The sequence below is a fragment of the Polypterus senegalus genome, chromosome 1 (genome assembly GCF_016835505.1).
Source record: "Polypterus senegalus isolate Bchr_013 chromosome 1, ASM1683550v1, whole genome shotgun sequence".
In the NCBI taxonomy this organism is placed as follows: domain Eukaryota; kingdom Metazoa; phylum Chordata; class Cladistia; order Polypteriformes; family Polypteridae; genus Polypterus; species Polypterus senegalus.
The window spans coordinates 200,996,235-201,118,565 of record NC_053154.1 but is presented as its reverse complement, the minus strand read 5'-3'; the positions used below and the strand labels follow the sequence as shown (position 1 = coordinate 201,118,565).

General features: G+C 38.8%; 1 protein-coding gene across 4 annotated transcripts; it reads left to right on the top strand.

Moving 5' to 3' along the window:
• Positions 1-42,664: 42,664 nt before the first annotated feature.
• Positions 42,665-111,728, top strand: lrrc71 (leucine rich repeat containing 71). 4 transcript variants are annotated; one of them, XM_039741830.1, is made up of 17 exons: positions 42,665-42,989; positions 57,957-58,060; positions 59,048-59,086; positions 59,664-59,798; positions 59,935-60,069; positions 62,988-63,063; positions 63,557-63,631; positions 65,357-65,425; positions 68,559-68,718; positions 71,125-71,208; positions 80,246-80,335; positions 80,486-80,599; positions 99,145-99,262; positions 100,995-101,074; positions 103,093-103,201; positions 107,396-107,505; positions 111,500-111,728. In XM_039741830.1, exons 1-17 carry the CDS (start codon positions 42,964-42,966, stop codon positions 111,602-111,604), a joined length of 1,629 nt encoding a protein of 542 aa, XP_039597764.1. In that variant the 5' UTR covers positions 42,665-42,963; the 3' UTR covers positions 111,605-111,728. The 4 variants fall into 4 exon arrangements, with proteins under 4 accessions (XP_039597764.1, XP_039597779.1, XP_039597771.1 ...); XM_039741837.1 differs by lacking the exon at positions 42,665-42,989 and adding an exon at positions 54,985-55,036; XM_039741845.1 differs by lacking the exon at positions 63,557-63,631.
• The last annotated feature ends 10,603 nt before the right edge of the window (positions 111,729-122,331 follow it).

Below are 122,331 nucleotides of genomic sequence, written 5' to 3'. Positions count from 1 at the left end.
TTACCAATGCCGTATTTTATTCTTGCAGGTAAAAGTTAGTTTTTATTATTAATTTTTTTAACTGCATTTTATTGACCGCATAACTTGGCATGGTATTAGTGAGCATGCCCTCTTCCAGAAGAATGGACTAAAGCCATCCTGACTTTAAAACTGAAAGATTGAAGTTAATGGGTCAGCAAACATGACTAAGTGGGCCTACTTGGTGCTTTCTGTGGGCAGAGTGAGCTAATACTGCCCACAAAGAAACCTGTGGAGACCCACTTTGAGTTTTCTGTGGTAAGAGCTACCTACTGTATGTGCATATGAAGTGAAGTGAAGACACATTAGCACTGGTACACTTTGTTTAAGCCTGATTTCTTAATAGTTGGAGTTTGAAGCTTTGATGTACACTTACTTTAGATGAGAGAGCGAGGGCGTGGGGTGGTTATGCGAGTTGGGTCTTAATGCATTATAAACACTTACACAAGGAACCATTAACTTTGGGCCAAACTTAGCCCATTCAAGTTTTAGGTGATCAGAAGGAAATTATTTACATCTTGATTAATTGCATTCCCAATCATAATAGAGCAAATAAAATCTTAAGAAAGACATTAGCATGTACAGTATGTGGGCAGGCACTTGTCTATGTGAATTTCCAATGCAGTAAAATCCTAACTCAGAAACCAAACTGTAATTAAGTAAAGAACAGCACAAAAGTACAACCAGACAACAAATATTTTTAATGTTTTGAACAACAGAGCAAATACCGTAATCATAATATAAAATATATATTAATCAAATATTATATGAATTTAATGATATACTCTATAATATTAACATGCTTAATGCCAGGAAGAACATTGCCTAGACAGTATGAGCAGTACAAACAATACAACAGGTGCAGTATGTGCACAAACACAGCAAGTCCTGCCATACCTTCACTGACTCCTTGTGTCTTACAGGACTGAATATAAAAATTCTGTTACTATCTTATAAAACTTTAATTTGCCTTGCACCAGACTACATCAGTAACCTCCTCCATCAAATACAATAGTAAGATCCACTGACTCTAGCAATCTCGTTGTACCCCAAACTAACCTACAATTTATGGCTGACAGTTCCTTCAGCTCTATAACCCCCAGACTTTGACAAAAACCTCCATAAATTAATAAAATCAGATTACAGTACTCAAAAAAATCATTCTTTTAAAAAACAACTTAAAACTAATTTGATCAGGAAGGCATTTAATGTTCCCTGATATTCTGACCCTTTCTTTCAATTTACCCACTTTGTCCAAGTGATCAGGATGATTCTGATTGTATCACAGATTATGTTGTTTATGGATTTTCTTGTAGTATTTGTATTTTGGTATTTCATTCTGGTTTATTGCCTCTTATTCTATTTCAATGCTTTGCATATCCTGTACTGTTCTTTACTGAGTGTTTCATGAGGATATTATTTGTATCCTATATTGTATATGCTCTGTTGTTCTTTCTGAATATCTGTGAAGCAGTTTAAGTGTATGAAAGGTGCCATATAAATACATTTTATTATTATTATTATTATTATTATTATTATTATTATTATTATTATTATTATTATTATTACAGAAAGGAAATTATACCTTATCTCATGTGGATCTCCTTCATTTGTTTAGGATTTCCTGTGCCCACATCATCCACAGTGAATAAACTTGATTTAGGCTGACTCTGGAATCTAATTCATGGTAGTACAAGTGAAAATCCTTTTGTTACCACTTAGTAGATGCATTCTGTCATATTCATAGTGGGATTTTTCACTACTTCAAACTGAGAGTCCTTCCCAGTCTTGGCTGTCATAACAGACATGAGAGCGATTTTATGCACACTCTAATATCCATGCTGTTATTTTTCTGTTGTGCAATTATCAACAATCTACTTTAACAATTTTGCACATAAGCTCCTGCCTATCTTAACACTGAGTTACCACCAGAACCAAATAGCCAACCTGTACATGAAACATAATCACAGTTTATAGAAGGGTGCTTGTTTACTTCTTTGTGTATCTACATATTTTTAAAGTTAGTTTTTAAATACAAGAGTATTTTTCTTTTAGAAAAATCATTAATGGACAGGTCTAGCAGTGCGATACAGTGGGCATAGCCCCCTGATGCGCACACTGAATGACAGCTCTGAGTCAGTAAAGCTCAAGATTATTACACAGAGAAATAGTAAACCAAAGCACAAAACCAAAACAAAAAACAGAAAATAAGACAGATGCAATAAAACTTTAGAATGCCCATTAAATATTTTCCAAGTATATTGTTTTTATGCTAAAGCTTCTCTTCGTTATTTTAAAGTTTAGACACCTGCTTAATGTGGGTGACCATTTTATAGACCATGGCTACCATTATTATCCTGAAGTTGGGAAACATGACAGGATTAAAGTATAAGGGACATGGGGCCTCATGTATAAACGGTGCATACACACAGAAATGTTGCACACGAATGTTTCCACGTTCAAATCATGATGTATAAAACCTAAACTTGGCGTAAAGCCACTGTGATGGATGTCCGGCGAGAGTTCCCGGCCCTCATCCCCAGGCCGCCAGGAGGAGCTCTCCCGACAGAATGGACGTGCCCCAAATTCCAGCAGGGCCTCATGGACTTTGTAGTTTTTTTACACAGCCCTGCTGGATACCTTGGGGACCACAGGGAGTCGCTGTAGGGAGGCTCGTGGACTCTTATGTGCCCTATAACCTGGAAGTACATCCTGGTCACGTGAACAGAAGAGAAAGACTTTTTACCCTGACCCGGAAGTGATAAGGACTTGTGGACTATGGGGCAGGAACACCTCCAGGTCAGAGGGTATAAAAGGACTTTGGGAACTCTCAGATGACGAGCTGAGCTGGGTGGTAGGAGGGCAACGCGTCTGGGAGTTGGAGGATTGGATTATTGTGTTTATTGTGATTTATATGAGTATAGTGGAGGAGAGGGTGCTTTGTGCACTGTGGCAATTTAATAAAGTCATTATTTGGACTTTTGCCTGGTGTCTGGAGTCGTGGACAGATGTTCAAGGGAGCAATAGCGCCCCCTACTGCTACACTGGCGTAGTTTTTGTCTTCAACCTGGAAGTACGTCATTTCTCCTGTTCACGTGACCAGGACGTACTTCCAGGTTATAGGGCACATAAGAGTCCAAGAGCCTCCCTACAGCGACTCCCTGTGGTCCCCAAGGTATACAGCAGGGCTGTGTAAAAAAACTACAAAGTCCATGAGGCCCTGCTGGAATTCGGGGCACGTCCATGCTGTCGGGCGAGGTCCTCCTGGCGGCCTGGGGATGAGGGCCGGGAACTCTCGCTGGACATCCATCACACCACGCACATTTCCATGGTATCTCATACCCTGTCGTACGCAAGTTCTGCACTCGGTTTTGCAGACTGGCGGCACCCAGCGTCAAAGCAGTGCTACTGTTCCTGTGTGGTTACCCTTTCTTTCTTAGATCCACATTCCTGACACGGCTTTATAAATACACTGAAACTAACCACATATTGTTTATTAGTGTAATACATCTGATTGTAATGAACCTGTAATAATATAATGGCCAAACTATTCTAAATACCATAACTGCTTTAGCGTTATTACTGTCACTGCACCTTCTTTTTCTTCTTGCAGCTACTCCCGTTAAGGGTTGCCACAGCAGATCATCTTTTTCCATATTACTCTCACTGCACCACTCGGAGTATATATATCACTGTATCTGAGTGGGGAATCACAGCAGCAGCTGATCAGAAAGAGAATTATCGAGGTACAGCATCAAGCACATGCTGCCTCAGCCACGGCAAAACACTTCAGAGACGTACGGACCTCATGGCTCAGAAACAGTTTCATCCCAAGAACTCTAAACGTACTTTATAAGTCCATCAAGTGCTCCTTGTAGAACTGTTTGTACTTATAAGTACAATCACCTCACTGTAAACTTGCATTACAGTTATAATATTGCACAAACTGTGCCACTTTATAAAGCGCGTATTTACATATGATGACGATATCATTTTTAAGATAAAATGCAGCAAAATATGTTGATTATATTATACAGATAAAACTCTAACTTCATTTAAATAATCTATATTGTTAATAATTAAACATGTGTTTGGACACGGTACCGCGGTGCTAGCTAGTTCCTACCTCGTGCTGTATTCTTGCTGGGCTGGCATGACACTGGAAGGATAGATGGATAGAATAATTAAACACGTACTACGAAGATATTTCAATGTTCCTTAAAAGTTTTGAAGAATCGTCGTTATAAGCTTACAGATGGCTTATCGTCTATTACAGAGCTGATTGTGTGGCGGTTGGGTATTTGGAGTAAGAAAAGTAAGGACAGGAATTGGAGGTTAGTACGTTTGAAAGAGACAGTACTGCTGCAATAATTTCATCGAAGGTCGCACACAATCACTGCGCCTCCGTGTTCTCATGTTTAATAACATGCTTTCATTCCTATCATCATGAAAAGGATATCACATATACATCTATGTACATCTCAGTATTTTAATTATTCAGAGAGCTGTAATATTATGAATGTAATGGATTCTGTGTCCTGTCGGAGAAAGACAAAACCCGGAAGTACGTAGTGATTCACACACATAGAGCACATAGAAGATCAAATACAAAACAAAGAATTTAACATGCTACTTTAGTTACCATGGGATTTGAGAAACTAGCAAATGAAACAATTTTAAGATGAAGTTTATGATGTTCTTCTTTAATGACAAAATAAACTACGTGATTAAAGTGGAAATTTCGAGATTAAAGTTGACATTTCGTGCTTTTTCCCACTGCGTGCCTATTTTTTTTCTCTATACCCTAATAAGCTTTCATATGACACTCAGACGGTGAGCTATGACTCGCCTTTTCACTGCAACTTTGATATGTGACAACTTCTTTTTTATTTCGGCACTGTGCGACTTTGTGAATTTGAGCTTTCGAGTTTCTCTGACACTCTGTCACTTGATCAACTTCCTTTTGTTGATTAGACCACTGTTTAAAGCAACAAATAGTATGTGTCTCCTTGCCTCCACTTGGTACTCGCTGAAATTCTTATATTTTCCCCCATTCTTTTCCCATTGTCTTTTCACAGAAGGCTGAGCTTAAGGGCTATTTATATTGATTTGCATATTCAAAGAGGTGTAATTCTGGGAGGAGTTGGGGCGGGACAGAAGGCACGTGCATGAGCGTTACTTATCACTCTGATCGGGATTTACGTAGTGGAAGAACATGGAAGTTTGCGTACACACAGATTCCTGCATCTGGATTTTTCTGTGCATACACACATTCCCGCTTTTGTGCTTACGCCATGTTATAGTGTGAGTTCTACGCATGGCATTATACATGAGGCCCCAGGAGATTAGCAATAGTAGAGAATGGGCTAAAACATCTATACTGGGAAAGCAATAAATCAAAATGTGAAATCAAAACAAAAAACTAAATTGTTGTGCGAAATTAAGTAAGAAGGATTGGCAACCAGAACAGCAAATCACTAAAACACACATGAGAAAGTTTTGTTATATTATTCACAGTCCTGGACAACCAGGAAATAAATTACACTGACATTTATGTTATCATGTCAGCGACATCACACCTCACACACTCCTGGTTATCCTCACATGACAATGTGGTGGCAACTGTAAATAAAAGAAACATTAAATGGCAACACCCATGAAAAACAAACATGGCGCCCTGGTAAGACATGAAAATAATTCATCTCCTTCAAAACAAAACCAACGGTAAAATGAATTGCTAGAATCAAATTCTAAGGTATAAAAACAAACAAGAAGAAAAACAAATCAGAAAGAGTAAAGAACCAAATAAAAAAAAATGCAACCAGTTAATAAAAGCCATTATGTTACAGGTCACATCTGAAATTGTAATCCAATGACATAACCAAAATAGAATTAAAGTAAATAATTTTACAGTGAAAAGTATTGCAAATGAAACAAGCATATTCCCAACAGAGACCTAACATGGTTGAAGGCACAGTATCAATCAATCAATCATTTATTTATATAGCACATATTCATACAAAAAAATGTAGCTCAAAGTGCTTTACAAAATGAATAGAAAAATAGAAGACACAATAAAAAATAAACATAAGTCAACATTAATTAACATAGAATAAGTAAGGTCCGATGGCCAGGGTGGACAGAAAAACAAAAAAACTCCAAAGGCTGGAGAAAAAATAAAATCTGTAGGGGTTCCAGACCACGAGACCGCCCAGTCCCCTCTGGGCATTCTACCTAACATAAGTCAAACAGTCCTCTTTGTATTTAGGGTTTTCATGGAAGGACCTGATGATGATGGTCACGTAGACTTCTGGCTTTCAGTCCATCAATGTTGATGCATCATGATGCTTTGAGTAGGTGGTGGTGGCACAGGCCGCCACCACAAAGAAACCGGAAAAGAAACAGAAGAGAGTAGGGGTCAGTATGGATTTTGGAGCCACTGTGAATAGTTATTATGAAGCATTGAACATACAGAGTATCAGTATTAAGTTAAAGTGAAGTTATAAAAAGGCCATGTTAAAGTAATGTGTTTTCAGCAGTGTTTTAAAGTGCTCTACTGTATTTGCCTGGCGAATTCCTATTGGCAGGCTATTCCAGATTTTAGGTGCATAACAGCAGAAGGCCGCCTCACCACTTCTTTTAAGTTTAGCTTTTGGAATTATAAGGAGACACTCATTTGAAGATCTAAGGTTACGATTTGGAATATAAGGTGTCAGGCATTCCGATATATAAGATGGGCGAGATTATTTAAGGCTTTATAAACCACTAGCAAAATACCAGCGCTTACAGGAGAAGTAGTGTGTTAAAGAAGCAATGAAAAAGAAAAGAAAACATTTTGAAAATAACGTAACATGATTGTCAATGTAATTGTTTTGTCACTGTTGTGAGTGATGAGTGTTGCTGTCATATATATATATATATATATATATATATATATATATATATATATATAAATATATAAATATATATATATATATTTACACACACACACACATAAACATATATATATACATATCTATACATATACACATATATACACATATATATATATATACATATATACACATACATATACATACACACATACATGCATACACACACATATATATATATATACATACACACACACATATAAACATATATATACATATACATACATATCTACATATATACACACACAGCTATTTCGTATCAGTGCAATACGCTGCTTGTTAAAACGGATAACTCCCGATCTTACGTGCAAGTCTGCGTGGATATTATGAACTTATCAGTATTTGTTCAAGTTCTATTTAAATTTTAAATAGAAGGAATTTTTATTTAGTCGACAGAAATATCTTTGGTAGGAATGGTAAAACAGACAGGAATATTATTCGTGAATAAATCAACTCAAACCTTAAATAACTTAAAAGAACAAACATTCAAATTTCTTTACTCTTATGTAAATTTATATAAAAAATAAACTTAGATTTTAAATATCCCAAAAGATTTTGCTCTCCATAAAAATATATCCTTTCAAAATTATACAAATTCAAATATGAACATGCTGCATAACAAAACCTGGAAATATAAATAAAATGTGTTCCTTTCAGCAATAACAAATCAAATCATTCAGTTGTCTTTGCTCATATGTCATTTTAGAGCTGGACGCCTGGCATCTTTTTTTGGCAACAGGTTCGTTTATGTTTGGTGTGAGGTTCTGTGTTGTGGAGATTCTCAGGATGGATTGCAGGTGCTCATCAGTGAGGCGACTCCTGTGTGCTGTTTTGTTAGTCTTTATCACTGAGAAGAGCTTCTCACACAGATATGTGCTACCAAACATGCACAAGGTTCGAGCCGCATGTAGACGGACTTTTTTTGTTCTTCAAAGTCACCAAAGCGCCGTGCAAACTCAGTGCGCTCGGTTTATCAGCAAAGTGCTTATTTGGGAACACCGTAGTGACGACTTGGTTTAACATTACTTGGCAACAGGGAAAGTTGCACTGGTGCATTTGTGTCTCCCATAAAAGCAACTTCACTTGAAATCACTTTGTGATTGTGCACGGTAAAACGTCCGCTGAAGTGTCAGATTCTTATTTAATTCTTCTGCTTTCTGTATCTTCTGCATTGCATTCAGGTCTTTCAGCCTCACTGATGAGCACCTGCAATCCATCCTGAGAATCTCCACAACACAGACATAGATTAAATTCTGTAATTACAGCCACATTAGCTCCACAAATGAGACACACGGGTTCAGTAAACATATACTCAGCGTCCCATCGGTTTTTAAAGGCTCTATTTTCAGAATCAACTTTTCTCTTCAGCATCGTGTGAGCTAGCTTCGCAATAACTTGCAGCATCATAAGGTAGACTTGATTAACGCGGTAAGTGTTCGGCAAGGCAGCTGAAGCGCTGCATTATGGGATCTGTAGTTTATTGTGTTACCAGCGCTTCATATACCGGGCTTTAATAACAATAATACAGTATATAAAATGATCTCACGGGCCGGATATAATTACATGCCGGGCCGGATGTGGCCGGCGGCCCTTGAGTTTGACACATATGGACTAAATAGAACTTGAAAAGATATATTTTTCAAATGTGATCGCAATTCAGATAGAGTTGACGCACACTACAGCCTGCATGCCTCAATAAGTCATCCTCCCTCGCTCTTACTTTTTACCGTTCATCTAATGAATACACTGAGTATGGCTTTACCAAAACAATCATTGATGGCGAATAAAGTATCCATTATTCGAGTATGTAGATCGGGATATATATATATACATATATATATATACCCGCGTATTGCAGCGGAGAAGTAGTGTGTTAAAAAAGCTAGAAAAAGAAAAGGGAACATTTTAAAAATAACGTAACATGACTGTCAATATACAGTATTTGTTTTGTGAGTGTTACTGAGTGTTGCTGTCATCAAGGATTTGATTATCATTATTTCTTTCAATCAGGTTCGTATTTGTAGGATGTGTTGTGTTCAAGTTACATTCCGTGTTTGTCAATCGTTGTAAAGATGACAGGTTTCATTCATCGATTCGTTTCTTACTGCATCAATAAACAGCTCGTCTTCTTCTTTATCTGAGACCTGACACACTGCATGCACGGGTTTTTACACTGTCTTCCTTTAGCGGGACATTGACTTTTTCCAACGTGTGCTTTGTTTCCGCAGTAGTTGGATTTATGAATATGCTTGTATGTATCAGCGCTTCATATTTTTGCTGCCTTTTCAATTGTGTAATTCGGTTTTGTTCAGCTCTTTGGAACTGTTGCTTTTATCTGTGCACTGCCAGTTCACGTGAGCCACTCGGTGTACATGCATCGAAGGTTCCCAGCTGTGCTGGTGCCATCTCGTGCTATGTCCATGGCTGTATTTAATGTTACCTTAGTCCTGGCACTTAAAACTTTCTCTCGCAGTTTCGCTGAGTTTGTGTCAAACACCACCCTGACCATCTCATCTTCCTCTCCATAAGCACAGTCCTTCACCCGTGAATATTTACCCATGGCAGTTTGCTATTGGATTGCCGCTGACGGACGGCCTTATATGGGCAGGCACTAAATTACAAACGCCAGCGCAGCCTGTCTATGAACTTAATTTAAAGTGTAGGTTTACATCGTGCTTTGTTTCAGTAGCAGAACTCATGAATATGGTTGTATATGTCACTCGCCGCTTCTTATTGTTTCGCTGCCTTCTCAATTATATAATGCATGTTTTCTTAGCGCTTTTTGAGGTCTTCCTGGTTTTCTATGTACTGTGTGATTACGGGAGGCGTGATGATGTCACACGAAACTCCCCCCGGCGTTGAAGCTCATCTCCATTACAGTAAATGGAGAAAACTGCTTCCAGTTATGACCATTACGCGTAGAATTTCGATATAAAACCTGCCCAACTTTTGTAAGGAAGCTGTAAGGAATGAACCTGCCAAATTTCAGCCTTCCACCCACACGGGAAGTTGGAGAATTAGTGATGAGTCAGTGAGTGAGTGAGTGAGTGAGTGAGTGAGTGAGTGAGTGAGTGAGTGAGGGCTTTGCCTTTTATTAGTATAGACTAGCAAAATACCCGCTTGAGCGAGAAGTAGTGTGTTAAAGAAGCAATGAAAAGAAAAGGAAACATTTTGAAAATAACGTAACCTGATTGTCAATGTAATTGTTTTGTCACTGTTGTGAGTGATGAGTGTTGTTGTCATATATATATATATTTACACACACACACATAAATATATATATATATATATATACATATCTATACATATACACACAAATACATATATATATATATACATATATACACACACACATATATAAACATATATATACATATACATACATATCTACATATATACACACACAGCTATTTCAGTATCAGTGCAATACGCTGTTTGTTAAAGCAGTTGACTCCGCTCTTACGTGCAATAACAAATCAAATCATTCAGTTGTCTTTGCTCATATGTCATTTTAGAGCTGGGCGCCTGGCATCTTTTTGGCCACAGGTTCGTTTCTGTTTGCTGTGAGGTTCTGTGTTGTGGAGATTCTCAGGATGGATTGCAGGTGCTCATCAGTGAGGCGACTCCTGTGTGCTGTTTTGTTAGTCTTTATCACTGAGAAGAGCTTCTCACACAGATATGTGCTACCAAACATGCACAAGGTTCGAGCCGCATGTAGACGGACTTTTTTTGTTCATCAAAGTCACCAAAGCGCCGTGCAAACTCAGTGCGCAGTGCGCTCAGTTTATCAGCAAAGTGCGTGTTTGGGAACACCGTAGTGACGACTTGGTTTAACAGTACTTGGCAACAGGGAAAGTGGGGCAAGGTGAACTGGTGCATTTGTGTCTCCCATAAAAGCAGCTTCACTTGAAATCACTTTGTGATTGTGCACGGGTTAAAGCGTCCGCTGAAGTGTCAGATTCTTATTTAATTATGCTGTTTTCTGTATCTTCTGAATTGCATTCAGGTTACCCTGATGCAAGGCAGCTGAAGCGCTGCATTATGGGATCTGTAGTTTATTGTGTTACCAGCGCTTCATATACCGGGCTTTAATAACAATAATACAGTATATAAAATGATCTCGGGCGGATATAATTACGCCGGGCGGATGTGGCCCGACCCTTGAGTTTGACACATATGGACTAAATAGAACTTGAAAAGATATGCTTTTTCAAATGTGATCGCGCAATTCAGATAGAGTTGACGCGCACTACAGCCTGCATGCCTCAATGAGTCATCCTCCCCTCGCTCTTACTTTTTACCTTTCATCTAATGAATACACTGAGTATGGCTTTACCAAAACAATCATTGATGGCGAATAAAGTATCCATTATTCGAGTATGTAGAGCGGGATATATATATATACATATATATATATGTATACCAGCGTATCGCAGCTGAGAAGTAGTGTGTTAAAAAAGGTAGAAAAAGAAAAGGGAACATTTTAAAAATAACGTAACATGACTGTCAATATACAGTATTTGTTTTGTGAGTGTTACTGAGTGTTGCTGTCATCAAGGATTTGATTATCATTATTTCTTTCAATCAGGTTCGTATTTGTAGGATGTGTTGTGTTCAAGTTACATTCCGTGTTTGTCAATCGTTGTAAAGATGACAGGTTTCATTCATCGATTCGTTTCTTACTGCATCAATAAACAGCTCGTCTTCTTCTTTATCTGAGACCTGACACACTGCATGCACGGGTTTTTTACACTGTCTTCCTTTAGCGGGACATTGACTTTTTCCACCGTGTGCTTTGTTTCCGCAGTAGCTGGATTTATGAATATGCTTATCAGACGCTTCATATTTTTTGCTGCCTTTTCAATTGTGTAATTCGGTTTTTGTTCAGCACTCTTTGGAACTGTTGCTTTTTATCTGTGCACTGCATCAGTTCACGTGAGCCGCTCGGTGTACATGCATCGAAGGTTCCCAGCTGTGCTGGTGCCATCTCGTGCTATGTCCGTGGCTGTATTTAATGTTACCTTAGTCCTGGCACTTAAAACTTTCTCTCGCAGTTTAAGCTGAGTTTGTGTCAAACACCACCCTGACCATCTCATCTTCCTCTCCATAAGCACAGTCCTTCACCCGTGAATATTTACCCGTGGCAGTTTGCTATTGGATTGCCGCTGACGGACGGCCTTATATGGGCAGGCACTAAATTACAAGCGCCAGCGCAGCCTGTCTATGAACTTAATTTAAAGTGTAGGTTTACATCGTGCTTTGTTTCAGTAGCAGAACTCATGAATATGGTTGTATATGTCACTCGCTCGCTTCTTATTGTTTCGCTGCCTTCTCAATTATATAATGCATGTTTTCTTAAGCGCTTTTTTGAGCTCTTCCTGGTTTTCTATGTACTGCGTGATTACGGGAGGCGTGATGATGTCACACGAAACTCCGCCCCCACGGCGTTGAAGCTCATCTCCATTACAGTAAATGGAGAAAAACTGCTTCCAGTTATGACCATTACACGTAGAATTTCGATATAAAACCTGCCCAACTTTTGTAAGGAAGCTGTAAGGAATGAACCTGCCAAATTTCAGCCTTCCACCCACACGGGAAGTTGGAGAATTAGTGATGAGTCAGTGAGTGAGTCAGTGAGTCAGTGAGTGAGTGAGTGAGTGAGGGCTTTGCCTTTTATTAGTATAGATAAGCAGTATTTTAAAGTCAATCCTGTATGACACAGGCAACCAGTGTAGTGACAACAAAACTGGAGAAATGTATTCAGATTTTCTTTTCCCAGTTAGGATTCTGGCAGCTGCATTCTGCACTCGTTGCAAGTGATTGATGTCTTTTTTGGGTAGTCCTGAGAGGAGTGCGTTACAGTAATCTAGTCTACTGAAAACAAAAGCGTGCATTAATTTCTCAGCATCTTTCAATGATATAAGAGGTCTAACTTTTGCTATGTTTCTTAAGTGAAAAAATGCTGTCCTAGTGGTCTGATGAATATGCGATTTAAAATTCAGATTACAGTCAACGGTTATCCCTAAATTTTTTACTTCCGTCTTAACTTTTAATCCTAGTGCATCAAGTTTATTTCTGATAACCTCATTGAATCCATTATTGCCAATTACTAAAATTTCAGTTTTCTCTTTATTTAGTTTGAGAAAATTACTATTCATCCTTTCAGAAATACCAGTAAGACATTGTGTTAGTGTATCGAAAGAGTCGGAGTCATCAGGTGCTATTGATAAGTACAGCTGTAGAGCAATAGAGCAATACATCATTGTTTGAACAGAGGTTTTTTTTTCCACTTTAGAGAAGTCAGAAAAATAAATGTACTCTGTCCCCCTGGTCCACATAAAGAGGTCCACTGGCTATTTTAGCTGACTCCAGGTGGCTGTCTTCTGTGAAGGTTTGGTCTACAAGGGCATTATAGAGAGTGTGTTCTGCAGCAAATGCTAAGCATGAAACCTGAATGTGGTGGCTTTTTTGTAACTTTGTCCAGTACAGTAGTTTGTTTAAAAAGCCCATCTTTATCTGCTAACTACAAACAGTAAGTAACAAATCTCTTCTTCCCTGTCTCCACCTGTTTCTAGGTACATCATTCTACATCACAATGTTTCCTGTCAATGGTCTTGTCTCTTGTCTTTAAACTGTTGTTTATACTTAAACATGCCTAAGTCTGATACTTTTCTACACCATAAAATAATGCATTTTTCACATAGCTTCTACCCTCAAATACATTACTTTCTTCTGTTTTGATAGGGTAAGTTATTTTTATAATTGTATATAAAACAAAGTATGTTGGCTGGGCTTGGCTCCGGCAGACCCCCGTGACCCTGTAGTTAGGATATAGTAGGTTGGATAATGGATAGATATATACCATAACCATATACTACTGTATATGCCTTCTACAACTGCTGGTGCCTCAGCACTTTCATCACCAAGTTCTACATAGGGTAGTACACATACCACAAGCGTATGGGCACTTCAAAGTTTCTGAGACACTGTAGTGTCCACTGAGAGTTCGGGCTTCAGATAGGACATGGGGTTGTTCTTTCAGAACTTTGAGTCTGAACAAATAAAGGAGATATGCCAGCTCCTCTGTATCCAAATGACCCACTCTCCTCCACTATACCCTCCGAATGATGGTTTTTAGGAAAGGTTTATTAGAACCATGTTCTTTCGACTCTCAATTTTAATAGCAGAACATCAGAGAAGCTGGAACAAACATTTCCCTGCCATGTTGATTATTGTTCTGCCACATCTGAATCTGCTGGCTTTACAGTTGCCATGCTGATGTTTTTGGTAGGAGCTAAATGTTCCTGTAGTCCAGGCCTTTCAGATACCTCATGAGTCTGATATTAGCATGGCTCCAGTGTCTCATTAGCCTGGAGTATTGGAGTCTGCAAAGACAAGCATGGCATTTCATAACCATAAGAATGATACTAGCAGTCTGCAGAAGAGGGCCTCGTAACAGTTACTGACAAGGGAACCTACTACAATCAGGCAGTTAAAAAGAAAGCTCATATTTAAACTGGCCAACAGCAAACACAGTCCATATACTATCCTGACCTGAGTAAAGGTAGACTGCTGGGCAGTGGTGGTGCATTGTGATTGACTGGCCCTCTTTCTATCAAAACAGGAAGTTGACTTCACTGCCCTGAAGTGCAGTGTCAAATTCCCCTGCTGCACTGCATGACACCACAGCGCTCAACACACGTGCTGCGCCACCTGACACTGCAATATTCAACACCCCTGCTGCTTTGCCTTCATCACTTGCCATTTGAACTCAACAGAAGAACAGACCACTGTCAATTTTCCCAAACCATTTTTCTAACTGTTGCTTATACAATAATAATTTGTTAGATAAATTTTAGTTACTACTGTTGACCTCAATTAAAATCAATCTAGTGATAAATTGGAAATATTTTTATTTTTTGTAGATTATTTTAGCAGTCCTCAAGTTAAATTTTAACATGAGGAGGGACAGCTACACAGTTGGTTTCACTGCTACATCACAACTGTGCAGTTTCGAGTTTGCATCCTAACTTGATCATTGCCTATGTCAAGTTTACAGATTCTCCTCTTGGGTCTGCATATGTTTTCTTCCAGATACTGTAGTTTTACTCTGACATCTCAAAAACATATGTATTAGATTAGCTGGAAACTACAAATTGGAGTCAATGTGAACATGTGTATTATTGCGTTCTTTGAATTATTGGTTCCCTGTTCAATACAGGTCCATGTCTTGCATTCAATGCTGATATCTCACAATCCTAAACTGGATTAAAGTGTGTTTAATAAAAAATGTAAACATAGGAACAGATAAGAGACACAACTGTACCTGATGTACAAAAAGCTACTGAGACCTATTTTTGTTTAAGACAACCTCCATGGTTTTCTTTCATATCTGTCACTTTAATTTTGTACATCCTGCAATTAATTTAACTAGACTCACATTGAAACAACTCCTTTTTTAGATACAGTACACAATGTAATGGCTAGCAGTTTCCAGTAATAATGAAATACTGCAATAGACATAATTTGAAATTAAGTTTAACAGACTGACATGAAAGTGCATAAAAGAGTTAAAAAAAACTGCTAAATTCAATTAATATCGAGAAATGTCTTTAGTCATTTTATGGGATTATATACCAGTAATGTAATCTATCTTTATTTAAATCAGCACAAAGTAGTGTAAACCAGTAACATTATCTGTGACGATGGATCACAGTACAGGTGATGCAGTTACAGAACCCTTTGCTTCATCATTTTGTATTGCTTCCAGCAAGCACTAGCAACAGCAGAGTCAGCTAAGACAGAATCCTGTTTCTTTTTTTATGAAACGCAATCGGTGAGTACCTTACTTAAGCTAAAAGTGAATGGAAGATTATCTCACTGCAGAAGTTTTGTTTTGTTTTGTTTCAGGGCTTCTACAGTAGAGAAGCAGAATAAATATTTGTTTTTGATATTGTGACCTTTTCAGTCCCTCTTATGAAAATGTAAGGTAGATAAAAGTGTCTGACCATCAATCGTCTGAAGCAATTTTTCCAATATGCTATATGGTCACAGAATGTTGAAACTTATGGAATGTGAAATGACAAAAAAAATAAGATTTACCATCTGCCAAGCCTTAGCAATTCCAGAACACAGAGAAAAAAACATGACAAGGTCACCAATTTGAGTCTATTAAACAAGAATAAAGTATTTAAAAAATGTATTTAGCTCTCATGAGTATAAGATAAATAAATACTGTTTTTTGTCATAAAATGTTACTATTATGAAATACATTGAACATTTTAAAAATATATTTCTTAATTCAGTCTAATCATATTGTAGATGCACTTCTTAGTATATTATTCATTACATAGGTATTCTTTTTTCTTTTTTGTTGATTATTGTGTTATTTAAATTGAAAAGGGTAATACAATGTGGTAACTATATTACATATTAACAAATCATAATTATATAAAATTTTATGTCACATACAATTACACACAGTACAATATGTAGTGAAATGCTTAGTTGGTGTATATATATATATATATATATATATATATATACAGTATATATATATATATATTGTGGAGGCTGGCCCAGACACAGACAGGCGGACACGTTCCTTTCACTCACAAACACATTTATTTACAATATGTTGTGAGAGATAGGGGGCGCTATCGCTTGTCCACGACTCCAAACACCAGGTAAAAGTCCAATATTTGACTTTATTAAATCTCCACAGTGCACAAAGCACCCACTCCTCCACTATACTCATACACAATCACTAACCAATACAATAAATCAATCCTCCAACTCCCAGATGTGTTGCCACCCTTCCACCCAGCTCAGCTCGCTGTCTGGGAGCTCCCACAGTCCTTTTACATACCCTGACCCAGAAGTGTTCCCAATCCCCAGTCCATGTGATCCTGTATCACTTCTGGGTCAGGTAAAATGTTCTTTTCTTCACCCCGGAAGCCCGTCACTTTTCCTTTGACGAACGTCCGCTCCCTCTTGTGGCCCCTGTGGTACCCAGCAGGGCTGAGGATAAAAACTACAAAGTCCATGAGTCCCTGCTGGTCTTCGGGGCACCTCCATACTGCAGGGAGGGCTCCATCTGGCAGCCTGGGGGTATTGGCCGGGATGACAAGCCGGCCAAATACCACAGTACTCCTCTCCCAGCGAAAAACCATGGTTTAGAGCGTTTTGTCCCCCGAGGGACATCATCCCCCAAGGTGATTCAAAGGCCAGACCTCTGCGATGCAGTTGACACTCCCGTGCGAACCTAGGAGGAACAGTGTAAGAATGATTACTTTGATCTTCTGCCCTCCTAAGACAACTTCTCCACTTGTGGCCCGGCCTGCGGCATTCGTAACACAGCTGCGGTCCCCTTGGTAGTCTCTCTCATCGGGACTTGAAGCACCTGGGCACTTCTGACTCCGCCCCTTTCTCCACTGGGGAGAATTCCCCGGCCGCCTTTGCTCTTTTATGGCCCTTTTCTAGATTGTCAGGAGACCTCTGTTGTATTTTAGAGATCTCCTGTTTAATCTGGGGTTTGTCCACAGTCTGAGTCTCTCTATGAGATAAAGAGAGACCCTTTACTGTCTGCACCCCTTTAGTTTTATAAATCACCTCGCTCCGGGAGTCAGAACTGTCTAGCTGCCCCGGATCGATTAGCCCTTCCTCTGACCACTCGGTTAACGAACTGGCCTCTTTTGTAGGGCACGCCGTGTACTGGCACCCACTATTTGTTAAAAGCGGGCCCAGATTACACTGCATCCCTATTACTTTATATACAGTACAGGTTTCACATACCTGTACCACCACATTCGTCATTACGGGAGGCTCCCCACCAAATCGCCGCACGTAGGCCCTCACCTTCTCCAACGGCTCTCTGGCTGCTGCTCCCAACTCCTCAATAATTTTATCAATGGTCTTCAGGACCTGTAAGAAACTACTTACGGGCTCGATTAAGCGATCGAGTTCCCGCAAGTCAATACAATTATTTATTTCGGCCGGCAGAAGACTCACTTGCCTGTTCGTCTTACCTGCCGACCGGGAGCCAATGAGCACGCCCGCTTCTGGCACGTGCTCTGTCGGGTCTCACGGAGACTTCTGGGATTTGGAGTTCTCAGAGGGTCGGGTTGCCTCCTTCGGCGAACTGCGGTCTGTCTTTATTATTATTTTTGTGACATCCTGATCAGCCATTTCCCGATCCTCCTTACCTTCTCGCGGGGTGACCGGTGCCTCGCTCGCCTCCCCCTTCTCCTTTGGAATGTCCAAGTCTATTACTTCAGGCTCGAAGGCGCAAACAGAGGGACGCGGACCTCCTCCTTCCCAGAAAGCACCGGGTTTGCTGCCGTGTCCCTCGTCGGCTGCCGTCATGCGGAAGTCTTCTCCGAGGTGCTCTGGCTTAGACAGGAGTGTGCCATCGTCGTCGGGGCAGTCTTCTTTTCCCCGCGGAGCCTCCAGGTGATCGTCTCCGAGGTACATTCATGGAATAAAGTGTGTTATTATAAACAGGTTGCTAATGACGTTCCCGGCACGTAGCTCAGAGTGATCGTTGGACTTTTAAGGCTGCTCCGTGACTCCTCCCGAGCAATGGCCATTGCACACAAGGCTCTTCCGCTGGCGTTGTCGCTTTGCTTGCCCTTCCTCTTCCCCATTTTGTACTTGGATTTTTCGGGTTTTGGCGATGATGTGGTGAGTCCTGATGCCGTAGTTTTTTCGGGGTTCTCTGCCCACAAAAATTTTATATTCAGGTTCTCAGCAATAGATGCTGGAGTATCCTGCCGACTACGCCACTGTGACAGATAGGGGGCGCTATCGCTTGTCCACGACTCCAAACGCCAGGTAAAAGTCCAATATTTGATTTTATTAAATCTCCACAGTGCACAAAGCACCCTCTCCTCCACTATACTCATACACAATCACTAACCAATACAATAAATCAATCCTCCAACTCCCAGACGTGTTGCCACCCTTCCACCCAGCTCAGCTCACCATCTGAGAGCTCCCACAGTCCTTTTATATACCCTGACCCGGAAGTGTTCCCAATCCCCAGTCCATGTGATCCTGTATCACTTCCGGGTCAGGTAAAATATTCTTTTCTTCACCCCGGAAGCCCGTCACTTTTCCTTTGACGAAGGGCACAAATAAGTCTTTGGTCCTCCTTGCAGCTCCCTCTTGCGGCCCCTGTGGTACCCAGCAGGGCTGAGGATAAAAACTACAGTCCATGAGACCCTGCTGGTCTTCGGGGCACCTCCATATTGCAGGGAGGGCTCCATCTGGCGGCCTGGGGGTATTAGCCGGGATGACAAGCCGGCCAAATACCACAAAGTACAGTCACAAAGTGTACCGCAAAACCCCCAAAGTCCCCAAAGTCCTGGCCACACAATGCCTTACTTCCTTCAGGCCACCTCCTTGCCTCCTTACATCCAGCTCAGTCCTCTCCGTTCCCGACTCTCGCCCTGAATGAAGGAAGGTGGCCCCTTTTATTATCACCCGGATGTGCTCCAGGTGGGTTCCGGCAATCTTACACGGACACACCCCCGTTTGGCTGAAGTGCCGGCTGCATCCCCGGAAGCACTCCGGGTGTCCCTGCTCCTCTTCCCCCCAGCACTTCCTGGAGTGGCGGAAGTGCTGAGGTCCAGGGCTCCAAAGGCATGGGGGCACACCCTGGCGGTGACCACGGGCCCTTACAGGGTGGAGCTTCAAAGCTCTGTACCCGTGGCCCCCAAAGGAACCAGGGCATGTCGCCCCCAGATGGTCTGGGGAAGGCGCATGCTCTCCTCCGGTCCTCCTGGGTGTCCCGGCTGGGTCACCACCCCAGCCACCTCTGACTATATATATATATTCATATTATGAGTGGCCGTTTACAAAAAAAAGATTGGTTCGTAAACATATAAATTGGTTCAGATATATATATTGGTTCAAATATATACATTGGTTGGGATACATTGGTTTAGATATCAACATTGGTTTGAATACATCCGTTCAGATATATACATTGGTTGAGATATATATGTTGGTTGATGTACATTGGCTGGCGCCCTGCCCAGGATTTGTTTCCTACCTTGCGCCCTGTGTTGGCTGGGATTGGCTCCAGCAGACCCCCATGACCCTGTAGTTAGAATATAGCGGGTTGGATAATGGATGGATAGATATACATTGGTTAGGATATATATATTGGTTTAAATAGCTCGGTTCAGATATATACATTGGTGGTATTTACAGGCAGGCACAGCACGTGGCCACCTAAGTTTAGCATCTCCCCTTCGCTTCAAAATTGTTTCAATATTGTTGTCATTATTGCATGTATTTTATACAAGTAGCATATGCCTGTCTGGCACATTTTGCTTCGTACGCTGTCTTGGTTGGGGGTTCTCAATTTCAAAGCACTTTTTTTCCTTTCATTATTTAAAACACTCGCACAGATACACCCCTCCTCACCCCGCTCTACTTGCCTCACTCACTCCCTCTTTTCCCTCCCATGACAGATTCTTCTCAAAAGCAGAGTTACCGGAAAGCATTGATCTAAACTGCAGTACGCCCCATTTTTTCACTTCATGATACTTTGGTTTATCATTGACCAAAAGCCGCCCGGTGATTTCTGCTATCCCGTTTTGGAAGCATTTCATTAAAGAGTGATCTGCTTTAGCAAGGAACTTAGTTCTATTTGCTGAAAATTGATTTTTTTTCCTTTTTTATCCCCAGGAACAACCACCTGTGCAAATGTTTAAGAGCAGGCTATCACTTATAGCATGACAATGGATTGCTACATTTATTTCAACGAGCTGTCTTTTATATGTCTTTGTAAAGTGTTACTGGGTGTCGAGCAATGTATTATTATTACTGATATTTTACTAAATCTTACTCTCCATGTTTCTTTATTGATGACCCGTTAAAGAATTTTTTGGTAACAGAACAGTAAACATGCCAAAACGACTGAAAATACGACTGACAACTGGTATTTTTCCATATCATTTTAACAAAGTTTACTGTCAGCCCTCAATCACAGAGCACCCCGGTAAAACGTCAATAGCGTTTAATATACCTGCAGCCTTAGAACACAGACATAGGAAATCGCTGTGCATGCATGTTTACTAACAGATATGACAGCATTTTGCACTGAGCATGCGTTAAAACAAAAGACAAGAGGCACGCAAAGGCACACAAACAAGAGGAGTTCCGCAGCAGTCACATCTCAGTGCACCTAAGAGAAGGGACACTGAATTCTACTAGACACAGATATTTTAGAGCACCTGTTCAAATATTTATTGATCGATTAAGATCAGCGATTTTCAACGATTCACATGTGTGCCGTAAGATTTTTTTCAAGCAAACTAATTAAGGACTTCTTTGAAGAAATATGGCACAAAATAAGTCTACGACGCAGAGTCCATGCCATTTTATATGATTTTTATATCATTATTTTAATAATATACATACAGCATATGTGAACTATAAAGCAATACATGTAAAATTTCATGCATTTAACATCTTTCAACTTGTTAGAAATTTGTATATAATCAATTTATATGAATATTTACTTCAATAATATACACATTATGTTTGTATTGCGTGTACACCTTGCAGTGTAATTATATCAATGAACTCATGGTATTGTTGAGCACATAGTGTCCCCATTTATACCCCACTACGCAGCGGCTGAATCTGATCACGCATTCACACGTATAATAATAATAATAATTTCTTACGTTTTTATAGCACCTTTCTTACTACTCAAAGCAATTTGTAAAGATAAATGAATAAATAAAATAACAGAAAGGAAGCACCCCAGACACAAACCAGTGATGATTTAACTGCGAGTCAGCAATCTTACTCCTACCACCACCTCTTCCTGTTAGATATGGCACATTATAATTCTGAACACTACTTTTTTATTTTAAACTGTCATAAATAAATTATATCAAAAAGGTTTTTTAAAAAGCCAATTTGAAGCAAAGAGGGTAAGTAATAACTATTTTTTTTTTTGTAAATCAATCAAAAATGCTTACGCCTAAAAAATGGCGATCTATTTAGACCAATACTGTATATATATATATATATGGTTAAAATAGTTTTACTGTCAAATAATGCAAAGAGTTTGCGACACATGTTTCGTCCTAATTCTGAGCTCATCAGGCGTACACACTCACTGCACCCCCTCTCGGGAATCGAACCTTAGACAACAGCGTCAGAGGCGAAGTAATCGGAGTAATTACATTCATGGTATTCGTAGTCTGAATCACAATCTGATTGTATGGGTGGTTACCTACCAGGTAACACTTGTGGTTGGTCAGCAAGTCGGCTAACATCCGCCATGGTGCCCTCTTTCAGTTGCGAGAAGCAGATCATAGAATGGTTGAAATAGTTTTACTGTCAAATAATGCAAAGAGTACGCGACACGTGTTTTGCCCTTATTTTGGGCTCATCAGGCATATACTTGTATATATGAAGTGCTCAAAACAAGGAACACTTTGTAAACACATCAGATCACAATGGGAAAAATATCATGTTGGATATGTATACTGATATGGACTGGGTAATGTGTTAGGAAAGAAAGAATGCCACATCGTTTGATGGAAATGAAAAATTTCAACCAATAGAGGGCTGAATTCAATGACACCCTGAAAATAAAAGTGAGAAAATGTTGCGGCAGGCTAGTCCATTTTGCCAAAATTTCATTGCAGCAACTTCAAATCATACTCAGTAGTTTGTATGGCCCCACGTGGCTGTATGCATGCCTGACAACGTTGGGGCATGCTCCTAATGAGACAACGTATGGTGTCCTGGCGGATCTCCTCCCAGATCTGGACCAGGGAATCACTGAGCTCCTGTACAGTCTGAGGTGCAACCTAACGGCATTGGATGGACTGAAACATAATGTCCCAGAGGTGTTCTATTAGATTTAGGTCAGGCGAGCGTGGGGGCCAGTCAATGCTATCAATTCCTTTATCCTCCAGGAACTGCCTGCATACTCTCACCACATGAGGCTGGGCATTGTCGTGCACTAGGAGGAACCCAGGACACACTGCACCAGCATAGGGTCTGACAATGGGTCCAAGGATTTTATCCTGATACCTAATGGCAGTCAAGGTGCTGTTGTCTAGCCTGTAGAGGTCTGTGTATCCCTCCATGGATATGCCTCCCCAGACCATCACTGACCCACCACCAAACCAGTCATGCTGAATGATGTTACATGCAGCATAACGTTCTCCACAGCTTCTCCAGACCCTTGCATGTCTGTCACATTCGCTCAGGGTGCTCTCATCTGTAAAAAGCACAGGACGCCAGTGGTGGACCTGCCAATTCTGGTATTCTATGGCAAATGCCAATTGAGCACCACGGTGCTGGGCAGTAAGCACAGGGCCCACTAGGGGATGTCGAGCCCTCAGGCCACCCTCATTAAGTCTGTTTATGATTGTTTGGTCAGAGACATTCATACCAGTGGCCTGCTGGAGGCCATTTTATAGGGCTATGGCAGTTCTCTTCCTGTTCATTCTTGCCCAAAGGAGCAGATACCGGTCCTGCTGATGGGTTGAGGGCTTTCTACAGCCTTGTCCAGCTCTCCTAGAGTAACTGCCTGTCTCCTAGAATCTCCTCCATGCCCTTGAGACTGTGCTGGGAGACACAGCAAACCTTCTGGCAATGGCACATATTGATGTGCCATCCTGGAGAAGATGGACTACCTGTGCAACCTCTGTAAGATCCAGGTATTTCCTCATGCTACCAGTAGTGACACTGACCATAGCCAAATGCAAAACTAGTGAAAAAACAGTCAGAAAAGATGAGGAGGGAAAATAGTTAGTGGCCTCCACCTGTTAAACCATTTATTCCTGTTTTGGGGGTTGTCTCATTGTTGCCCCTCTAGTACACCTGTTGTTAATTTCATTAAGACCAAAGCAGCTGAAACTGATTAACAACCCCCTCTGCTAGTTAATTGACCAGATCAATAGGAGCTGGAGCCCGGCCGGGACGCCCAGGAGGACCGGAGGAGGGCTTGTGCCTCCTCGAGACCATGAGGGGGCGTCCACCCTGGTTATGTTGGGGGCCTCGGGTTAAGGGCTTGGAAGCCCAGCCCTGTAGAGACCCGTGGCCACCGCCAGGCGACGCCCCAGTGCCTGAATATCCCGGGAGCCCAGCACTTACGCCACACCAGGAAGTGCTGGGGGGAAGACGACAGGGGACACCCGGACGGCTTCCGGGTGCGCAGCCGGCACTTACGCCACGGAGGAATATCGGGGAGCAGCTGGAGCCCATCCGGGTTCCTATTTAAGGGGCCGTCTCCCTCCAGTCATCGGCGAGAGTCGAGAGCTGACAAAGAGGACGACAGGTGGCCAGGAAGGCACAAAGACTGTGAGGCCTGGACATTGGGGAAGTGGTGCAAGAGGCACTGGGGTTTGTGGTGCAGGTGACTTTATTTGTAAATAGTGTAAATAAACAGTGTGTTGGGTGAAACAACGATGTCTATCTGTGTGTGTCCGGGCCAGCGTCCACAATATATATATATATATATATTATTTATATATATATATACCGAGAGGGGGCGTCCGTCCTGGTTATGCTGGGGGCCTCGGGTTAAGGGCTTGGAAGCCCAGCCCTGTAGGTACCCGTGGCCACCGCCAGGCGGCACCCCGGTGCCTGGATATCCCGAGAGCCCAGCACTTCCGCCACACCAGGAAGTGCTGGGGGGAAGACTTTGGAGGACACCCGGAGAGCTGCCGGGAGGACAGCCGGCATTTCCGCCACGCTGGGGCATGGCCAAGGGAAGAATGCCGGGAACACCTGGTGCTTGTCCGGGAATCATATATAAGGGGCCGCCTCCCTTCAGTGAGCAGTGGATGTCGGGTGGAAGAGGACAGAGCTGGAGAGAGGACGGGAGGCGGCCAGAAGAAAGACAGTGGAACTGTGAGGACTGTGCTTTGAGGAATCGGTGCAGGAGGCACTGGGTTTGAAAGCGCACATAATTATTGTAAATATTAGTGAAAATAAATAGCGTGTGGTGAAACTATGTTGTTCATCTGCCTGTGTCCGGGTCCCAGTTCACAGTGGTGTAGCCGGCAGGATGCTCCGTCTGGTGCAAGACGGGGACCTGTTACAAAAAAACATATTTCTGTGGACGGCCCGGCGCAGCAGCGGACCCCACACACTGGCCGTGGGAGCGGCCCGTGTACAACCCCGCGGGAGCGGTCAACCCCAGAGACCGCCGCCGGACCGCAGAATGGCCATCCCCGGGTGCGGAGGAGGAAGAACGGGCGTCGCCAGAGCGCAGCGGTCTCCGAGGGTCGTGCTGTCAGGAAGGACGGCCTGACCGGCGTTGCGACACAGAAGGCCACACCGAGGCAGGGGTCTCGGCATGACGGGATCCGGGAGGTAAGCGCCCTGCCCTGTAGTAATCGGCTGACAGGCACGGGATTGGTTGGTGTGTCTTGTGTGCCCACAATGATTGGATGGAGGCGGGACGAAGGAATGCCAGTCTCGTGCCTAGGAGAGACCCGATTGGGCCAAAAGGAGTGGCCCACAGGAGGCAAGCGATGAGTGGTGCTGATGGACAGGTAAGCCCACCGACGTCTGTCTCACTGTTTCCGCCAGCGCCACCATTGTTGCTCGTCGTTACGTATTACCGCGACAGTGACTTACGCAGCATTTGCAGGTCACATGTGTACATGGGGAGACCAAGTCTTACCGTTCCTCCCGGTGCTTCATTACATGGAAGGGGCAGGTTTCCAATTTGATGGTCGCGGTATTGCCCGAACCCCTATCCGTAATCTTGGGACAGGACTGGTCGCAAACAAACTGCGGTAAGACGAACACCACTCCCAAAGCCCCCCTAGGTCTAGCTATGATGGGACGAGGCACCCTTCCCGCGGTCTCCACGCCATGCTCAGGGGCAAGCCAAGATGGCGCAGGCACGTCGGGGGATGTTTCTCAGGCAATGGACTCTGACCCGGAAGTATCCGCCGGGGAAGGGACAAGCCAGAGAACGCTCCCGCAGAACCGCTCACAAGACCCACTGAGCAATTTGGACCATCAATTTTGGTCCACGCCTGCCTCATTTAAAAGGGAGTAATGGAATGATGATTCCCTGCGGTTTGCCAGGAATGCGGTTGTTCTTCCAGGCAGCTCACAAGCTGACGGTTCCATGCCACGCGAGCCCTTCTTTGTACTGGAGAATGATCTGTTGTATCGGGTAGCAACCCACGAGGGTGAGGTGCGGAAATTGCTGCTAGTGCCGCGTACCTTCCGGCGGGAGGTGTGTGAACTAGCACATGCTCACCTCCTAGGCGCCCATCTCGGGGCCGAGAAGACACTGGAGAGAATCAAACTCCGCTTTTACTGGCCCGGGATTAACGAGGAGGTCCGGCGCTTCTGTCAGTCCTGTCCGGAGTGTCAGACTCACCAGATTCCCAGGAGGGACCGTGCTCCTCTCGTCCCTATACCCCTTATAGACATTCCATTTGACAGAATAGTGGTCGACCTAGTAGGACCCCTCGAACCCTCAAACCGTGGCTACAAGTACATATTGGTCATGGTTGATTATGCAACCCGATACCCAGAGGAGGTTCCCCTGCACTCCGCTAACACAAAAAATATCGCACGGGAATTAGTCAACGTATTTTCAAGAGTGGGTATCCCCAAAGAAGTCCTCACGGACCAGGGTACTCCCTTCACCTCGGATACGTTCAGGGAGGTTGCCAAATTACTCCGGATAAAGCACCTAAAGACGTCTGTTTACCACCCTCAAACAGACGGGCTGGTAGAACGTTTTAACCAGACGCTTAAACAGATGCTTCGCAAGGTAGTCAGAGCCGATGGCAGGAATTGGGACCAGCTCCTACCGCTCATGCTTTTTGCCTACCGGGAGGTGCCCCAGGCCTCTACGGTTTTCTCCCCCTTTGAATTATTGTATGGGCGACAACCCTGGGGACTTTTAGATATACTAAAAGAGGGCTGGGAGGCAGAGGCCCTTCCCTCCTCCAATATACTGGAGTATCTCACGCAACTGCGCGACAGGCTTGCTAAAATCAGGCCTATCCTAAAAGACCATGTGACTCGTGCGCAGGTACAACCGCAACTCCGTCCACCGAGAGTTCCGCTCGGGGGTTCGAGTGATGGTGCTCGTTCCCACCTCCCACTCTAAGCTGCTAGCTCATTGGCAGGGGCCATACAAGGTTAAGGAAAGAAAGGGGCTCGTCAAATATTTGGTTCTCCAGCCTAATCGTCGACCGAGCAAGAGGATCTACCACGTCAACTTGCTAAAACCGTGGAAGGACAGGGAAGAGTCTCCCGACACCCGTAGGTCCCTCTCCCTATTCGCCGGCGCATCTGCCCTTAACCTCGGGGATGAGCTGACACCCTTACAGCAACGTGAGATGACCCAGGCCATCCACGCCATCCCTGAAGTGGTGAGCGAGTCACCAGGCCGGACCGCCCTGATTGTGCATGATATAGTCACAGACCCCGGAGTTATCGTCCGGGAGAGGCCCTATAGACTCCGGAAGCTTAAACGCGCCGAAGTGGAACTGGAGGTGCAACGAATGTTGGATATGGACATCATTGAGGAAAGTCATAGCCCCTGGTCCAGTCCTATCGTCCTCGTTTCCAAGCCGGACGGCTCCTGGAGATTTTGCAATGACTTTAGACGTCTAAACCAGGTCTCCAAGTTCGATGTCTACCCGATGCCCTGCATTGACGACTTACTCAAGCGGTTGGGTGCGGCCCGATACATGACTACCCTTGACATGATGAAAGGGTACTGGCAAATTCCTTTAACGGCATCCGCGAAAGAGAAAACGGCCTTTAGCACCCCTAGCGGACATTGGCAGTACAAGGTCCTCCCATTTGGGCGGCACGGGGCCCCAGCGACCTTTCAACATCTGGTGGATAGAGTGTTGAAGCCCCACCAGTCCTATAGTGCCGCCTACCTGGATGACGTCGTCATCTATTCCGGCACCTGGGAGGAACATCTATTGCAGGTCTCGGCTGTCCTCGCGACACTGGCTAAGGCCGGCCTCCATATCAACCCCCGTAAGTGTTTCTTTGGCTTAAAGGAGGCCAATTATTTAGGCTACCTTGTGGGACGAGGACAGGTGAGACCCCAATGTTTCAAAGTTAAAGACATCCTGGAATGGCCCCGTCCGAGTACCAAGAGACAGGTGCAGGCTTTGTTGGGGCTGGCCGGGTACTACCGCCGGTTCGTACCCCATTTCTCCGAGAGGGCAGCACCCTTGACTGACTTAACAAAGAAAGGCGCTTCCCTTCATGTGGTATGGAACGACAAGGCGGAACACGCATTCAATGACTTAAAAAAGGCCCTAACGTCGGCACCTGTATTAAGGACCCCTGACTTTGGGTTACCATTTATTCTCCAGACCGATGCTTCGGACACAGGCCTGGGCGCCGTGTTGAGCCAAAGCATCGATGGTGTCGAACACCCCGTGATGTACCTGAGCCGGAAACTGCTGGACCGGAAACCCGGTACGCGGCGGTGGAGAAGGAAGCCCTGGCCATTACGTGGGCTGTGACTTATCTCCGGTATTACCTGTTGGGGCGCGAATTCACTCTAGTGACTGACCACGCTGCACTGCAGTGGATGTCCCTTCATAAAGAGTCTAACCCGTGGGTCACCAGGTGGTTTCTGGATTTATAGCCCTATAAGTTCATGGTCACTTATCGCCGCGGCGGCCTTCAGGCCAACGCCGATGCCCTCTCTCGTATTCACGACCTCTCGGTTCGGTCCACCCGTCCTGACGGTCTCGGGCTAAAGGGGGGTCGTGTCATGCATGCACGAGTAGGAGGCCGCGGATGGACCTTAAAACACATCGAAAGACGTTCGCTGGCAGGGAGTGGCGGGCTACTAACCTTTCTCCTTTGTTTTCCAGAATTAAAGACGCTCCGCCATATATATATATATATACACATACATACAATCACATCGGGACTCAGACTACAAATGCTATGAATATATATATATATATATAGTTTTTACTATCAAATAATGCAAAGAGTACGCGACATGTGTTTCGCCCTAATTCTGGGCTCATCAGGCGAACACACTCACTGCACTCCCTCTCGAATCGAACCTCGGGTGTCAGCTGCGAAGCCTCTCACGTTGCGCCGCGGCGTGGTTCGTTTATTTGACAGTATGTAGATCGGGGTAATTGCATTCAAGGCATTCGTAGTCTGAATCACAATCTGATTGCGTGGGTGGTTACCTACCAGGTAATGTTTGTGGTTGGTCAGCAAGTCGGCTAACAAGATTGTGATTCAGACTACGAATGCCTTGAATGTAATTACCCATGCATGTACATAATGGCAGAATAATGGCTGATAGAGCAACAATGGCTATAGCTTTAAATGTTTGCTATCATGATCAATTTCTAACTGTAATTTAATTTATCTTGGATTTCATCCAAATGGACCTTTATCAGCTTGTTGCTGCAGATAATGCCAAGTTGTGTCCAGCAGGGGGCGAATGCTTTCTGGGAATGTGTCTTTTTTTTAGAAGTGTGTTTCATAACTTGAACTTGTATATGTGTAACCCTTCATTAACCATGTTAGAAATATCAAGACAACAGAAATATACAGTAGTTCTAAAGAAGAGATGTTTTCAACATACTTTAAATTACAGCATTCACTATCTGGGAACAGCGTCCCTGTTGTAATTCATTAATTACAACAGAATTACAGAATTACAACTGAAAGAATTGTCCTTGCGTCAGCTGCATGCAAGTATGGTAAACAAATCACAATATCAAATAACTATATTTCAGTTCTGGTTACATTGTTCCTTTGGTTTCTAAGAATCTACACACATCTCTCTGTGATCACCCTAAATATAACATTTAAACCATGATGAAATGCCTATTCTAATTACTCTGTGGCCAGGGTTGCAGTGTCTTTTCCTTCTATTTAATAATAACAAATAGTAAAATTCATACTTTTTGTTTATATACCACATTTTTACCCATTTGATTGTCTTTTTTGAAAATTATTTTGTAAAATATACTAATGAAAATGTTTATGCTTTCTTTCAGTTTGCACAATATTATTTCTTCATGATTATTCTTTCATTATTATTTTTTATCATTAATGTATTATGTTAATTATGTTTTTATTAGTTCCTTGTACTATAAACTTTTCACAATGTATTTTGACCCTAGGGGGTTGGGGCCTCTAGACACTGCAGCAGGAATACCACGCCCAAGGTTTTAAGAACCTTGATGGCCAAACACTGAGATAAGTGTACTGCCTGCCATGTGAAGAGAAAAGATAATGAGATGAACAAAACAAGGAGATGGATTAATGCAAAATTTTAGTCTAGGGACAGGCTAAAGCCAGGTACTAAACAGAACTGATAACAGAAAGATCATGCCACAAGATATAATACATAAACCAAAAATCAAAGTGTCATGTGAACATACATCATCCGTAATTCAAAAAGAAACTACATTAACCCCATAAATCACTTTTCTTGGATGGCAACCTTCAGTGAGACGGCAGTTTATATATAGTGACAGAGATGACGTCACTCAGCACAACAATAACCCCAAAATTGTGACAACAAAATCTAAGCAAAATGATGTCATATGACTAACACTTAATAAGACTGTAAATAGTTGAACCAAAGTTTTTAATAAAATGAAATTATGCCAAAACAAAAGTGAAAACAGCGATTCTATAATACCATAAGTACAGAAATAATCATAATAAAAATAGTAATTATGATTTAAATTAAACATCACTCTGCAGTTCCCTTAATTCATAATAATTAGCTCTTGCTCATGTTTGTTTGACTCTTCTTAGAATCTCTGTTTTATAAGTTCTCATTTTGCTATTCTGGTTTTGTCTTTTTACTTACAATTTAAGGTTGAACGTCTAGGCTGTTAACAGTTCAAAAGAACCAAAAGTTCACAAAAATGGAGAAGAGGAAAACCATGGAACCTTAAATCCAAAAAGAATAAACAAAGTCCTTTATATTTAAAGAATGTAATAGTAATTTAGAAAAGTAGAACAAAAGGCAGGACAGGATAAACAGGGCAAAATTAAGCAAAGCAAAACCTAATGTGAATGAATCCAGACAAAATCCAATACCCAGAAGACAAAGCCAGAAAATTCAAATAAAGGAAACAAAACAAATAATCAATCAAAGCAGGAGCTGAAGGGAGAACTTTAACTTCTCATTAAATACTTGCTAGGGCAGTCCCTTAGCTGCATCATTAGGTGGCCCTGCCTCCTTGGACTCCACATGAAGGAGATAACAGTGGAAAAAACACTACATAGAACCTTAAAAATACACAGAATATCAAAATAATAAACATAATATTAAAGAAACATATTACAAAACAAGAAAAGAAAGATAAAACAGAGCCCAAAACAGAATTAATATAATAATATGAAAAAACTATATTTAAATAATAAAAATAATTAAACAAGGAAAAAATAAACCTGAGTCAGGGCAACAACCGTGGCTAAAACAGTTTTCTGTTTCTGTTTTATTCTTTTTTGGGTTGGATTTTGGGCTACCTTTCAGCTTACATTTTGTTTCATTTTGCTGTTGTTTTTTTTTTTGGAAAAATTTCATTTGTCAATCATTGTCCAACCCACTATATCTGAACACAGGGTCATGGGGGTCCACTGGAACCAATTCCAGCCAGCACAGGGCACAAGGCAGGAACAAACCCCGGGCAGGGTGCTAGCCCACCGCAGGGCACACACACACACCAGACACACACTAGGGACAATTTACAATCGCCAATGCACCTAACCTACATGTCTTTGAACTGTGGGAGGAAACCAGAGCACCCGGAGGAAATCCACGCAGGCACGGGGAGAAGATGCAAACTCCATGTAGGGAGGACATGGGAAGCAAACCCAGGTCTCCTTACTGTGAGGCAGCAGCACTACCACTGCGCCACCGTGCTGCCCATTTTCATTTTTGTTAACTCTATAATTATATGCATCTGTTTAGTTATGGTTTCCCCTCTCCCTTTTTAATTTTCATCCTGCTTCTAGAGCAGAGGTGGGCAAAGTCATTCCTGGAGGGCCGCAGTGGCTGCAGGTTTTTGTTCCAACCCAGTTACTTAATCAGAAGCACTTATTGCTCAAGTAACACTTCTCCATTTTCGTTGTCTCACTCATTAGGATTTTGAACCCTTATTGCCTATTTTAGTCTTAAAAAGCTGTATTCTTGGTTTTTAATTGCTCCTTATTAGCAATAAGATGCAAGTGACAAAAGGAACTAGCATTTCTCCATTTAACTTGTTTCCATTTACACCTGTGTGTATTTAATATGCACTCTTTGGTTTAAATAAATACTTAGAAGGAAAGTGAAGAGAAAAAAGTAAAGGGCTGAGAATTACTCTTCAATTTTAGACTTCAAATAATTTGGACGATATCCTTAGAAAGGAAAAAAAATCTAAGATATGAGAATGACCTGACTTGGCAGTTTTAAAGCATTAACAAGTCATGAAAGTAAATTATTGGCAAGGATTATTTTCTAATTAAGCAACTGGGTTGGAACAAAAACCTGCAGCCACTGCGGCCCTCCGGGACTGACTTTGCCCACCCCTGTCCTAGAGCAGAGGGACTGATTTTGTGTCCCTATTTGAATCCTTGGGGCCTAGTTTTCATAATGAAAGCCTGTGTTATGGCCCCAAAAATAGAACATAGATACAGATGTCCAAAATGCAGTGTTCAGGAGCTCAACAGTCCACCAGAACCTCTGAAGAGAGAAGTTGCTGCTTCAGGCCATGCTTCAGAAGTACAGGGCTTTGCCTATTAGGAGGATACAAACTGGCAGATCCTGTCAAAATCTATATATATAATTCAAGGGCAAGCAAGACGCACGCAAGACAGAGAGCCACGCCCACCAACTCACAGAGCCTCGCCCGCCAACTGTAAGACCATGGGATACCATGGGATACGCACGACAGGGCCAGGCCCACCAACTCACAGAGCCCTGCCCGCCAACTCTAACACCATGATACACTCGACAGAGACCCGCCCGCCAACTCTAACCCTCCTCCTGCGTCATGGGATACGCACGACAGAGCCCCGCCCGCCAACTGTAGCCCTCCTCCCACGGCCACCATCGCTCTCGAGGCATATGCACTGCCTGCTCATGTACCCGCACGCAACAACTCACCAAACACAACCTCAGTCACTTTCGTCTATGCTACAGTCCACATGCAGCTCGGTGCCACGTTGACTTTTCATTGTTCTTTTTGGTTCCGGCTACTTTTCTATATATATAATCGTCCAAGTCGCCCGACCATGGGGTATGCACGACAGAGCCCTGACCGCCCACTCTAACCCTCCTCCTCCGTCATGGGGAATGCACAACAGAGTCCCGCCCGCCATTCACTAAGGACACGTAAGACGCACGCAAGACAGAGAGCCACGCCCACCAACTCACAGAGCCCCGCCCGCCAACTGTAAGACCATGGGATACCATGGGATACACATGACAGGGCCAGGCCCACCAACTCCTCTGATGGCCAATGAAGAGCATTACAAGAAGTACATACTACGGTAGGTAGGCCAATGTTATGTTCTTGGATGGGAACGGCAATATCTTCTTGAAAAGCATTGTAAAACTGAATGCGATGACTGTGCATGGGGTTTGTGAGTTGACACTGAAAGGAATTGGAAGGAGTTTGTAAGTGCTTCTTGAGAACACAAGTTGTTTTGAAGCATTGTTGGCAATGTTCACCTTGCATAATTCGTTCAGTAGAGTGTGATATTAAATGTGCATTGAGATATCTCTGCAGTCGGAACGTTTTCGAACAAGTAGTGCATTGAAAGACCTGTGTGGAATGCATTAGTTCAGTGGAGTGTGTGTTTAAATGTGCTCTGAGATATTTCTGGAGTGTGAAGGTTTTTGAGCAAATGTTGCATTGAAATTTTGGTGTAAAATGCATTTGTAAATGTTTTTCAGTGTGGCTGCAGACAAATGTTTGTGTTGAATGGATTTGCACATGGTTGAGGAGATCCGTCTCTGTAATGGCACTAGACTTTCTGTTACCAACATTCACCGCAATGTACTGGAGTGTAAGACTATTACATCCGCTACCTCACAGACTGTCCTTATTCCCCGGATTTCACTGACCCCATCAGATTCAAATTTGCCTTTTACTTTTACATGCAGACAATTTCCTGTTAGATTGGCATTTGCAATAACAATTAATAAGGCACAGGGCCAAACTTTCAAAAAGATATGCCTGTATCTGCCAAAACCTTTTTTCAGTCACGGACAATTGTATGTTGCTCTCTCCAGAGTTCCATCTTTTCATTCACTGACAGTTGTATCCTCAAACCCTCCCCATTTGGACAACTGTGTCTTTCAGAAGGTGTTCACACATCAATAAATAATTATGTGGCGTATGCTACGCCGCAGGTTGGCTAGTCTGTTATATATATTTCTTTTTTGGCAGCTGTTCCTTGACCTATAAAAATTTTGGTTTCTTTCTGAAGCCAATGATTCTATTTTTTACATGAACCTTTTACTTTCTTGTATCATGTTGTCTTATGTTGCTGTCTTCTTTTACTTATGGACTTATGGATTGGAGACTGGTTGCTAAAACACAATGCCCCGTTGTTGGGAGGTAATTCCTGGAAGAAACACATCATGATGCCATTAGTGTGTGCAATGTTTTAAAATGTTGGGGTCACACACACCTAATCATCCAAGATTTTGATTCCTGAAAGAAAAAAATGTGGCGTCATTTTATATCATTAGTTTTTGAATTGACTGGTTACAACCTTTTTTTGGCCATATGATTAAAAATTATGTCTTGAGTTTTTTTGCTCTGGTTATGTGTAACCTTTTTGGCTATTGCCTTGCTATTCTGGTTTCTGACCATGATTCTGACTACACATTCTGAGCTTTCTAATTTAATTGTTTTCTTCATGGTTATGACTGTTGCGTGAATTCTGATTTCTCCATGTAATCTCTCGATTCTTTTTTCTCTCAAATCTGCTGTTGCTTTGATCAAGCAGTACATGTTCAGGCCATATTACAGGACCTGCACATATTTCCTGGGGACAGGGATATCAGGCCTTGAGAAAGTTCAAGCTGCAGACTTTGCAGCTCTGTGGTTCAGGAGCTCTGCCGAACAGCCAATACATTACATGTTTATGCCACAAGATTTACACAGGGTATGGCTGGGTAATTTTATTCATATGTCTTTTCCTTGACCTTTTTGTGCTGTTTAGTTCTTGAATTATTGATTTTCCAACTCAAAGATTCTGTTGGTGAAATTAATTTTATTTTTGTGATATTATTTGGGTCATTGTAGCTGTCATTTTGATTATTTCCTGGCTGCATCATTTTGAGCTCCAGTTGTCAAGGCAGTATCCATGTTTTTGGGGCCAGGTTCTCTAAGGCCATGAACCATCAATCACGAGTCAGGGTAAAATTTCACCTTCAACATCATTTCCTCATCTGAGTTCACAGATTCAGATCAAAACTTTTCCCTTTGTTAAATCCCTTTTCCTGACAATCTTTCTGGTTTAGAACTTTTTTTTACTCATTTTTCAACTTAAATTTTTGTATTGCAATTATGTTTCAGTTGTTGTGCTTTTAATCTTCCAGACTCACTTCTGTCTTTTTACCATGTCCTTTCTCATTTTAAAAACCAATGTGCTCTCCTGTACAGTACAGTATGATAGGTCTTGCTGCAGCCTGCAGAACTACACGACACACCTACTTGATAATCATCATTACTGAATAAGATAGCTCTCCCACATGATGCACAAGATAGGTCTTGAAATGGGTGTGCTGAGAAGATTGAAAATGACTGGGCATGTCGTGTGACATGACTGATTATCAGGTGTGTCAAATTTGGCTCATCAGTGGAGCAAATGTCATTAAATGACATTTCTTTCAAGGGAAAAATGGGTGAGACCTTTGTGACAGGTGTCTGGTCACACTTACAGGTAATCTAACTTAGACACCATTTAAATATCTGACAACGCCACCCAGTTTTATTAAGAGACTGGGAACTCCTGAAATTTATCAATAATAGCACACAGGTTTCTTTAAATTGGGTGGTGAGTAAACACACAATGAAAGACGCAACAGTAATTTCAGGAAAAGCAACAGTAACTTATATTACACTTGACAATAATAAGTACAAGAAAAAGATAAATGAACATAAACCAAATCTAACAATATCAAGAACGAATTTCCTTTTTTTAAAAGGAAAACACACAGGCTACACTCTAAAAGTCGTGTCAAAAACAGAATTGGAGGATATGACCTTTAGTGGTGCAGAGTCCAGTTTAACACTTAATCGTTCAACTGTTCTTGGATGCACTCTGTTCACCGGACACTCGTTTCACAACAGAAGTTTTGTCCAATCATGTAATCCCTGTCAGCGTCTCCTCATCGTTTTTTTTCTCCACTCTGGGCTCCTTGTGTTGCTGTGACCTAGACATGCCTCACTTCTCGTCTGCCAGCTTTGCTTGGTCCTTTCATGCAGCTTCCCTCACTTGCTGGACCCACAACCGTCTTCTTGTGGAGCTGTCTCTTCCTCCCTCGGGGTAAGTGTTGCCGTCTGTGTCCCTCACGTCGCTCCAGCCACGTACCCCAGTCTGCCAGTGAGCCCCTGTGCTCTTTGCGAGTCTTGGCAGCGTTCTCAGTGGACTGTACCTCTCTTGCCTTCTCCTGCCCAGAAGCTTAAATCTCCTTCAGTCCCTGCCATTATCAGTTCTGGACAAACGGATTAAACAATGGCACATCTAAATTTTCTGGGTTTAACAATTAATGAAAAGACAGGTTAACAAAATGTATTGTTACCAACCATTAATGAGTACAGATCTGCTGATTAGCAACCAATATTGTCAAACATGTTAATTTCCAAGTCAGGTAAATACAGACATCCTCCAAGGAAGGAGCAGTTCTGTTATCACAACTTGGTATTGTTTGTAATCTCAACCAGCCAAAACTTCAAAGTGGTGACTCCTTTGCAATACAGCAAATACCTATAATCTGCAGACAGCCTTTTAACTTCTCACCCCCAGTGCCAACAATGGGTGCCTATTGCATGTTCATCTGCTGGGTTTTAAATGTAATATTGACATGTTTCTTTTCCTAAGAGAGACGTGGAATGACTCAGTGTACAAAAAATGTCCCCCTCTGACACCTTCACAAACAAGCTAGGTAGCTGGTCAGAAACCTACCTGGTCTGTTCAGCCTCCCACAAGGCAACCTGCTAGCTTCAGCTGGAGTACTCCCCAAAAATGAGGAGCTTCTCAAAATAAAGGAAAAGCCTACACAATGAGGAGGGTCACTGTCAACCTCCAGCTTGTTGTGCTCAAAGGGAAGCAAAGAATCTTTATAAATCAAATATTCATGAAAAAATACAACATAAGACCCAAAAGAGCGAAAATAAGCACAAAAAGAGTCACCTAAAAGGAAATCATATGCATACACAAACAAAGTCTAAGCAATCACTAATCAAAATTCTTAATATAAAGTGAAAAATACTCAAAAAAACAATCCAACACCAAAAAGTGTTATACCCAGAATAACTCACCAAACACGAATAAGTCCCACTTCCAAGCTCTTGCAGCCTGGTTAAATAGCTTGATGGAAAACTCAAAAGTGATGACATCAGGGTGGACTTTCTTTTTGGGGCTCACACCCAAAGAACAAGGAACAGGACTATGATCAAAGGAACATCACACCAATATTAACATAACAGAAAATATGTAAACATAAGACACTTAATCAATCAAAACCCACAATAAAATACCTCAACACATGTAGAACCATGAATAACCCACTCTTACCTACAGAAAGCAACAAAAAGTACAAAGTTCATCTTTAGGCTTGTTTGTCCAAGCTTGAAGACTTTGTCCCAAGAAGGTAGAGGGCAGGTACCCTCCCAGTGAAGCTGACTGGACAGAAACAGACAAACCATTGTCCAATATGGAGAATGGCATGAAAATATAATCTAAGAGGTGGATGTGTAAGAGTTATATTCACCAGTAGAGATATATGATCTGGTAGTGAATGTCATCTTTGTGCACTCCACTAACTAGACAATCTCAATGCAGTCCATCAATGAGTCAGGCAGCAACTTAGCAGGTCCCCCTCCATAGAATACAGTAGGCTCAAGAAGGGCAACAGAAACACAAACATCAAATATAGGTTGGTCAGTCAAAACAAAACTGGGGGTCCAGACTTCACAGCCAAGATGGGCTTGAGTGTTGCAGTCAGTGCAGCAAATGAACAGAGTGGGCACCAAAAAATCTGTAGTAACAGCAATCTTGGTAATAATGGGTGTACCAAAAAAAAATTGAGGCAGCAGTATGAGATGGTGACTACATGACATTACCAACAGCAGTCACGGTACTAGAACTTTAAATAAAATATCAATTGATATGGATCAGTTTTGACATGGAATGCAGCAGCACAGATAGAAAAAGTGAATAAACATAAACATATCTGGGTGTTAGTAATTCAAACAATTCTATCAGACTCACTGGAATGGGTGAATCAGTAGATTCAGTGGCAAAAACTGGTGATGGGTTCAGTCAGTACTTTACTTGGTGGATTTTCAGTACTTGTGGATTGATTAAGCAGCAAAATGAAAAATGCCAGAAATTCCCTTCTTATTTTTCTTAATTAATACTATTAAAGAATGCAAAGTATTGATCATTATGGATGTATTTTGTATCAAAGCATATTTTCTTAGATTTAGATACATCAGTCCTGAAATTTCCTTTATGAGAAAATCAAAAATATGCATCAAAGTAATGTGGACTTTCTCTAACTCCTCTTTTAAATTAAAACATTTAAAAAGTTATAATATTTTCAATATCCTTAGTTATTCATAAAAAAGTTTTTATTAATATCCATAATATTGTCATTAGTAACCAATGTTTCATTTAAAGCTATTTACCCTTTTTAGGGCAACAAAGGCTTTTATTTGTTCTTATAAGGGGAACCATTTTGTCATTAAATGCAGCTTTCTCCAAGATGAAAGGGGTGCAGGTCAAATTCTTACCTTGTCTGCCCAGCAGAGACTCAGCTAACTTCTGCCAGGCTTTTAAGGCACCTGCCAGTTTCTAGGCAGAGTAGGCCTCAGAAATGAGAAGTGGGCAAAAACTACTATAATAGGCCAAAGATAAACCAAACCCCGACAAGTGAAAGGGTAACTGTAAATCTTCAGCTTGCATGAAATGGTAAATAAGGAATCTTTATAAAGGTAAGGATTTATTAAAAAAGAAAATAAAACACAAAAGCTCAACAGAGCAGAAAGAGGCAAAAAGAGTATTAGGCAATCAAAAGCAAACAAAATCCCAATACACACTCCAGTAATCACAATCCTTAAAACAGAGTAAGAAATAATCAAAAAACAGAAAATCAAAAACCAAAAATATCAGTATTCACAATAACCCCACCAAAACAAATGATTCCCATTTCTGAGCCATCTCTGCCTGTTTAAATAGCCTGAGGAAGGGCTCAGAAGTAGTGACATCAGGGTGGTCTTGCCTCTTGAAGCTCCACCCCCAAATAACATGCTCAGAACTATTTTAAAAGGGGCAGAACACAATAATAAACATAAAGATACATCCATAAAAATAAGATAAGCCTATGAAAAAACTTAAATTCCTTCACACCTCTCCATTGGTGTCTTTTGTTTTGTAAATGTGGTGATCAGCACAAGCAGCAAACAGCCTGCTATCCCACCCCCACCAACAGAGCTGAGTCCATTGCAAAAAGGATGGCAGGAAATGCAAGGCAAGAAATGCTGAACACATACCTAAAGCAGAAACTTTTTCCAATTTATACTAATAATGACGTGAAGCGTATAATGTGTGAAGACTTTAGTCCAAATAATAAATAAACATGTGTCCTTTTATTCAAGAAAATAACCAAAGAAAAAAAATCATTCAATTTTCATGTTGCTGTCAATGAGTTAAAGCCCAACCTCAAATGTCAATTGACAGGAAGCTGATATGTATTCTTGAATGGTGCAGAGGTACGAACTGCTGCTTTATAACCCAAAGGTTCTGGGTTTGACACTGGGCACTCCATGTTTGGAGTAGTCAGCTGCTATTATTATTATTACTATAATATAATAAAAACATACATTTCATTTCAGTCTGTAACACCCAGTGTAAATTTTGGCTACTTGTAAAAGTTACTGCTTTTTTTATTATTCAGTTTTATTCTGTCAGTGACATTCATGTGGTACAACGAGCTTCCTCTCCCTCTCTGAGTTGATGGCATTTGTCTCCATTATTTTCACAAGAGCAGGGTTGACCACAGTTGGTGCTGTGATTGATGCCTGCTGAGAACTATATGTTGTATTGGCAATCAAAGATACAATGTCCTGTGACTGCTATCAGACTACTATAGCAGCATTTGCACTTTGACAACAAAGACACCCATGCAGAGCGTATGAAAAATGACAGGTGGGAGTCCCATTTTACTTATGGTACAGCAGCCTATTAGCCAGTGAAAGAAGAAGCTGTCTGTTGTTATGGTTCTGCTTTTGTCCAGAAATGGCTCCATAAGCTTTATGACCACAGATTCGAAAGTATTTGTCCTGAGTTGTAACTCAAAACACAGTTCTCAACAAAATGTTTCCACATGTCCGAGATCACAGCAAATCCACATAAATTCCAGAATCCAAGGTTTCACAGCTGCACGTTGCCCAGAGCATCATACTGCTTCTGCTGGTTTGCCTTCATCCCATAGTGTATTCTGCTTCCATGGGATCAATCATGGGAATCAATTCCATGTCTTCCCCAAGTAAACAACGCACACTCACCAGGCTGTCTGCATGATCTAAAATAAAATATGATTGATCAGACCAGGCCACCTCCTTCTATTGATCCAGAGTCCATTTCTGTTGCTCAAGTACCCATTGTAGGTGTTTTCAGTAGTGGACAGGGGTCGGCATGTGCATTCTGACCAGTCTGCATCTATGCAGCAACATACAGTATGCAGCAAGCTGCAATGCATTGTGTGTTCTTCCACCTTTCTCTTATGGGCCAGCTTTACGTTTTTTCAACAATTTGTGCCACAGTAGCTGTTCTGGGGGACTGGACTAGATAAGCTAGCCTTCTCTCAATAAACCTTGGGCGCTCATGTCCCCAGTTCCCAGTACTTCTTTGGACTATTTTTGGTAGGTACTGACCACTGCATACCACTCACAAGATGTGTTGTTTGGGAGATGCTCTTATCCAATCTTCTCTCCATCACAGATCACTCAGATCTTTATGCTTGCTTGTTTTTCCTGCTCCCAACACATCACCTTCAAGAACTGACTATTCACTTGCTGCCTAATATGTCTCAACCCTTGACAGGTGCCATTGTAATGAGATAATCAATTTTATTCATTTCACCTGTCAGTGGTTTTAATTGAGGCTGATATGTATATCTTCTATTAGTAGTCCAATTTAATAAATAATAAGAACAACCATAGACACTCTCATGACACACATTGAGTCAAAATGGTATAAATGAGTTAAGTCTAAAGAGTGAAGGGAGACAGTGTATTGTAAAGTGGATTTCTTAAATTTTTGATTTCTTCCTTTGCTGTAAAAAGTTGAGAATTGCAAAATAATTGTTTAAAACAAATATTGCAAACATTTTTATTCATACATTTTCCTTCTGAAATATTTTCTGTCAAATTTTTACATAGTAGATTGAAAAACATTTCCCAGTTAAATATAAATTTAAAGCAGACCAGAAACAGTTGGAAACATTTAAAATGTTTTAAATGTGATTTGTGCACCTTATTTCATTGGAAATATGTTTTAAGAAAATAAAACATTAGGAGTTGCTACAAATGAAAAAACAGAAATCATACACAGGAAAAAATAAATAAACAAATAACAAGATGTAATGGACTGTGATCAGAAAGGCATATTTCACTGTAGCCAGTTGATCATTTAATGAGTTTTTCAAGTCTCACAAAAATAGACAGAAAGTCCAAACAAAAGTGAACTGAAATGGTGATCTTAGTGAAATGTAAAAGGCTCAGATTTACAGTATGTAATTAACAGACACAAGCATCTGTCTAGCAACTCCACTGTTCTACTATGGCTTTTATTCTCAAGAAATTAGCAGAAACATAAATTGTCCACATTTATAAGCAGCTTTTGGATATCTTGGATGTCTCTTACTGGTTACCACAGCAGCAAACAACAGGGTTTCTTGGATATCATTATTAAATCAGCAATGGTGATGCTGGAATTTGTCATGTTATTCTTTCAGAATATAAATTTGATTCTTACACGAGTATGGAAGGCACAGAAGGTTATTAAGTGGAAGTGTTTGAAAAGTGAAAAGGAATCATCACAATTCAACCAGGAGCTGGACATTGTGTTCTGACTTACTTACTGGCTACTTATTTGTTTAATCCTTCCAGATTCACCTCTTTCTGGCAAGTGAGCCTTTTCACTTTTATACGCATTCAGAGCTAACTAGAAAACAACAAATGGACCAGAAAGAAACAGAAGATTGCAACTAACATAGTAAATATTTAGGGAAGACAGGGTGGAAGTCAGGCACACCAACTGTTCCATTTCTTTTGATACAGGGGAGTGATTTCTTAAAGACATACCAGAGTGGCTTCTGCTTAAAGCCCAGGAAACTCCTTTTATGTGCCACAACCGTCGCTTTTATATTTGGTGCATTTCTTGGACTGGTCTTTTTACAATAAGATTTTGTTTAGCTTGCCTTAAATTGTAAAACATTAGCAAAATTAAAGAATAACAAGAAAAATGTTATTAGAACCCAAGGACTCGAAAATGCTTTAAACTGGTTTTATTTCATTATATTTTTATGATTTAGAGCTTTGCTGGTATTGCTAAATTGTACAGTACCTTACCCTTCACTTTGAGCTAGTGGAATTTCTTCTGTTATAAACTCAAAAGACTTGCTGTTAACAATGCTCTCACTGAAGATAACTGATAATTTATGGATGTGGAACACTTTAAGCAAGAGGACATGTTTTTAATTTTTATTTTTCTTCTTAAATTTGATCATCTTTAACATAAGGGAATGGCTGGACATATATCGTGGAAACGGTAAGACAACTAAAAGAAACTCCTTGTAACAGTTTATTTTTAGGATGCAGTTTAAATCCTCAATGTTATCTTAATCAAGAGTAACTTCATTTTGCATAGTGTTTCTTCTTCTTGCCACTGTGCAAGTTTATTCTGTCAGTTAAACTGATGACTCTCTCTATATACATACTGTATCTACTGTATATATGTATATACTGTACATATGTGTTGAATTCCTGTGTTTAAAAGAAGTTTACAGTATATATAATGTTGTGAAAGTTGTTTCAGGTAAGAATCAATTTGAAAATACTGGCCTTAGAAATATCTGAATAACTTTCCTTTTTAATGATACCTATAGCTATTTTGTACTAATCTAAATTCATTTTATCATTATCTATCTATCTATCTATCTATCTATCTATCTATCTATCTATCAACAAACATACTTATTTTAAGTTGCTTGTTTCAACAGTGAGCACATTCCCCATGACCTTTACATGCTTATTATAGTATCAGGCATCAAAATGAAATACTGTGGTGTAAAACCAAGGATAAACCCAAGGATTGCTCTAATAAACAATACGTACATAAAGAATGTTGTTTTTTATTAGTATATAAAATAATTTACTATGTGATACAAACTTTTTTATTCAAACATCTAGTCATAGAACTATAAACCAAGCACATTTGTAGTAGTTAGTAATAATAATAATAAGCAGCTTTGAATAAGCTTCTAAACATATCTAGTTAAAAAAATGTATTATTTATATTAAATTTTCCTAATTTTATTTTCATTTATTTTTTGATTTTTTATATTTAAGCGTTGCATGATGGCACAGGGGTGTGTATTGCTGACTCACAGCTCCTGAGTCCTGAGTTTAAATTCATCATCTTGGGAACAGCAAGTCCTCCCTATGCTATCCAAGATACTCCAGTTTTCCTCCCACATTCTAAAGACATACACATTAGGTTAATTGGTAACTCTATATTCGTCAAATATTAATTTGCAAATTGCAGGTGTGTGAACAGGTGTAAATTATGTTATTAGTAAAAAAAATAACAATGGATGGATGGGATTTTTTTTGTGTGACTCCTAAATTCCATATAAGTAACAGTATTTGTTTAAAAACCAACATATACCATATATCAGTATATACCCCAGTTAGAAAGCAATACTGATCATATAGCATGCCATCTGGTTTCACTCCATCCATCCATCCATTCATCCTCTTCTGCTTATCCGGGGTCAGGTCGCGGGGGCAGCAGCTTAAGCAGAGAGACCCAGACTTCCCTCTCCCCGGCCACTTCTTCCAGCTCTTCCGGGAGAATCCCAAGGCGTTCCCAGGCCAGCCAGGAGACATAGTTCCTCCAGCGTGTCCTGGGTCTTCCCTGGCCTCCTCCTGGTTGGATGTGCCCGGAACACCTCACCAGGGAGGCGTCCAGGAGGCATCCTAATCAGATGCCCAAGACACCTCATCTGACTCCTCTCGATGCGGAGATGCGATTCACTCCATTGTTATATTTTATCCATGGCCCATACTCATTAAAACACCTGCCACCTTGATAGTTCACTGTTTTGTTGTGCTAGAGTTCTAGGACAGGGATTCCCAAACTCGGTCTTGGGGACCCACTGTGGCTGCAGGTTTTTGTTCCAACCAGCTTTGGTTTTTAAATTGGACTCCTGGGCTAATTAAGTAAACTGTTATTTCCCAAGTTCTGTGTTTTGGGAACACTATAGAAATTAGAAAGCTAAGTTTGGTAAAAAAAAAAAACGGAAATTTACTAAACAGTTACTGTATATGGGAAAAATGGATTTTTCTTTCTTTATAACTTTTTCATCTTGATTTTCATTCTACTTTTCTGGTCTGTTCTAATTGTTTAATTAATCTATTATTTACTAATTAGTGGGGCTGACACTAAAGTAGTTGCAGCCTTTCACGATTCAGTGTTGTTTGCCTGAGTGTCTGCTCTGCTAGTTTTTAATTGCCATTATTAAGACACAATGAAGGAAGAAAACTGCACAGAGAAAGGGAAAAATATAATGAAATCAACAAAAGAGAGTTAAGCATTTAAATCTATAGCAATGCTGTGATCTTTGGGGAGTCAATGGAAGCTCTGATCAGGGTGCTCGAGAGACTGAGTGAGGAGTTTGAGTTTCTGGGCTTGCGAGTGTCCTGGATAAAAACCAAGATCCAGGCCTTTAATGACCTCTTGGGCACAGGCATCAGCAGTGTGTCTGTCTGAGGAGAGAGTGTTGACCTTGTCAAGAGGTTTACTTACCTTGGCAGTGACATTCATGTCTCTGGTGACTCTTCCTATGAAATCAGTAGAGGGATTGGGAGAGCATGGGGGGGGTCATGTAGTTGCTGGAAAGGGCTGTGTGGAATTCCCGATATCTATGCAAAAGGACGAAGGTCCAAGTCTTTAGAGTCCTGGTGCTTCCTGTGTTGCTATATGGTTGAGAGGCATGGACACTACCCAGTGACCTGAGACGAATACTGGACTCCTTTGGTACTGTGTCTCTCCTGAAAATCCTTGGGTACCATTGTTTTGACTTTGTGTCGAATGAACGGTTGCTCATGGAGTCCTGAATGAGGCACATTACCTGCATTGTGAAGGAGCGTCAGTTACGGCACTATGGCCATGTGGCACGTTTCCCAGAGAGTGATCCAGCTTGTAAGATCCTCATTGTTGGGGACCGGAGTTGCTGGACCAGGCCAAAGGGTTGCCCACATAACACCTGGCTGCGGCAGATAGAGGGTTATTTCCGGAGCATGGGACTGGACCAATTTAAGCATTTAAATCTATAGCAAAAATAGGAATATTTCTAATGTCTTATGGATGTAAAAATCATGCTGCAGTGCTTTTCTGAATTAAATTAAATTTGATCAGTGTTATCAGTTGTTGTCACTAATTATGAATTCAGTTGGAACAAAAACCTGCAGCCACAGTGGGTCCCCAGGACCGAGTTTGGCAATCCCTGTTCTAGGGTGACCCTATTCCCCTTTATACTTTTTATTATGTAGATCTTAAAAAATGTCAAAATTTCATACTCTTACTACTCTTTTAGGGTTCACTGCTACTGTAGTTCAACATTTGCCCCCTTCTTTTACATTCTATAACTCCAGGAAGTTGGATAGTGTGCCAGATTATTGTACCAAAACAGGCAATATAAAATGTTACACATTTAGAACTATATGAGTAATTGGTACTTTATCTACAATATTTGTAGTTTTTGTTTTTTTAACCATGAACTTATAAGTATTATTAGTTCATTGGAGATTTTTAATCTTAAACATGCTGCATACAATTGCCCATGAGAGAAACATTTCTGCTACAGATCATTTTGTACTTTTCCTGGTGACTGACCTTGGCTTTTGTTGATGGTCATTGCAAAACACTTTTTTACAGGATACTGTATTCTTTTGAATTCAAATAGGTAATCAGTGGGAATATGCCCCGCAGTGGGCTGGCACCCTGCCCAGGGTTTGTTTCCTGCCTTGCACCCTGTGTTGGCTGGGATTGGCTCCAGCAGACCCCCGTGACCCTGTAGTTGGGATATAGTGGCTTGGATAATAGATGGGTTGATAATCAGTGGGAATAATATGTATTTTAAGTATCTTTAATTTTAATCTAATTTTAATTTATTATTATGTGTTCACAATTTTCATTTGTTTACATTGTTCACACAAGTATTGCTTTCTATGTTTTTCATCAGTCGTATGTTGAAGCTTCTTTTTTTGCCACAGTCATAGCAAGACAATAAAGTTCTAACACTGTGTTGTATTTTACTTTAACTTATTGGAAACAGTAATGATGTTTACAGGCTAGGTCCATGGTAGATGGCACACACAATGAACTGAATGTTTTCAATTTGGGATTGTTTTCTCTAATGGTTAAAGTGGAAGAAAATAACTGCTGTTATGATGGTTTGGATGGTTTCTTAAATTATCACTGGGGGTGGGGCTGGTTCCCTTTTAAAGTCAGTAGATGCAAATATAAATGTATGCAATTTTGTCTGTTTGGAGCGACTTTTTTTGGAACTGACTGTACTGTGAGGGACAAAAGGGGAAAATGCTGGTACTGAGCACCGGTGCATACTATGCAGACTAGCCCATTTCAACCACTGGTTCTCTCACTGTGCATTTATTATAGTGACATCTTTGCTGGTAGTGTAAGTAAGACATGTGAGTCTCAAATGCAGACACCAAAGGAAGGATTTTTTTTTCATGTAAAGGTAAGGTTCAGAACTGGAGAGAAGTAAGGACTGTACAGGAGAGAACAGATGAAAAGAAATATTATTGTGAACTACATGTACAGTTTCTACCCTCTCTTGTGTGGTTGTGCAGATTAACTGAGCTGCAGTAGCATTTAAACTGACGTCATCACTCCCAGTTTGTCTTGGGCATGAGCAAGAGACTGTCCTTCAGCTCTGGAGTGACATGTAACAGACCAGTACACCCTCACTCCAGGTAGGGATGGTGAAAGGAGGTATTATTATTAGGACACCATGGTAACTGTTTCTTGCTCTTTTCAATGCACTTATGTAGATGTTGGCACAAGCAGGTGTCAAATTTACTGAGGAGGAACAAGTTTGCCTTGGTCAAGAAGATCATTGTTTTGTAGAGTACAAGTAGCTTCAGCTTTGTACCTGCTTTCCAATTACTTTTACTACATCTACAGCATGCTCTGTCTTGGAAATTTTTGGAGACGATAGTAGAAAAGCAGATCAAAATATCTGGACTCGAGAAGTACTAAGTAATCAAAGCCTGTAGCAGCTTTCTCTACATTCCTTTATCTGCTTGAGAATCTCTTTCTTTTTCACCTCAACTGTTGTTACCTCTGTCTTATATCCACATTCTTAAACATAAAGGTGGTAAAGTGGTTCTTCAGAAAGATGCCACAGGAGAACCATTGTAAGTTCCCTAAAGATCAGTAAAAGGCTCCATAAGTCTCATGAATAAATAATGACAGATTTATGAAATACCAATGGGTTCCTGATTTTGAAAAAACTCTTGCTGCCTAAAATAACACAGGCAAAGTTTCTTGATCTGTTACTATCATTCTAGGTAGCCTCAGATGTCTTTATTTCCCACCTATTAACCTTTTCAAAGCCCAAAGAACCAACTTCATATGCAAAGGACCTTTCACATAATGAAATCGTTATTTGTCAAGCAATGGCTCTATGATCATCCACATAGCCCTGCAGTAAAGTCCAATTTTAGAACTTTTACTTTTCATAGAATAAAAGTATAACCCTCTGTTGTCTCTGGCATGGATCCTGAAACTGAACTAACTTCCTCCCTACCAACAGGGCCAACCTCATCTTTAATAACAAAGAAATGAAATAATTAATAGGACTACTAATAATGACCACTAGTATATGCCATGGCTAATTATAAATTTGCAATGCAAAATATATGATGCATGTATAACTATAGTATATTATTGCACATCTTTCCAGAGACAATTTCATTATATCATACATTCATAATAATATTTCACACTGGACATGTAATTTTTTGTAATACTGAAAAATACCCTGAAATCTCTGTCCTTACACCACACCACATCACCATAATTGCTGCGCATACTGTACTTGTTGCTGTCCTTTCTTTACGTCCTCATGCCTGTTACATTCATTTTACCTATAAGTCAAAATTTTATTTTCTTTATTTTGTGTGGGTTTTTTGCATGTTTTAATTGATTTCTTAATTACATATTTTCATTATTATTTTTTATATTTTCACATGTCTGGTCTGACAACGTAATATATATTGTACATTTGACAACGGAGATACATGAGATAAATGTTCCTGTTATTGGAAGTCTGCTTTTCTGACATGAACAATGGGGAGAAGCCCAAAAAAGAAGTATTTCAAACTTATTTATTAAATGTCAAATAACAAAGGGTTTTTGGAAACATTTGCAAAATGTATTCATTCTTTACACACATCATTAATTATCACATTCATTATTCACTGAAATTTTTAATTTTTGGGAAATGTACCCAGGAAAGTGAGATTTTTGTTTGCCAGTTTATGTGAGAAGACTTGCATCCTGCAATTATTTAATTTGGAAGATTATGTTGCATTGCCTTTGTTGGTATCTCCATAAGTCCTGAATCTCAACATGCACAAAGCCATTAAGTACCTCCACACATCTTTATGGATACAGGTGAAGTCTGTTTCTTTAAATAATTTGGTGGGAAACATATTGGGCAACAACAGATACATTATCCATCCATCCATTATCCAACCAGCTATATCCTAACTACAGGGTCACGGGGGTCTGCTGGAGCCAATCCCAGCCATCACAGGGCGCAAGGCAAGAAACAAACTCCGGGCAGTGGTGCCAGCCCACCGCAGGGTGCACACACTAGGGACAATTTATAATCACCAATGCACCTAATCTGCATGTCTTTGGACTGTGGGAGGAAACCGGAGCACCTGGAGGAAACCCATGCAGACACGGGGACAACATGCAAACTCCACGCAGGGAGAACACGGGAAGCGAACACGGGTCTCCTAACTGCGAGGCAGCAGCGCTACCACTGTGCCATAACGCCGCCCACAGACACATTATGCATTAGTCAAATAATGATTTCACTCAGAGCCCATTCACAAAGGAGGTTAGACAATAAACCATAAGAAGAAAATAGTGTTTATTGTAGCTGCAGCTGCAGTCCATCGGCTCATCTGAGAGCTAAATGTGTAAGCTCATCATATTTGTAACAATGCAGTGGAGTTGGAGTGTCTTCATTCTTTTGCCACAGTGCATCTCTCTTTTGGGCTATTCCTACTTTGGCAGTCACTGTGAATGTAGACATTGTTCAGGTTCCTTTGATTCCTTTCAGTTACTTCAGTTAACTGTTTCACATTGTCCTAGACCTATCTGTGTATCAGACTACGAAGAAACTCAAGTAAATCACTGCATTATCTGCCTCCATAAGTCAAATTCTTGAGCCTATGAGGGTTTGGTGGGGTCCAGTCTCCAGTTCCAACATTTGCTTGGTTCTCAGCCTCAGCATTAAGATGTACCAGGCTAGAACCTATTTCTTTAGGATGTCATAATCAGACACTTGTGTTTTTATCAAATTGAAGTAAGTTTTAAGGCAGCGTTTCTCAACCTTTAAGTATTTGCGACCCGAGTTTTCATAACAGTTTTAATCGCGCCCCCCCAACATTTTTTTGAAATGTAGATGCATATTTTATTATACCTACTTGACTTTTATCGACATTTACCAACTCTATATTTATTGTTCTAGTATCAGAATGTAGTTTAAATTAATCTGTTTTGGTTTCAACAGATGTTTTTTTCATATTTTTGATTCTTGTTTTCTTTTTTCACATCTTCGCGCCCCTGTTTTTGTTACTTCGTGCCCCCTTAGGGGGGCCCGCCCCACAGGTTGAGAATCACTGCTTTAAGGACTTCTCCTGTCAGGAATGGAGCTAGAATACCAGGGTCAGTGAGGGTCACTCAACAATCACTCAAACGCAAGGAGGTACACTATGACTTCCTTGTGTTGGATTTAAACAACAACAAGTTTATTTTTTGTATAGCTCAAAATCACAAAAGGATTGCCGCAATGGGCTTTAACAGGCATTGTTTTTTGACAGCCCACCAGCCTTGACTCCCTAAGAAGACAAGTTAAAACTCATAAATAACTCTTGTAGGTAAAAAATGGAAGACATTTTGGAAAAGGCAGTTTAGAGAGAGAGCCCTTTCTATGAAGGCTGTGCGTGCAATGGTTGTCAAAAAATGGAATAAATGCAATATATTACACAGAACAGAACACAGGTAAACCCTCTTTACAGAACTATCATTACCACCTCAGAAAAACAATACAATACAATAAAGTAGTACAATAGTAATAGTACAAGTACAAAGCAAAATGATTATATCACATTCTGTAAGAGGATTCTGATTTGTTCAGAGTCCTGGAGACATTGGCCAACAAGCTGCCTCCCTGCTACTGGCCATTCCACAGCTGAGTCAGTGCTGGGCCAGCCAATCCAATGAAAGGATCCTCCTACCTGATAATTCCAGTGCTCTTTTACCAGAGATGAGTTTTCCATAGGCAGGTAAACAATTTGGCAGTAGAGCAGTGGCGCCAAGTGGCACGTGTGAGTACTGAGAAGAAAAATAGAATAGGGGAGGGTTATTAACAAATTCTAAATATCATATTACTTATATTTTAGTGCTAGTGACTAACAATGGGGATGCAGTATGCACAGTTATTCAGCAGCTCTAGTCTGGGTATGCTAAACTGACATAGTGAGTCTTCAGCTGGGATTTAAAAGCTGAGACTGAAGGGGCATCTCTTATAGTAGCAGACAGACAATTCCACAGCTTTGGGGCCCTGTCACTGTAGGTTATTGTGTTAATCCTTGGAATCATAAGCAGACTGGCATACTACATTAATTACACAAATTAAAAGTAATATAATAAAAATACAATACAATAGCAACTTAAAAGAAAAGAGAAAGTCAAAGAGGAGTGTAGATAATGTAAATAGTAAGGTGGAAAATTTTAATACTAAGGTGAGAGCTGCTGTTGACATAGTCACATCTGAAAAGACAGTTAAAAAATCTTCTAGCACTATTATACCATGGAAGACTAAAGAGTGTCTGATCTAAAGAGAACATGCCAGAGAGCTGTTCTAAATGGAGAAAAACTAAACTGATTATCCACTATGAGATATTAAAGGATAAAATAACAGAATACAACAACATAGTCCGTTTTGAGAGGCGGTATTATTTCTCTAGAATTATAAATAACAATGCTAGTAATCCCAGAGTCTTATTCACTACAATTAATCGTCTGCTAAACCCAGGTCACTCAATGGAATGTTTCCAAAAAAATCCAGTGAAACTTGTGAGGCTTTTGCTGTATTTTTTAATCAAAAAATTTATGATATTAGAAATAATATAGTACATCTCCCCAATACGGATCCTCTTAAACCCCAGTACTCCATTATAAACAAATTAAATTCTTTCACCAGGATAGATTTACCTAAGATTTACATAAAATAATTTTTCAACTGAGACCATCCACCTGAATCCTTGACCCAATCTCAACAAGTATTTTCAAAGAAGTATCTGTGTTGCTAATTGATAGTATTCTTGACATAGTAAACTCGTCATTAGATACGGGGGTCTTCCCAGACTGTCTTAAAACTGCTGTAGTTAAAACCCTGCTCAAGAAAAATAATCTTGACTCCTCGAAAATTTCGAAAATTTTAGACCTATTTCTAACCCGCTTTTCTTAAGTAAAATCCTAGAGAAGGCAGCATTATGCAGCTAAATGTCCACTTCCATAAACATGCTATTCTTGAAAAGTTTCAGTCGGGTTTCAGAACAAATCACAGTACAGAAAATGCACTCGTTAAAGTAGTAAATGATTTTCAGGTGAATGCAGACAGAGGCCTTTCATCTGCTCTCATCCTCTTAGATCTGAGTGCCGCATTTGATACCATTAATCACAATGTTCTTAGAAATCGCCGTAGTCAATGGGTGAGCCTCTCTGGCAGTGTTTTAAATTGGTTTGAGTCCTACCTGGCAGGTAGAAAATGTGGTAATTATACTTCAAAGACACGTGATATTCTATATGGTGTTCCACAAGGCTCTATCCTGGGTCCACTGCTCTTTTTGATTTACATGCTTCCATTAGGCCAAATTATCTCAAGGCATAACGTGAGCTACCACAGCTATGCTGATGATGCACAGCTGTATTTATCAATTGCGCCTGATGACCCTGACACTTTTGCTTCACTGACACAATGTTTTTCTTGTGTTTCTGAATGGATGAGTAGTAATTTTCTCAAACTAAATAAGGAGAAAACAGAAATTTTAGTGATTGGCAAAAATGGATATAATAAGGGTATTAGAAATAAACTTAATGCATTACGATTAAAAGTCAACATGGAGGTAAAGAATTTAGGGGTAACTATTGACTCTGACCTGAATTTTAAATCACATATTAATCAGATTACTAGGACAGCATTTTTCACTTAATAATAGAAAAATGTTATAATGTCTTATAACATTGCAAGATGCTGAGAAATTAGTTCATGCTTTTGTTTTCATTCGGCTAGATTACTATAACGCACTCCTCTCAAGTAAAACGATTACAATATGCAAGCTTTCGAGGCAACTTAGGCCCCTTCTTCAGGCAAGGTTGCCTTGAAAGTTTGCATATTGTAATCTTTTTAGTTAGCCAATAAAAGGTGTCATTTTGCTTGGCTTTTCTAATGGCTAACACGATACAATACCATATTACTAAAGATTAAAGGCCAAAAGTTCAAAATTCAAAATTTTTATTTAAAGTTCACATTTTTGTAGTGTGAATAGTTGGGGGCAAGAGAGAGGCCCCAAACTACAGACACTCATGACCCAACACAATTCCAGATTCAAAATAAAAGATTTTTAATCCAGCCAATTCAAAGATAACAATTAACAGAGCCAATATACAGACTTTAAGTACTTCTTTCTTTCCCTCTCTTTCTCTCCTCCAGTTGAGTGTCACCTGCTGCCTCCTAACTCTGACTCAATGAGGTATGGTGGCAGGCTCCTTTTAAATTTGACATGGAAGTACTTCCGGTGTCATGTCCTGGCTTGTTTGAAGCTAATTGGAAATAAGGCACCGTCCACAATCATCTCCCAAGGACCCCTACAGGGTTGCGCTTCCAGGCTCCAATTCCAATGCAACTCTATAGGTGTCCAGACTGGGAGTATTGCCGAGGAACCTTGCCAGCTTCCAGATCTCATCAGTCCATTATTCCTTCCAGTAACCCATCCATGAAGGGTATTATAAGATATCCCAGATGGGTAACGTCTGGATTCAGGCCATCCGTCCATTCCAGCTTCCTGGCCTGGAAAAAAATCCTCCTCCATCCTGGCCAGGATGCCTGTACGTCCTTTTGGGCAATTATGGTAGGTTGTTTAAGTACATATGATACTTTAACCCCCTTCTAATCTAATAAATCAATAATTTTTTTGTGGCAAAGGTGATCAATGCTTCAGAACAATTGCCATTATATTAAAACGATTATTTTATACCTGTGTGTGAAGCGTTCCGAGTATTTTTAGTGTTGATAATAATAAATACATAAATTTGAGAATTAAGTTTGGTTGTGACAAGCACCATAGCCATGATACCCCCTCTTTTTACAAAGAATACTTTATTTCCAAGATAAGTGTTCAAATTCATAGTACAATATTTTTTAAAATGTGAAGTACATAGAGTTCACTGATATCTGTATATTATATTATATTGTATTGTGTTGTATTGAGGATTACTTGTGTTCTGTTCTGTGTATTGTATTGTACTTCTTTTGACAGCCACTGCACGCCCAACCTACCTGGAAAGGGGTCTCTCCTTGAACTGCTTTTCCCAAGGTTTCTTCCATTTTTTCCCTATAAGGGTTTTTTTGGGAGTTTTTCCTTGTCTTCTTAGTGAGTCAAGGCTGGGGGCTGTCAAAAGGCAGGACCTGTTAAAGGACATTGCAGCACTTGTTGTGTGATTTTGGGCTACACAAAAATAAATTTTTATTTTATACATATCAACACAAGACTATACATTTGTGGTTCTAAGATAATAAAATACAAGAGAGCAGACAGAAAAATGTTAAGAAATATGAGATGACTGGATTAGATTTAAATAAACACATTATATTCAAAGTGTACTGCTTTTGTTCAAATAGATTTTTTATTTAAAGATAGAATGATTTAATCTTAGTAAAATTTTATTTACTTCATAAATATTGTAAACCGAGGTTTTCTATTATTGAATTTATGAATGTGAAATTTTCCTAAAAGTGAAAGCAAATCTTTCATCATACTCTTGATGGTACCACCCACCAACCCCTCGCTTCTTTCAACTCTGGGAAATCTTACTCTAGGCCACAGGGGCGGGCATTCTAAAGATAAATAAGTCGATTGGTTAAGAAACCAGAGTGACCTTTACAGTATCCAATGGATATAGTTTTTAAAGGAACTGTTTGTTTCCAGGCAACGCGAGACGCTGGTTTCGCAAGAATTATTGGCTCTGTTGACTATGGTTTGAAGGTAACTATAAAGATGCTGGTTAAACAAAATGAGAAATGAACTGAATAAAAAAATTAAAAACAGTCGTTGACATAGCGAACTTTATTTTTTTCGCTAAAGTTGTTTAATTAATATGAATGGTATTGCGACCGAGTTTGTTGGACTACGAATTTTAAGTAGTAGCGTAAAGAAGAAAGACTTCCTAGCACGTTGAATTCTCTTGTTTTGTGATTGTTTTACATTATTATTTACGACACTATATCAACTGTTTTTTGACGTGTCATGTATCGGTGTATTTATTGTCAAGGTATTGATCATTAGTATTTCCTGAAGGAGTTTTTTTTTGCTCTCGCGTAATTCGCAAAATCAAATATGAGTGAATACGACTATTGTTTTATTTTTTAATGTAGTATAACTTATTGCCTTAAAATAACAAACATTTTGCTTAGCACTGTTGTATATGTAATGATTTATAGGAACACCTGCCTTACTGTGTTGGCTGGGATTGGCTCCAGCAGATCCCCGTGACCCTGTATTAGGATAGAGCGGGTTGGATAATGGATGGATTTATAGGAACAGGTGTACATTAAATGTTCACTATGGCAGTTTAATGTAAGGAGGGTTACGGCAAGTGATTTAATTTTGCTCACCGTTTCTAGATTGTCCGTTCTCTAAAAAGAGATTATAAAACCGAAGAACGCATGTGGTTAAAAAGTCCAAAAATGATAATCCGTTAATACACGCTAACACAACACACAAGTATCATGTGTAAGCAAACACCAAAACCTTTCCCCAACAATAGTCTAATTCGTCTTTCAAGTTTGTAAAACCTAACTTTGTTTATCACGTAAAAATTAACTATTTCACACAGTGCTCTGAACGACCAGCAGGTTTCATCATAGCTGCTCGTGTATACTCGGATTTATTTCCATTCTTTAGTTTATTTTTCATAATGTAATACTGTACGTAAATTTTTGGAGGACCTTCCCAATGGATACATTGCAACCGGCAGTAGCTTTTAATTGTTACGGGTTTTCAGAAGTCACAAAGAAACGTCTGAAAACAAAAATGGAACCAATACATTCTATGGAGCCTGTTGAACATCTAATCCGATTGTTAACTAAATATAAGTGCGGATGTCAGAGAACTGTCCGAGATTTATGTTCTACTGAGAAAGAAAAAAACACATACAGTCATAAATTCTGTTTCATGTTTAGTTATGTCCAGGCAGACATTTTTTTATTTTGTTCTTGTGCTATAATTTAATTTAAGTGTACTTCTATATTAATAGTATTATTGCTACTACTTGCTTACAGTTACTTCTTGCTGCCCATATCTGTAAGTACTGTGACTGTTTTGGGATTGTGTGGAAAAGCTGTTATAGGATGGCAGTCACACAAAGCAAAATACATACTTCTGTAGCATATGTCAGCAATATTCCTAATTTAAAAATTTGTCTCAAATGAGCTTTGCATCAGATAAAATGTTAAAATTACTTATATTAAATATAGCTATGCATTTTGGCCGATATTTTTGCGTGAAAAGTGTTCAACTTTATATCCTACTTTTCAGATTAATACAATACACACTTGTTGACATGTAGAGAAAATGTAGCTTGAAAAATGTTAACTTGAATGGTATACACTGCTGTGAAACACTGGGTTCAAATCCCTGATCAGTCACTGTCTGTGGAGTATGCACATTCTCTCCATGAATGGTATTTATGCTATCAATAAACATCACTGATTCATGTGATTTATGTTTGTTAGTGAATGCAGATTACATTTATATAAGTAAGTGTTTTAGTGTGTGTGCTCTGAGATAGAATAGCACTACATTAAGGGTGGTTGCTGAACTATTCCCATTGCTGCTAGATCCTGACCTGGAATTTGATAAATAGAAGATAACATTTTTAATGGGCCCTCTTACTGCAGAGCTCAATTTATTAATAAAATAATAGTAATACATTTTAATATAGCACATTTCTTATAATGAATTTGAGTTAAACACAAAAGTTACAATATCAGTTACCTTTAGTAATATATAAAAGAGGAAAAATATACTAGACTAACAATATGTTATAGAGGAGGAGAGAGAGAGGTTGGGAGCATCCACTGATACAGCACGTTGCTGCACCCACCACACGACAAATCACCTCAGGATCCCAAATTAGGACCACAGTGCAGACGTGCAACAGGTGACACCTCAGCACCATACTAGTTTGAATGGAACGGAGCAATGTGAGGTTTTTTACTGTGGCTGGATTGCCAGTCTTGCCACCAACCCCCGAGTTCTCCCTGCAAATTGGAGGACCTGCTTGCAGGGCAATATGTTATAGAATCAATAATAATATAATATATAGAGCTGAATTTGTGTTTGTGTGTGTGTGTTTATCTTTTATACATTTCCACATCATTGATTCATTCTCCAGCAAATTTTACACAAATCCTTCAGTTGACAAGGGGAACACTATAAGCTAGGTTTCAATAAAAATTTTGTTTGTGCCCCTGCCAGGCAGTCCTGAGTATTCTTGCTTGTATTTGTCCCGACAAAATAGGTTGGTACTCCTGCTGGTAATAGATAAATAATCATAATAATAACTTTCAAAAAATAAAGTGTACAGAGTAAATGGAAAGTTTCTAAAACCATTACATTTTCTAATATAATAATATGAAAATTATATTAGTTATAAAAAATAGAAAGTGATTGACACTTAAGTTCACTATTAAAAAATTCTATAGATTAACAGCTAAGCAGACATGAAACATTCATTATCATGCCATGGTGTCATTTTTAAATTCTTTAACATCACAACCCAATGATTTCTCTGTTTTTATTTGGAGATGCAGCACAAATTGCCTTTGTTATATAACATAATGCTTTTGGATTGCCAGAACCAGCCTGACACATTGTCTTTAATGCCAGTGCTTGTCTCCCACAGTGTGATTCGGAAGGTAGAAATGGGGAGAAAAGTGGAAAAAGTCCTTAAAGATAAGGGGGATAAGGGGGCTCCTGTTAGTGAAGAGGATGGCACCAGGACTGCAGGTAAGCCATTTTTATTTTCTACATTGTACACACATTTTAGTTTTCATTTCTAAACAACTGCGGTGAGCTGGCAGGAATTTGTTCCTGCCTTGCGCCCTGTGTTGGCTGGGTTTGGCTCCAGCAGACCCCCGTGACCCTGTGTTAGTATATAGTGGGTTGGATAATGGATGGATGGATAGATGGACGGATTTCTAAACAAACATGAATCAGGAAACACTACACCTTATGTCAGGTACAGTGTGTTGTTATGAATGTGAGCATTGTGTTCTCTGTTTTAAAGTTAATCTAGATTGTGATGTATGTCATATTGAAAATGTCTATTTTCTAAGGAATGATGGTTGGATAACAGGTGAATGTTCCCTGATTTACTGAAGGTACAAAGTATTCAACAATGACTTATTATCTGTTGCAAAATATGCAAATGATTGTTTTATCAATTCATCATGCAAACCCGAAAACTGACTAATGTCTTTAATATTTCTCATCTTCTGAATTGTTGTTAATTAGGAAGACCCAGTTAACAAATACATTTTGGGAAAAATGAACTTGTCCAATATTTTATGTCTATCCTTAGTGACAGTGTAATATTTGTGGGTTGAAAAGAAGAGAGGAATGCTGTACTGAAATTAAGAAATCAGAAATTAAATATATTCATCATTCTTGGATTTACTGTCTTCACTGTTCTCTGGTTTGGGCTTAAAATATTTTTCAATGGCATGTCCATCTTTTTGGATATATTAAATACATGCCTAAATTTATCTTTGTTTTTCCTTTTTTCTTACAGTTAACTTCCCTATAGCAAATTCAGTCTAACAGATCTGGATGAATATAAACAGATTACTTTTTGCTTTCATTTTTGTATTTCCTGCTTTCACAGACCTCCAAGTTCTTTGAATTATTGCATGTTTTTTTTTCCTTGGGACTTGTATTAACAACTGGTGGAGGGATTTATTTTTCCTTTTCTCTTCTGTTTTTGCTCTACTCCAGCAAGCAAGTTACAGGAAAAGTCAGCTTTGCAAACCATAGGTAAGAAAAAAATAACAGGTTTTTCTAAACTACAGTACTTAGTTCTCTGACTAATTCTAAGTCAAGGAGAGCAATTTTACTTTACCTACAGTATAAGGAGGCATGGTGGCAGTGGTTAGTGCTACTTCTGCATCACACCTCCAGAGTCTTACTGCAGATTTGTATCTTGAGTCTAGTCAGTGTCTGTGTGGAATTTACATATACTGTTGATGTAGACCATCCTTCAGCCTCCCATGCCCTAAAGACATCTAAGGTTTGTTGTTTTTCCCCAGATACTGTTGGAATAGACTCTAGCACAGCTGAAGAAAATAAAACAGATTTAATAATAGATGAATAGGTGGGGTCTAGAGTGTTATACTGACTGTCCTGCTCTAACTTTTTAATTAAATTAAGATTCTTAAACAGCTATGATATATGACTTGTATTTATTTATTTTATTGCCACATTGTAATGGAAGATAACACAAGACTGTCTTCTTTTTTTGGTTAAATATTTAGTTTCCTGACCCTTGCTCAGTTTCATTTATTGATCCTGATAGTATTCATAGTATATTTTTCTTCAACCTTTTTTTTTCCAGAAGACTACCAATGCACTGGAATCTTGGAGAATGATTTTCCTGAACTATGTAATCTCATTGACATGAAGGAGTTCCCTTTAGTGACCCCACGACCCCGTCCAACTGTCACATCAGCTATTGATAAAAGTGTTCTAGGTATGTTAGAATACTCACTACTATTGCTTAAAGCATTACATGTGCAATTTTTTAAATGCTGGTCTGTTAAATATGATTTAAATAAAAATATATCAGAAAAATTGCAGTTCTTTCCTTTTTTTCTCATTTTCTTTAGAGGAAGGTCAGTCACAAACAAGTTTACTTGGAAGCCCGGCATGTCCTTCAGACAGTTTCTTATATTTTAGACCCCGATTGCAAGTGGAACTGGAGTCTGATGATCCCAAATCTGTACGAGAGGTGCACATCAGAGGTATTTAAATAAATGTTTACGAGAAAAAAAATCTGATGTATTCAGCGCTAGACTTTCCCCCACATAAAATGTCATTTGAGCATTGAATTGTTTTGTTATGTGGAATTAAATGAAACAATCATATCTTGCTAAAAACAGGTGTTCTTCTTTCCCAGATTTGTTGCAAGTGAGGCACAAATGTCCACAAAAATCATAATCTTTCTAGAACAAAATGAACTGTAGAAGTGTGCCCAAAAATTAACAGGACTGTAGAATTTTTACAATGCCAATAAATGTTTATATTTCATTTTGTTTGAGTGATCTCAAAAATTGTGAGTTTTTGAGATGTCATGTCTGCAGAAATACTTGAATATGGAATCATTTTCAAAGGTTTTTAAAACACAAACACACTGAAAGCTTGAAGCTGAAATTTCAGCCATCTCAAAAATGTACATGTAATGTATAGTGTATATGTAGGCAAAGTTAAAAAATATACTGTAATACAGAGACTAATGTGTGAGAGTGTTCCAGAATTTTACATTTAGTCTAGTATGGCGTTGCATATATTTATGCATCCTAAGCTCTTTTCTGATTATGCTGTTGTCTTTTTTTACTTCTGTACAAATAAAACTAATGACTTCCTTACTTACTGTACAACATATTCCAAATTACGGTATATGCTGTCAGAACATCCTAAATCAAGGTACCTACTGGGGATCTCTCTTGCCTTTGTTTCTTAATGATGTGGTGCTTTTTCCATTTTGTATTTGGAAACCTACTCTCTGGGTTTCAGTTATACACCTTAGGAACCTGGGGCCTCATGTATAAACGGTGCGTACGTACAGAAATGTTGCGTAAGAACGTTTCCATGTTCAAATCACGATGTATAAAACCTACACTTGGCATAAGCCACGCACTTTTCCACGGTACCTCATACCCTTTCATACGCAAGTTTTCCACTTACAGTAGTTTTGCAGATTGGCGGCACCCAGTGTCAAAGCAGTGCTACTGTCCCTGTGTGGTAACTCTTTATTTCTTAGATCCACGTTCCTGCCGAGGCTTTATAAATACACTGAAACTAACCGCATATTGTTTATTAGTGTAATGCATCTGATTGTAATTAACTTGTAACAATATAATGGTCCAGGGAATAGCCATAGTATTCCAAATACCATAACTGCTTTAGCGTTGTTACTCTCACTGCACCTTCTTCTTCTTCTTTCAGCTGCTCCAGTTAGGAGTTGCCACAGCGGATCATCTTTTTCCATATTACTCTCACTGCACCACTCGGAGTATTTATATCACTGTATCTGAGTGGGGAATCACAGTAGCAGCTGATCGGAAAGAGAATTATCAGTATACAGCATCAAGCACACGCTTACCGTTCAGCCACGGCAAAACGTTTCAAAACCTTTCCTGTACGGACCTCACGGTTCAGAAACAGTTTCATCCCAAGAACTATAAACGCACTCAATTAATTGTTCCTTGTAGAACTGTTTGCACTTATAAGTACAATTACCTCACTGTAAACTTGCACTACAGTAATAATATTGCACAGCCTGTGCCACTTTATAAAGCGCGTATTTACATAAGATGAGAATATCATTTTTAAGCTGAAATGCAGCAAAATATGTTTATTATATTATATGGATAAAACTTTAACTTCATTTAACTAATCTGTATTGTTAATAATTAAACATGTGAGGACACAGTTCCACAGCGCTAGCTAGTTCATGGATTGATCCTACCTTGTGCTGTATTCTTTCAGGGGCTGACGCAATGCTGGAAGGATAGATGAATAGAATAATTAAACATGTACTACAAAGATATTTCAAAGTTCCTTAAAAGTTTTGAAGAATCGTCGTTGTAAGCATACAGATGGCCTAGCGTCTATTACAGAGCTGATTGTGTGGCGATTGGGTATTGGGAGAAAGAAAAGTAAGGACAGGAATTGGAGATTAGTATGTTTGAAAGAGACAGTACTGCTACAATAATTTCATCGAAGGTCGCACACAATCATGCACCGTGTTCCCCTGTTTAATGTCATGCTTTAACTCCTATCATCATGAAAAAGATATCACGCATACATCTCAGTATTTTAATTATTCAGAGAGCTGTAATATCACGAATGTAATGGATTCTGTGTCCAGTTGGAGAAAGAGAAAGCGGAAGCACATAGTGATTCACACACATAGAGCAAAAGATCAAATACAAAAACAAAGTATTTAACGTGCTACTTTAGTTACGATGGGATTTGATAAACTAGTAAATTAAACGATTTTAAGATGAAGTTTATGATGTTCTACTTTAATGACAAAATAAACTATGTGATTAAATTGGAGATTGAAGTTAACATTTCATGCTTTATTCCTACTATGTGCCTTTTTTTTTCTCTGTACCCTAATAAGCTTTCATATGACACTCAGATGGTGGGCTATGTCTCACCTTTTCACAGCGACTTTGATATGTGAGAACTTCTTTTTTATGTCGGGCACTGTGCGACTCTGTGAACTTGAGCTTTCAAGTTTCTCCAACACGCTATGTCACTCGATCAACTTCCTTTTGTTGATTATACCACTGTTTTTCTTTGCCTGCAATTGGTATTCGCTGAAATTCTTACATTTTCCCTCTTGCTTTTGCCATTGTCTTTTCACAGAACGCTGAGCTTAAGGGCTGTTTATATTAATTTGCATATTCAAAGAGGCATAATTCTGGGAGGAGACTGGGTGGGACAGAAGGCGCGTGCATGTGTGTTACTTTTCATGCTGATCGGGATTTATGGAGTGGAAGACCGTGGCAGTGGGCGAACGCACAGATTTATGCATACTAAGCTGTTATTTGGAAGTGTACTTAATATGAGTTGAATTCAATAACAAATGAATATTTATTGTTTTATGTTGCTATTACGTACAATTTACATTAATGTCAAAATTTTACAGGTTGGAAAATTGATGATCGAATGATCAGAGTTTTTAACAAGTGTCTTCCTAGTCTGTCCAGTTTGCAGGGAATTAAGTGAGTACTAGTCTTTCTTATTTTTAAAATCTATATATACCAAACCTTATCTTCTTAATTTAAATCCATATATACCAAATTCTTTTTGCAATGATATTTGCTGAACCCCCCCCCTTAGAATATTTGATTAAAAAGATTGTTAATTTTATAATTACAGTAAAGCAGTTTATGATTTACAGTATATTAATTTAACTGTTAAAAAAAGAAAAACGATTGAAAAACTATAGTTATTTGCATATTTTCTTCCTGGCAAATTGTTATTGCAACTTTATGTTTGTTGTGGAAAACAGAATAAAGTTAACAAGGTTAATTTTATTTATCGGGGAAAAACTTACAAAAGTGTTACATTTCTTTATCATTTTGTGTTTCATTGAAAACATTATGTCAAATACATTTTTTTCAATACTTTGTGTTCCTTTTACATTCTGCAGTATTTAACACCATTGAATAAAATCAACTGAATTAGTAATTCCACCCCTTTTTTTATTCCAAGTTTTTGGAATGTGGGACTGACAGATGAGACTTTATCTTCCCTTAGTGCCACATTGTCTTTATGTGTGTGCCTCAGGTGAGTTTTTAACTAGAAATATATCCATACAATGAAAACATTTTTTTGCAGACAAGTGGACACTTATAAAACTGAAGTTATTGAAGTAAATTAAACATATGTAAATCTAGGGTCCAGAAAGTGTCAGTTGTCCGTCTATTAATTTACAGCACATACTTAATCCAGTTTCCTGATCGTATAGTCATGCAGCCAATCTCAAAAATATCTGGTCCAAAAAAAAAACTAGTCTAGATTCTACATCCATCCATATCACACACACTGAAATATTCACCCTTAGTCACTCATGTGCAACCAATTTAAAATTGTCAGTTAACATGAAAAAATGTGCATTTTGAATACAGTGAGAATGTGCAGGCAGTGACAGAGCCTGGATTCATACTCCATCTACTGAATGTGTGAGGTACTAGCACAGACCACTGTACTGCCCTATGACACATTACTTTCACTATATATTTTAAAACTTTGTGCTTGGTTAATATATTTTTTCATATTCTTTGACATATTCTGGCTGTCCCCAGGAAAAAAAATGTTTTCTAGGATATTGATAAGCTCTGAATGTTATTCAAAGCAAGAGTATACATAGATGTATTTTTGTTTAATTAAATAAACTGACATTTACAGCCATCATCTGAAACAATTGTAGCAGTAGTTTAATTTGCAGACTAGACACTATGTTTCTGACATTGAATCTTGGTTGGTGATACACTGATTAGGTATTGCCTGGCTCACACCTATCCAGTCAGGTTTGAAGAAACTATAAACCAGATAAGGCAATAATATTTGCAATAATCAAGTTTTTATCTCTGTTATAAAAAGATTATATTCGTCAAGTATTTTAAGCGAAATTAAATTAAACCTATGTACTACCACCAATATTTCTTGATTTAAACATTGCTGGAGTTAGTATTTAGTACTCATTCACTTAAAACTGGCATACAAATAGACAAATTAATGGTCATATTAATATGTGGAATTTGAGAAATTCTGGCATTACCATAGAGTTAAAGGTATGCTCAATATTGCTATTAAATTAGACCATAAATTTGTTTTAGAAGTGATGGTTATATATGGATGTTTTTCCACCTCTTGTTCCTTTTTATATGTGAAATTTTCATCTAATATTTACTCGTGAAAAAGTATCCCATCTCAGTTCAGGAAAGCATGATTTTTGGATATAAATAATTACAATGAAAATTGATGCATACAAATAATAAGCAGTGCATTGGATGTTACTAGATTTGAACACCCCTTTGCTGTCCCTTTTTAACCCTTTATTGCAGTCACATTTTGTGTAGATGCCAACTGTTCTGTCTTTTCAGCAGTAGGAGTAACTGCATAAGCATTGCTGTTTCCATTCATCCATCCATCCATTATCCAACCCGCTATATCCAAACTACAGGGTCACGGGATCTGCTGGAGCCAATCCCAGCCAACACAGGGCGCAAGGCAGGAAACAAACCCTGGGCAGGGCGCCAGCCCACCGCAGTATTGCTGTTTCTCAAACCATAATGTGCCCTAGCTGGAAAGAAAATGTTACTTTCTGCTCTAAAATGCTTGTGGGAGTCTAATATAAAATTTTCATAATTTTTGCAAATGTTGATTGTTTATCCTAGTACAAGAGGGAACATTTTGCTAACATAAAAATGAAAAATCAGATTATGCTTTAAGATATTTCTAAATTTATAAAAAGATGCACTGTTAATCTTTTTGATCTTTTTTATAAAGAAAAGTGGTACTAGAAGGAACTCCTATTCCATCCCAGGCGTATGCCCTTCTAATCTCTGAAGAAAGCGTGTAAGTGCCATAAGTTAATATAGTATTATAGCCTTTAGAAAACACATTAAATTTGAATAATTATGTTCTTTTTTAAAATATTTAGCCATCCATATACTGTATCCATTTTATAATTTACTTTTCTAGTTCAGGATTACATTGAGCCAGTCCTATTTCATTAATACTGAATGCACAGATGTTACTGGATTTAAAACCAAATGGATGCATTTTCTATAGTTGCCTGAAATTCTCATTTTGATAGTGACTAAGTTCCTTATTCTACTTGTGCTCCAACTGAAAATAAATAAATGTGTGTATATGTATATATATATATATATATGTATATATATACAGTATATATATATATATATATTTTTTTTTTTTTTTTTTAGACGTCTTGGAGTATTTACTGTATATAGCTATTTTATAAAACAAGACTTGGTTATTTTCTTTGATAAATTTTAAATATGTGAAGTGTATGAATTACTATTTCTATATAAATTAGTTTTGCAGTCTTCATATTTGCTTATTTAATATTGCTTTACAAATCAACTAACAATTCATAATGGTATATTTGTTTACTCAACTGAAGTAATGTGACTAGTTTAAGGTCACAAGGTGAGCCTATTGTGGTGGCTGAACTAGCTTTCTCCTGTTTCAAGATCTAATATGTCAGAAAGGACACCATTGTGCCTGCATCTTAACAGCCTGTTGTGAAGAACTGAATTTTTTTTTGTTCTTTATTTCGCCTTACAGTATACAATTTGTTAGTTTTCGCATACTTCTTGGGGTCAGAGCGCACGGTCTGCCATTGTACAATGCCCCTGGAGCAACTGAAGGTTAAGGGCCTTGCTCAAGGGCCCAGCAGAGTAGAATCTCTTTTGGCAGTGACGAAGATTCGAACCGGCAACCTTCAGGATACCAGCGCAGATCCTTTGCCTCAGATTCACCACTCCGCCCTAAATTTGAAATGCCTTTCAACATGCATTCTAAACTTACAGCGTTCACAAGGACACATTCTTACAGCTTATGCACAGACAAATGAAGTGATTTTAAATTTGCATCCTTTTGCTTATGCTTGGTTTTCTGCCTATATTTTAATTTTCTGCATAACATAACACTATGATTTTTCTTTCGTACTAAAATACTATGTTTGTTTATTTATTTTTGTACAGTTCAATCTTTTCTAATTGAGATCAGGCAATCTATTTTACTTTAGCATTATAGTAGTAGAGTATAACATTCTAAGGACAATCATAATTTTTAATTTAGAGTAAATCAATGCAGTGTTATGCTGTTAATTATCCAGAGTCAGCAGAACAGCACTCATTTGTACCGTTAAAGGGTAACTTTTCCCTCTGTATCAATAAAGTATTTATCAATCAATTTACAGTGCATCTGGAAGTATTCACAGCGCATCACTTTTTCCACATTTTGTTATGTTACAGCCTTATTCTAAAATGGATTAAATTCATTTTTTTTCTCAGAATTCTACACACAACACCCCATAATGACAACGTGAAAAGTTTACTTGACGTTTTTGCAAATTTATTAAAAATAAAATAACTGAGAAATCACATGTACATAAGTATTCACAGCCTTTGCTCAATACTTTGTCGATGCACCTTTGGCAGCAATTACAGCCTCAAGTCTTTTTGAATATGATGCCACAAGCTTGGCACACCTATCCTTGGCCAGTTTCACCCAATCCTCTTTGCAGCACCTCTCAAGCTCCATCAGGTTAGATGGGAAGCGTTGGTGCACAGCCTATTTAAGATCTCTCCAGAGATTTTCAATCAGATTCAAGTCTGGGCTCTGGCTGGGCCACTCAAGGACATTCACAGAGTTGTCCTGAAGCCACTCTTTTGATATCTTGGCTGTGTGCTTAGGGTCGTTGTCCTGCTGAAAGATGAACCGTCGCCCCAGTCTGAGGTGAAGAGCGCTCTGGAGCAGGTTTTCATCCAGGATGTCTCTGTACATTGCTGCAGTCATCTTTCTTTTTATCCTGACTAGTCTCCCAGTTCCTGCCGCTGAAAAACATCCCCAAAGTATGAGGCTGCCACCGTCATGCTTCACTGTAGGGATGATATTGGCCTGGTGATGAGCGGTGCCTGGCTTCCTCCAAATGTGATGCCTGGCATTCACAATAAAGAGCTCAAGCTTTGTCTCATCACAGCAGAGCATTTTGTTTCTCATGGTCTGAGAGTCCTTCAGGTGCCTTTTGGCAAACTCCAGATGGGCTGCCATGTGCCTTTTACTAAGGAGTGGCATCCGTCTGGCCACTCTACCATACAGGCCTGATTGGTGGATTGCTGCAGAGATGGTTGTCCTTCTGGAAGGTTCTTCTCTCTCCACAGAGGACCTCTGGAGCTTTGATAGAGTGACCATCGGGTTCTTGGTCACCTCCCTGACTAAGGCCCTTCTCCCCCGATCGCTCAGTTTAGATGGCTGGCCAGCTCTAGGAAGAGTCCTGGTGGTTTCGAACTTCTTCCACTTACGGATGATGGAGGCCACTGTGCTCATTGGGACCTTCAAAGCAGCAGAAATGTTTCTGTAACCTTCTCCAGATTTGTGCCTCAAGACAATCCTGTCTCGGAGGTCTACAGACAATCCCTTTGACTTCATGCTTGGTTTGTGCTCTGACATGAACTGTCAACTGTGGGACCTCATATAGACAGGTGTGTGACTTTCCAAATCATGTCCAATCAACTGAATTTACCACAGGTGGACTCTAATTAAGCTGCAGAAACATCTCAAGGATGATCAGGGGAAACAGGATGCACCTGAGCACAATTTTGAGCTTCATGGCAAAGGCTGTGAATACTTATGTATATGTGATTTCTCAGTTTTTTTATTTTTAATAAATTTGTAAAAACCTCAAGTAAACTTTTTTCACATTGTCATTATGGGGTGTTGCGTGTAGAATTCTGAGGAAAAAATTAATTTAATCCATTTTGGAATAAGGCTGTAACATAACAAAATGTGGAAAAAGTGATGCGCTGTGAATACTTTCCAGATGCACTGTATATTTTACACTGACTAAAGAAAATACATGTTCTTCTATAGCAAAACAAAAACAGACATAACTGTTTATTTCATGCATGCTTTACACTAAAATATACAATATTAAAGATATCTCTTGCATCCCTCACAGGCTCACTCATCTGTCTTTGAGAAATAATAAGATTGATGAGGTTGGGGCTAAACTGATTGGTCAAGCACTGTCCACACCAAAATTAGCAAATAAGAACCTGACATCCCTGAACCTAGCATATAACCACATTGAAGATGCTGGGGCTCTGTATATTGCAAAGGTGAGTGTTCTCAAGCCAGTAGTGTTTGAAAATAATGGCAAAGACAGTGACACATGAAAGTGCAATTTCTCAATAGATAATTGTTACTACAGTGGTGTGAAAAATTATTTGCCCCCTTCCTGATTTCTTATTCTTTTGCATGTTTGTTACACAAAATGTTTCTGATCATCAAACACATTTAACCATTAGTCAAATATAACACAAGTAAACACAAAATGCAGTTTTTAAATGATGGTTTTTATTATTTAGGGAGAAAAAAAAATCCAAACCCACATGGCCCTGTGTGAAAACGTAATTGCCCCCTGAACCTAATAACTGGTTGGGCCACCCTTAGCAGCAATAACTGCAATCAAGCGTTTGCGATAACTTGCAATGAGTCTTTTACAGCGCTCTGGAGGAATTTTGACCCACTCATCTTTGCAGAATTGTTGTAATTCAGCTTTATTTGAGGGTTTTCTAGCATGAACCGCCTTTTTAAGGTCATGCCATAGCATCTCAATTGGATTCAGGTCAGGACTTTGACTAGGCCACTCCAAAGTCTTCATTTTGTTTTTCTTCAGCCATTCAGAGGTGGATTTGCTGGTGTGTTTTGGGTCATTGTCCTGTTGCAGCACCCAAGATCGCTTCAGCTTGAGTTGACGAACAGATGGCCGGACATTCTCCTTCAGGATTTTTTGTTAGACAGTAGAATTCATGGTTCCATCTATCACAGCAAGCCTTCCAGGTCCTGAAGCAGCAAAACAACCCCAGACCATCACACTACCACCACCATATTTTACTGTTGGTATGATGTTCTTTTTCTGAAATGCTGTGTTCCTTTTACGCCAGATGTAACGGGACATTTGCCTTCCAAAAGTTCAACTTTTGTCTCATCAGTCCACAAGGTATTTTCCCAAAAGTCTTGGCAATCATTGAGATGTTTCTTAGCAAAATTGAGACGAGCCCTAATGTTCTTTTGCTTAACAGTGGTTTGCGTCTTGGAAATCTGCCATGCAGGCCATTTTTGCCCAGTCTCTTTCTTATGGTGGAGTCGTGAACACTGACCTTAATTGAGGCAAGTGAGACCTGCAGTTCTTTAGACGTTGTCCTGGGGTCTTTTGTGACCTCTCGGATGAGTCGTCTCTGCGCTCTTGGGGTAATTTTGGTTGTCCGGCCACTCCTGGGAAGGTTCACCACTGTTCCATGTTTTTGCCATTTGTGGATAATGGCTCTCACTGTGGTTCGCTGGAGTCCCAAAGCTTTAGAAATGGCTTTATAACCTTTACCAGACTGATAGATCTCAATTACTTCTGTTCTCATTTGTTCCTGAATTTCTTTGGATCTTGGCATGATGTCTAGCTTTTGATGTGCTTTTGGTCTACTTCTCTGTGTCAGGAAGCTCCTATTTAAGTGATTTCTTGATTGAAACAGGTGTGGCAGTAATCAGGCCTGGGGGTGTCTACGGAAATTGAACTCAGGTGTGATACACCACAGTTAGGTTATTTTTTAACAAGGGGGCAATTACTTTTTCACACAGGGCCATGTAGGTTTGGATTTTTTTTCTCCCTAAATAATAAAAAGCATCATTTAAAAACTGCATTTTGTGTTTACTTGTGTTATATTTGACTAATGGTTAAATGTGTTTGATGATCAGAAACATTTTGTGTGACAAACATGCAAAAGAATAAGAAATCAGGAAGGGGGCAAATAGTTTTTCACACCACTGTATATGACTTGAAAATAATGGATCTTTTAATTAAACATTGAGTTTAACAGTATACTGAATAACTAATATTTTTAATTGGCCTATTTTATAGAATGTGCGGATCTTGATTATACTTGATGTAAAAAAGAAAGACTATACCTTAACAAGCTTGTTCATCATTTATCAGATATTTTGATTTTTGGAGCTATATTTCATTGTGAGTTGGTATTTACAAAATGAGTCTTTGATAGTGCGTTTTACACGTGCAATATTTTATGTATGCATGATTCTTATATATGTTAGTTTTTGTGATGGCATAGTAGTGCAGTAAGTGGCACTGTTACCTCACAAATCCAGCATTCTGGGTTTGAATTTCACATCTGGTTGATGTCCATATGGTACTTAAACATTGTGTTAATGCAGGAATGGATTCTTCTTTAGGTACTTGTTTTTTTCCACATCCTTGGAGATAGGCTGGTTAGGTTAATCAGCAGTTCCAAATTGGCCCTATATAAATGTGTATGTGTGTGTCTAAGTGTGTGTATCACAGGTACACTCTGGCACTCTCTCCAGGGCTGTTTCCATGCACTAACCTGATTTATTATGTATAAGAAGTGCATTTTGATTTTTAATATCAATCAATTCTGTTCAGTAACAGCATTTTGAACTTCACGGCGGTTTAATGTTTAATTACATAATGTGAAATAATATTTTTGTTTTAGGGCTTAAGACTCAATCGTGCACTGCTATGTCTCAATCTGTCACACAACCAAATTGGCGATCAGGGTGCAATGAAGCTTGCAGAGGTGAGATCATGAAATGTAGTGTAACTTGCCATTTATGTGTAAAATTCATCTTCAAGTTTTATTTTCCATATTTAAATAGTACATTGATTTTTTGTCTGTTGCAAATTAAAATAATCAGAAGTTAATCAGCATTTCAGAAGTTTTAAAATGTAATGTGACATGTGATAAAAGTACAAAAGTACATAATTTACTGTAATTATGTTTGTTGTTAAGTGATAGCAATCATACAGCTGAGGTGAGAAAGGTTTGTGCCTGAGATATTCAAAGTCCTGTAATAAGGCACAAACTTTATTAGCAAAATGTTTGTTAATTATTCTACCATTGTCTACCTGTTTATTTGTTGCATAAAGAGGAGTGGGCTTAGAACACTTAGTACACTACAATTAATGTATTTCAAAAGCAAGGAAGAAACTATGTCTATATTTAGTTTTTTGGGCAATGGCACTGTGATGGTTTTACTAAAATATTCACATACAATGCAGAAGAAAAGTGAGAAATGTGTATGAATTCAAGTGTTAGCTAATCTGGGAAAATATAAATTCTGAAAAGGGAAATGCCCTCTGTGGCATTTGGTTCATATGATTTTACCTTTTTAAATGTTCTCATTTGCATGCACTTCACACATCATCAATATATTTCTCCCGTAAATTGAGCCAACTCAAAAACTTTTTCGCTAATCAGTGGGTCTGTGACATTATAGATTATATGTAGGGGTAGGCAGTATGGCCAAAATTGTTTTATCACAATATCATTTAAAATTAGCACAGTATAATTTTTGTGCATATACTTTTCAGACGGAATCCAGTTTAGGTGCTTCTGTTGGCCCAATTCTATAGGTAAACATTGGGTAGTTCTGCTGTGATGTTTCTTTTCATAAGGATGGATTTAATCAACTAAAGTAGTAATAACAATAATAATAAATTTTATTTTTGTATCTCTTTTCCTATGCTCAAAGCACTTCACAGAAGTTCAGAATGAAAAACAGGAAGACAAAAAAGATTAGATACACAACATTGGATACAGAGTACAAGCATGAAACAGTAAATAAAGATAAAAAACAGATGGCCGATATAACAAAAAATAAATCAAAATAAAATACAAAAAAATAAAAATTATTCAGAGCAACAGGACAGAGAGGTAAACTGAAAGAAGGGTCAAAGTGTTAGGTTAAATTAATTGCTTTCCTGAACAAATGAGTTTTAAGTTATTTATTTATTTATTTTTAATGATTTGAGTCAGATGATCTAATTATTTTATATTCAGTATAATTTTTTTGAGCAAAATTAAAAACAAGAAGAACTGAACATATTATACTTACCAGTAAAAGGCACAACATCTTTGAAAATGTGTACTATATAGCCTATACAGTAAAATAATTGAAACAAGATTCAGTAAAAAATTTCCAATTCTTTTGGTTTCCAGTTGAACAAAATCAAAAATGCCCAACTAGACTTTAATATTGCCTTTCAAAATATCTTTATGAACATGAAGAATTTACAAACATTCTAAGACAAACCAAAGAAACTTTAGATCTGTACTGACTGAATACTGCCTCAGCAGAGGCTATCAAACTAAGCTCTGCAATATAGCCTACTAAAGAAAGCTTTCACACTTGTCACATTAGTGATTTTTCAAAATCTTCTTTCTGCTGAAATCAGTGTTGGTGGCCATTTTTAGAAAGATATTCTAATGAAGAAACAACATAAGTTGTATGAAGCAAAATGGCCCCCTTTCCATTGCTTTCTAACTTTGATGATATGCAATATTTCAACATACATGGATTAAAAGATATAAAAATAATGCACATTGTAGCCTACTTATAACTTTTATTTCTTTATCTAACTTTATATAACTTCATTCTCCTACTTTTTAAAAAGTTCTGTGGTGTGAAGTGGAACAAATAATCGTAAAATTTTAATCAACTTCTTGTAGGCCCTCTTCAAAGTCTGAAGACATGATCAAATCAAAAAATAATTTTGGATTGAAGGGGGGTATAGGGTGGGGGGATTTCTCTTCAAAGATCGAAGATGAAATCGCAAATACTTTCAGAGGCTTTTCTTTACCCTTTAATTTCGGAGGGGATGTTAGCTTGTGCGTTATGAGAAGTGCTGGCAGAAGGTAACATAACACCCACTACCCACTGTGTTTTGAAACAAGTAACATAGGTGGCTTCTCCTACGGCAATAGGAATGAATGCAAAATTTTCTGCTGGTTGAAAAGTTTTTTACCAGAGTGTCATTTCTACCGGTTTACTGCACACCACTAGTTGAATCAGTAGTTTATTATGTCTGCATGGTTGGTCACTTGCGTCGTTGCTAGAAACTTCTTAGGTGGTGAAATTTTTTGAGACGTCTTCCTGTGACAAGACATCAGCTTTCCATTCTTATTTACTGGGAGATAAGTTATCACAACATTGATTCAACAGAAATACAAAGCCCACCATGCCTGGCAAGAATTCTGTTTCTGATCTGATTTTTAAATAAAGCAGGTTCTTGTGGTTGGTATAAATTTATAAAACAACTTCTAGTTATTGTCTTCATCCGTTAAGTGCCAATTTTGTGGCCAGCAACTCTGTTTCCTATGTCATAATTCTGCACTGCTAATGAATGATTTCTTGTGAAAAATCTACAGAGATGCAGCTCATTACTGTATTTTGTGATAAAATTTGAGTTTTGTCTGATACTAGAGGCATTTACCTTGAGTATGAATTAATTTTGTGTGGTCCAAGTGTCATAAACTGGAGTAAAAAGGAATGATTGTTTAAGGGTATCAAATGACTTTTAAATCTCAGGTGTCCAAGAAAACGTCTTTTGAGTCCTTTCTGATAGTGATGTCATTGGGGAAATAATAAAACTGAAATTTGTGATAACCCACCAGAAATAGTTTGCAAAGCCCACAAAACTCTGTACCTACTCCTTACTCTCTGGCAGTCCCCAATCTAAAAACAGTGGTTAATTTTCTCTTAATTATTCTCTTACCTATTTAGGATATCCCATAATCCAAAAACAGACAAAAACTTATGAAAGTCACACTTTTCAGGCTTCATGTAAAGTCAAGTATGAAATATGCTCCTGTGTAATATTAGAAAATATCAAGATGTCGTTAAACTAACCTTAACTGTAATGGCTAATAATTTACAAAAATGTTTTGTCAAAAGTTTTAGAAAACACTTGGCAAGCCCATATCACATTACTTTTGTATTTATAATGTCATGAAGTTGTGTTTTAAATCCAGTGTTCCACTGATCTTCGTCATGGATTTTAACAAGTTGTAAGTGCTACAAAAGTCTAGTTTTATCACCACAATGAAACCTGTGACCTGATTCAGTAGTTTAGAAAGAGGAGTGAATAGCTGTTCTTTCTAGTGATCTCATTCAGCTCTCTATAATCGATACACTTTTTTTAATTAAAGTAAAGGAGCAACTGGTACTTATTCCATGGAATAACCAATAAGTGATGGGAAGGGTTGGGTGCCGTAATGACAACTATTTATTAAAAACATCTAGATAATTTTCATAAAATCTGAACAAAAGGCTGATTGTCCCAACGGGTTAATGGAGGTATGGACCTTTTTAAAATAGTGCTTCTGTATCCGATCAATAATAGAGTTATGTTTTTAAAGAGTTGGTATAAGAAAATACATAAATGAAGAATGAAGGGCTCTAACTCGTAAAATTCAAAGAATGCTTTATCTTTACAGTAACTATTTTGCCTAATGTCTTTCTACCAGATGACTACATTTGGTGTGTGTATTTCAAGGGTAAAACAAAAAAGGAATAATTTCTTAATCAACTCAGTCCTAATAAATCTGAATCTATAAAGACCTGTGTACTTTAACTCTAAATCATTTGATCGAAAAAAATGAATTCTTTGTTTTCTACTTCTGGGTTTACTCTACCAATCATAATTTATTGTGAAAGCTTTAGTTTTTCCCTTTTCTTTTATTAATTTGGGACATTTTGCACTTCCTGAGTTTCCATAATCAAAGCACAAGTGATTAGAAATGCATCTCTGAAGCTCAGTATCTGCAACAACTGTTTCCCCTAGCTTCATTGGCTCCCACCTATTCTTTCTTTCTTTTTGCTGAAACCGTTGAGATAGTACCTGTTTTCTTCTTTTGTTGTAACTTTCTTTCCTCAATATGGGTATCATTTGTCAAAGCCAAATCTGTTACTTCTTCAAAAAAATCTCCTAATTTCATAGTAAGAAGTCCTTCCTTGTAAAACGATACAGGCATGTGTCCTTCCCAGCCCACATCACTTGCTATAGTTATCAGATACTTGCTATTGCCTAAATTTCTTTTTTTAAACCCTAAGAATCCATTGACTGCTGCTTGATTTAATCAAAGATTTTCTTGAGGTCTTTTAAAAACCATCCAGCAAATTGCCTCTTGAGTGATTTGCATCATAGCAAGATGATGTTCATTCCAAGTGATTATCATCCAACAGTGAAGTTATCTATGTCACCTTTGCTTTGTCTGTGGTACAAGTTTATAGTTGAAGGTCAAAAATTAAGAAAAACTAATTTAAAAACTCTCTGCAATATCTTTGGTAATGTGAACAGTGAGATGGGTGAGGAATCTGGGACTCCAAGCTTTAGTTCACTTTGCCTGGTAGATGAGTCACTCAATCAATTCACTCTAGGATTACAGTAGTTGTTATAATTAAGTAATTAGGTCTATTCTGTTTACTGATCTCCCCTAGCTGTTGCTTCAGTTCTCAAACATCTTTCTGAGTCTGTGTCAAGTCTCTGAACACATGCTTGATCTCAGCTTGCTTACATTCAGATCCGAAATTCACTTATGCCCTGGGTAATCTTGTGGTTATGAGTGTTGAAGACCAACTGATGTGACGTTTAAAGTAGAAAGAATATACTTGTTTCTTTTGCAAATAACATCAAAAGCAAAAATGACTCTTTCTCAAAGACTGAAAATAGCATTGGAAAAGGACGGAAGCCATTTGCTAGAGGGTTTCAACTGTAATTATAGTCATACAAGAATTGTAAAGAGTCATTCACTGAAATTCTATTATTTTATTAAAAGTCCAAACACTAAAATAAAAACTGAATTGAGACAAAAGAGCAAAAAGTCATAACCAGTACAATGAAACCAAAATTAGTGAACCACATTTGATCACTGATCAAATTCATATCTTCGACAGACCAGCTGCTGTGCTTCATTGTATCTCATTAATGAGTTCTTGTGACATGAGTCATGGTGAAAGTTCCTAGCAACCCATTGTCTGCTCGTAGCGAGTACTGAAATAAAAATGTGTCACAGTTACAATTTAAACAAATGAAAATAATATTAAAATCTATCTCAAATAAATAAAATCCAAACAAATATAAAAAGAAAGCTTGAAAATTAAGAATTCAAAATATAAAAACCTCGTGAAATTCAAAAAAATCGACCAATGCACCAAAAATCTTTTTTCTCTGCCAAAGTAAGTTTCCTAGTTTCTTGCTTTCAACTCAGTATTTAATATAAATGTATACACATTAGAATTTTTCAATGAATCCTTGAGTCTGCATTTTCTTTAAGTGGACGAGTCCCTGAGCCTACAGTAAGAGGTCTCAATATAGTCAAATGTTTTTTGATTTCCTAAGGGCCTTCAATACCATCAGGTCATCCTTGTTAAGGGGTAAGCTTAGAGACCTACAGTTTGAAGAGCCTATGGTGTCCTCAAAAATGAACTACTTGTCTGGCAGACCACAGTTTGTGCTGCTCAAAGACTGTATTTCTGATATGGATGTAAACAACCCTGGAGAAACTCAAAGAACAGTCCTGTCTCTTTTTCTCTTTACTCTATATGTCTTAGACAATAAATGTACAGTAATTCTATTTTATGTAGTGTACCGAAATCCACAGATGATTCTGCACTCATTGGGTGTGTTGATAAGGAAGATGCGATGTGTATAGGATTCATATGGAGAACCTTTTTTGCTTGATGCAGAAATAATTGTCTGCAATTTGACATTAGCAAAAACAAAGATCTGGTTATTGACTTTTGCCACACCAAACAGCCTGTATGTCTGGTCACTGTTCAGGGAATGGTGGTAGAGATCTGCATTCATACAAGTACTTGGAGATCCACATCAATGACAGGTTGGACTGGTCTCATCACATGAAGAAACGGTATAAGAAAGGGCAGAACAGGATCTTTTTTCTTAGAAGACTGCATTCCTTTAATGTGGGGAATGACATCCTTGCAAGAGGGGCTCACCAAATCAACAAGCTAAGTAGAAGTCAGGATCAGTTATGGCACACACTCTGTACCACCTAGAGATAGTAGCAAAGGAGAGAATCAAAACAAAATGAAGTGCTATTTTTGAACAATGCTGTACATTCCCTCTCTCTAACACACTAACACTGAATACTTTCAGCCAACAAATTATTCAGTAGAAGTGTGTCAAGAAATGCTATTGGGATTCCTTTATACAAACAGCAATGTGTCTGTATAATGCCTTACTGTGACTGTAATTGCCAAGTCAGACTTTTTTTCTTGTATGTGTGTATCTATGTTTCTATCTATTTGTCTGTCTGTCTGTCTGTCTGTCTGTCTGTGTTGTTAAGTGGCAACATCTGATCAGTATAGAATGGTAGTACGTTCATAATTAGTGATGTGCTATCATGCCTTGGTGTGTACATCACTTCAAAACTGAAATAAGAGTGGTGCAGAGTTATGTTTTTTTTCCTGGTAGTACTAGGGTGTTGTACTGTGTTAGGCATTATGAATGTAGTGAGATGTCAAGCAAAATGACACCTTTTATTGACTAACTAAAAAGATTACAATATACAAGCTTTCAAGGCAACTCAGGCCCCTTCTTCAGGCAAGATGTGATTGCTTGAAGAAGGGGCCTGAGTTGCCTCGAATGCTTGCATATTGTAATCTTTTTAGTTAGCCAATAAAAGGTGTCATTTTGCTTGACTTTTCCTGGTAGAAAAGAAAATATGAAAATGCTTTAGCAGCCCTTTTTCAGATTACATTGATCTTATATAAATGTTTGAATCTTAGGAAAAACATAGCAGTAAAATGTTAATGTTCCTACTAGTTTCAAGAGCACCTCATGGAATATTTACTGTAAATAATAATAGTTGGACTTTTAAACCTGCACTGTTAGTATTTCTTTAACTCTGGAAATTTCAGGATGGATTTCATGAGCTTGATGGTTTCTGTATTTTTAATAACCTAATTCGAGAATTGTTTCCCTTTTTATAATTGAAGCAAAATAGTTTTTTAATTCTATGGGATGGGAAAGGTACATTTTTCATCACATAACAACTCTGGGTTTGAGTGAGGGGAAACAAAATTGTAAAACAATGGCAAATTTTTGAGATATGTAAAGCATAGTTGTCGTTTTATTGGTAGACAAAAATATAAAAGAGCACAGCAGAGATAACACAGGTAATTAAACAAAATGATACATAGAGTCTTGTAGATCATTTTTGTTAGAATTTAAATCCGCAGGAGTTTTTCAGGTGAATTTAAAGTGTCTTTGTATATTGAGTGAAGTCATTGACCTTTTTTAGAGCCTTAAACTTTACAGGAAAGCCCAAATCTTAAATTTGAATTAGCTGATTTTTATATGGGATCTTTAAATTCCACACAGATATTCCATGTTACTTATAAATGATCTTTCTGTAAAATGATTTTGCTGTCGCATTAATAGATCTGCTTAGTTTGAGCATTGTTTTTTAACTACTTGTGTAAATAAGTATAAAACAAATTAAACTTTTTTGGTAGAATTTTGGTTGTATCTAATACCCTTTTTTACAGTAAACAACACTTTAATTCTTTGTTATCTGTGCATTATTTACAAGTGGTACATACCAGTTTAAAAATTAATATTCTTTTAATTATAATTTTTTTCCTTATGTTGGAACTGTGAACTGTTACAATGTGAAATAAAGGAAGAGATGTGGCTGCTGGAAAGTTCCTTATAACAGGGGTAAACTTTGTGATATTTTACCTAAATAATTTTGCAATGCAGCTGGCATTAGAAATGCAGGTCATGTATTTGAACTTTTCCATAAATATTTTATTATGAGACTAAGTAAAGCATTTAAACATGCATTTTGTAATGGAATTGTGCCAAAATCTTTGCAGATTCCACTTTACCCATGCTGCACGTGCAATGGCAGGGTGCTTGGTATGTGTCAATATGTGTGTGTGCTGTTATGCTGGGGGGATGGACTTGCAGTGTCTAAAGAAAGATCATGTAACTTGTGTGGAATTGTGCATTGAGTGTTGTTTACTTAGAGATGTTTGTTCCAGTTTACTGTTTTAACAAGGAGTTCACAACAACAAGAACACATATTTTTGGTAAGTTTTTTTATAAAAAGATATTCTAAACTGACATGATAGACTTAGTTAATGCTTATTTGTTTCTCTTCTGACAATATGGAAACTTATTGGTTTGGAATCTGTTTCAATTGCATGAATAATGATATGTCATGTTATACCAGATATTTAGAAGAGTACGTGCTTTACTGATTAAAAAAAAAAAGTTTGAGCAGAAAGACTGTGTCAAACACCATTCAGTTTAGCACTGCAATCCATTTAAACTCTAAAGTCTTACTGCAGGTTCATCACATTTTTATTAAACAGTTCTTTCAATAATTGGTACTCCTAAATGCCCATTCTATTTTACATTTTTTGAGTTATCTATCTTTGCTCCACATTTGTCAAAACATTTAATTGCTCCCTTCCCAGGGATTGTTCCTGCACTGCGACCCTATTCTTAATGGATTAAGAGATGGATGGATTATCTTTTACAACTGGAGCACTCATTTTTATAAGCCTATTTATTTAAAAAAAACACACCCAAAAAGCATTGTACCTATGTTTTCTTAATAGCTATTTTTTTTTCTTTTTATTGCTGACTGTACAGTATATAGCAGAGTAAAGACTTTTCTTATTTCTTGTATTATATCACTTTTTCTATCAACTAGTGCCTATGTTTTCTTGTGATTCCTAACATTGTGTTGCTTTAATTATATTAATCATTCCCAGTTAAATAAATGTATTTTAACTTTACAGGTTTTAGGGCCATTTGCTCTTACACATGAAGAGGTAGTGGAAAGAAGAATACTTTTGTTAAGCAAGGATTCACAGGATGGACCAAAATCGGTACCTCCTCTTATATTTAATTTAGTTTTCTTCTTAAACATTAAATTTTTTGTGTTTTTCCATAATAAGTGAAACCAAAGAAATACTAATATTTAATCAAATTAAAAACTAAAAGTTCAAGCTTCATATGTAATTTTTTTTTGTCAATAGCCATTGTTTGCAAGAAGAGCTGACTTGAAAGGGGAGCGATCCCTTAGCCATTCTAGTAGTATATCCATTGATCGCAATCAAAAGACTAAAAGTGCTGCCAAGAAGAAGGATAAGGTAAATTATCATAATCTTCTTTTCCTAATGCTATTCCAACTTGGTTTGCACCTTTTTTTTACCTACATCCTGATTAATAACATGACTTGAGTTAACTCACTTTGGTAAGAAGTGGTAAGATAAATCCTCAGGAAAACAAACACAAAACACACTTCTAAAAATGTTCTGCTATTTGTGGAATGATGATTAACAAAGGAGACTAGATCAGAAATTTAAATAAATAAGGAAGTTGAATATTCTTACTTAGCTGCTCTGCATACCTATGTGCTTCTTTTTGCATTCACCATTCCAGCTTGACTGACATTGTTAGGTGGGTTAATTCAAACTGATCATTTTCTATCCCAGATTCAAATTGAACCCCAGGAAGGTACAGTACTTTTACATTATGTAGTTAAGGGGCAAAAAACTGCATCCCAATGCGCCCCCTGTACACCACTTATTAGTAGCTTTGTACTTTAGGTCTTACAAGTGTGCAAGAATGTGTGGACCATTCTGCTATGCTGTTTTGGGTAAACACAGGGGTTTCCTTTTGTTTTAATTGTTAGATTGAATAGTGTCTAATTCTTAAGCATCTAATAGTGATAAGAGAGAAGTGAGTTAAAATGTACATTGGCCCACATATAAAAGTGACTCTTCTTAGACTCTGAATTTTTTACATGCTAATTAGAACCTTGGTGAATGATGTGTACATGTTCAAGCTGCAGATTCACTATTATTTTTTTCTTTGTGCAAAATATTCATATTATACTCCTATGGTATAACCTAATGCAGGGATGGGCAAAGTTGGTCCTGGAGGGCTGCTGTGGCTGTCTTTGTTCCAACCCAACTGCTTAATTAAAATCCAATTCTTGCCAATCTCAGACCTTATTTAATTTAATGGCTTATTAGTCTGCAATGTTAGGTTCTTATATTGTAGATTTTTTTTTTACTTTCCAATGATATCATCTAAATGATTTTTTAGAAGCCTAAAATGGATGCATTGAGCATTGCATGCTTCTCACTCCCGACCACCTGCCTCTATTCCTCACAGCACGGGCTCTCCATATCCTGCTTCTCGCTGTCTCTTTCTTTATCCTCCATTGTCTTTCATCTTCTTTTTCATTCTGCATCTGTTTTAATGACTAGGCTCCCTTTTAAGCTATGTCCAGATGCAGGTGCCACAATCACAGACTCTGAGGCGTGAACAAAGCACCTGACTGACCTCCTCACATCTGCATAACAATGTGCGATCAGCCAAGCACCTCATTAAACTCAGAGGAGCTAATGCATGTTTTAATGTGCACCTGGGCCCACCTGGAGCATGAATGCTCTGAATTAATTAATTTAATTTAAAACACATAATGCCACAAAACTCTCTCATCACATCCATGATTTATTGTATTGTGTAAGCAATGCTGGATTACAACTCAAAAGCCAATAGTCACTGTTAGCGTCAGAAATCTTCTAGTTAATCATGACTTATATATATATATATATATATATATAGTGTGGCAGTAGGGGGCACTAGTGCTCCCTTGAACCCTCAGGGACAACTCCAGACACCAGGTAAAAGTCCAAGACTTTTTATTTTCCTTTTCCACAGTGCACCAAGCACCCTCCACACTACTCATAAATCACTACAATAAACACAATAATTTCTCTACTCCTCACCCATACACTTGCTCCTCTACCTCCCAGCTCAGCTCAGTGTCTGGACTGAGGCATCGTCCTTTTATAGCCCCTGACCCAGAGGTGTTCCTGTCCCAACAGTCCACAGTTCCTTATTCCTTCCAGGTCAGGACAATCAGTCCGTTACTTCAACCTGGGAGCACGTTGTTCCTTCCTGTCACGTGATTGTGACGTACTCCCGGGTCACAAGGCATAAAAGAGCCCATTGGCCCCCCCACAGCGACTCCTGGTGGCCCCCAAGGTATCCAGCAGGGCTGTGTATAAATACTACAAAGTCCATAAGGCCCTGCTGGACCTCGGGGCACTATCCTGCTGTCGGGAGAGCTCCTCCTGGAGGCCTGGGGGTGAGGACCAGCATGAGAAGCCGGCAGTCCTCCACAGTTCCCCCCCCTTAGCGACGACTTCTGGGACGGAGCGTCCAGCCCCGCGAGGGACGTCCTCCTCCAGGAGGACGCATCAGCCGGACCGTGGCTGCGTTGTCCCTGTCCTTGAGTGAACCTTGGGGGAACGGTATACCCCCTGTCTCCCCGGGGACAATGGCGCCACTTGTGGCCCAGCCGCCGGCAGTTGTAGCACCGGCGAAGTCCTCCTGGTTGCCTCCCTCTGCGAGACCTAAAGCACCTGGGGAACTCCGTTAGTGTCGTCTCCACCCCTTTATCTGCTAAGGTGGCCATTACGGCTGCTGGGCTGCCCTCACGCCTTCTCTCCATTATGTCGGGAGATCCACCTTCTCTTTTGGGGATCTCCCGCTTGATCTGGGGCTTGTGCTCAGCCTGAGGCTCCCTATGGAAAGAAGAGAGCCTCTTTGCTGTCTGCATCCCCGTTACCTTCCACTTACTAGGAGGCGGCGTCATTAGCACCGCATCGCTCTGATGAACAGCACTGTTTAGCTGCACCGGCGCGATCGGCGCTTCACCCGGCACTCCTGTCACCGGTGCTACCCCGCACTTAAGACCGGTTGGGTTCTGGAGGGCTGCACTGCTCCGGAAAGCCACGTCAAGCGCATGCCCCGGGCTGTTTGCTCCAGTCCCCGACCATTCGGTCATCGTGCCCCACTCTCTTGTCGGGCACACGGTGCTTTGTCAACCGCTACTCATCCTCTGCGGTGCCCGATCGCACTGTGTCCCCTTATATTCTACGACACGGGACAGACTCACCTGCACTCCCGCATTGATCACCACTGGAGCTTCCCGGCCCAGCCGCTGCGCAAAGTCCCGCAGACCCTCCAACGGTGCTGCTGCCGTCGCTCCCAATTCCTCCACACGTTCCTTCAGTTCTTTAATATCCTGCAAGAAACGGTGCAGGGGCTCGAGGTATTTCTCGAGACCCCTTAAGTCCATACAGTTAGTGTTTACGACCGGCTGTACTTGCGCTTCCGCCTTTCTCGTCTCGTCCGGCCGGGAACCAATGAGCACGTCCTTCCCTGGCACGTGCTCGGTTGGCGAGCGCAAAGGCTCTCGGGTCTTGAAGTCCTTCGAGGTCTGGTTGGCCGTTGCCGGCCGACTGCCTCCCTCCCCTCCTACTGTGACGGAGAGCCGTCCAGTCATCTCCCGCACCTCGTGGGCTTTTGGAGTTCTCGCCGCTGCTTCACTCGCCTTCTTCTCCCCTTCCAAGAGACTCGGTCTCGTTGGGGAACAAACAACCTCGTCGGAGGACTCAGAGCGACCTCCACCTTCCCGGCATCCACCGCGGGTGACCAGTCTGTTATCCTCGTAAGGGGCCGTCACTAGTTGTCTCTCATCCTGGCTTGCCTTCTGGGAGCAGCGGCCATTTTGCGGGAACGTGAGCCAGGCATCCGAGACGCCGCTGAGATTCTGTCTGCGGGCGTCTGCAAAACAGGATATAAACAAACCTGAAACGTCGGGCGTTTTACCTGCACCTACCTCCGTAGTGGGTGGCGGAATCCCCGGGCCATCTAGGGAGTCCGACGCACTCGACAGCTGTCCTTGTCCCGACAGTCGCTCTACCCGGGCTTACTCGGCCCGAATTAGCGCTCGGTCTTCCTCGCTACCGTTCAGGTATGTCCAGGACATCTCAGCGTCCGTCATGTTTTGCACCCAGCTGGGACTGACCTTTTTTTTCCCGGTCTTCTTCCCCATCACGGTCCGAAGTAGCAGAAGGCACACCGACGCAGCGCTCTCCGTAGGAGTGGGTGTTTGCACCTCCGTGCGTTGACGAGTGTCTTCCTTAGGGTGGTCTGCCCACACAATATTTATATTTAATGCAGGTCCCCTGCCAACAGACGGCCAGAAAATCCTGCCGGCTACGCCAGTGTGGCAGTAGGGGCGGTTCAACTCCAGACACCAGGTAAAAGTCCAAGACTTTTTATTTTCCTTTTCCACAGTGCACCAAGCAGCCTCCACACTACTCATAAATCACTACAAGAAACACAATAATCTCTCTCCTCCTCGCCCAGACACTTGCTTCTCTACCTCCCAGCTCAGCTCAGTGTCTGGACTGAGGCATCGTCCTTTTATAGCCCCTGACCCGGAGGTGTTCCTGTCCCAACAGTCCACAGTTCCTTATTCCTTCCGGGTCAGGGCAATCAGTCCGTTACTTCATCCCGGGAGCACGTCGTTCCTTCCCGTCACATGACCGTGACGTACTCCCGGGTCACAAGGCATAAAAGAGCCCATAAGCCCCCCCACAGCGACTCCTGGTGGCCCCCAAGGTATCCAGCAGGGCTGTGTATAAATACTACAAAGTCCATAAGGCCCTGCTGGACCTCGGGGCACTATCCTGCTGTCGGGAGAGCTCCTCCCAGCGGCCTGGGGGTGAGGACCGGCATGAGAAGCCGGCAGTCCTCCACAATATATATATACTAGCAAAATACCCGCGCTTCGCAGCGGAGAAGTTGTGTGTTAAAGAAGTTATGAAAAAGAAAAGGAAACATTTTAAAAATAACGTAACATGATTGTCAATGTAATTGTTTTGTGACTGTTATGAGTGTTGCTGTCATCAAGGATTTGATTATCATTATTTGTTTCAATCAGGTTCGTATTTGGAGGATGTGTTGTGTTCAAGTTACATTCCGCGTTTGTCTAGTCTATCCCTGACCATCTCATCTTCGTTGTCAACCGTTATAAAGATAACAGGTTTCATTCATCGAAGTGATCACTACCCAAATCAATACTCGTGAATCTAAGATGTTCAACAGGCATTCCTGGTGTTAAGTTGTGGATTTGCCTGCGAATATTTAGCGGCAGCGTGTCTATGAACTAAAAAAGTTTGTCTTGCACTTTTGCCGAGTTTGCGCCAAACACTATTCTATCCCTGACCATCTCATCTTCATTTGCATAAGCACAGTCCTTCACCAGCAATTTTAACTCTATTACAAAGTGATCAAAAGTCTTGTTTATACCCTGCGTCCTCTCATTAAACTTGTATCTCGCGAATATCGTATTCATCTTAGGCATGACAAATGCCAGCGGCAGCGTGTCTATGAACTTAATTTAAAGTTAAGCTTTACACCATGCTTTCCTATTCATTTGCATAACCACAGTCCTTCACCAGCAATTTTAACTTTGTTACAAAGTGATCAAAAGTCTTGTTTATACCCTCCGTCTTCTCATTAAACTTGTATCTTGCGAATATCGTATTCGTCATAGGCATGACAAATGCCAGCAGCAGCGTGTCTATGAACTTAATTTAAACTTAAGGTTTACACAGTGCTTTGTTTCTGCAGTAGCTGCACTTATGAATATGCTTGTATGCGTCACTCGCTTCATATTCTTTTGCTGCCTTCTCAATTGTGTAATGCGTTTTTTGTTCAGCGCTCTTTGGAGCTCTTGCTTGTTCTCTGAGTACTGCGTTCACAGTCAGTTCACGTGAGCCGCTCTGAGTACATGCATCGTAGGTTCTCAGCTGTGCTTGTGTTATCTCGTGCGATCTTGCGATGTCCACGGCTTTATTTAATGTTAGCTAAGACCTGGCACTTAAAAGTTTCTCTCGCACTTTCACTGAGTTTGTGCCAAACACTAGTCTATCCCTGACCATCTCATCTTCGTTTGCATAAGCACAGTCCTTCACCCGCGAATATTTAGCGGCAGCGTGTCTATTGGATTGCTGCCGACGAACGGCCTTATATAGGCAGGCACTCAGTTACGTGGGAGACGTACTCCGCCTCACACGGCCACGAGCTGCAGGCTATGGCCGTATATATGTACGTAAGTAGGTTTTAGTTATGACCGTTAGGCCGGAGTTATACTTCATGCGACGCAACACATACTGCAGTGGATGCTCCTGCTACGCAAGTGTTGTAGTGTTCATACTTGCGCACGTACTTTACGTAAATCTGGAGGAATCCACCAGGTGGCAGTGCGAGATATTATCATGGTGAGAACATGTTCGGCTTCTCTGTGTTGTGAATTGCCTAGAACACCCATTAAATTCCAATGACACCTTACCTCAATATCTCTGAAAAGGATGTTTATTGATTAAATCCATCAATGTAGGGATGTGTCCATTCCAGCAAGCATTGGGCACGAGTGAGAAACAGTCCCTTGACGAGGCCTCAGCTCATCGCAAGGTGAATACAAGCACACACATACACTAGCGTTATTTTAGCAGCACCAAATCCCCAAATCTGCATATCTTTGGTAGGAAACAGGAGCACAGTGTGGAATACAAGCAGGAAATACCAGCAACATAACTCCCTGCGAGACAGCAGTGCTATCTCTCCACCACCGTAACACCCCACTGTCTTGCACTTTTGCCGAGTTTGCACCAAACACTATTCTATCCCTGACCATCTCATCTTCATTTGCATAAGCACAGTCCTTCACCAGCAATTTTAACTCTATTACAAAGTGATCAAAAGTCTTGTTTATACCCTGCGTCCTCTCATTAAACTTGTATCTCGCGAATATCGTATTCATCTTAGGCATGACAAATGCCAGCGGCAGCGTGTCTATGAACTTAATTTAAAGTTAAGCTTTACACCATGCTTTCCTATTCATTTGCATAACCACAGTCCTTCACCAGCAATTTTAACTCCGTTACAAAGTGATCAAAAGTCTTGTTTATACCCTCCGTCTTCTCATTAAACTTGTATCTTGCGAATATCGTATTCGTCATAGGCATGACAAATGCCAGCAGCAGCGTGTCTATGAACTTAATTTAAACTTAAGGTTTACACAGTGCTTTGTTTCTGCAGTAGCTGCACTTATGAATATGCTTGTATGCGTCACTCGCTTCATATTCTTTTGCTGCCTTCTCAATTGTGTAATGCGTTTTTTGTTCAGCGCTCTTTGGAGCTCTTGCTTGTTCTCTGAGTACTGCGTTCACAGTCAGTTCACGTGAGCCGCTCTGAGTGCATGCATCGTAGGTTCTCAGCTGTGCTTGTGTTATCTCGTGCGATCTTGCGATGTCCACGGCTTTATTTAATGTTAGCTAAGACCTGGCACTTAAAAGTTTCTCTCGCACTTTCACTGAGTTTGTGCCAAACACTAGTCTATCCCTGACCATCTCATCTTCGTTTGCATAAGCACAGTCCTTCACCCGCGAATATTTAGCGGCAGCGTGTCTATTGGATTGCTGCCGACGAACGGCCTTATATAGGCAGGCACTCAGTTACGTGGGAGACGTACTCCGCCTCACACGGCCACGAGCTGCAGGCTATGGCCGTATATATGTACGTAAGTAGGTTTTAGTTATGACCGTTAGGCCGGAGTTATACTTCATGCGACGCGACACATACTGCAGTGGACGCTCCTGCTACGCAAGTGTTGTAGTGTTCATACTTGCGTGCGTACTTTACGTAAATCTGGAGGAATCCACCAGGTGGCAGTGCGAGATATTATCATGGTGAGAACATGTTCGGCTTCTCTGTGTTGTGAATTGCCTAGAACACCCATTAAATTCCAATGACACCTTACCGCAATATCTCTGAAAAGGATGTTTATTGATTAAATCCATCAATGTAGGGATGTGTCCATTCCAGCAAGCATTGGGCACGAGTGAGAAACAGTCCCTTGAGGAGGCCTCAGCTCATCGCAAGGTGAATACAAGCACACACATACACTAGCGTTATTTTAGTAGCACCAAATCCCCAAATCTGCATATCTTTGGTAGGAAACAGGAGCACAGTGTGGAATACAAGCAAGAAATACCAGCAACATAACTCCCTGCGAGACAGCAGTGCTATCGCTCCACCACCGTGACACCCCACTGTGTGTAATTATTCCCCCATGTGTGTAATTAACAGTATTCATTATTTAAACGAAATTATATGTAAAATATAACATACACACTTTAATGCATTTCATCATGAACGTGATATCAAGTATAAATCTAAGGATTCGAAATGTGCAGAGAGTTGGAATATCATACATTTAATTTGTTCTGTGTGGTGATCTATTGCTGCTTTCCGCTGCTGTCAGGTCCAAGAAGCTCGTAGCGATTAAAAACTGGGATGACGTTTACGATGGTCTGCTTTAATGATAAAGTAAACTACAAGGTTAAAGTGGACATTTCGAGATTAAAGCTGAAATTTCCACTTTAATCACAAAATACACGTTTTCACCGTGTCCTTTATTTTTCTCAGTGGCTCAAATATAACGCTATACATTATGCTGCTGTTGTTAAGTTGCAAAAATAAAAAAATAAAAAAGACGGCACAAAAGATGGTATGTGAGACTTTTAAAATGTATCGTGTCAATATGTTCGGGAACTATCTACATGTGACAGAAAGCCTCTATGCAAATCCTACGGGATGAATGCTTCGATGTGGTGAAGCAAAATGCCTACATAAAGATGCATTCGTGGTGCTTTTATATTCAAGCGACGCATATTCCCGATCGTAATGACACCAAAAATTTTAAAAGTCTCACATACCATCTTTTGTGCCGTCTGTTTATTTTTTTGCAACGTTACATCGGCAACATAATGTATAGCGCTGTATTTGAGCCACTGAGAAAAAAGTAAAAGACACGGTGAAAACGTGTATTTTGTGATTAAAGTGGAAATTTCGGCTTTAATCGCGAAATGTCCACTTTAACCGTGTAGTTTACTTTATTATTAAAGCAGACTATCGTAAACGTCATCCCAGTTTTTAATCGCTACAAGCTTCTTGGACCTGACAGCAGGTAAAGTAAAAAAATAAAAATAGACGGCACAAAACATGGTATGTGAGACTTTTAAAATGTATCGTGTCATTACGATCGGGAATATGCAACGCTTGAATATAAAAGCACCACGAATGCATCTGTATGTCGGCATTTTGCTTCACCACTTTGAACCATTCATCAAACAACAAAGCGCGCACATCGATCCCCGAAGGATCTCCTTAGAGGCTTGCTGTCACATATAGATAGTAAACAGAGACTCTGACGTCACGTTCCAACTTTTAGCACACTGCGCCCCCCGAATTTTTGCTGGTACTGCAACTCACGCATGCGTCGCGTTAATTTCTGAGGACCTGCTCAGAGGACGCGTGAAATGAACGCTGGGAACGCGTGGCAGCCATGATGCGGGCGTGTACACGTTCTGAGCGTGAAGTATAAATCAGCCCTAACGCGTAGAATTTCGAAATGAAACCTGCCTAACTTTTGTAAGTAAGCTGTAAGGAATGAGCCTGCCAAATTTCAGCCTTCCACCTACACGGGAAGTTGGAGAATTAGTGATGAGTCAGTCAGTCAGTCAGTCAATGAGGGCTTTGCCTTTTATTAGTATAGATGATGTCCACTACCATAAAGTGCAGTTTGGACACAAAAATATTATTATTTATCTATTTGTTTGATGCCTTTATTTAAAGCAATTTATAAAATTTGAGATAAAATTGATTACATTTCTTTGGGTTTTCCAGTTGGAGGACAGGCAGGTGAAGTGACTTGTTCAGTATGGCGTTATTTCAGTGCCACTATTCTGAGCACACGTAAAAAAATATTGAGCGCACGTAAAAAAAGATTGCAAGTGCAAGTGTTGCATTTTGAAGAAATTTATTTTGAGCGTACAAAAGCTGAATTTGAGTGAACAAAATTCATTGCTGCGTGCAAAAAATGTATTTCAGTGTTTGCGCTTATCCATATACACACACACAATAGCACCCCCTCTCGCTCAGTTTTTTATTTGCGCTTGCTGCAATGTGTTGCTAGCTCACAACATTCTCTGCTGCGAGCGCTCAACTCTCTGTGCACCGTTATAAGTGTGCCACAAAACCAACCAATCACAGACTTGGTTTCAAAAATTCTGATTGGCTCTTACGGTCTCCAATCAGCTCGCTAGCTGCTGCATTCCGGACACCGGAAACACTGTCCACTCAGCCTCGCTTCTTGCAGATAGAGGGAGTTTTGATTTACTCTGCAGCCAAAGAAGAGATGGCAGAATCAAATAATGGCTCCAATAATACTACACCACAGTATGCAACTACATTATACTACACCAACGATAGTCTTAACAAATAATATATTTTAAAATAAAATAATTAAAGATATTATCCATAAATTGGGGTTTAATTGAGTTTAGCTGGATTTAGCTACATTTCGGACTGTTTCCGGAATGCAGCAGCTAGCGAGCTGATTGGAGACCGTAAGAGCCAATCACAATTTTTGAAACCAAGTCTGTGATTGGTTGGTTTTGTGGCACACTTATAACAGTGTACAGAGAGTTGAGCGCTTGCAGCAGAGAATGTTGTGAGCGCAAGCAACACATTGCGAGCAAGCGCAAATGAAAAAACTGAGCGAGAGGGGGTGCTATTGTGTGTGTGTATATGGATAAGTGCAAACACTGAAATACATTTTTTGCACGCAGCAATGAATTTTGTTCACTCAAATTCAGCTTTTGTACGCTCAAAATAAATTTCTCCTCAAAATGCAACACTTGCAATATTTTTTTACGTGCGCTCAGAATAGTGGCACTGAAATAACGCCATAGTTCAGGGTCACACAATGTCAGGAGAGGGATTTGAACCCACAGGCTCAGTGTTTGAATTCCATAGTCTTAACCACTACACCACACTTCAATTCAGTCAAGTGTAAGTCACTAGTAAACTAACAAAATGTCTTTATATTTATTCACTTTAAGATCCTACTCATTAAACAGGTTTCCATCCAAGGAGTTTTTGCAAAAAAATATTTAGCGCTTCAAATTTTAGCTGATGGAAATGCTAATTATCGATAAAATGTTGTACATGTCGACATAATATTTTTCCATTTAACTTTAGCGCATAAATTCCATATCGATACTTCAGATGTCGCAAAAACTACATTGGAAACACTTTTTGTCGGAAAAAAGGGCTTTAACGCAAATAAATGTGTCACATGATACATTTTCATCACGTGCAATCAAAACGAGAATAGCGGAGCGGTTCGCATGGTCTGATGAAGAGACTCGTTTTCTCGTGATGAGCCAATGCAGTAGCGGATAGGCTGGGTCTCCTGCTACTAAAAGGGGTACCTGAACTCCCTCCACATCACCTGTAGCCTGGGGGTGTCTCTCAGGATGTCTAAATAATACAAAAACCACAAAGGTAGTTTACTGTGCCAGTCAAAATATTTAATAAACCGTGTGTTTCATTATCTAAACATTTTTTTCTTATTATTAAATGGCAGATGTTTTAGCATATATGAGAAATTCTCTCATTAATATTAACTTTAGTTTTTTGATTAAACGTCGTTATTTTGTATTAATTCAAATTTCAGTTTTAATTAAAAACCTTAAGGGAAGCAGGTTACAGTACTAATTCAGTTGTTATCGCACTGAGAAGGGATGTTGAAAGGTAGGCTCACCTGTACAGATCCGATGCTGCAAACACAGCTGCATCATGGGCACTTCCAGGAGTGCCAACGCAAATGTCTCGTTTCATGCACCTGTCATCAACAAGGGCCTGGAGAACAATAGATGGCCACCCTTTGCGATTAATGTAATCGTGGTAGCCTTCCGTCGGGGTAAGAATAGGCACATGCGTGCCATCCAGTGCACCGTAAATCTGTGGCACAAGATGCACCAAGGAATTGTGGTATGCAATTTCATTGGCCTCCGCTACAGTCGGAAGTCTGATACAACGCCGCATTCATTTTTCTTTAATAGCGGTGCACACAGCATATACACATCGATGGACGGTAGTTTTACTAACTCCGAAAGTTTCTCCAACTACTCTATACTCGGCGCAGGTTGCCAGCTTGTAAAGGGCGATGGCAATCCGCTTTGGGGTTGGAACCGGTGGTCGGTGATAACCTGTGATGGGCGCAACATCAGGACTGATGAATCCACACAACATCTCAAACATCGGCCGTGTCATTCTAAAATGTTGCAGCCAGAGATTTTCTGTGAAGTGTCTCCCCACCACCTCCTCCCAGAAGGTCTTATTCCGTCGTCTCTCCCATACCCGTGGGTTTCGTCGCACTGGGGTACTTTCTTCGAGCTCTAGGGCTATCAGACAAGCAACTGCTTCATTCTGCTGTCGTCTTCGGATATTATGTACAATTCCAATTATTTGTGAAACTGAAATAACAGTAAGCTGGCAAATTTCAAAAAACTGAATAATCTCTCCATTTCTTTGTTTAGTGGAGCGGGTGTAACGTGGAAAACAAAAGGTAGATAATTTGCAACATACACAAAATTATGTATGGAAACGGCTCAAGGGCAGATTTTTTTTCGTGATACAACAAAACTTATGCGACAGTTCGTTTTGGAGGGGATGACGTCATCACGCACACCATTTTATCGATAAAAAGCCAGTTGGATGGAAACAGGCTGGAGACAGCAAATTTCGCACATTTTTTTTACGTATATTCTGTTTGTCGATAACAAAGTGTCGCAAAAAACTGGATGGAAACTTGGCTAATGTGATATAGGGCTCCAGCTGCTATGAATGAAAGGTGTGAAAAACATTTTTTGTTGCACTGCAAAGTTGCACTTTACTTCAGGTATTATTTGTTAAAAATACCGTTCTTTGCCTTATGAAATGTGCAATTGCTTTATTTGTTCTGTGCCTTGTTCATTTTTTGACATTCAGTATTGATTGTCTTTCAGCTTTTCTTAAAAATTTTCTCTAGCTCTTTTGGACTCTTCCAATTTGTTTTCACCCCTACTTGTTTTGTAGTCCACCTGTTGTAAAGTATATTCTTGCCTCTTATGAAAACATGTCTATAAATATCTTCTCTGATATCATGCTTTACTATAATTTATTGTCTCTGTAAATATGTCCTTTATCTTCTTTTTTTGTATTATTTTATTATCACCTACATATATATCCAAGAAGAGTTTTCTCTTCTTTACTCTTCTCCTTGTCACCTACTTCCAACTATTTGCTGAGAAGACTGTTCATTTTGTTACACATTATAGATCTGGTTTATATATTCACAAAGGGATTTCTTTAAAACAGTTATTCCTGTCCTTGGTTTAACTATTGAACTATAAGGATACAAGAAATGAGGTGAAAGACTTCAATGATACTTTTGACCATTTGGTCTCACTTAACACAGCAAGATAGGGAAATCACTCATTCTACCTTAACTCACAATGGGAAAGAATTTATTGCCTTCATAGTAGGGGATCTTTTCTGACGTTTTCTGAAAGTCGTATTTAAGATTTTCAGCTAGTTGTTGTTACATTATTTAACTTCTAGTCATGGGGTATGTCGGATGTCCTAGCTGTAGTTACTGATCTTATTGACAGACCATGTTAGTTTAAACAACTGAAATCACGATCCATGTCACATTTACTAACTGAGTTCCAGCCTTCTACCACAGCTATGCTTGCCCCTTTTTCTGATAGTCAATAGCGTGATGCCTGAAGAAGCTTGTGCTGTACAAAGAATTAACAGCTATGGCTAATTCAACAGCAATTTCTGCACTTTTTATTAATTCCATTCTGTTGTGGTATGCAAAATACAGTACATTAGAGAAACAAGCTCCTTTTTTGTTCATGAGGTCCAAAACACCTGCATTCCTTACTTCTCATCACTACATTAAATGCATTATACTTTCAAATCAGCATTCATTGATTGTCAGCTCTCATGCACAAAGAGAATGCCCCTACGACTATGGACAAAATCAAACCTGTTTTATGTTATTGGGGAGAGTTACAGACTAGTTGGTGTGAGTCATTCAATATGTCACATGAGGCAGAGTGATTCCACAGGATAATGCCCCTGACTTCCTCAACTCGCTAAGAATGAAAATTACTGGAAAAGTTGTATATGATATAACCTTATGTTTTTCACTGTTTGAAAATACAATCTCCTTATTCTTCATAACTTATTATAATTACAGTATGACTCCTACTTCAAAAGTTAAAATAAATGAGGTTAGTTCCTTCATTTCTTTCTTTTCTCTGTATCTGCACTTTGACTCACTCCTTGCTTCCTCACTTTTTCATCACCTGTTAACTCTCCTTCTGCATTTTTTATAATGTTTCTAACCTCACCTGTTGCTTTATGTCATCTGTCTAATTTATCTATCTCTCTTTCCCTTCCAAGGTCTTGTTGTGCTAATTTTCTATTTTGTGATATGTTTTTATTTAGTAATTCTGTGCACTGATTGGTTTGTTTATCAGGTTTTAACATCTTCCCCTTGTAATTAACTTCTCAGCCAGCATGGATATGCACTATTTTATTTAACTTTTTTAAGGGCTGAATATTTTTTTTCCAAAAAACACAGTTTTCTGAAAAGCACATAAAGCAATGGTTTCACACAGAAATCAACTTAACACGTCTGTTGCTGCATGTTTTGGTTGCCAGGAATGCTGGCTCCCAGGCTGTATTCACATGGCGAGGGGTGGGGGGCGGCGGTGATGGTGATAGTGCATTGTTATGTGGTTTGTACCTCTTGCCACTGTTGAGACGGTCCTCACAGGCGAACGTTGCCATAGACATGTCAGCTACACGATCAGCTGATGCTGGTACCTCACATTCATTTTCAGTCCTTTGTGTCAAAATCAGAATCTCATAAGTCAGAGTCCAATTCAGCAATAATGTGCAATACATCGCCCACAGAGTATTTTGCTTTACAAATTCACTTCGATCTCTCACCAGATGTTGATGCCATTTTTGCTGTTGTTTGCTCCTTTGTACTCGTGTGAGTGCAGGGAATCTCAGTCAAACCAATGAATCTAACATTCCTTCTAGCAAAGAGAGTCTAACTAAAACATAACTGAGGGTTTTGACAGCATTTACAGTTGATTACTCCCCATCATCCCCTCATTTGACAAAAGTCGACATCCTCCATGAAAGAGTTAAAGACGGAGGCATCGTATGTGTGTGCAGTACAGGGGTAAACATTTTACCAGCTTTGAATATGTCATGGTAGTGTGACAAGACAGACCAGACAAACATAAATTTAACAAGAATGACAAGCAGTTTTCTAGATTGCTTTGCATATCAGCCTTACAGGTGAATTGAGGAGGGGCCAACACCCAGAAACATTCAGTCAGCTTTGACCATTAAACATACTTTTAATGAAACGGCTTAAGAAATTTGACTTGAATAGACAGTCTGCTGTCAGTCATCTAATAGTAGAATGTAGCAGTACTGCAGAAGGATACATATAAGGATGCATAAAACACAGAATCTTATAACAGATGGGTCATGATAGACAATCCACATGACCACATGTTATCTGAACACAAAAAGCAAAGTAGCAGTGAATTAAACACCTCAAAAGTGAATGCTGGAGTATTGAAAAGCACTATCTGGTCTTTTGAATTTAAGACCAAGATAATTTAAGTCTCAGGAGTCCATGGACCCATTCTGCTAGGTCTCAACAAGTCATTGATGACAATTTTATGTTTTTTTTTTTCATGGCATATTTTGGGTCCCTGTTTCAATATTTGAATGCCACATGATATGTAACATTATTGACAGTCATGCATATCTTTCATGGAAACATTTTTGATAGTTATGTACATCTTTTCCTACCACTAATGTGAATCTGAGCCACATTGTCCAAAAGATTTGAAATAGTTCCATAAACCTACAGTAGTCATTGTAACCACAAGGGGGTGCCAGAGAGGCCCGAACCATAGACACAATAATAACAACCCACAATGTCTGAATAAAGTAAAGGATTATATATTCTACAAAGCACATTCCAATTAACACCTCTCCAACCTTTAGCCACAATTATACAATAAACCAACAATATATCACCAATCATCCTCCTTCTCTCCACCTCTGACTGTTGCCTGCTACCTCCTGACTCTGACTTATTTCAAGTAAGGCAGCTGGCTTCTTTTTAAACCAGACACAGGAACTGCTTCCAATATCCTGTCCAGGCCGTTCAGAGCATTTCTGGGTTGTGTGGAAACCATGGCAGTCCTCCCCCAGCAGCTTTGTCTGGTGGACCCCAAAGACCCCGACAGGGTTGCTTTTCTGGACTCCAACTCCCATGCCACCCTGTGGGTGTTCTGATTGGGTTTAGGTTGGAAGGACACTGCCATCTGTCTTGTGGGGGAATGATCTGCTCCTGGTAAGCCCGTTTGCCTGTTCCTTCCATTATGGCCTCCTGGCCTGACCAGGATGCACTTAAATAGTATATTAAGCTTAATACAGTGTCTTACCTTGTTGACAGATTTCAGTACAGTCAATAATTTGTTGGATATGATGGAACAAGCTGTTTGAGGTTGAGGGCCATAAACAACTAGTTTTCAGCATGTAAGTGGCAAATTGGAATTCAAGGGCCAGGATCACTATACTTCACACTGTATCCAGCCTACATGTTGATGAATTCAGACTTTTCCAAATTAAAATTTCAGAGGAATTTTATTAGGTAGTTCTATCAAATAACAGCAAGTTAAAGTAATTAAATACAGTAACTCTGCTCCCCAGAGTCCTATAATTCCTTCACTTTTGAAGGCAGCAAGCAGAAAACCTTTAGATAAGTTGAGACCACATTCCTGACTCTTTTAAGTCTTGGTGCTGTGATGATTATGGGGTCTTTTTGTGTATATTTAAAAATTGTCTTTATTGCTAGTAAACTTTTCAGATACTAAGGCTTAGACGAAGTTGTTCAGCAAAGTCATTAACTGTAGAAAAAAAGTTTCAAGTTTTCTGTGGCACACAGGATGGCTTTGCTTGATTCAGATCAGCAAAGTATCTTTAGCATGATAAAAACTGCCTAATCCATTTTTGACCAGAATTTGTCACTGCATTGTACTAGAGAGAGAAGTATGAAATTTATACACTTTAAATTTGCACATTGCTGTCAAGGCTAGGGTTAGAGTACCCTTCCAGCTAATCTCATTTGAGCCTTGTGTATAAACTGCATATGGTCATGTTTTGTAACTGAATGCAATGTATCAGCTTGAAATACACCCTTTTTATTCTGAATAGGCCAAAAACGGTACTGGTTTGATGGGAAACTCATAAGTTAGTGTGGCATGCAACAATGTATTATTCAGTTCAGGCTTATCTCATCTGGGGCTGTTACATATGTCATGACTATTGTGAAAGGATTAGGGTGTTCTTAATGTTAACTCAAAATTAACGACAGGGTACAGTAAATGGTTAAATAGGCTCATACTGTAGCACAATATGTTGACACATAAGTAACTTCCACAGTACAGGTTTGTTTTTAGAATGTCACTTTCTCATCCAGGGCTAAATATTAAAAAAATCCAAAATACATGGAGATTCATCATTTGAAATTTTCTTTTAATGTTGCCGCAAAGCAATAAAACCAGTCACTGACTTGGAATGTCTGTAAATGTCCCAAGACCACCAATATCCAAGAATTTTCTGTTTATTTGTAACTTGAACCTTTTGTCTGGTGTGCATTCCAGACCCTTTTTAAGTTGTTTATATACTAACACTAACTTTAGTGTTCCTGAATGTTGCATAGTGTCTTTTTGGCTTGGATACAGACTGTCTCTCTTGTTTTTGAGTGTTTTCAATTGCCAAATATTTTTATAAAAAGCCAACTTTTCAAAACAAATAAATAAAACTTATGTTCCCTGCTTGTTTGTAGAACCTTCTGAGCTAGTCTTAGACATAACAGTGTGTATCAATATACCCTCTTTTAAGTTTTTCATCCTTTCAAACTTTAGAACATTTTCTGGTCTGTACGCTTTACAGTTATTTCACACTACACGTTAGGCATCAGTTGCTGAGCAAAAAGCAGCACACTTTGAAAACTGAATGTCTTTGCTGGTCAGGAAGAGGGTCTTTTTTGTAGTTATTTGTACATACAGTACCTTGCCAGCATCTGTTGCACATTTTATTACTAACTCATTTATGCCACAAACTGTATCTAAGTGCATTGAATATTTAATCCTCTGGTGATGAAATTTGGTATCATCAGAAATGCTTCTTAAATTTGGTCTGGCTTAGGTCAGCCTTTTTATTTTCAGAACTAGTACAGTATAGATAAGGTCTCCCTGAGCTATAATAGTTTAATTTCCTTTCTCTGATTTAGTCATCTTGCAGTACACCCAAAACTCAAATGTAAGTGTGTTTTCAAATCTCCTAATATTTTCTCTTAAAAAAAAAATTTGTTTACTTCTATTTATTATTTGCTTTGTAGAATCATTTTTCATTAGCTCAATTTGAAAGGTCCATATATATTCTATTAATATGTAAATGTGAATTTCACCTTGGGATTAATAAAGTATCTATCTATCTATCTATCTATCATGCTTGTCCAATTCAGAGTGTGCAAAAATGGAATCCAGTCTGGTGTAAAAGGTGCTACATAAAATATATAAGGATTTACAAATACTGAAAGCAACTTCAGCCAAAGTTGAATAGAAAATATTGAAATGCTTATTAGCAATTATGTATTTGACTTACAGAAAAAAAACAGATTTCAAATAACTGTAAGGTCTTTGAATCTGCAACTTAGAAATTTAATTTAAGTGTGAACAGCTTATAATATACAGTGGTTTTGTTGTGTGAACTAGGATGGTTATTTCAATAATTTCATCAGATTTTTTTTTTTTTTTAGGAATCACCCAAGAAAGATGAGAAAGCTGGAGCTGGTGGAGCCAATGCTGGAGGAGGTACTGCAGGTGCCCAGGGTGGAGCAGCGACAAAGAAAGATGAGAGTAAAGGAGGGAAAAAAGGTAAGATGTTTCTTATGTTCAAGGAAAATGTATTTAAATCAATGTATTCTTATATAGTGATGATCACAGAATGTAGACTCAGAGCACAGAACCTGTTTTTGATTCAGTTAATAATTATGGGGAGCATTCCAAAAATATATATTTAAAAAAAACTTTAAATATACTATAACACTCCTCAACCTTCTTGAAAAAGTCTATGTCTGGGTTCTTAAAAGGAGACTTTGTTTGATGGCTGAACATCATTTTAAAGAAGAGCTATGTGGATTCCATCCCATCCATCATAGAACAGGGGCTCAGTTCTTTACCTTTGCACATATACTGTATGCCAATCCTGTTTACTTATACTTTGTGGATTTGGAAAAAAACTTATGACTGTGTTGCCTTCACTGTCTAATTGAAAGTTCTGCAAGAGGCTTCTGCAACTGTTGCTGTCATTCAGTCCCTTCATTTATGGAGCAAGAGTTGCATTCCAAATACTTAAGACCATTAAATGTGAGAATTGGATTCCATGAATGGTGAATTTTGTCCACTCATTTTTTCATGATTTTCATAAACATTATATCAAGGCACCATTGAGTTTTGGAGGGTATCAGTTTGAAAACATAAGGGTTATATATGTGCATTTTGCCAACAATGTTGTCCTTTTGGGCTCATCAGACTGCAATTTCTGGCATGCACTGGAACAGGTCACTGCTTAGATTGATGTGTTTGGGATGAAAATGATTCTTTTTCAGTTCTGAGGTCATGGTCCCCTGCCAGGAAAGAGTGTCATTTTTCCTGCAGGTAAGGAGTATGCAACTGTCCCAAATGAAGGAGTTCAAGTATCTTTGAGTCTTATTCATCAGTAAGAGTAGATGTGAAGGTATCAATTTTATAAACATTTTACTGGTTTATTGTGGTAAAGTAGGAGTTTAAAGAGCTTAATCCTTAGACAAAGATGTCAGTTTACCAGTCTATATTGCCTTCCTCACTTATGGTGACAAGCTGTAGGTAATGACTGAGAGAATAAGATCAGGGCTAAAACTGGCCAAAATAAGATTCTTGCACGGGTTTGCTAGGCTCACTGTCTGTGACAGGATGAGGAGCTCAGCAGTGTGACACCAGATGGACAGGAGCCTGTAGTTTGAACATGTAGTTAGGAGTCCTGCTTTATAATTTCTACAGGGCACTCTTGCTCCTCAAACCTGACAACCAGACACCGATGACACACCTTAAAAGCACCACATCCACAAACAAATGCACAATTAATTTTTATTTCTTCTTCTTTCTTTATCCTCCGCACCTCTTCCACACAACTCTGGCTTGCTTCTGTGAGGTCTGTCCAGTCTTTTTATATTGGTAAACTCGGGAAGTACTTCTGTGTTTCTGCTCACGTGGCCTGTCCATACTTCCGGGTTAGGGGAAAACCATGTCTCCCATGGTCCTTTCACCGCATCCCCTGGTGGCTGAGATACCGAACTCCAAATACCAGGTTGCCCTGTGGGAATCTGGGGCACCGCTACACTCCAGGGAAGCTGCCATCTAGCGTCTTCAGGGAGGCAGTGCCCTACAAAAGCTGCCTTCCCCCATCCTTCCATACCCTGGCCGGGTTAAGCTGCTGGCCATCTCATACACTGTCCTGGGAAATATTCCCCGAGAACAGCAGAGAATGATAACGATGACCTTGCAATATATATTTTTCAGCTTCATTTGTTCTTATAGTGTCCACTTTCCTATTGTATTTTTTTTCCAGGCACTGATACAAAAGCGTCTAAAGCCAAAGGTGCAAAATCTGGAGAAAAAGAAAAAAGGCCACTTACCACAGAGCAGGAGGTGAGATGTGACTACTTTGTAGCATCTGATGAAACTAATTGCATACGCAGGATTTAATTTTTATAAGCTAATCCATTTGCCCAATTATTGATTCGTTTGTAAGTCAGAAAATAACTAGCATTTTTACATCTATTTACTACCAGAATGTCAGATTAACACATCAAATAAAAAAAAAAAAGTTTACAAAAGCACAGCCATTGCCTGAAATCATTTTTTTTTTAAAATAATACAGATCCTGACTTACAAACACTATACTTATCCTGATTATATTGTTTTATAATATTTTCACAATTATTATATTTACATTTGTTTTAGTACTGTTCCCTTTTCAGCACATTTCTTCTTTTATCAAATTTTACCTCCTTATTTCAACATTAGGTTTATGCAGATTTTGGATGTATACAAACATGTTTCTTTCAATGTATTCCTTTATTTTCAAAGCTATTATGAACGATTTTAGAAAAATTGTTTTCATGCCTGTTAAAAATCCTGACAATATTCAATGAGCATGAATAATCCATGTCTTGATTTCTGTTAAATCACTGCCCTGGCATTTCTTCAATTGCATATTCGAAATTATGCATTGTAAAATGGGAGACACAACAAGGTGAGAGCTTTGCAGCACCACTGGGTGACCTTGTATAATCAAATGCAAAGACAAAATCAAAGAAAGCACACAATAAATGTGGAGAAGTGTTTTCAGATGGGGTTCCTAATCGAACGTCCCAAAGATGGTTGAACTGCTGCTTATATGGCTCCTAAGCAGAAAATGGGTGAGTTTAAGAGGGCGGACAATAGAAGTGGCATCATAGGAGAAGCAGCTGTCTTTCTGCAGAGGGAGGAAGAGAGAATGCATTAGCAAACAGCGCCAACCCTTGGTCCGATGGGTAACTACCATCACCTGAGTCCTTAAGCACATGTGAATAACAGTGTATTATGCTTTATTTATATAACTATAAATTTTATTATTTTATATTGTCATTAACATGAGTAATTAGTGAAGTTATAGAAAAAAGCTCTATCATAAATATACAGCTGAAACCTGTTATTTTGTTCAATAAGGCAACTCAATTGCCTTCCCTTGGGTTGTAAGGTATTGCCCTTGCTAAAATGCAATTCTGGGTTCTAAAATGCCTAAAATTAAAAAATAAGAGCATCTCAAAAGACGTGTTAGTCTGTTGTCATTTTGTGAAACGAATATGTGTAATATTCTAGCTGGCAAAATTTTCAACCACAGAACTTGCATAAAGCTTTCCTTTATAGACACCATTTGACAAAACAAACCTTTGTAGCATCATAACCATTTTATGTCATGTTTTGGCATTTGTCTACTGACACAATATTTTTAGCCCTTGTTCTTCCAACAATCCATTTTCTGATTATGTTTATCTAATTATTTGATGCAGGGAGCCCTAGAACCTTTTTTGGCAAGTACAATGAAGAATGAAACGTATTGGGCAGGGTGAAAGTTCATTACTATTTTTTTTTTTGTTTGTGTTAAAAACAGTTTAACAATCAACATAGATTAACTGGGGTAAAAAGTTAAATGAAACAGGGAGAGAGAGAGAGAGAGGGAGAGGTTGGGACCATGCCCTGATACAGCATGTTGCCGCACCAACCACACAACGAACCACCTCAGACTTTTCCAAATTAGGACCAGAGGACAGCCATACAATGGGTGACATCTCAGCACCATACTAGTTCAAATGGAATGGAACAGTGTAAGGTTTTCTACAGTGCCTTTCCTGCCACAAACCCCCGAGTTTTCCCCGTAAGTTGGAATGAAAGAGTGCCATTGTTATCAGTGTTCTTTATAAGATAGGAAATTAGCATTTTTGTAATTTTATTACAGAATAAAGGCTACAAAACTGCATTCAGCAAGCATCTCAATCTTAATATTAGTTTGCACTGACATACCTCATGAAATAGAGTTCTATACATCTGTTCCAAAAAGAATAAATTCATCATGTTAGAATAATATTTGTATTTTTTTTTATTATTATTTTTTTCCATCATAGGCATGCGAACAACTCGAAATTATCAGCCCTCTTCTGGATGTAGTTGAACACCGTAGTGGAAATATATTCCTTCCTGGAAATAACATGCTTGCCAGCCTTAACCTTATGGGTAAGGATAGAAGTGCAACATTTCTTTCATAATATTTATAAAGTATTACAAGAATAACAAGATTCTGTCTTAATTCAGCAAAAACATATAATTTAAATAGTTTTTACCCTGTCAAATTATCTTTTAATTTTATGCCTCAATTTCTTGTAAATGTTTTATTAAACCAAGGAGAATTTAAGAGTTTTTAATCTATTCTGCCTCTTCCCTAAAGTTGTCTTACTTTTTCTTTTTTTGATTAGATAGATAGATTAAATATATTCTTTGCAATTTACTAATTTAAATTGTTAGAATGTGTAGCTAAATTGAGATTTTTTATTTTGATACAAAGGAGCTGCCATTAATAAGATCATACACCCTTTCATCCATTATTGAACTTGGTTATTCCAGTTCAGGGTTTGTTAGGAAACTCTGTTTGTGCTCATGCCACTTGTCCTTAGTAATGAGAAAAGCTTCAGTAGTTGGTAAATGCTTATTCTATGCAAATATACACACTAATCAAAAAAAGCTTTTTTGATAGTTGTTTCTTATTCAGTTCTTGCTTTTCTCAACATTAAATGGTTATGTTGAAAGAAAAGCATTTAGAGCCTGTGTTTGGATACATCACTAATTTAAGATTTCTTATCTCCTCAATGATTGCAAATTATGTGGATCACCCATCTGTATGCAACTAGTATTATATGATAAAGTGATGGCACTCAGTATTTTAATGTTTCTTGACCTCTAGAAGCATGTCAGAGTCTTGCTCTGCCACATACAATATTATCTGTCAGTGTCTAATCTGGAGTCATTCAGTATGATATCCAAGGTAATGTCTCTCTGAGGGTTGCTTGTCAGGCAGAATTTTATCATCCACCTTAATTAAAGGAAGTATATGCATGTGCACCTGTCTGTCTGTCTATGTCCACCCAGTTGCTATCTCTCTATTGTTCCAAAAGATGGTGCATCACAAACAATTTTAGTAATAAAATGCATCACACTTTTCATTCCAATAGATGACATATCACAAACATTTAACCCTGCTTTTACAAATCCTATAACAAATGGCTATAACAGAGACATATGCATTATATGGTTATGCAAACATTAATACTGAGGTCTACATTGATTAATTAATTTCAACCCATCTTAGATGGGTAGCATAGGTAATAAGGTTATATTTTAATGGCAATAAAGAATATATTCGTATTACCCAAATTTTGTGAATCATTACTTTAATGGACTTTTGAATTACAACAATATCTAATATAGTGTTTTAGATATATGCATTTATATCACAGTCATGATGTAGGATCATACACTTGAATGTCATGTTGATGTACTGAGTCATGGGAAATGGAATCCTGACCTCTACTATGCAGCAATGGTTAGTTTGCAATTTTAGTGGTACATGTAAGGCTGATATTTTAATAATCAAATGCTTTTCAGGGTTTATCTTGTTATATGTGGAAGGAGGTTGTAGCTTGAGAGCTCAGTTATATTTTTTTGTCTTTTTCCTTCTTTTATCTTTTAAAGAAAGAGTTAAGATGATCCTTGATGTGGTATGTGCCCTTGTACTATTTGTAAAATATATTATTGCTTCATGTGACCTTAATCTGCATGGTCCAAGATAGAACTTCCTTGCAAGTTTCTAGAAACAACATTTTTCTTGGATTATTTTATTTGGTAAATTCTAGCAGTCAATCAATTTGTGAACTGAAAAAAGTCTTGTTTGTTATTTAAGATAAGAATTTCAAAAGGTGAACATGTCCAGCAGTGAGCAACTGATAAGTTTTGATTTGTATGAAATATCTTTATATTGCTATCTTTACAGTGATTTACTATGTAATATCTAGCTCTGATTTACCTGATTTAACTCCCTATGCACTAAGGGGTTTTGGCATTATTCCACCCTAAATTACATACCCAAGCATAAACTTTATTATTCTGCTTCTATAATAAAGGAGCTGCAAATGACTGAAGAGCAGTGAGTATAATACTCCAAATTTTTAAAGAAAGTCTTTTGTACGAGTAAAAAACCTTTGTATCACATTAATATAAACAAAACAGAACACAAAACAAGTTGCCATTTTAGGAGTTTTTCTCCAAAAAATGGATTTTACAGTACATAACTAAGACCTTGTATGATACTTAACCCTGGAATCAGATCATCTTTTTGCCACAGTCTGTCAGCTATCATTGTAAAAAATTTAGAAGTCATATCCCACAATATTGCAAAGTTCTATGCTTTAGCACAAGGTTGCCCCCTTTTTGAAATATTTGGTGTCCTATTTTGGAAACATTTAATCTCTTTCACCTAAACAATCTTTCAAAACAAGTATTGCAGTTGCAGTTATATCTTTATTTAAAAAGTAAATATATATACACACACACACTTTATGTCAAACTAAAGCAGCAAGTGAACAGTTTGTAACTATGTACATTTACTCATGTGAGTAAACATACTCATTTACTCATATGCACTCATTAAGACCTTTACTTTCAAAGTTATTTTCCTTGCCAGTCCTTGAAACAATTTCTTTTTACCACTGGACAGAGAGACATTACATATAGTAGATTAGAGTTTTTGTGCCTCAATTCATATATCTTCCTCTGCTTTCTGTTGCAGTTCTCCAACAAAGATTTAGTGTGTTGTTAAGTATTTATTTTTTGTTGTTGTTATTTTTTCTTACTTTTCACATCTGTAATAAACTAAGTACATATATGCATCTTCATATGAGGTTATTCTAGTTCTGCATCACAGTGTGAAGGCAATGCCTTTTCTGGTAGACCTGGGTGTAGGGCAGGAAGCAGCCCTAGACAGGGCCCCAGAGCTAGTCACTCACACACACACACACATACACCTAAACCAGTCATGCAGGGTCCAGTATACAGTGTCCAATCAATCTGAACACCACATTTTTGGCATGCAAGTTGAAAAACTAGCCTACTGAAAACAGTGGAATGGAACAGACACATTCTATCGATTGGGGAGAGATGGGGGGGTGACCATTTGAAACTGCATGCATTTGATCAAAGAGCGGTCCCCTATAGAAGTCTGAGATTCAGTGACATTTGATCAGGCAGGGAAGGAGGTTTTCCCACGTGAAACTGTGAGCAGCTACATTGCCTATAAACTAAGATGAAACTGGAAGAGTGCTGCTAAGAAAAGTAATGTAGGAAGAATGTACAGCAGCCAGCCTCTGGGAATGATAATTGAACAAATTAAGTGTGAACTGCAAAACCACATACTACAACACTTCAAAGCTGTACTATGAGCAATACTTACAAATCAAGTCCATCAGCAAACACATAATTCTTGTTAGAGCAAAAACTGTGATCAAAATGTGACTCAAGGTCTTTATATTCCATATAACTATAGCATTCTGTAAATTTTCTAGGACTTCCTCATCCGTATGCTTTCTTTTTTTTTAAGGCATTTCCCTAGAACACATTTCAAGTCTTATTGCAGGTCAACCAAACAATGCCCATGCACTCTAACAGAAGTCTTGTACGTAACAGTGCATAAAGACAAGGTGTCACAAACACTATATATGATGCATAGCTGTGAAATGTATTATGAATGTCTAATCGTAGACATCTATACATCACTGGAATGCTCTGAACCTCTGCTATCCAATGGTAATGAACTTGTATAGCTATATGTGGATCAATGTTGGTGGAATCTTTTATAAAAGCAGGTGCACTCAGCTGTGCTCTGCTCACCTTGGCATATATGTGTAAATCACATATTTTATAAATGAAAGTGAGAAGACAATATGGGAAATTTTTATTTATTTGAAAGAAGGCACCCTTTGGTGTATAAAGCTACTATTACTGATTTTTTTATGACTTGTAGGTTTACTACAACATACACAAACAACTTTGAAATATAGTACACGCTCTTCTTTGTAACCAGATTATGTATTATTAAGAGTACATTGATTAAATAGTATCATTCTTATACAACTGTTAGTAGAGTTCTACATTTTCTCTATACTGTAGTTTTTTGTAGGCCTTTTATTGTGAACAGCTCAGAGATTAAATTTTATGTAGTGCTAATATATAATCCTCATTAGGAGAATAAAGCAGCTGTATAAATACAATTTCTTGAGGAGTATTTGGGGTGGGTAGAATTAACTTTTATTTGAGATTCCTGGCATCAGTTTGTTTTCTCCCTCTAGCATTTATCAGCTATACTTTTCTTCCTCTTCACAGGGAACCAGATTACTGAGATTTCACTGCAAGCTTTCCTGACAGTTTTGCTCAGTCAAAGTGATATTCCAAAAGGGAGGCCAGGCACAGGCCTTTTGAGGCTTGCTGTTACGGTAAGCGCTTAATTGACAGTGTACTTCAAAATGAGAAGTTTTTGTTTAGTTTTATTCTACGTTAGAAGTTGAAAAAGGCTCACTTTGAATCTTACTGGTCAACCATTTAATTTATATAGTGTCATTAACAGCATACACTACAGCAAGGCTCTTTGAGAGCAAGCAAAGTTGCAATATAGTATCAAACACAGAAAGAAACACAATAAAAATGAAAACAGTGATATAAGTAAGAATAAGAATATATTATCAATAGATACAATACTAGGTGTACTTTGGGGGAAAAAACAAAAGACAAAAAATTAAAATCGATCAATGGACTACAAATGGAAAAAAGAGAAATCATTCTGAAACAAGAACACACAATTAATTGTTAAGCCCCATTTAGGACATTTTTGGAGAAATAATTCTTGAATTATATTTCTAAAAGCAGCAGAGAAGATTTTGCTCATGATCTGTGATTTTAATGTTGCACTTGATAGAGCCTGACAAAACAACATAGGGAAAGAATTCTATATAATAAGGGGCACAGAACTAAACATTAACTTGCCCCAAGATAAGTAAAATATGTAGTGAAGCTTCAGAACAGCAAGATTTTAGTCACCAGACATGGGATAAGGAGAGCTGACAAGTTCATTGAAAGCTTTGGAAGAAGTCTGATATCATAAAAGAAGGACTTAATGCTTCTTAAGTCCTTAATGCTAACAGAAACCCAAAAACATTAGATTCACTGAGACCAGTCCATCACTGCAGAAAGAGTCCATATAGCCTATATTCCAGTTTGGACTACCCAGAATTATTCTTGAATGTTAACAATAAGACTGAAATACTAACATGCATACTTTTATGGATGACATGGAAGGAGTGGCATCCCATCTGGATGGATGATGTTCCCTTGCCCGGGATGGCTTGAGGTCCATGGCAAAAATATTGGTGGAAATGGCTGATTAAAGAAAAAGTTTAATGCAATGAGTGGGAATCAATCCCAGATTCCCTGCTTGAATGGCAAGAGTGTTATCTACTGTATTACACCACCATTGTTACCGACATTGTGCTGTTTCTCTGTCAGTAGATCACACTACAGTATTTCATTGCACTTTTTTCAAACTTGAGCTGGCTCAGGCCGAAAATATATGACAAAATCCTTTATGAAGTACTCTTGGCCAGATAAAGAACTATTCATCCCGGACAGCCAAAGCATGCCCTATATAACAATTACTGTAACTCAAAATGCAAAATAATTAATAAACAAAATAATGTGCAATAAATAAAACCAATAAACAAAACTAATAACATAATGCACAAATATGTAGAAGATCTTTTGAGGTGTTACTAATATATTAAAATGATGTCTTGACTGCATCAAAGATGTATGACACAAAGTTCATATTCCTGTCGTCTTCAACAGCAAAGCCTTTGATAGAGGATGATGGGATGATTTCACAAGTTAGGCTTATTAGGTACCATTATTTTCACATGTATGGAGTACAGGGATATTCTTTGTATGTCCAATGATTATTGAGATGGAGGAAAGCAGTTGTGCTGAAAATAATATACATTAGGAAAGAAAGACTGGACTTTCAAGGTAGTCATTTAAGGTAAGGAAGACAGAAGGTTTGAGGTAAAAAAAGGTATTCCCAACAAATCGTTGTACGAGAAAGTGAAAGTATGTTGCATGGTGATTAGCACATGCTATCAAGTATTTCATTATAGTTGTTCTCACATTTTACATATGACAATAAAAACCCTATACAAACTTATTTATTAGGCATCTTTATTATACTCAGGTCCTCCAACTTGCAGGGAAAACTCAGGGGTTGGTGGCAGGATTGGCACTCCAGCCACTGTAAAAAAACTCACACTGTTCCATTCCATTTGAACTAGTGTGGTGCTGAGGTGTCACCCACTACACAGCTGCACTCCAGTCCTAATCTGGGATCCTGAGGTGGTTTCTTTGTGTGATGGGTGTGGTGACTCGCTGTTATCAGTATATGCTCCCAACCTCTCTCTCTCTGTTTATTATACTCAGAGCAGGTGACTACTCTCCTAGGAATAATAAAGTGCAAAGTCCAATAAATCATCACATTAGACAGACAAATATGAAAACAATAAAAAAGTGTTATTATTAAAGGCTGTTGGGAGAGGTAATCTAGTCTAAGGCCAGATGAAGTTTTGTAAATTACTGAAGCAATACTGTACTCTATGAGTATATGGATGAAGTAAAACTTTCATACCAGATTCTTTGTAGCATTAACTGTGTCATTACCTACAATGCTAGAAAATGAGTTAACTCTCTAGGGGTAATTAAGATAAACTTAATTGCAATTCATCTTTAAAAAATAGCTTAATCTAGCATTTAATATTTCCAAAACAGATAGATCTGTGAGATCTCTGAGCACTCATTTTTACCCTAGTTTGACACAGTGCTCCAGTTGTTAGTGGTACTGCTACCCAGCTCCAGAAGACTAAGCTTCAGTCCCAGCTCAATCACTGTCTGTGTGAGTTTTTCTCAGTCTACCCTAGCTTTCCTCTCACATTGCAAACATATAATTGATGGATTTGTTATCAACATTTTTGTCCTGTTGTAACATTCCATCCAGGGTTGGTTCCTGTGGTGCATAAAAAACTGACAGGATAGGCATCAGCTCTGTATTATCCTAAGTTTGGATTCACCAGCCTTAATTGGTTGGATTATTAAGACCATAATTATGGATGTATAAGCAAGAAGAAACACTTGAGTGCAGAATAAGACTAGAACAAGAACATTGTTTTGAGAATTTTTTTGAGTGAATGGAACTATGTTGGACCTAAAGCTAACAAACTCTATGTCTGTCACAGGAAAACATCCCACAAGAAGCAGTTCTATATACTGGTGTCACTGAGGAAAGTAGTGTGCTAGGCAAATTCTTGCTATATATAGAATTTTATTTAAAGAAACTAGAAGAAGCTTCTGTCAGTCCACTCTTACTTCCAGCTACTGTGTACTGATAATAAAGGAGGGAGGGAAGTAGACATTTATGACATATGTCTTATTTATTTCTTTCATTGTTTACTTAGTTGATGATTTTTTTTAATCTATTGTGAAATTCAAATTACATACTACTATAATTTGCATACTGTATCTCCATACCTGCAGTATTTGCAACTTCAGCAAGTTGCTTGTTGTCATACAGTAAGTATTTGTGACTAAACTAACAACCTGATGCATATACTTTAGTGCCACTAAACAACACTTTGTGCCTTTATATAGTTTATGTGATCTTAGTTTAACTTTTTTGTCTACATTTGGTGTTTTTCTTTTTACTATCAAAACATATTCTAATTTTTAATGAGTACCTACAAAAGTATATTAATTTAGAAAAATAAATGAAATGCAGACCAGCTGACAGACAAATTATTTCACAGATAGAAAAATGCATTGTGTAATATAAAAATATAAAAAATTTTATAAAGAAAATTTGAACTGATACTGTATGTTTAATCAGACAGAAAAATGCATCATGTAATATACAAAATATAGCATATAAAACTTTAAAAAGCACATCAGGACTGATACTGTGTATCAGTATAAAAGCAAGAATTTTTTTGTTATTACACCAAGAACTTGTTGCCTTAAACAGTTAAGAAAACATTGCAGTTTTCAATCCATCATGTTTTTTATTTGGTAGATACCTTAACATTTAGAGCACAGACATATTAATAAGGTCATGCCATGAGTCAGAAGTGTGGATTGAACAAAGGGCCTTGCCGTTGCTGTTGCTTTTAGGCCATTGTGTCTGTAACTTCACTGTTATAGCATTTGATTCCCTCTTTTATAATAGAAGCCAGTAAAATTGCTAAGTATCAAAACAAGGCTATCTGAAGAGCTGTGCTCCACATTTACCAAATATTTATATTATAAAAATATTCATTTAACAATATAGTGTACATTTAATATATTTTACATGCTCATGAAAATTAAGTGTTTTTTTTTTTTCTTGTTTTTGTTTTTTTATAGAGAAACAACTTCTCCCCAAAGTGTGAGGTCTTTCTCAAGATCAATGAAATACTGTCAAAAAGGGACCCACTCTCCAAGACTGCTTTAAAATCTGAAGGTGAATAAGCTGGTCTTGTTCCCCTTGGCTGATAATATGAAATTTCAGGCATGTTTCAGCAAGCATATACTGTATAACTGTGCGGAGAATATTTATAAACAGTGTGGGAGAGTTTATAAGGGCTTAAAATATATAAAAATAACCATAGAAACATATGGTTTCTACTTTGCGGATTTTCACCTATCGCGGGGGGTTCTGGAACGCAACCCCCGCGATCGAAGAGGGATTACTGTACATCAAATGCTATACTATTACCATCTAGATATACAGTATAAATATTTTAGCTTCTTCAACTCAGGTAGTTACTGTTTGTGGAGAGCATGTTCTTTATTGAATTACTTTTTACAGGAAAAAAATGAAAAAAAAAAAACTCTTGAATTGTACATATTCAGATATTGTTACATTCCTAAAATACATTAAATCTAATTTACTTTGTTGAATGATTTATTGGAAACAATGTCCTGCTGATTAACATCAAGGTTTCTTTACCTGCCCATTGGTACATCCTCATATATGGCCAAAGAATTAGCTCAGGCAGTATAACAATTTCAGAGTTCTTAAAATTAAACTGTGCTGAAAAGAATTGTATTCCTATTTAAATATTAAAATAACTTTCTATTTGGGCTGTCAACCTATACACTCAAAATTACAACACAAATAAGTAAAACAACAGTAAATATTAAACCACTACTGATAATTCAGAGGCAGGTGATGGTAGTGGCAGTGGTGGCATCTAAAATCTATATTAAGATATAACGTATCTGCTCAGTAGTTATAGTACCCATTTGTAAAAATATAACAGGAATACAATTTAGCATGTCCAATAATAGACATGATTGTTTGGCTTTGTATAAGAAATGTTGTCTTTTTAGGTAAGCAAAAAGTTCCTCTTCAGGACAATAACTGTTTTCAGTCTAATCACTAGAGTTTAATTACATAAGGTGATCTGGGATCTGTTGATAGTTAGAATGTAATGAAATAAATTTAGATTTTTGGAAACACAAAAACAATCAAAATGGGCAATGTCAGGTAATATGTCATAACAGAAGGGTTTCTTAGACTTCCATGAAGCACTGAAGAAACATTTCAGGTAAACCACTTGCATAGTGTTCAGTGCTTTTAGCACTTTCAGTTGGATCTCATCTACTCCTATTGTCTTAATGCTATGGAGCTTTTTAATCAATACAGCGGCCTTAGCAAAATTTATGAACCCATTATCCACACAATGCTGGTAAGCATATTACCAGGTATAGGACTCAAAGTCATCTTTCTAATTCTCAACTAAATATCTCTAGTTAAAGTCAATGTTTCCCCACCCACTCTGAGAACAGCCTGAGGCGTCAAATGGTTTGTCCAAACCTCTTCAAGGTCATTGAAAGTCATTCCCGTAGCATTATCAAACTCGGCCCTGCTAGTATCCCTCAGTCAAATAAGGATATTTTCGTGCTAAAACTGAGTAGAATGTTCCTTCTTCAGCTTGGCGATTTCTCAAATACTGGTGTCCACTTGCTGGTTCCATGAAAGGCACCAATAACCTTTGGGCCAGAGATCCTTTCAGCTGTTAAGTTCAGACTTCATTTCCTTGTACTTTCCCATTGCAAAAGCTCTCCTGCAGGCGAGAGCTGGAGTTGTTCTGATAAGAGGTATCCATTGGTCATTCCAAGCACATCACTACCTATTTCAGTCTTATAGATCTCTCCAGCAGGCTTTCCATTCAAGGGGTGCAAAGTAGACAACTCAGCACCAGTCTACTCAAATGTTTTAGATTAGATGGCACAACTACAAAGTCAGTCATTGACTTTTTGGACTTCAGATAAGGAAAACATGTCTTCCCGATCATGTCCCTCTGTGTGAGTAGTTGTTTAGTGCATACATACAAACAACAGTCAGAGTTTTACTCTTTGTAATATGAAGTTATATTGAAGAAATCCTGTCATCCACCAGAGTAAGTAGATAGACAGACAGCACTTTATTTGTTACAAAGGGGAAATTTTATGTATATTTCAACTGTATGGTACTAGCCGTGGGCTTGAGACAATCCCTATACCTTTCTGGGGTCTCTGTCATGGGGGTGGTAAAAAGCAATAGAGAGAAAACCCTCGGTTTTATTCTACAGCCAATCCTGTTGATAAAAATGAGTCTGACTTTATCCAGCTTGTAGTTTTCAACCTTTTTCATCATCACTAATTCCTTATCCAGCAGTGAATAGTTTCGATTGCGAAAGTAAAATATGATTAGATATATCTCATTCTTGCCTGTCGCCTCAGTGATACTGAATTTACCATTTTACCATTAAATAATATAAGTTTATCAGGGCCTAGAGACAGGGATATGAGAACTTGCAGTGTCACTGGACTCCTTTAAATATACTTAAAAATACTGACAGTCATTTAAAGACAATAAAATGGTCCATTGCTTAATACATTTCACTCAAAACTCCAAGTTTGTTTCCTTGAATTAACACTGAGGGCATTTACTTGTACTTTAATATTCTGATTACCCACATAAACTCTGTTTCTAAAATGCCATGTAAATCCTTAGTCTGGTTAAGGACAAACCAGGTTAACAAAAGTAGACTTCTAGTTGAGTAATCCAGCGATTTGGCCATGTAAACCCTTAACAGATAAGGATTTGTAGTCTGTGCATGTCCATTTTACTCTGTTAGCTTCGCTTTCAGCTGCCATGGGTAGAAAATGGTGGAAGCATTCACAAAGATCAATATCCTCAGGAAAATACTCAAGCTATCGCATTATTTTTTTTTTTTTTACCTGGTTAAAATAATCTGCCTCAATATTTCAGAAATCGCTAACTTTATGTTGATTAGCTGATCTTATAGTGCAACACAATATCAGAAACAGTAGGGTAATGCTTTTAAGAGTAATGTGCGTTAAGTAGTTTGTTTACTTTTTAAAGTAACAAGTTAACAGAATGCTAAGGCAAGAAGCAAACATACCAGTACGCTGCTCCTTTTCAGGCCTCAATCTCACAGCCAGGCAGAAGAGTGTGCTGCATGCAGTCCAGCAACAGGTACATATTACTAAAGTGTCAATTTAGTTCTCATTAGGATATAGCGGGTTGGATAATGGATGAATGGATGTTGAAACAGTGTGATCTGGTGACGTAGTGGGCAGTAGTCATACCACACATTATTAGTGGCTCAGGTCCAGGATGTAAAAACAGAATGAATGTGATTTTCCTCATGGCACATATTGAGAAAATGATCATGTCTGGCTGAATTTCTGGTCAGTTTCATTAAGGTGCATACTTGAGTTTAGGATTTAATAACAAATGCTGGCCAGTCAACTGTGCAGTTTGTCATACAAAAGAAGAAAAAGTAACACAATTGTAGTGCACTGTTTATGCATTTCATTTTATAATATGTAACTATATAACATATTTAGTTACTTTTTTGTAAGTAGTGAGTAATGTAACTAAGTTACTTTTAAAAGTAACATTTCCCTCACTGCTTGGGAGACATCAGCCCCATGTTTGTTTTCGGACATTTAAATCGTTTTTGCTTAGGTTATTGACTCATGCATGTAAATGCATGTTTTTAAGAAACCAGGTTTCTGTCTTAACCAGGTTACACTCCACATCCCGGTTTTGTGTGTGCATATAAACGTGTAAACACACTCGTTGTCTCTGTGGATTTTACAGATTTTATTTGGCTGCATGGGGCTCATCTTTGTTTTATCTTCTTTCCTCAAAAGACATACTTGTTAAATTAATCATTGACTCCAAAATGTGTGTGCACGTGCCTTATGAAGATCTGGCATTCGTATGGAATCTTGATGCTTTGTGGTTATTACAAAAATGGGTACATGCAGCTATACATTTCAATCCCTTGGTAGGAATAAATGCAAATGAAACATTTTTTTGAAGTTACTGGAAGTGCAAAAGATACCAAATAGTGCACATTGGCAAATTGCACCTGGATTAGGGAACACTGTTAATTCTGTATAAAGATAAATTTGCAAATTCCCTGTCTTTTACTTTGCTCAGAAAGTGAAAGGCTATGCAATTACCTTCTTAAACATCTTAAAGAACTGAGCTGTGCTGAAGAATTTTAGTCCATTGTAGGGAAGATTGTTCCTTTGACATGATTAAAAGCTCTCACTCTAAGTGTGATCACAATAAATTTACTGCATCATATAAGGAATGAGTGGTATAAATAAATATTGATGAGCAAGTTGCAGTGTGTGTGCATTCTTGTAGGCCAAATACTGCAATATTAATACATGTATTAACTGATCTTTGTAGTACATTTTAATTTTAAATCCTGGGATTGAGAAGAAAATCAAGAAATCTATTACTAGTTAAGCAAGGCATTCAGTTACTCTACACCAAGAAGAAATTACTTAAAATGAAACCTGATAGCTCTTGTGGTAGGTAGTCAAGGACTAAGATTAAGTATGCTTGTTAAAGAGTACCTTTTATCTACATTTTAAAAATGTATGTACATTTATTTGCTGCATGATTTGGAAATGCAAACACTAATTTAAACCATCAGTTTCTTGTGAAATCAAAGTGCCATTGTGTGGTTGTGCATGCATTTTAATTTGTACTTGGTTCATTTCATTTTGTTAATGCTACAAAATAATATGCTGTATCTTTTTACACTTTCATGATGAGTAATTTTACAGTAAAGAAAAATTGGAAAGCTTTAGTTGACATAATATATAGAGAGTACCATCAATTGAGAAGTTTGCAATTTATATTTTGAAATCTTTTCAGAAAAAAACTTCTATACTATGTGATTAGGATATTTATGTGATTTCTAACTATCAATGTTATAGTTTGTTTTAGGTTAGAATTAATATAGTTATACTGGTGTAAAAATTCTAGAAGGTAGTAACATGAGAAATGGTATACATGTTATATACAAATAGCAAGGTTCTGGCCCCCACTACTCTATAAAAGGGTTAGCTAGGACTAGATAATGGACTGAAGGGAATTTAGGATATTTTAAAAATAGTGTATGTAGAACTTTTATAAATTGTATTTTGTGCAGCAGATATAAAGGTGTTAATATATACAAAATAAAACCCATTCCAACTTTAAACAATGTTTGTACTTTTGTTTGTTTAATATCACTCATTTTATTTGGAATGCACAGTTGGGGGTAAATCTAATAACTTTAACTACTGAAGAAAATAATCTTCAGCAAAAAAGAAAATATAGATTTTCAACAATTTTTTAAAATTTAGAATGGAAGTGCACTTGATATGTGAAGCTTGCACTTTTTTTTTATATTGTGGGCTAAGCATAACAATTTGTGCACTGAGCACACACTGCCTTCTTATTCAACCAAGGAAAAATGTGTGAGAAATATGAACCATGTTTAATAGCCATGCCTGTTAAGAAAGAAAATTAATAAAATTGAAAATCCTATAACCAAGTTGGTGCGAAGATCATTTTAACTATAGTCATTCCTATATATATACAGGTGCCGGTCATAAAATTAGAATATCATGACAAAGTTGATTTATTTCAGTAATTCCATTCAAAAAGTGAAACTTGTATATTAGATTCATTCATTACACACAGACTGATGTATTTCAGATGTTTATTTCTTTTAATTTTGATGATTATAACAGACAACTAATGAAAGTCCCAAATTCAGTATCTTGGAAAATTAGAATATTGTGAAAAGGTTCAATATTGAAGACACCTGGTGCCACACTCTAATCAGCTAATTAACTCAAAACACCTGCAAAAGCCTTTAAATGGTCTCTCAGTCTAGTTCTGTAGGCTACACAATCATGGGGAAGACTGCTGACTTGACAGTTGTCCAAAAGACGACCATTGACATCTTGCACAAGGAGGGCAAGACACAAAAGTTCATTGCTAATGAGGCTGGCTGTTCACAGAGCTCTGTGTCCAAGAACATTAATAGAGAGGCGAAGGGAAGGACAAGATGTGGTAAAAAAAAGTGTACATGCAATAGGGATAACCGCACCCTGTAGAGGATTGTGAAACATAACCCATTCAAAACTGTGGGAGAGATTCACAAAGAGTGGACTGCAGCTGGAGTCACTGCTTCAAGAACCACCACACACAGACGTATGCAAGACATGGGTTTCAGCTGTCGCATTCCTTGTGTCAAGCCACCCTTGAACAAGAGACAGCGTCAGAAGCATCTCGCCTGGACTACTGCTGAGTGGTCCAAAGTTATGTTCTCTGATGAAAGTAAATTTTGCATTTTCTTTGGAAATCAAGGTCCCAGAGTCTGGAGGAAGAGAGGAGAGGCACAGAATCCACGTTGCTTGAGGTCCAGTGTAAAGTTTCCACAGTCAGTGATGGTTTGGGGTGCCATGTCATCTGCTGGTGTTGGTCCATTGTGTTTTCTGAGGTCCAAGGTCAACACAGCCGTCTATCAGGAAGTTTTAGAGCACTTCATGCTTCCTGCTGCTGACGAACTTTATGGAGATGCAGATTTCATTTTCCAACAGGACCTGGCACCTGCACACAGTGCCAAAGCTACCAGTACCTGGTTTAAGGACCATGGTATCCCTGTTCTTGATTGGCCAGCAAACTCGCCTGACCTTAAGTGTGAAGAGGAAGATGCAATACGCCAGACCCAACAATTCAGAAGAGCTGAAGGCCACTATCAGAGCAACATGGGCTCTCATAACACCTGAGCAGTGCCACAGACTGATGGACTCCATGCCACACTGCATTGCTGCAGTAATCCAGGCCAAAGGAGCCCCAACTAAATATTGAGAGCTGTACATGCTCATACTTTTCATGTTCATACCTTTCAGTTGGCCAACATTTCTAAAAATCCTTTTTTTGCATTGGCCTTAATTGATATTCTAATTTTCCGAGATACTGAATTTGGGACTTTCATTAGTTGTCAGTTATTATCATCAAAATTAAAAGAAATAACATTTGAAATACATCAGTCTGTGTGTAATGAATGAACCTAATATACAAGTTTCACTTTTTGAATGGAATTACTGAAATAAATCAACTTTGTCATGATATTCTAATTTTATGACCAGCACCTGTATATGTATATATATATATATATATATATATATATATATATATATATATGCACACAGTGGCTTCATAAAGTATTCTGACCCCATCACTTTTTGGACACTTTCTTGTGTTGTACAGTTAATTTGAAATGGGTACGTTTTCCATTTTTGCCCATCAATCTACTCTCAATAACTCATAAGGATAAAGTTAAAGCATGTTTTCAGTAGGTTTTGCAAACTTATTTAAAACTGAAATCTGCAATAGTTGCAGTAGTTGATATTCTATTGAGAAGTCTTTCTGAAAGACTAAACTGATATTATTTAAATGTTATGAAATTAATCCCATATAAGCATAAATAATATATAGATCCTCAGTTAATGGTGGAATGAATAAATTATTTTTATTGACTTTTCTTAATGTCAATGCTTACTCTTATTCCAGTATGTATTAATATTACTATTATACTATAGTTTTACTGGTATTGATATGCTTTGTCCTTCTCTCTTGTACCCACAGTTTTGTACTTGTATATCTTACTCATCTTTCTCCATTTCAGGAATGCTATCAAAATGATGTGTTTATAGCCTAATTTTTCTTTTTTATCAATAGAAAATAAAAATTTTTGTTTAGTTTATTTAAATGTTCTAAGTAACAGATACAACTAATGAAGCTTTAATGAAGTGTCTGTTGTGGTCTCAAGGGGTAGAGGCCATCCTCCAACATGATTCTCAAATTTTATTGAATAACAAATCCTACAAAAACCCCTAATAATGCAGACACACAAATTTAAAAAAGTGCCCTGCCCAGTATGGGCTTACCAGGGGCTCCTCCTAGAGCCAGGTTTGGGGGGAGGGGTGGAGTGCCTGCAGATGAGCGCCTGGCTTTCAGGACCGCAGGGGGCTCATTCAGGCTCCTACAACCTGCAGGAGGGTGTCATGTGACCTGGACAGGGGTCAAAGGCAGAGGCCTTGGCAGACTGGAACTAGAGCTGCTCAGGGGAAAGGCATTTGGCGGGAATGAGCTTCTTATTAGGCCAAAGGTACATGATCGATTTTATAATCGTATCATCAGCTATGCTGTGGACACTCAGGTGAAGAGAGGGGAAGACCTTTCAACTGACCACCACCTGGTAGTGAGTTGGGTCAGCTGAACAGGAGGCACCTGGACAGACCAGGGGCCTCATGTATAAATGGTGCATACGCACAGAAATGTTACGTAAGAACATTTCCACGTTCAAATTGCGATGTATAAAACCTAAACTTGGCATAAAGCCACGCACATTTCCACGGTACCTCATACCCTGTCGTACGCAAGTTCTCCGCTCAGTTTTGCAGACTGGCAGCACCCAGCGTCAAAGCTGTGCTACTGTTCCTGTGTAGTTTATCTTTGTTTTTCAGATCCACATCCCTGACGCGACTTTATAAATACTCTGAAATTAATTGCATATTGTTTACTAGTTTAATGCATCTGATTGTAATTAACCTGTAACAATATAATGGTTCACAGAATGGTCAAACTATTCCAAATACCATGCTTTAACATTGTTACTCTCACTGTACCTTCTTCTTCTTCTTCTTCTTCTTTCAGCTGCTCCCGTTAGGGGTTGCCACAACAGATCATCTTTTTCCATATTACTCTCACTGCACCACTCGGAGCAGCTGATTGGAAAGAGAATTCTCACATGGCAAACCTTTCCTGTACGGACCTCGTGGTTCAGAAACAGTTTCAGCCAAAGAACTATAAACGCACTCAATCAGTCCATCAAGTGCTCCTTGTAGAACTGTCTGTACAATCACCTCACTCTAAACTTGCACTACAATTATAATATTGCACAACCTGAGCTGCTTTATAAAGCACGTATTTATATATGATGACTATATAATTTTTAAGATGAAATGCAGCAAAATATGTTTATTATATTATACAGATAAAACTTTAACTTCATTTAAATAATCTATATTGTTAATAATTAAAGGACACGGTGTTGCTACGCTAGCAAGGATCTGGCGCTCCGCTCACGATTGTTCCTGCCTCGCACTGTATGCTTCACTGGGACTGGCATGAAGGATAGAATAATTAAACATGTACTACAAAGATATTTCAATATTCCTTAAAAGTTTTGAAGATTTGACGTTCTGCAACGGACGTGGCCATCCGCCGTGCATAAGATACCATAGTGACATTGGTGGGTGAAGGAGCCACCGATTCTTTCTCTGCCCTGGGCCACCACGAGCCTAGAGCCACCCCTGAGTACTGCTGCAATAAATTATTTCATCGAAGGTCGTGCACAATCACTGCGCCACCGTGTTCCCATGTTTAATAACGTGCTTTAACTCCTATCATCATGAAAATTATTTCACGTATACATCTCGGTATTTTAGTCATTCAGAGAGCTGTAATATCACAAATGTAATGGATTCTGTGTCCTGTCGGAGGAAGACAGCCATTTTAAGAAGCACGTAGTGATTCACACACATAGAGCACATAGAAGAACACATACAAAACAAAGCATTTAAAATGCTACTTTAATTACGATGTGATTTGAGAAACTGGTTAATTAAACGATTTTAAGATGAAGTTTATGATGTTCTACTTTAATGACAAAATAAACTACGTGATTAAAGTGGAAATTTCGAGATTGAAGTTGACATTTTTTGCTTTTTCCCCACTGTGTGCCTTTTTTTTCTCTGTACCCTAATAAGCTTTCATATGACACTCAGATGGTGGGCTACGACTCGCCTTTTCACAGCGACTTTGATATGTGGCAACTTCTATTTTATTTCAGGCACTGTGCGACTTTGTGAACTTGAGCTTTCGAGTTTCTCAGACACGGTATGTCAGTCGATCAACTTCCTTTTGTTGTTTATACCACTGTTTAAACCAACAAATAGTACATTTTTCCTTGCCTCCACTTGGTATTCACTGAAAAATTTCCATTTTTCCCTCTTGCTTTTCCCATTGTCTTTTCACAGAACACTGAACTTAAGGGCTATTTATATTGATTTGCATATTCAAAGAGGCGTAATTCTGGGAGGAGTTGGGGCAGGACAGCAGGTGCGTGCACGAGCGTTACTTTTCACGCTGACCGGGATTTATGTAGCGGAAGAACGCGGAAGTTGGAGTACGCACAGATTTATGCATCTGGATTTTTCTGTGTGTAAGCACATTTTGGCTTTTGTGCTTACGTCATGTTATAGTGTGAGTTCTACGCACAACGTTATGCATGAGGCCCCAGGACAGCTCAAGAGAGTAGTGACGTTGGACTGGGAACATCTGGGGAAAGCCCCTGTCCAGAAGACTTTCAATTCCAACCTCCGAAAGAGGGTGGGGATATAGAATCCGAATGGGCCTTGTTCAAAGCCCCCATAGTGGAAGCAGTTGCCAAGAGCTGTGGTCTGAAGGCCAAAGGTGCCTCTCAAGGTGAGAATACAAGGACCCAATGGTGAGCACCAGACGTGAGGGATGCGATCATCCTGAAGAAGGAACTCCTGAACCCAACAGACAGGCCCTCTATATAGGAAGCAGAACCAGAGGCTGATGGGGAATGATACATATTTTCCTGTGGGAGGTCACTGAGGTATTCAAACAACTCTGCTGTGGCAAAACAACGGGAGTGGATTAGATAACCTACAAATGCTGAAGGCTGTAGACATTGTTGAGCTGTCATGGCTGACACACCTCTTCGGGGTTTTGTGGTCATCAGGAGCCACGCCCCTGTAGTGACAGACCAGGATAGTAGTCCCCATTT

Bases quoted from the DNA above. Each gene is read 5' to 3' on its own strand.
- lrrc71 (XM_039741830.1), top strand. From the start codon at position 42,964: ATGGCTGGACATATATCGTGGAAACG. The intron at 59,087-59,663 runs GTAAGAAAAAAA...TTTTTTTTCCAG, and splicing joins GTCAGCTTTGCAAACCATAG to AAGACTACCAATGCACTGGA. The intron at 103,202-107,395 runs GTAAGGATAGAA...TCCTCTTCACAG, and splicing joins TGCCAGCCTTAACCTTATGG to GGAACCAGATTACTGAGATT.